Raw genomic sequence first — 144179 nt, forward strand, 5'->3', positions numbered from 1 at the left:
TATTCCAGCATCAGAAGCAAGGGCTCCTCAGACACAGTACCGTCAGCCATTAGAGGTTACTTGTCACAAGTGTGGGCAAAAGGGTCACTATGCCAACAAGTGCACTTCTCAGCTCCGTCTGCCGCCTCCTCCTCCAGGCAAACCTCCAAGTAGTGCTCTTGTCAAGTTCAACCCCACATAAGCTCGAGTCAATATGGTGAATGCAGCTGAAGCAGACAACTCCTCTGATGTGATCATGGGTAACCTTTCAGTCAATGATTTTCCTGCTAAAGTCTTGTTCGATTCTGGTGCTTCACATTGCTTTATGTCAAAGTCATTTTTCATCAAGCATGATTTTCCCTCGACAAGTTTGCATAGACCTTTGGGTGTTGTTTCTCCGGGTGCTCAAATGAGGTCAAATTCTAGAGTTCCTCATGTCCATGTCAAGATAGGAAGTTATTCTTTTCTGGCTTCTCCGTATGTCTTGGGCAATTCCGACATTGATTTGATCCGTGGTATGGACTGGTTGGCCATGAACAAGGCATCAATTGATTGTGAAGCTAAAGAAGTGAAGCTTACCCACTCTTCGGAGGATGTGATTATATTCACGACGCGCGATGATACAATCCGTCTGTTCTCTCTGAATGAAAAGGGTGAGATTAATCCTATTTCGCAAGTCCCAGTGGTCTGCGAATATGAAGATGTGTTTCCAGAAGAGCTGCCAGGCATGCCTCCACACCGAGAAGTTGAATTTGTCATTGAGCTTGAACCAGGTACTGAGCCTGTTTGCAAACGGCCGTACAAATAGGGTCCAGAAGAGTTGAAGGAACTTAAGAGGCTACTCGATGAGCAGGAGCATTTGGGTCTGATCAGACCGAGCTCGTCTCCATGGGGTTGTGGAGTACTATTTGTCAAGAAGAAGGATGGCACGGACCGACTGTGTGTCGATTACCGTCCATTGAACAAGAAGACAACCAGGAACAAATATCCACTTCCGAACGTAACTGAGTTGTTCGAACAGTTGAAAGGTGCTAAGATCTTCTCCAAGCTCGATCTCAGAATGGGCTATCATCAAATTCGCATTCGCGAAGAGGATATTCCGAAGACTGCTTTCAGGACTAGTTTTGGCTCGTATGAGTATACGGTCATGTCTTTTGGTCTGGCAAATGCTCCTCCGACATTTTGTCGATTGATGAACTACATATTCTCTCCGTTCAAGAATGCCTTTGTCTTGCTCTATATCGACGACATTCTAGTCTTTTCTGAAACTGAGGAAGAACATGAAGAACATCTCAGGTTGGTGCTTGATAAGCTGAGAGAGTACAAGTTGTATGCCAAGTTTTCCAAGTGTGAGTTCTGGCTGAAAGAAGTCGTCTATCTTGGTCACATTATCTTTGCCGAGGGCATGGAAGTTGATCCGTCCAAGGTGCATGCCATTGTTGAATGGGAGCCTCCGCAGAATGTGAAGCAGCTTCGAAGGTTTCTCGGGCTCGCAAGCTATTGTAGAAGGTTCGTTGAGAACTTCTCCAAGATTGCAAAGCCGCTCTCAAGTCTTCTTCAGGAGGGTGCGAAGTATGCTTGGTCTCCAGAGTGTTAGTTGGCCTTCGACACACTCAAAGAGAAGCTCACCTCTACTCCAGTCTTGGTTCCTCCGGATGATTCCAAGCCTTACCAGGTGTTCTGCGACGCTTCTCTCCAGGGTCTTGGTGCAGTTCTGATGCAAGAGAAGAAATTGGTTGCTTATACCTCCAGGCAGTTGAAGCCAGCGGAGAAGAATTATCCTGTACATGATCTTGAGCTAGCAGCTGTGGTACACGCTCTGATGACTTGGAGACACCTCTTGTTGGAACAAAGGTTGAAGTATTCACTGATCACAAGAGTCTCAAGTACATCTTCACTCAGCCTAACTTGAATCTTCGACAAACTCGTTGGGTGGAAATGCTCCAAGATTTTAACCCGAGTGTTGAGTACACGCCAGGCAAAGCTAATGTTGTGGCAGATGCCTTGAGCATGAAGGCATACTGCAACAGTCTCATTCTGCAACCTCTCCAGCCTGAGCTTTGTGAGTGTTTCAGGAAGCTCAACCTTCAGTTAGTGCCTCAGCAATTTCTTGCAAACCTTCAGATCTCTCCTACCTTGGAAGATCAGGTCCGAGCAGCTCAGCTTCTTGATGCAATGGTGAAGAAAGTCAAGATTGGCGTGGCAAAGAGTCTTCCCAAATATAAGTGCTTTAGTGTTGATGCCAGAGACACGTTGTTCTTTGAAGATCGTCTTGTCGTTCCAAAAGGTGATCTGATAAAGGTAATCATGGAAGAAGCTCATAACTCTCTGCTCTCTATTCATCCTCGAAGCTCCAAGATGTATCAGGACTTGAAACAGACCTTCTGGTGGACTCGCATGAAGCATGAGATTGCTGAGTTAGTAAATGAATGTGATGTATGTCGAAGAGTGAAAGCAGAGCATCAACGTCCAACAGGTCTTTTGCATCCTTTGCCCATTCCCGAGTGGCAGTTCGATCATATTGAGATGGATTTCGTCACCGGGTTTCCGAAGTCCAAGAAGGGTAATGATGCCATCTTCGTCGTCACCGACAAGTTGAGCAAAGTGGCTCATTTTCTTCCAGTCAAGGAATCCATTTCGGCAGCTCAGCTTGCAGAGTTGTACACTTCCAGGATTGTGTGTTTGCACGACGTACCTATGATGATTTCTTCGGATCGCGGAAGTATCTTCACTTCCAAGTTCTGGGACTCTTTTCAGTCAGCGATGGGTGATGTTTCAAAAGGGATCCCCAGCAACGGCGCCAGAAATACTTCTGATGTTTCAAAAGGGATCCCCGGCAATGGCGCAGGAATGCTTCTGATGTCCGTTATGCTGCTGCACAAAAGACCTTTGAGTGGCGCCAGAAATGGGCACGTTGACGACACCAGGAATCCTTCTGCGTTGGTGTTTCCTCGAAGCGGAGAGGATGATGTAGCACAGCGGAGGTAAGTATTTCCCTCAGTTTGAGAACCAAGGTATCAATCCGGCGGAGGAGTATCTCAAGATCCTGCACAAACACAAAAGCTTGCACCCAACGCTATGAAGGGGTTGTCAATCCCTTATAGATTGTTTGCCAAGTGAGTACTGAAAGCAACAAAGTAACAAAGCAAAGTAAAAGTGGAGTTGTAAACGATGGATGTGAATAGACCCGGGGCCGTACTGTTTAATAGTGGCTTCTCTCATGAAAGCAAGTAGACGGTGGGTGAACAAATTACCGTCGAGCAATTGATAGAACTGTGCAGAGTCGTGACGATATCTATGCAACGATTATTTCTATAGGCATCACGTCCGAAACAAGTAGACCGATACTTTCTGCATCTACTACTATTACTCCACACGTCGACCGCTATCCAGCATGCATCTAATGTATTAAGTCCATAAGAACAGAGTAATGCCTTAAGCAAGATGACATGATGTAGAGGGATATTCTCAAATCAATGATAAAAACCCCATCCTTTTACCCTTGATGGGAACTGCTTGATGTGTGCCTTGCTGCCCCTACTGTCACTGGGAAAGGTCACCACATGGCAGAACCCAAAACCAAGCACTTCTCCCATTGCAAGAATCATAGATCTTGTTGGCCAAACAAAACCCAAGACTCGGAGAGACTTACAAGGATATCAAATCATGCATATAAGAAATCAGCAAAGCCTCAAATATATATCATAGATAATCTGATCACAAGTCTACAATTCATCGGACCTCGACAAACACACCGCCAAAGAAGATTACATAGGATAGATCTCCATGAAGATCATGGAGAACTTTGTATTGAAGATCCAAGAGAGAGAAGAAGCCATCTAGCTACTAACTACGGATCCGTAGGTCTGAACTGAACTACTCACGAGTCATTGGAGGGGCGATGATGATGATGAAGAAGCCCTCCAACTCCAAAGTCCCCTCCGGCAGGGTGCCGGGAAGGGTCTACAGATGAGACCCGCGGAAACGGAAGCTTGCGGCGGTGGAAAAGTATTTTTGAGGCTCCCCTGACTTTTTTCGGAATATTTGGGAATTTATAGGCCAAAGACCTAGGTCAGGGGGCGGACAGGGAGGCCACAAGCCTGCCCACCGCCGCCTCCCCCTGGTGGCGGAGTGGGGGCTTGTGGGCTCCCTGGAGCCCACCTGGCTTGGCCCAAAAGCCCCCTGGACTTCTTCCGTTCAGGAAAAAAATCATTTTGGGGTTTTTCTTCCGTTTGGACTCCGTTCCGAAATCAGATCTGAAAAGAGTCAAAAACACGGAAAACACAGGAACTGGCACTTGGCACTGAATTAATAAGTTAGTCCCAAAAATATATAAAAAGGTATATAAAACATACAAAGAAGGCAAGATAACAGCGTGAAACCATCAAAAGTAATAGATACGTTTGAGACGTATCAATGGGCACGAAGATACGCTTCAGGACAACTTTTCATCCTCGGACTAGTGGTCAAGTGGAGCGAGTCAATCAAGTTCTTGAGGACATGCTGAGAGCCTGTGTTATCTCTTTTGGTATGAAGTGGGAGGATTGTCTGCCTTTTGCGGAGTTCTCGTATAAGAACAGTTATCCGTTTGAAATTCTCTATGGCAGGAAGTGTCGTACCCCGCTCAACTGGTCCGAGAGCGGCGAGCGTCATATTCTGGGGAATGACTTGATAGAAGAAGCTGAGGAGATGTGTCGGGTCATTCGGAATGACCTCAGAGCAGCTCAGTCCCGTCAGAAGAGCTATTATGATAGCAAGCATCATGACATGTCTTATGAGCTTGATGACTTCGTCTATCTCAAGGTGTCGCCTATGAAGGGTATGCAACGCTGCTAGAGCAACAAAAATCCTTCCCCGGCAATGGTGCCAGAGATCCTTCTGTCATCTCTTGAGCTTGCGTTGGTTTTTCCCTTGAAGAGGAAAGGGTGATGCAGCACAGGAGCAGTAAGTATTTCCCTCAGTTTGCGAACCAAGGTATCGATCCAGTAGGAGGGTCTCGTCAAGTCCAGAGTACCTGCGCAAACACAAACGAGCTTGCACCCAAGTCTTCAAAGGGGTTGTCAATCCCTTCAAGATTGTTTGCAAAGTGAGATCTGAAGGCGGAAAGTGCAACGAAGTAAAAAGTGTAAGGCTGAAAATATGGTGTGGAGTAGACCCGGGGGCCATAGTGTTCACTAGGGCTTCTCTCAAAATAGCAAATATCACGGTGGGTAAACAAATTACTGTCGAGCAATTGATAGAACCGCGCAAAGTCATGACGATATCTAAGGCAATGATCATACATATAGGCATCACATCCGAGACAAGTAGACCGATACTTTCTGGATCGACTACTATTACTCCACACATCGACCGCTATCCAGCATGCATCTAGCGTATTGAGTTCATGACGAACAGAGTAACGCCTTAAGCAAGATGACATGATGCAGAGGGATAATCTCAAACCAATGATGAAAACCCCATCTTTTTACCCTTGATGGCAACAACACGATGCGTGCCTCGCTACCCCTCTGTCACTGGGTGAGGTCACCGCACGGTATGAACCAAAAACCAAGCACTTCTCCCATTGCAAGAATCATAGATCTGGTTGGCCAAACAAAACCCACAACTCGAAGAGAATTACTGTAACATCCCAAATTTCCTAATTTGGAATGTTTTACAATTGTAGCTAAGCATCTATGCATATTTGTTGAAAGAAAGTTGGCATTGGATTTCTTTCAAATTTTCCTCTTTGCATTTCTATTTTTTCTTTGTGCAAGAAGTGCCGGGAAATAAATTCTTGCAAGCAAGATAGTGAGGAGGAATATGACCCTCCAAAACCAGGGGCACTTTTGATATATTTTGAGCCAAGAAAACCAAAACTTTGTTGAGAAAATATTTGCAAAAGAAAATAAGGCTTTTAGGGGTTTTTCCGAAAAAACTTTCTTATGTTTTTATTTTGGCCTTGGAAAAATGTTAAACGGATTGAGATTTTTTTTTCTGAAAATTTTGGTATATGATACCCCTATATTTGGATTCTATTTTATTCCCTTTTTATGTATTTTAGTTTCTGTTTTAAAAAAAATAGAAAATAGGAAAATTTTCTTTCTTATTAGGAAAGCGCCTGAGCGCTTTATAGCAATCGGGCCAAATCCCCCTTAGCCCGGGATCCGAATCCCTTCGGATCGGCCAACCGACCGAATCCCCTCCCCCTCTCTCTCTCTGGCCGCTCGGCCCCACACCCGACTCGATCCCCCGCCGGCCGCCACCTTCCTCCCTTCTTCTTTCCTTCCCCCACGCCCGAGTCCCTTCCTTCCTCGCCGGAGTCCGATCCCCTCCCCGGATCTCCCTCTCTTTCCCTCCTGAGCTGTCGCCGTCCCCCTATATAAAGCCCCCCTTGTCCCGCACCCCATTCCCCTCGTCGCCGACCCTTTTCGCTGCCCCAACCGCCACCCCGCTGCCTCGCCGGAGTCCGAGCACGGCCGGAACTCCCCCGACTTCCCCGTGCTCAACCCGGCCTCGTCTCGACTCGTCGCGGCCGCCATTCGACCCGGGAGACCCGCCGCAGTCTTCCCCAGCCCTCGGACACCGTCGAGACCCGCCGTAGCCGCCGCGTCGACCCCCACCCACCTCGGCCTCGCCGGAGAAGAAGTCCTGCAGATCCCCCCACAGTGAGCAACCCCATCTCTCTCTCCTTCGTCCGATCTGCTCTAGACGGCCAGGATTATATATCACGTACCCCTTCGGTTTTTAAAATAAAACCAAACGGTTTTTGTGTCCCACTTAATTTTTGCGGGAGGTTTGTTTAAATACCGGACGTTCTCTAGTTAGCCCCGCAACACACACCACCTTAGCCAATCAGGAGCTGCCACATACCCCCCTGTTCGCTAGATCTAGTTTTTTGTTTTTTGTGTTTTAGTTTAGAAATAGAAAGAGTTTCAATTTTGTTTTCTTTATAACATATTTTCTAGGACTCCAATTGAGTTGATTCTTTTCGCAGTAGTTTAAAATTTTCTTGTAGTTTTCGAAAACATATTATTTGCCTATGTTTGAAATTTCAAAATTTGAATTATCAGATTTAGTTTAAATCTTGTTTTGCTTATTCCAGGAGTTTAAAAATAGATTTTAATTTGATTCTTTTTGCTGCTGCTTTCTAGTGATCATATCTTTCAGTAGTTTAAGTTTATTTTTTTTAAATATTTTTTACTTGGGGTTTTATCAAAAACAGATTCTGTTTTGGTTATGTTAAGTGATTTTCTTCACTTTATGCATTGGTGTTTATATGTTAGTGATTTTATTTTGTTTGTTAGTGGTTGTAGTACTTATTGTGTGTATTTTTTTTGTATCGATAGATCACCCGGAGTGCGAAGCGTGCTACTTAGAAGCGCTTGATCACGACAACTATTAGCAAGGCAAGTCATTTGATCATGTATTACCTAGGTTTTATGCATTGTAGTTCTACCCTTCTACACCCAATTGCATGTTGAGTAGGTACTTGGAAATATTGGTTACTTGTTGTAGTATCATGTGGTAGGCACCCAACAACCCTGTTACTTGGCCCGGGACGACAAATTCTATTTTGCTATATTTGAGTAGACGGGGTTCTGGTTGAGAGTTTATCACGAGTGATGCGAGAATAATATAATAACCAAGACCATTAAGTCAAGACTTTTCAAGACCTCGTGATGCAATGCAACTCTGGGTGAAGGACGGTTTAGATGGGCTCCCTGGAGAAACCAGTGGACGACCCGGGATGCATGGGGAAGTGCCATGACATCTTGCGGGAAGCTTCACCCAGGCTCGAAGATATGGACGGAGGCTTCAACACCTAAGGCTTACCTCCACAGCCATAATTCATTATGGGCTCTGGCTTGGTTGGACAACGCGGCGACTCTGGACAGCCGGTGCTAGCAGATGTAGAAGAACGGTAGGATTGGATGGGTACCGACAGGGGATCAGAGGGACCCGTTGAAAGACCATGTTTTGATCATCCGGTCTTCAAACACCCTGAAGTGCGAGGACATACCCGGAGGCGATCAAATATTGTGGGGAATGTGTGCAAAACTCTGCAGAGTACCCAAACCTAATCGATTAGTCGTGTCCACGGTCATGGACAACTTGAGCCAAAGGCATTGAAATTTTCCTGAACTCTCAACACAATTTAATAATGATGTGGGAATTATTGACAACTCGGGTACGAGAATTAGTTGGCAGAACCATGTCGTTAAAACCAACAATGTAGTAAAATTTTGCTTTTAGCCCTCTCTTGTTGTAGGAGAAAACTTGCTTTTCGCTAAAAACTTATGGCCCCACCTGCCATATATGCATGTAGAATAGATTACTATTTCACCCCCTCTCTTTGATGACTTGCCGACATATTCCATAAGTTGACCTACACGGCTACAACATATCATGTTGTAGAGTACTTTTCCGACCAGGAGTGAGGCTACGATCTACGCTCGGTGATATGCCCTGGAGTCAGATGGACTCTCTACTTTTGAAGCTTCCGCTAGTCTTCGTTAGTTATCTCATGAGATGACCTTCATCCACTTTATTGTAATTCATTATTGTAATAAAGTACTCGATATGAGATTTAGATTAAAAAAGATGGGTGATTGAGCTCTCGATATATACATTGATGTACTGTGTGTGTACCAGCATCATCTTGGGATGGTACGTAAACACCAGAGACTTGTCCGTTTCAGGTCGGGTCGCTACAATTATGGTATCAGATCACACGCTGACCGTAGGACGTAACCTCTAGGAATGGAAAAGCCTTAGGAAGAAAACTTTTTTTTTCTCATTTCTGACTTCTCTCCGATTTTCCAATATTTTTACATGGCTACCTTCATCCCCGTTAGGATCACGGAGTTTTGCCAGCCCGACGCCACTATGCCTTTCGAAAAGGAGCTGATGCAGATCACCAAGGACTTAAGGATTGCTCTGCCGACTATCACTGGGAAGCTACTTCGTCTTACCCGGAGGATTCATGCTACAGGAGTGAGGTGCACATCCTTGGAAGGACATTCGAGCCACGCACTGAGCTTGTGGACTTCAAGTTCATCACACCCAGCTGGATTCTTGGAAGGGACATGGCGGTCCATTGTGCACTCGTACGTATCAAGGAAGTGTACAGAGGCTGCCCTATTTCACCAGAACTATTCACGGTATCCCGGAGAGGAGAAGATGGAGAAGTCATCTCAATCAAGACCAAAGACGCTCTCATGTCCTATGCCCAGACCTTGGAGACGCACATCGGGACTCTGGAGGATCGTGTGGTCAAGGACGCCAGGAAGATCAAGCAACTGTCGCTCCGCGAACTCGAACTCGAAGAAGCAGCCCAGGAAGCCCACTATGAGCACGAATTGGAGGTGAAGGACTTCTTGGAGAGGATCGAGAAGCTGAAGGCTCGTGTCGCATATCTAGAGGAAGAACTGGACATGGGCGAGAACCTTCACCCTGAAGGAGACGTAGCCCCTTTGATCAGCAATGAGGAGGACTACAAAGCAAGCTCCACCGAAGGACCCACCGCCATGCTCTTCTGAGGAGGACACTAAGACTAGTCCACCAATTTATCTTATCGTTAAAAGCTTAGGCCGATGTTTAGGTTATCGGAACTTGTATACCCGTGTGTGAACCTTTTTGTGGTGATAATGAATAAATGTGTGGTGTGAAAATTGTTTGATGCATTTCATATGGGTAGTGTAATTACTCTTTAGACCCTTGTTCTATGCTAATCCCACCCCTCTACAAACACCAGATGCCTCCGAGACGTGACCCTGCTTCCAACTTCCCGCCGGAACTCACACAGTTGATTCAGCAACAGAATACCCAGATGCAGCTGATCATTCAGAACCAGAACAATAACAGCCACCATCATCCACCCTAGGCCGAAAATCTCACCCGTTTCTGAGGTTGAACCCTCCGACTTTCTCCAGCAGCATTGAGCCCATTGTGGCAGATGATTGGCTCCACAAGATGGAGCGGGAACTAATCACTGCTGGATGTACTGAAGATGAGAAGGTGCGCTTTGCCGCGCATCAACTTGAAGGCCCCGCAGCTGCATGGTGGGAGAACTACACCACTACATACCCCATTGCTGGAGTCACTTGGGAGCAGTTCAAGCAAGCCTTCCGCACCACTCATGTCTTAGCTAGGGCCATGAGTCTGAAGAAGCGTGAGTTTCGCAACTTACGCCAGGGAAATCGCTCTGTGGCTCAGTATGTTGATGAGTTCAACATGCTCGCTCATTATGCACCTGGAGATGTGGCCGATGATGTGGCCAAGCAGGAAAAGTTCTTGGAGGGACTCAACGATGAGTTGAGAATTCAACTGACTGTAGCCAACTTCAACAACTACCAGGAGCTGGTAGATAAGGCCCTCATCTTGGAGGGGAAACATCAGCAGATGGAGAACCGCAAGCGGAAGTATGGCAATGGGAAGTTCAACTCCGACACTCAAAAGAAGCCTCGCTACACCCCCTATTCAGGGAATACCGGGACTGGATCCGGTAAGTTTGGAGGACACGTCCAGATCAATCACCCAGTGCATAACCATGGAGGAAATGGGAACCACCGCAATGGCGGAAACTTCAAGAACGGCAATGGCGGTACCGGCACTCAGCATCATTCTGCTCCAGCTCAGAAGGACCTGACTCATATCACCTGCTTCAAGTGCCAGAAGACGGGACACTATGCCACTGAATGTCCCCAGAACAAGCAGGGAAATGGAAACTGCAACGACAACTCAGCAGCAGAGAAGCCCAATCCTTTTCCCCGAGCTCAGGTGAATCACATTGATGTTGAAGAGGTCTATGATCACCCCGATACTGTGGTTGGTAAGTTTTTGCTAAATTCACGTCCAGTATTGGTACTTTTTGATTCTGGTGCAACGCATTCATTCATATCAAGGGTAGTTGTGGAAAAGTATAGTTTACCAACTAGAACCCTCAGCCAGCCTATTATGGCCAGTTTCCTAGGAGGCATGATGACAGTCAGGATAGGATGCCATGCTTTGAGTCTCAACATTGGGAACCATAAGTTTCCCACCGACCACATCGTATTAGAGTATCAGGGATTTGATGTAATTCTAGGCATGGATTGGTTGGCCAAGTACGAAGGGAATATTGATTGTGCCCTTAAGTCTATTTTGCTCACCACCCCCGAGCAAAAGCGGATTAAGTACGTATCCCAGCGCCCGACACGGAGTCAACGGGTAAACTCTCTCACGGGAGTAGTCCAGGAGGAAGTACCAATTGTGCAAGAATACCCAGATGTATTTCGGGAGGAATTGCCGGGCATGCCACTTGATAGAGAGATTGAGTTCTTGATTGAGCTATTACCCGGAACAACCCCGATATCCAAGAGACCATATCGGATGCCCGCAAATGATTTAGTAGAAATCAAGAAGCAAATTAAGGAGTTGTTGGACAAAGGGTATATCCGCCCAAGTTCTTCACCTTGGGGAGCCCTAGTGCTCTTGGTTGAAAAGAAGGATAAATCCTTGAGAATGGTAGTCGATTATCGTGCATTGAACGAGGCGACCATCAAGAACAAGTATCCCCTACCGATGATCAATGAATTGTTTGACAAGTTAGTTGGAGCCCAAGTGTTCTCCAAGATCGATCTTCGATCCGGGTATCATCAGCTGAAAATTCGTGAACAAGATATACCCAAGACAACCTTCACCACCCGGTATGGTCTGTATGAGTACACGGTCATGTCATTTGGACTAACTCATGCTCCGGCATATTTTATGAATCTGATGAACAAGTTATTTATGGAATACTTGGACAAGTTTGTCGTGGTGTTCATCGATGACATACTGATATTCTCCAAGAATGAGGAGGAACACAAGGAACAGTTATGTCTGGTTTTGGAGAAACTTCGAGAACATCAGCTGTATGCGAAGTTCAGCAAATGTGAATTTTGGTTGAAGGAAGTCGGATTCCTCGGACATGTCATTTGAGGAGAAGGAATAGCAGTGGATCCTGCCAAGGTTGCAGCAGTTACCGAATGGGTAGCACCCACTTAAGTTAAGGAGATCCGTAGTTTCCTCGGACTTGCCGGATATTACCGGAGGTTTATTGAGAATTTCTCAAAGATCGCCAAGCCCATGACAGAGTTGTTGAAGAAGGAGTCAAAGTGTGTTTGGACCGAGGAATGTGAAACCAGTTTCCAAGAGTTGAAGAAACGTCTGGTTACAGCCCCAGTGCTGATATTGCCGAACGTTCAGAAGGATTTCCATGTTTATTGTGACGCTTCTCGTCAATGACTTGGAGGAGTGTTCATGCAAGAAGGAAAAATTGTAGCCTATGCATCCAGACAGCTCAAAACTCATCAGCTGAACTATGCCACACATGATTTGGAGTTAGCAGCCGTAGTGCACGCTCTCAAGACCTGGAGACATTTCCTGATCGGAAATAGTTGTGATGTTTACACTGATCACAAGAGCCTGAAATATATCTTCACGCAGAAGGAGTTGAACCTCAAACAGAGGAGATGGCTAGAGTTGATCAAGGACTATGACATGAGATTGCATTATCACCCACGGAAGGCAAATGTTGTAGCAGATGCCTTGAGCCGTAAGAGTTATGTGAACAAACTCATAGCGGGAGGATTACCCCAGGAGTTAGCCGATGATCTCAGAGAGCTCAAATTGGAGATAGTTCCAAGAGGATTTGTAGCAACGCTGGAAATTCAGTCCACCTTGACCAAAAAGATCCGCAAAGCACAGAAATCAGGCAAGGAGATAGCTGAGATAAAGCAGAGAATAAATGACGGGAAGGATAAAGGTTTTCGTGAGGATGAACACGGAACTATATGGTTTGAGGACCGTATCTATGTGCCCAATGATCCTAAACTCAGGCAGTTGATACTTCAGGAGGCCCATAATTCCTCGTACTCGATACATCCAGGCAACACCAAGATGTATCTGGACTTGAAAGAAAGTTTCTGGTGGACAGGAATGAAGAAGGACACTGCCGAGTTTGTAGCAATATGCGATGTTTGTCATCGAGTAAAGGCCGATCATCAGAAGCGAGCAGGATTGCTTCAACCTCTGCCGATACCCGAGTGGAAATGGGAGAAGCTTGGTATGGACTTCATCACAGGATTACCCAGGACCCGTTCTGGTTATGATTCTATCTGGGTTGTGGTCGATCGCTTGACCAAGGTAGCTCACTACATTCCCGTGAAGACTACTTACACGAGTGCTAAGCTGGCCAAGATATATATGACCAGGATCGTTTGTTTGCATGGAGTTCCGAGGAGCATTGTGTCAGATAGAGGAACTCAGTTCACGTCAAAGTTTTGGCATCAACTACACGAAACTTTGGGAACAAGATTGGAGTTCAGTACAACTTTTCACCCACAGACCGATGGACAGACCGAGAGAGTCAATGAGATTCTGGAGGACATGTTGAGAGCTTGCGCACTAGACTATGGGTCTAGCTCGGATGACAATTTACCTTATGCCGAGTTCTCATACAACAACAACTATCAGACCAGTCTGAAGATGGCCCCTTTCGAAGCTCTATACGGAAGAAGGTGTAGAACACCATTGATGTGGGATGGTGTTGGAGACTGACAACTTTTTGGTCCCGACCTTATCCGAGATTCTGAAGAGAAGGTCAAGCTGATTCGTGACGGACTCAAGATAGCACAGTTCAGACACAAGAGTTATGCTGACAGCAAACGCAAAGAAGTAACATACGAAGTGGGAGACCGAGCATACCTTCGGGTGTCTCCACTTCGGGGAATCAAGAGATTTGGTGTGAAAGGAAAGTTGGCACCCCGATTCATTGGCCCCTACAAAATTCTTGAACATAGAGGCGAAGTTGCATACAAACTGGAATTACCGGAAGGATTGTCCGGAGTTCATGATGTCTTCCATGTTTCCCAGTTGAAGAAATGCCATGCTGAGATGGCTGATGTTCCGTTGAGAGGTACAGTGCCCCTAGAGGCCATACAGCTTGACAGTGATCTGACGTATGAGGAGAAACCCGTCGGGATTCTTGATACTGCCAACAGAGTTACCCGCAGCAAGATCATCAAGTTCTGCAAGGTTTTAGTGGACTCACCACACCGAGGAAGAAGCCACCTGGGAACGAGAAGAGGATCTTCGACAAGACCACCCGCACCTATTTGCTAGCCAACCCGAATCTCGAGGGCGAGATTCATCTTAAGGTGGGTAGGTTTGTAACATCCAAATTTCGTAATTTGGAATGTTTTACAATTGTAGTTAAGCATATATGCATCTTGGTTGAAATAAAGTTGGCATTGGATTTCTTTCAAATTTTCCTCTTTGCATTTCTATTTTTTCTTCGTGCAAGAAGTGCCGGCAAATAAATTCTTGCAAGCAAGATAGAGAGGAGGAATATGACCCTCCAAAACGAGGGGCACTTTTGATATATTTTGAGCCAAGAAAACCAAAACTTTGTTGAGAAAATATTTGCAAAGGAAAATAAAGCTTTTAGGGGTTTTTCTGAAAAAACATTTTTTTAAGTTTTTATTTTGGCCTTGGAAAAATGTTAACCGGATAGAGATTTTTTTTCTGAAAATTTTGGTATATCATACCCATATATTTGGATTTTATTTTATTACCTTTTTATGTATTTTACTTTCTGTTTTAAAAAGTAATAGAAAATAGGAAACTTTTCTTTCTTATTAGGAAAGCGCCTGAGCGCTTTATAGCAATCGGGCCGAATCCCCCTTAGCCCGGGATCCGAATCCCTTCGGATCGGTCAACCGACCGAATCCCCTCCCCCTCTCTCTCTGGCCGCTAGGCCCCACGCCCGACCCGATCCCCCGCCGGTCGCCACCTTCCTCCCTTCTTCCTCTTTCCTTCCCCCACGCCCGAGTCCCTTCCTTCCTCGCCGGAGTCCGATCCCCTCCCCGGATCTCCCTCTCTTTCCCTCCCGAGCTCTCCCCCTCCCCCTATATCAAGCCCTGTTGTCCCGCACCCCGTTCCCCTCGTCGCCGCCCCTGCTCGCTGCCCCAACCGCCACGCCGCTGCCTCGCCGGAGTCCGAGCACGGCCGGAACTCACCCGACTTCCCCCTCCTCACCACGGCCTCGTCTCGACTCGCCGCCGCCGCCATTCGACGCGGGAGACCCGCCGCAGTCTACCCCAGCCCTCGGACGCCACCGAGACCCGCCGTAGCCGTTGCCTCGAGCCCCACCCGCCTCGGCCTCGTCGGAGAAGAAGCCCTGCAGCCCCCACGGTGACCAACCCCATCTCTCTCTCCTCCGTCCGATCTGCTCAAGACGGCTAGGATTAGATATCACATACCCCTTTGGTTTTTAAAATAAAACCAAACGGTTCTTCTGTCCCACTTAATTTTAGCCGGAGGTTTTGTTTAAATACCGGCCATTCGCTAGTTAGCCCTGTAGCACACACCACCTTAGCCAATCAGGAGCTGCCACATACCCCCCCTGTTCGTTAGATCTAGTTTTTGTTTTTTTCTGTTTTAGTTTAGAAACACACAGAGTTTCATTTTTTGCTTTCTTTATAACTTTTGTTCTAGGACTCCAATGGAGTTGATTATTTTTGCAGTAGTTTAGAATTTTCTTGTAGTTTTTGAAAACACATTATTTGCCTATGTTTGAAATTACAAAATTTGAATTAGATCAGATTTAGTTTAAATCTTGTTTTGCTTATTCCACGAGTTTAAAAACATCTTTTAATTTGATTCTTTTTGTCGCTGCTTCCTAGTGATCATATCTTTCAGTAGTTTAAGTTTATTTCTTTTTAAATAGTTTTACTTGGGGTTTTATCAAAAACAGATTCTGTTTTGGTTATGTTAAGTGATTTTCTTCACTTTATGCATTGGTGTTTATATGTTAGTGATTTTATTCTGTTTGTTAGTGGTTGTAGTACTTATTGTGTGTATTTTGTTTGTATCGATAGATCACCCGGAGTGCGAAGCGTGCTACTTAGAAGCGCTTGATCACGGCAACTATCAACAAGGCAAGTCATTTGATCATGTATTACCTAGGTTTTGTGCATTTTAGTTCTACCCTTCTACACCCAATTGCATGTTGAGTAGGTACTTGGAAATATTGGTTACTTGTTGTAGTATCATGTGGTAGGCACCCAACAACCCTGTTACTTGGCCCAGGACGACAAATTCTATTTTGCTATGCTTGAGTAGATGGGGTTCTGGTTGAGAGTTTATCACGAGTGATGCGAGAATAATATAATAACCAAGACCGGTTAAGTCAAGACTTTTCAAGACCTCGTGATGCAATGCAACTCTGGGTGAAGGACGGTTTAGATGGGCTCCCTGGAGAAACCAGTGGACGACCCGAGATGCATGGGGAAGTGCCATGACATCTTGCAGAAAGCTTCACCCAGGCTCGAAGAGATGGACGGAGGCTTCAAGACCCAAGACTTACCTGCACAGCCACAAGTCATTATGGGCTCTGGCTTGGTTGGACAACACGACGACTCTGGACAGGCGGTGCTAGCAGATGTAGAAGAACGGTAGGATTGGATGGGCACCGATAAGGGATCAGAGGGACCCGTTGAAAGACCATGTTTTGATCATCCGGTCTTCAAACACCCTGAAGTGCGAGGACATACCCGGAGGCGATCAAATCTTGTGGGGAACGTGTGCAAGACTCTGCAGAGTACCCAAACTTAATCGATTAGTCGTGTCCACGGTCATGGACAACTTGAGCCGAAGGCATTGAAATTTTCCTGAACTCTCAACACAATTTAATAATAATGTGGGAATTATTGACAACTCGGGTACGAGAATAAGTTGGCAGAACCATCTCGTTAACAACCAACAATGTAGTAAAAGTTTGCTTTTAACCCTCTTTTGCTGTAGGAGAAAAATTGCTTTTTGCTAAAAACTTATAGCCCCACCTGCCATATATGCATGTAGAATAGATGATTATTATTTCACCCCCTCTCTTTGATGACTTGCCGGCATATTCCATATGCTGACCTACACGGCTGCAACGTATCATGTTGGAGAGTACTTTTCCGACCAGGAGTGAGGCTACGATCTATGCTCGGTGATATGCCCTGGGTCGGATGGACTTTCCTACTTTTGAAGCTTCCGCTAGTCTTCGTTAGTTATCTCATGATATGCCCTCGGGTGGATTCATTATTGTAATAAAGTACTTGATATGAGATTTCGATTAATAAAGCTGTGTGATTGAACTGTCGAAATATACATTGATGTACTGCGTGTGTACCAGCATGATCTTGGGATGGTACGGAAACACTAGAGACATGGCCGTTTCAGGTCGGGTCGCTACAATTACAAGAATATGAAATCATGCACAAGAGAGATCAGAAGAAACTCAAATAAGATTTATAGATAATCTGATCATAAATCCACAATTCATCGGATCTCGACAAACACACCGCAAAAGAAGATTACATCGGATAGATCTCCATGAAGATCATGGAGAACTTTGTATTGAAGATCCAAGAGAGAGAAGAAGCCATCTAGTTACTAGCTATGGACCCGTAGGTCTATGGTGAACTACTCACGCATCATCGGAGAGGTCATGGTGTTAATGAAGAAGCCCTCTGTATTCGAATCCCCCCTCCGGAAGGGCACCAAAACGTGCCCCAGATGGGATTTAGCGGAGACCTAAGCTTGCGGCGGCGGAAAAGTACTTTCAATGATCTCCTGATTTTTTGTGGAATTTTCAGGGATATATAGGCGCAAAACCTAGGGCAAAGGGTGTCCAGGGGGCCCACAAGCCTGAGGGACGCGGCCTCCCCCCTGGCCGCGGGGTGGGGGCTTGTGGGGCCCCTGGGCCCCCCTGCCTTGGGTCTCAAGTCTCGTGATCTTCTTCCGTTATGGAAAAATTCTTTTCGGGGATTTTATTCCGTTTGGACTCCATTTCAAAATCTCCTCTCAAAGGGGTCAAAAACATGGAAAAAACAGGAACTGGCACTTGGCACTGAGTTAATAAGTTAGTCCCAAAAAATATATAAAAGGCATGCAAAACATCTAAAGTTTGACAAGATAATAGCATGAAACCATCAAATATTATAAAAACGTTGGAGACGTATCAAACGCTTTGGCATCAAAGGCAAGCTTGCGCCTCGTTTCGTGGGCCCATTCAGAATTGTTGGAAAAAGAGGCGACCTTGCGTACCAGCTCGAGCTTCCGTCAAACTTTGCAAATGTGCATCATGAGTTCCATGTCTCTCAGCTCCGGAGGTGCTTCAAGACCCTTGAACGCACTGTTCATCTTCAAGACATCGACCTTCAACTTGACCTATCTTATCGTGAGCATCCAGTTGCGGTTCTCAAGGCGACTGAGCGCAAGACCCGCAACAAGACTGTCAAATTTCTCAAAGTGCAGTGGTCACACCATTCCGATAAAGAGGCTACTTGGGAACGCGAGGATCACCTCTGTTCTGAATTTCCGGAGTTCTTTCAGGCGTAGATCTCGGGGCGAGATCTTTTTGTGGTGTGGGAGAGTTTGTAATGTCCCAAGAGTGTATATTTCCCTTTTTGGAACCTTCTCCATGTGGGTCCAACTTGTCATTCATATGAGAGCTCAATGTGTTATGATTTCATGTGTCACCTTGCATTGTTCTTCCTTTGCATGCATGCATCTCTATCATTTCACGTCATTGTGTTGTTGCATTGTGATCATATGATGTGCTGTGATATCTTGTGTGATATGTGGTTTTGTGAATTGTGTGGTGTGGTCCAACTCTAGTAAGGAGCTTGTGGATTTCAACTAGGGTTTCAAAACCATCTCTCTCTTTTATCTCAATCCCAAATATTCTTTTGCTTCTTCCCTGTTTTTAAAATGTCCATGGTTTAGGATATTTTGTGGTGGTCACAAAGTGGTGTATTTGTTGTTTTAAATCCATATTTGAAAGGTGCAAATATTTCCAAAACAGACAATATAAATGCTGTTTTGAAAATATTTAATTGCCCCAAATAATTCTTTCCTATTTTATTCAAATGGGTCATAATTCCCTTATGACCAGGGGTATTTTGTTTTATTTTAAACCCCATCAGTTTTGCCATGGTTTTAGTTCTTTCTCTGGTTTATTTAAAATTGAAAACCCCCTCAGGAATTCTTTCTCTCTTCCTGGCGCCAGCTTGGGCCACCACTCTTCCTCCCGTGGCCCAACTTCCTCTCTTCCCGCGCGGCAGCCCACCTGCGCGTCCCTCCTTCCTCCTCCTGACGGAGTCTACCCCCCTGCTCGCTTTCCGTCAGACAACCGAGAGGGAGAGAGTCGCCGTGCGGGCTCACAGACGTCGAGGCCCCCCATAAAACATTGGCGTCCTTGCCCCCCTTCCTTAGGGTTCCTCCTATCCCCATCTGCCGCCGCCACTCCTCCCTCCTTCTCCCTCCATCTCTCCTTCCCCCTTAGGTAAGGTTCTGTAGATAGGTTGCAGAGAGAGAGAGAGAAGTGCACCGCGATGTCTACCCCTGCTCTCGTCGTCTCCGGTGCCGGCCGCCATGTCCAAGGGCTCGGGAGAGGCGCCCGCGCCCCATTCCCGTCCTCGGTGAGGCCGGGGAATGACCACATTGACTGCCAGCTCAATGTCATCGGCGTGCACACGGTGTTCTTCCTCCCATGCGTCGGTTCTGCACCGCGCCCCTGCATCTTCTTCAGATCGCGTCTTCTTCTGGCTTCTTCCTGATCGATCGCCCTCTTCTTCATTCCACAAGGTGAGCTAGCCTCCTACCTCCCTTCCCCCCTGATTACATACGCTGAAGTAGTTGTTGTGCTTCTCTGTTCCAAGAGGAGAACACAGTTCTTGGTTGTTGTGGTGTTGTTCCTTGCTGTGGTGTGCCCTGCTCGTCGTGCTGAAGGTACGGATTCCCTCGCAGCGGTAGTATGTGTAGGTGATACGTAGTAGTACCAGTAGCGAGTAGAGATCATGCTCCGGTGAAGTCTCTGTCTCTGGCGTCTCTGCGTAGCAGAGCAGGGAGACCTTGTTGCCCTGTAGTGTTACCTAGTTGGAGGCTTCCTCTCTATCAAGTCCCCATAGTGTAGCGTAGTGGTGCAGTATGTTGTGGTAGTTCTGGCGCGTTGTGGGTTCGAGTCCCAGAGAGAGCACCCCCCCCTTTTTGATTTTTTTCGACAGTAGCATCGCAGCAGCACAGAAGTTACCCCGTTAGCATTCCCTCTTCTGTCAAGTGCTCGTGTAGTAGCAGGGTGGCTTGCTGTTGTGTGTAGTTACCAGGGGGTACAGGGTTCGAACCCCCCCCCCCCCCCAATTCTTTTTATTTTCTTTTGCTTTTACCTTTTGTTTTTCTTTTGTTTGCTAGGTGTGTTGCTAAGGTGTGATCTACACCATATGGTATTAATTCAGCTCACAACAGCATGTTGTGTCTACTATTTTTGCTAGCATGTGTTTTTGTCTAGCTCTCTGTAAATTTTCATTCCATTTGGAGTCCTGTAGATATTGTTTTGGGTGCTGTCAAAATGCTTCAGAGCATAAACGGCTAGTGAGAATTTGGAATTTTCACTAAGTCCTTGAAAACTGATATTTTTGGCCAAGTTTGCAGCTATTTAACTTTCTATGTGAAACTCTTTTGCATTATCTTTTTGCTTGTGCTTGTAGTAATCTTGGATAGCTTCTGCCACATATCTTATTTGGCATATTTGGGTGGCTGTAGGTGCTTTGCATGTAGCTCTCAAAAGGCTATGATGTTGTTTATGGCAGATTGTATAGTTTTGTTGTTTTGATGCTTGTGAGTGTATAGATGATGGTGTGGTGATATTCCTTGCACCACCCCATCCATGTTGGTTTGTTTTATGTCTTGGCAACCTGGAAATACCAAAAGTATGCCATTGGTGTGTGTTGTGATGATTTTGATACGTAGGACGTCATTTCTTGTTTTGTTGTTTCTCGTTGATCCGTAGCTCCGATCGTTACGTTCTTTATATGTTTTTGCATCGTTTTTCACGTGACGCATCTGATCATGTCATTCTCATGCATGTCAAGATAGCTTAGTGTGGAGTTCTGTTCAGGAACTTGTATTTACTTCTCATGCTTGTGCTAGTGATTAGAATAGAGATGCATGTTCATTTCATCTCATGCATCATGAGCTTGTTGCATTTTGAGGTGTTGTTGTTCATTGGATGCTATTTTTATGTTGGTAGCATTGGGATCGGAGAACGAGTACGTGGATCTGGGAGAGTACGGGCAGGACGAACAAGAGCAGTTCCAAGGTGAGGATATCACATGCAAGATGACATGACCTTGATTCCATCTCTAGACTTGTTATGCTAGATTACGTTTTCTTCGTCATATGCTCGCTTCCTACGAGTGAAATAATTGCCTCCTGAATCGCCATGAAACCAAACACTTATCCCTTCCTAGCAAATTTTCAATGGCTAAGTAGGCTTCCTCAGATACTAATGTTAGCGTTGCTAGTTGGAGGTGCTTTGGTCTCATGTGATAACATGAGCTTGATATCATTATGTTAAATCTGTTATTTAATTAATGCACCTATATACTTGGTAAATAACGGAAGGCCTAGCCTTTTGCCGGGTGTTTTGTTCTGTTATTGCCGCCATAGTTACCGGCTACCGGTGTTTGATTCCATAATGATCGCTCCTAACACGTTCGGGGTTGTTATGGGGACCCCCTCGATAAATCGCGTAGTGCTAAGACTTGTCCGGCAGGACCCAACATTGGTGTTAATTTGCTAATCACTTAATAATAATATGCATAGGGAATGGCCTCCCCGAGGAATTTAATCAACAACCCGGGCCAGTGCTCCTCATGAGTGTTGGTCCAAACTAGAGCACCGTGCGGGGCCATCCCGGGGCAACTCGGGAGATTTCTCTGGCCACTGTATGCTCCGCTTATCCGGCGTGTCCTGAGACTCAGATACACGGCTCTTATCAGGGCCGTCGACACGTTGGGAGGTCCTGCTAGTCTTGTCTTACCTTAGCGATATATCTTGCGTATAGGAATCCCGGTGAAGCTTTGGTTCTCCCCAGAGTTGAGGTTTTCCTCTAAGGAATCCGACGAGATCACAAGATTCGTGATAGAGGATTACTTTGCGGCCCGTGACCGTTTGTGATGGACTAGTTGGAGCACACCTGCAGGGTTTAATCTTTCAGAAAGCCATGCCCGCGTTTATGTCGCCACTTGGAATATTTGTTAACATCCGGTAATAGATAACTTAAACATAACTCTAATAAAATTGCCAACTGTGTGCGTAACCGTGACTGTCCCCTTCGAAGACCTCTCTTCGATCGGGAACATGGTGGAATTATGATTGACGTAAGTAGGTGCTCAGGATCACTTAGTGATCAGATAATCATCGATCGCTAGTATAGAACACCTTCACTACTTGTTCTACGTAAGTTAGCCACCATATATGCTTAGGATGCTGCAACCTAAATACTCCACCCTCCTTACCTAATAACTTGACTAGTTCTCGCACAGAGGTCATAGATTGCTGAGTCCCCATGGCTCACAGGTTCCTTCAAAACACCAACAGGTTCAGGTACCCTCGAGACAGGTGATCCCGACGGCATGCAGCTGGCGTGGCAGTACGATGAGGAGAATGACCGCTTGTACGTGAACTACCCAGAAGACTGAGGCGTGGTCGTGATCATGGGCAAGCATGCAGGGTAGCATAGTCATTTCTCATGTTTTGTAGTCCGTAGCGGAACTACCTTGTTTGGGTGCGTGATGTAACTCTGATATATTTATGAGATGGCAGTTGAATCCCTTATTGTCATTCTTCTATTATTATGTATGTGCTATGTTACCGTGCTTGCGAAATGCTTAGATGTGCTTCTTTCCAATTCGGGGCCTCGTTCCCCAAATCGGAAAGGACCGCATCTTAGTCGTTACATGGATGGGGTATATATAGGCACGTCCAAAAATCCAACCGTTACAACATTATGGCCCAACTCGGTCACATCGACATGAATCTCGGTGGTACCGAGTTGCACTAAATGTGGCAACTTTCGTATTCTTGGTGGGACCGATATAGGAATCTAGTTGGTACCAAGATGGTGACCTAGGGCAGTTTCCAAATCTCGGTGAGATCAATCACAAAACTCGAAAATTCCAATTCTTGAAATCGACAAACCAGAAAGTTGGTCAGTGATTTTCAGTGCCATCGAAGTGAAAGTTGGTGGTACTGAGATTTTAGGGTTTGGCAAAGGTTCTGTCTATGGAAAAATCGGTAGGGCCAAGTGGAAATGTTAGTGGCACCGATTTTGGTTTTTAGGCTTTGGACAGAGAATTTTGTGGGAGAATGGAAGAGTATTTTTGGTGACTATCTATAAGAACTTGAGCAACCAATTCATCATAGATACCTCTTCCCCTTTTAATAGTATCGGCTTTCCTATTGTCTCAATAGTGATTTCTCACAAATATAAAATGTAGAGGTTTGTGGCTTGAAGCTTAGTCGATCCTATTCCTTTCCTTGCATCAAGGGGCTTCTCCTCACAATCCTTTAGCCAATGCATCTTTGAAATTTCTTAAATATACTTGGATAGAATCATTAGTTTAATGGTACATATGTCGTGATTAATTACCAAAACCACCTTAGGGAGCAATTGTGCTTTCAATCTCTCCCTTTTTGGTAATTGATGACAACATATAGATCAAAGCTTTGACAAAAGATATAATCAATGATTAACATCATCGCGTTGCCAAGTATGTGAAAAGCAAGAGCTCCCCCTAAATTTCTGCATTATTTTGAATTTGCATTTGAATGCAAATGCACAATCAATTCGGATCATGGGTCACTCTTCCTTGTCACATACATCTTGGTGGTGCACATAAACGATATGAATGAATAGTAATGCACATAGCACCAAACAAATGAGTGAACGATCATCATGTAGATAGCACACACATATAACGTAGTTGCATCAACAATCAAAGCGCATGATCAAACACAACGAAGAAGGAAGTTTAAGACACCCAAAAGACCAAATGTTTTGTAAAAACTAAAAGAGAGCAATAAAAGCAAGACTTTTTTCTCTCTCGAAGCCATAATGATCTATACACTTCTCCCCCTTTGGCAACAATTTATGAAAAAGTTCAGAGGTCTAGAGCTAAGCGTCACTCTGGGCTCGATATCCTCCGGTAGCAGTTGATGGAGTCTATAGGAGAGTGTCGACAAATGCTTCAACAGATGTCCTCTGAGGTGGAGGTGTTGACACTGGAGGTGCAGGAGCTTGTGGATCTGAAGGAGCTGAAGGCGCTGATGCTTGAGCTGATGAAGTTGGTCTAGCTTCCGGAACTGGCATGGCTGCAGACCTAGTGTGAGTCTTAAACTGAGTAGTTGTAGGAAGAGACATAACATCATCATCACTGCTTGAACAAGGTGTGTATAGACTGCATCAACTTCATGCTTGAGTTTCCCAACTGTGGTAGCCAACTCTGTTACTTTGATATCCAGGTCATCGAATTTAGTCTCCATGATCCTCTCAAGGCTCTTCTGGTTCAGCAGAATCTTAGAAATATTCTTCTCCATCCCTTGGATGATGTGATACGTCTCCAACGTATCTATAATTTTTTATTGTTCCATGTTGTTATATTATCATTCTTGGATGTTTTACAATCATTTTATAGTCAATATATATCATTTTTTGGTACTAACCTATTGGCATAGTGCCTAGTGCCAGTTGTTCTTTTCTCCATGCTTTTTACATCGTAGGAAATCAATACCAAACAGAGTTCAAACGCAGCAAAACTTTTTGTGGGTTTTTTTGCGCCAGAAGACATCCAGTGGGCCAGGAACGCACCTGAGGGGAGTTCTGATGGGAACACAACCCACCAGGGTGCGCCTGGGGGCCCAGGCATGCCCCAGTGGGTTGTGCCCTCCTCCTTGAACTCCCGCACCGCCTCTTTGCTCTATAACTACCTCAATATTCCAGAAACCCTAAGGGGGGGGACAAAAATCAATTCCAGCCGTCGCAGAGTCCGGAAACACCACATCCAATCTAGACACCATCACGGAGGGGTTCATCATGTCCATTGGTGCCTCTCCGATGATGCGTGAGTAGTTCTTTGTAGACCTATGGGTCCATAGTTAGTAGCTAGATGGCTTCCTCTCTCTCTCTCTCTTGCTTGATTATCAATACAATGGTGTCTTGGAGATCCATATGATGTAAGTCTTTTTGCGATGTGTTTGTTGGGATCCGATGAACTTTGAGTTTATGATTAGATCTATGTTTTTATCCATGAAAGTTATTTGAGTCTTCTTTGATCTCTTATATACGTCATTGATTATAGCCTCATATTTCTTATTTGATATTTGGGTTTTGTTTGGGCCAACTTGATCTATTTATCTTGCAATGGGAAGAGGTGCTTTGTGATGGGTTCAATCTTATGGTGCTTGATCCGAGTGACAGAAAGGGAAATGACACGTATGTATTGTTGCTATTAAGGATAACAAGATGGGGTATATTTCTACATAAATAGACCTTGTATACATCATGTCATAGTTCTTATTGCATTGCTCCATTTTTCCATGAACTTAATACACTATATGCATGCTGGATAGCGGTCGATGTGTGGAGTAATAGTAGTAGATGCAGGCAGGAGTCGGTCTACTAATCTTGGACGTGATGCCTATATAATAAGCCTCGATATTGTCATGATTATTTGAAGTTCTATCAATCGCCCAACAGTAATTGTTTCCCCACCGTTTGCTATTTTTCTCGAGAGAAACAACTAGTGAAACCTACGGCCCCCGGCTCTCTTTTCATCATATTTGCCTTTGTGATCTATTTTCCTTTGCTTTTATTTTCAGATCTATTAAACCAAAAATACAAAAAATACCTTGCTGCAATTTATTTGTTCCGCGATCTATTTATCGTATCTACCACTTTTACCTCACGTTATTTGCCTATCTTGAGGCGCCGTACCCGAAAGGGATTGACAACCCCTTTAACACGTCTGGTTGCGAGTATTTGTTATTTGTGTGCAGGTGTTGTTTACGTGGTGTGAGGAGGTTCTCCTACTGGTTCGATAACCTTGGTCTCATCACTGAGGGAAATACCTACCATCGCTATACTGCATCATCCCTTCCTCTTTGGAGAAATACCGACGTAGTTCTAGCAGACATCATAATGCTAACAAGAAATGACATCTGCTCCTATCTGGATCTCAGTCATGGTGCTAGAGCTGCTCTGGCTGCCTCTGCCTCTGTTGCTGCTTCTGATTGCTGACAAGTTGTAGTTGAGCTGGGATGGCTTGGGTCCATCACTACCTTGTTGTCTTCAAACTCTGGCTGAAGTGGAAGATGTGGACGATCAAGTTGATATGCATGCTTTACAATCTTGGCATTGATTGGCATCTGCATGTATGGAGCATGTCCACATGATCTCTTCAGATGAGAAGATGTCCTCCTGACTGTCTCAACTATCAGATCCATCACTCTAATCCTTGTGTGAGAATCAACGTGGTGTAGCATATTGATGGAATACCCTCTGATCATCTTCTCATCTCCTAACTTGGGCATCAGGGTGTACCTCATAATGGTGTTGGTAGTGGGTATCAGTGTTTGCAGAAAGTAGACAGAGCCAAACTTGTGAGTCTTCAAGTACTGGTGGGGCACTGGATTTTACTTGTTATACATAGTGTTGTGACTCATTTCTGGCTCAGAGTACACGTCCAAGTTACCCCACTCGTGCGGCGACGTGCTATACAAATAGTTTTTAACCCTTTTTCATGGCGACATTTTAAACCGTCGCCTAGTTAGTATGGGCGATAGGGGGGTCCTTCCCACACGACCGAAAAACCGTCAGGGATATGGTCTGGTAATGCATACGTTTTGCATAACTAAGAGTATGCGATGCCGGCATTCACACAACTGTTTTTGATATCTCCAATATCCCAAACGCTCCATCCTGGCTACTTGTTTGTAATCGCATTACCATCGCAGTCGGACTTCAGTGGTTTTACCTTAAATATCGCACGCAGTCCAAGCACAGTCCACGCACGGTTTTTTTCCAGGAACGTACCAAACTGGTTCTACCTTTATGACGCGTGCCACACCACACACGCTTTGCAAACGACAACTGTGTGCATGGTTACACACGTTTCTTCTCCATGAACCGTGTCGGATTATGATGTATATCACACACGCTGTTCTTTATAGACCGTGTGCATCGTAATGACCCGTAGAGCGTATTTTCACCCTAATTTAATTGTTGCTATTTAAAAATGTATCGAATTTCGCAAACCGTGTGCAGGGTACTGGCCTGCAGAACATAATTTATCCCTAATTTAATCCCTGCATTTAAAAATCACAAATTTTGAATTTGAAAGTAGGCAATCACTTATTTCATATTGAACCATATTATAAATATAGGTTCCAACATGAATGCATAATTCATATTGAACAATGTGAAGCACCAACTAAAGAATGACGAACCACAGTTGTACTAAAGACTGTAAAGAATGATGTATCGTTGGTATTAAGGATTACAAGATGGGGTCTATTTCTACATAAATAGATCTTGTCTACATCATGTCATCGTTCTTATTACATTACTCCGTTTTTCCATGAACTTAATACACTAGATGCATGCTGGATAGCGGTCGATGTGTGGAGTAATAGTAGTAGATGCAGGAAGGAGTCGGTCTACTAATCTTGGACGTGATGCCTATATAGTGATCATTGCCTGGATATCGTCATGATTATTTGAAGTTCTATCAATTTCCCAACAGTAATTGTTTTCCCACCGTTTGGTATTTTTCTCGAGAGAAGCCACTAGTGAAACCTACGGCCCCGGGGTCTCTTTTCATCATATTTGCCTTTGCAATCTATTTTCCTTTGCTTTTATTTTCAGATCTATTAAATCAAAAATACAAGAATACCTTGCTGCAATTTATTTGTTCTTCGATCTATTTATCCTATCTACCACTTTTACCTCATGTTTTTTTCCTATCTTGAGGCGCCCTACCCGAAAGGGATTGACAACCCCTTTAACACGCCGGGTTGCGAGTATTTGTTATTTCTGTGCAGGTGTTGTTTACGTGGTGTGAGGAGGTTCTCCTACTGGTTCGATAACCTTGGTCTCATCACTGAGAGAAATACCTACCGTCGCTATACTGCATCATATCTTCCTCTTTGGGGAAATACCGACGTAGTTCCAGCAGACATCAAAAGGAATTTCTGGTGCCGTTGCCGGGGAAGACCAAGTCAAGATAGTGTCCCGCCAATGTGCCAATTTCTGGCGCCGTTGCCGGGGAGGATCTTCAAATCAACCAGGTTCCTAATCACAAATCTCATCTCCTCACAATTTACATTATTTGCCATTTGCCTCTCGTTTTCATCTCCCCCACTTGTAAAACAATTTTGCGAAAAGCACAAAAATATTTGCCTTTGTATTTACCTTCTTTCCACTTGCCTTTTTCGCTTTCCCTTATATATTACTTGGGTGTTTATTGGAACTCATAAAACAAAAGGCTTATGGATCCTCATCCACTTTCCAATCTTTATAAAAGATCCAATTACGATGAACCAATTACTAGTGAATTTATTTCACTAGATAACTTTATGAAGTTTTTCTTGAGATTCGTGAATTTGAAAACTGTGATGAAGAAATTTATAAAGTGATTCATGATAGCTCTTTGAATTAAAAGCATGATTTCAATGATGTTATTATAAATTATATTAATGTCAATTATGCTAATAATATGCAAAAACCCAAGTTTGGGGATGCTAATTTTGATATGTTCGCTAATTGCAATGATCATGATTGGGGTGATTCTTTTTATGATCTAGAAAATTTATTTAAGCCTCATGATGAATGTGATCTTGATAATAGTGTTTGCAATAATAATGAAAGTTGGTTTGGAATAGTGTCAACTTTAGATCCCACATATTTTGAGAATGTTCAATCTTATGAAATTTTTGATAAAAGTGGGTTTGCAGAGGTCATGACTTTATTTGATGATAATCCGGCTATTTTGGAAGAGTGTCAATTTTGCATGCATGTAGATCATGAAGAGAAAATTTTATATCATAGCTATATTATTAAATTTGACTATGATCTTACATGCAATTATTACGAGACAGGATAATGTGGTCCTAGAATTTTTATATTACTAATTTACCTCTCGTTATGTATAGATTGTCAATGCTTTATTCTTCTTCCTTGCATATGGTAGTTTTTGTTTACCTTGATAATTTGTTCGCTTATAAAATGCCAATGCATAGGAAGTATCTTAGACTTAAATTTAATTTTGACATGCTATATGATACTCTCTTTGTGCTTCAATTCTTGTCTTTCGTGACAGCATCATTAAAACTATCAATGCCTAGCTAAAAGGCTTCAAAGAAAAGCACTTTTTGGGAGGCAACTCAACTTGTATCTTTTTGCTTTTTGGTTTTCTTTCTGTTTTCAATAAAATACACAATTATACCTCTGGTTATATGTGTTTTTGTGGTTTAAATTAGTGTTTGTGCCAAGCAAGGCCTTTGGGATGATTTGGGTGTAAGTTGATTTGATCTTGGTGAAAAACAAAAACTTTGCACTAGCGAAATTATTTTTATTTTTTAATATAAGAGTGCTTTCGAGTTGATTATTGTTGAAGAATATTAATAAACTAATTATTCAAGACGTCCCATTTTTCAGAATTTTTGGAGTTACACAAGCATTCGAAGTAGTCAGATTGCTACAGATTGTTCTGTTTATGACATATCCTGTTTTCTTTGCGTTGTGTGCTTGTTTTGATGATTCTATGGTTTTATTTGATGAGTTTTTGCCATAGAAAAGTTGGAATACATTATATATAATCCAAAAATGAAATATGAATAGGTTGGCAATAGTACTAACAATAGTGGTTTGCTTTCTTATACTAACGGATCTCACGAAGGTTTTGTTGAGTTTTGTGTGATTGAAATTTCATGTTTTGGGTGATCTTATGCTGGATGAAGGAATAAGGATTAGCAGAAGTATAAGCTTGGGGATTCCCGAGGCACCCCAAGATAATATTCAAGAAGTATCAAGCAACTAAGCTTGGGGATGCCCCCGAGTGGCATCCCCTCTTTCTTCTAACAACCATCGGTATTTTACTTGAAATGTATTTTTATTCATCACATATTATGAGTTTTGCTTGGAGCGTCTTGCATGATATGAGTCTTTCCTTGTTTTGCTTTGCGTTTTAAGTCTTGAATCCGTGCTGGACACACCTTTTTGAGAGAGCCAAAAATTATGCTATGCTTGCTCCTATGCTTCACTTAAATTTTTAGGGCCATGGATTTGCTCTAGTACTTCACATATACTCCCTCCGTCCCAAAATAAGTGACTCAAAAATGATTCACTTTTGTACTAACTTTAGTACAAAAAAGAGCCACTTTTGAGTCACTTATTTTGGGACGGAGGGAATATCTTCTTGAGCACGGTGTGATTTGTTATTTTTGAAGAAATGCTGTCATGCGTCACTTATATTTATTTGGGAGTTAGTAATTGTTTTAAGAAATTCTCTCTTGGTTCACTTAGATTATTTTGAGAGAAATAAAAATTATGCTCATGTTCTTCACTTAAATTTGTTTGAGCTTATCAAAAGCAACATATGAAAATAGTGCCAAAGTGATAGATATCCAAGGAAGATATAATAAAAACTTTCATGAAAATCATTGGATGAAATAAACTTGATTCTTAGTAATGGTTTTGAGATATGACGATATGATATGTGAGTCATGTTGATGAGTAATTGTGCTTTAGTAAGAATATTGATGTTAAGGTTTGTGATTCCCTATGCAAGCACGAAAGTCAATAGTTATGCAATGAAATTTATATCCTACTTGTGGTGCATTATTCGGTGTTACTTATTCTTAATGCTTGGGTACGAGATTTTTCGTTTCTTGGTTGGTCGCTTCTCAATCGTTTTGCTAGCCTTCATTTTGCACTAAGTATGATCACTACTTGTGCATCCAAAACCCTTTAAACCAGTTTTGCTATATGAGTCCACTATACCTACCTATATGCGACATTTCCATGCCGTTCTAAGCAAATTTGCATGTGCCATATCTAACTTTCAAAATAAATTTCTCTTTTATGTGCTCTACCGCTCCCGAGGTGGGGAGGGGTCGCCAATATTTTCCATCCTAGATGTGTTATTCTCATGATGAGTGTTTATTGACTTGCCATTGCACGAGAGTACGACAAAGGTATTAGGGATGCCAAGTCCCGAAATGAAAAAAAAGAATTTACTTTTTGTTGTTAAATAATAAATTCCTTGGAAAGTGTTGGTATGGAGGGCACCCATGGATACGGACAAGCCATGGAAAGTGAAAGTAATGGTGGAAAAAGGAATAAACTTTATTTTCTATTTGGGAACCGCCTATGATGTATCTAGCATGAAAAGTGTTGGGATCTCTAAGTCATTTTCGTTGGTGGGAAAAGTATGCCTCCCAAAATGTTTTTATCTCTCAATTTTCGCTTTGAGATGTGGTACCTCTACAAATCCCTACTTCCCTATGCGAAGGGCCTTTCTTTTACTTACACAATTTTTATTTTGAATTTGAGTCTCCATCTTCTCTCATAAAGCACCAACTAAGGGGCACTATGATCGTATTTGAGCATTCAGTGTAGCTAATATTCGAGTGTGTTTCATGAATGGATCAATGATTGAGCATAATGTTCTAGGGATAACTTGCTTTAGTGTTCATATTTTGAAAGACATGGTTGCTTGTTGGTATGCTTGAGTATTAAAGTCTTCATGTCAAAACTAGACTATTGCTTTGAACCATATAAAAGTCCAAATGTCCATGCAATAAAGAAAAGAAATGTGATGAACATGTTAGGCAACATTCCACATCAAAAAATATGTTTTTATCACTTACCTACTCGAGGACGAGCAACGTAAGCTTGGGATGCTGATACGTCTCCAACGTATCTATAATTTTTTATTGTTCCATGTTGTTATATTATCATTCTTGGATTTTTACAATCATTTTATAGTCATGTTATATCATTTTTTGGTACTAACGTATTGACATAGTGCCCAGTGCCAGTTGCTGTTTTCTGCATGTTTTTACATCGGAGGAAATTGATACCAAACAGAGTCCAAACGCAGCGAAACTTTTTGTGGATTTTTTTGTGCCACAAGACATCCAGTTGGCGAGGAACGCACCTAAGGGGAGCTTTGATGGGGGCACAACCCACCAGGGTGCGCCTTGGGGCCCAAGCGCGCCCCGGTGGGTTGTGCCCTCCTTGTTGGCCTCCCGCACCACCTCCTCATATTTCTTCTCCGATATTTGTGTTTTGTTTGGCCAACTTGATCTATTTATCTTGCAATGGGAAGAGGTGCTTTGTGATGGGTTCGATGTTACGGTGCTTGATCCCAGTGGCAGAAAGGGAAACGACATGTATGTATTGTTGCTATTAAGGATAACAAGATGGGGTCTATTTCTACATAAATAGATGTTGCATACATCATGTCATCGTTCTTATTGCATTACTCCATTTTCCATGAACTTAATACACTAGATGCATGTTGGATAGCGGTCGATGTGTGGAGTAATAGTAGTAGATGCAGGCAGGAGTCGGTTTACTAATCTTGGACGTGATACCTATATAATGATCATTGCCTGGATATCTTCATGATTATTTGAAGTTCTATCAATTGCCCAACAGTAATTGTTTTCCCATCGTTTGTTGTTTTCTCGAGAGAAGCCACTAGTAAAACCTACGGCCCTCGGGTCTCTTTTCATCATATTTGCCTTTGCGATCTATTTTACTTTGCTTTTACTTTCAGATCTTTTAAACCAAAAATACCAAAAATAAGTGTTATGTAGTCGACGTTCACATAACACCACTAGAAGAATAACACCATAGCTTAAATATCAATCAACACATATTACTTCAACATCATATGACTACTAGCAACTAGACTTCTCCCATGTCCTCAAGAACTAAAGTAACTCCTCACAAGACATAAACTAGATCATGATGAGAGGTTATGAAAATATGATAAACAATCTGGTCATAACAATAATTCTCCAACAAAACTCAATAGCATTCACCACAAAAGAGTAATCAACACTGATATTGTAGAGGGGATGAATAGTGCAAGGTACAACTCCGATTGCAATGGTAAAGTAAGATGTGGTGAAGATGGAGATGGTCTGGTGCTGAGGGTGATGGTGATGATGATCTCGATGATGCCCGTGATGACGATCTCCCTCTCGGGGAGGAGTTCTCCTCGGCGGAATCTGCTTGCCGAAATGGTCTTTTCTTCTTTGTAGGTTTCCGCCCCGGAGTGGTGTTGGAACTCCGAAAAAACTTCTGTCCCATAACTTTTAGGTCACAAGGATCATATAGGCCAAAGGAGGGCAACAGAGGCACGACCCACCACCCAGGCGGCCTCTGGGCGCGGCCTAGGGGTGGCCCGCACCAGCAGGTCACCTGGGTGCCCTGTGGCCCCTTGGCCCTTCTTCGGCTTGTCTTCGTGATTTATTCGGAAACTCCTTCCCTCAAATTTTCAACGCAGTTGGAGATGTTCTGATATGGTAACTCTTTGTTCTATTTTCTCCGCTCAATCTTGTGTGTGCTGTTTCGGCACCGGAAAGTTGTAAACTTTGTAAAATAAGCCAAAACACTATAAGTACATCATCATAATGTGAAATATATCAACTAATAGAGACAAATTATGATACAAAATAGTGATGCATTTTGGACGTATCAACTCCCCCAAGCTTAGACCTTGCTTGTCCCCAAGCAAATACTGAGCTCGGTAAACCTGTCCACTAGTTTAGAGAGTGAAGTGTTGATAAATAAGAATACAGACAAGAAGCATCATAATTTCTCTACTAAACTCAACCATCTTGAATAGCAATCTCAACTCATAAGGCTCATATGAAAGAGTAGTATTAATCACAATCAAAAGTAGGGCTAAGGAAACTCATCAAACCATGGCAAACATGTCCTTGGTCAAACAACAACTAATAACTTTTAACTTTTGCTCTTCCTCTTATATTTTGATGAGAACAATTTAAGCTTTTTGAAAGCACATGTTATTAGTCAAGAAGTGAAAATGCTAACACAAAGGAAGATGTTTTCTTTAGCTAGGCTTAACAAACAACATACTCATCTTAATGATATTGTCAACAAAGTTGTGATATGGCAATTCTCAATGAAACGATATAAATGCATGCATCTTTGTCAATATAAAGTTTCTACTCTTTTATAGGATAGAAAGAAGTAGGTTTACTGACTCAACATAAAAATAAAAGATTAGCCCTTCGCAGAGGGAAGTAGGGGAAACTCATGTGCTAGAGATTTTAGAGATTTTGAAATCAACAAGATTGTAAACCAAGCTTTTGAGAGGTGCATAATTTGTCAACAAATGCTAGCACATAGTGCAATACTTCTCAAGCTGGACAAGTTTTGAGGAACGGTTCCCAAAGTGGGGACGATCACATCCCCTTAGTCTCCTTTGTTTATCACTACCAAAGTTTTCTGATTTCTCATCAACAAAGCGTGAAGGAGGTTTTGTTTGTTGTTATTATGTTTTTCGAGCTGGGCGCGCTCATGCCAGTCCCTCCTCTTATTAGGGGCTCGCAGATTAAACATGCAAACCCAGGATAAAACTTGTCCAGTATGAGAAAATTATGAATTATCTACTACTTCCTCATGAGCTAAAATAGAGGCACAAAACAGGAATAATTTTGAAAGTTTTAAAGGTAGCACATGAGAAATTTACTTGGAGTGACGGTTAAATACCACATAACAGGAAGGTATGGTGGACTCTTGGGAAGGTTGAGGTTTCAAGGTATGGATGCACAAGCAGTATTCCCGCTTAGTACAAGGGTTGGCTAGCAAAGGCTTTTGAGAGCATACAAATGATGTTGACTTGGATGCAAAACAAGATAAGATTTAAGATAAAGAATTGGCATGAAACATCAAGTTGTCTTCCTTGTCAGCATAACACTTCAAGCATAAGAACATAAAGGTTTTGGCTATGTCGGTACTAGAAAAAGCTCATGCTTATTGTTATGACCAATGCTATGTTTGCCAAGATTAAATAAAGTTTTCAGAGCCATAACTGATATATAAGATCAATACCCCCATAAGAATCAACATATGAGGTTGATTGCATGAAGAGAATACCCGGTGCAGCAAAGAAACCAATAGACTTCTCATTAATATTCCATCATAGACAACTGCACACTCACGGATACAAGACTTTCCACAAAGGAGTGATAGACCTCAATGCAAACACCTATTTCATAAGATAACCTCCCTAGACATGATACGACACTAAACTAGACCATAAAAGATAAAGGATAAAAAATAAAGATACCGGGCACTCCCCCAAGCTTGGAACAAGCTAAGGGAATGCCATTACCCATGAAGATTTCACTCTTCATCCTACGTGTTGTTCTTCAAGTCCGTTATTATGCGCCGAAGGGTTTGGTTTTCAGCTTCCAATATGGCCACCTGTACTTTAAGAACACGGAAGTCTTCACAGAATTGGTTAGTGATTCTGTAAGCTTCACATATAGCGGATGGCACAGGTGGAGCTCCTGTAGGAGGGACAATTTCTGAAAGGTTCACAGAAAGATCATGTTGAGGGTTAACAAACCCCACAAGGATGGGGTTGTTGGAGCTGGATCCTCGTGATGAAGGATCTCCTTCTTGCTGGGTGGTGACCATCTTGACTTCCTCTCTCACGAAGTGCTCCATCTCCGCTTGTCTTGCGAGAATTTCTTCATTAGTAGCCCATCCGGTGACCTTCCCTTGGTTGATATCTTGCTGGACACGGCGGAGACGACGACCCGTGTAGTCTTCCCCGCTTCAGTCGCAAGAAGACATCTCGAACGATAGCTTCTTATCCTAGCAGAAAAATATCGAAAGAGAAAACGCCCGGAATCGCAAGATACGAAGCCGGGATGATCCCGGAGAATATATAAAAAACATTCTGCATCAAAAGGAAGGTAACAAGCCAAAGTGGGGTCGGAGACGGATTCTGGGTGGTCCAGGCGGCCTCCTGGCACGGCCAGGAGGTAGCCCGCGCCACCAGGTCGCCTGGAGCACCTGGAGCTCCTCTACGGCTCCACTTCGTCTCAGAATTTTCCTAATTTCGCAAAAACACATAAAACGCAACTTTTATTGATGTTCGTGAAGTTTTCTTACCGTATTTCGTACCTATTATTATTCTGCTTCTATCGATGTCTAATACAGTGTTGCAATATGTTCTTCATGAGTGGCTACGTGTATCACATCCACCTCTACATTGATGGGGTCTCCAGCCATGTAATTCTTGAGTCTTTGCCCATTCACAACATGTGGTTTTGTGCCTTCAAAATTATTAATCTTGATTTCACCGGAGCGATAGACCTCTTCGATATGGTACAATCCTTCCCACTTGGAAAGTAATTTACCTGGAGAGAACCTGAAACGAGATCTATACAACAAAACTTTATCACCAACATTAAATTCACATTTCAAAATTCTCTTGCCATGCCACTTCTTCACCTTTTCTTTGAACATTTTTGCGCTCTCGTAAGCTTCACTTCTCCACTCATATAGAGAAGTCAAGTTCATGAGACGCTTTTCACCAGCAAGGTTTGGGGTCAGCATTAAGCTCTCTAACAGCCCAGAAAGCTTTGTGCTCTAACTCTAAAGGTAGATGGCATTACTTGCCATACACCATCTTATACGGAGACATCCCCATGGGATTTTTGTAAGCAGTTCTATACGCCCACAAGGCATCTCCTAACTTCTTGGACCAGTCCTTTCTAGAACTGTTCACTGTCTTTTGCAAGATCAACTTGATCTCTCTATTTGTGAGCTCAACTTGCCCACTTGTTTGAGGGTGGTAAGGTGAAGCAATTCTATGATTAACATCATATTTGGCTAGAGCGTTTCTAAAAGCACCATCTGTAAAATGTGATCCACCGTTGGTCATGAGGTACCTAGGTACACCAAACCTAGGGAAGATTACATCCTTGAGCATTTTCAAAGATGTCTTGTGATCAACACTTTCAGTGCGGATTGCTTCAACCCACTTGGTCACATAATCAACAACCACTAAAATGTGAGTGTACTGGTCTAAAGGAGGAAAAGGACCCATAAAATCAAAACCCCAACAATCAAAGGGCTCAATGACTAGAGAATAATTCATAGGCATCTCATTTCTCCTACTAATATTACCAACTCTCTGGCACTTATCACAAGATAAAACATATTTTCTAGCGTCTTTAAAGAGAGTAGGCCAATAAAAACCTGACTGGAGAACCTTGTGTGTGGTCCTCTTACCGTCATGATGTCCTTCATAAGGACAGTCATGACATTGTCTCAAGATATCCTTCTGCTCATGCTCCGGTATGCATATCCTCACGATCCCACCCGCACCTTCTCTAAAAAGATGTGGGTCATCCCAAAAGTAATGCCTCAAGTCATGGAAGAACTTCTTCCTCTGTTGGAATGTTAAACCTGGAGGCAAAAACTTTGCAACAATAAAATTAGCATAATCCGCATACCAATGATCAGAATTAGATTGTACTTTCAAAACACCTAATTGTTCATCAGGAAAACTATCGTTGACCGGAATAGGATGATCTGGTATGTCCTCCATCCTGGAATGGTTGCCTGCTACACGGTTGTCTGCTCCCTTCCTATCAACAATCTGCAAATCAAATTATTGAAGAAGAAGGACCCATATGATAAGCCTTGGTTTGTCATCCTTCTTTTCCATAAGATACTTAATAGCAGCATGATCAGTATGAATGATGACTTTTGAATCAACAATGTAAGGCCTAAACTTATCACAAGCAAACACTACCGCTAATTTTTTTTCGGTAGTAGCGTAATTCTTTTGAGAACTACCAAGGGTTTTGCTAGCATAATTTATAACATTCAATTTCTTATCAACCCTTTGTCCTAACACAACTCCAACAGCAAAATCACTAGCATCACACATGATTTTAAAAGGCAAATTCCAATCAGGTGGTTGGACTATAGGGGCGGTTATCAAGGCTTTCTTAAGAACTTCGAAGGCATCCTTACAATATTCATCAAACACAAAAGGAATATCCTTCTAGAGAATATTAGTGCGGGCTTTCGAAGTCTTAGAAAAGTCTTTAATATATCTTCTATAGAAACCAACATGACCGAGGAAACTACGAATGCCTCTGATATCCTTTGGATAAGGCATCCTCTCGATTGCTTTGACCTTTGCCCTATCAACCTCGATTCCCTTTTCAGAAATCTTGTGGCCAAGAACAATCCCCTCATTAAGCATGAAGTGGCACTTCTCCCAGTTGAGTACCAAGTTCGCCTCCTCACATCTCTGCAAAACTTGATTAAGGTTGTGAAGACAATGGTCAAAAGAGGTTCCATAGACGGAGAAATCGTCCATGAAGACCTCCACAATTACCTCACAAAAACCATGAAAGATAGCACACATACACCTTTGAAAAGTAGCAGGAGCATTGCATAAACCAAAAGGCATACATATATAAGCATAAGTACCAAAAGGACAAGTAAAAGTGGTCTTCTTTTGATCGGCAGTGTTAACATGAATTTGAGAGAAGCCAGAATAGCCATCAAGATAGCAAAAGTGAGTGTTTTTGGATAACCTTTCAAGCATTTGGTCGATGAACGGCAGCGGGTAGTGGTCCTTCATGGTTGCCTTGTTCAACTTCCTATAATCAATACACATTCTATATCCAATAATAATTCTTTGAGGTATAAGTTCATTCTTATCATTAGGAACCAAAGTTGTACCTCCTTTCTTGGGAACAGAATGTACCGTACTTACCCACTTACTATCAGCTATAGGGTAGATAATACGTGCGGCTAGAAGCTTGAGGATTTCGGTCCTCACAACATCCTTCATCTTCGGGTTCAACCGTCGTTGATGATCAACAACCGGTTTAGCATCAGGCTCAAGATTGATAGTATGCTCACAAATAGATGGGATAATCCCTTTAAGATCATCAAGGGTATAGCAAATAGTGCCTCGGTGTTTATGAAGGACTTCCAATAATTGCTCTTCTTCATATCCTGAAAGGTTAGAATTGATAACAACACGATATACTTTCTTTTCATCTAAATAATCATACTTGAGCATACTGGGAAGAGGTTTAAGATCAAACATCGGGTCTTCTTTCGGTTTCGATAAAATTCCCAAAGGCTCAACCGGAAGGTTGTGCTTCACGATAGCAGGTTTTCTCAAAAAGATGTCATCTAGCTCATTCCTTTCCTGCATATGCATATCATTCTCATGGTCCTCCATAAATTGCTACAAAGGATCGTTAGGAGGAATAGTAATAGAAGCAATCTCTTCAATAATTTTATCATTACTAGGCAAATCAGTACCACGAGTTTGCTTCGAGAATTTTGAAAAGTTAAATTCATATGGCTCACCATTAAATTCAACAAATACTTTTCCTTTCCTGCAATCTATAATAGCTCCACAAGTTTTGAGAAAAGGCCTACCAAAGATAATAGGGTAAAAACTATCTTGCACTGAACCGAGTACTAGAAAGTCGGTAGGATATTTTACCTTTCCACATAGGACTTCCACATCTCGCACAATTCCAATAGGAGAGATAGTTTCTTTGTTTGCAAGATGAATAGTAACATCGATGTCTTCAATTTCACATGGTAGAATCTCATTCATGATCTCTTGATAAAGTGAAAAAGGAATAGCACTAGCACTCAATCCCAAATCACATAGCCCGTAATAATTATGATCTCCTATTTTACCAGATACAACTGGAGTACCTGAAATTGGGCCTTTATTCTCGGCTGTAACGAGGTTAGTAGAAACAGCACAAAATTTATATTGGAATCATCAATATTATTAGTAACAAGATCCTTGACTAATGCAACTTGAGGATCGACCTTAATCAGGTCATCATGCTCATCAATCGTTCTTTCACTTTTATTCAGTATGCGTGTGACAAAAGAATGCTCCCTCATCCTTGTGGGAAAATGGGGCTTTTCATATAAAACTGCAGGCCAGATAGGGCTAACAACATTGATATCAACAGGTAAATCCTTAAAAGGTTTATGGTGTTGATCCTCCCTCTTATTAGAAGAGTCAATATGAGAGGCAAAGTCTTTGCAAAAATCAATTAGAAGCTGGGAATCAAGACCAATCTTAGCACAAAAGGTATTGAAGTAATCAGTTTCCACATAGCTCTCAATGTAATCATGCTCATAATTTATAGCAGGTTCAATACCTTTATCAATCTCCCAGTTTTCAGTGTTCTTCCGGATCCTTTCAATAAGATCCCACTTAGCTTTAGTGCTTTTGTTGGAGAATTCCCCACTAGAGGAGGCATCAAGCATCTCTTTATCTTGACGAGAAAGCCTTGCATAAAAATTTGTAAGAATAATTTCCTTGGAGAGCTCATGATTGGGACATTTGAGCATTCGGGTCTTCAATCTCCCCCAAGCTTGAGCAATGCTTTCTCTGTCACGAGACCAAAAATTGTAAATATAGTTCTTGTCTCGATGTATTTCATGAAGAGGATAAAACTTTGCATAAAAGAGAGGCATAAGATCTTGCCAATTAAGTAAATGGGAGTTATCAAGAAGCCTATACCAATCCAAAGCCTTATCTTTTAATGATAGAGAGAATAGCTTTCTCATAAAAAATCCATCGTTATACCTGCAAGCTTGAAGAAGGAGCATAGTTGTGAAAGATATAGCAAGTGTTCACCTGGATGTCTATCTCCTGCATATCGATTAGCCAAGACACAATCAATAATACCAGTTGGTATTTTAAAGGGCACAATTTCAGTAGGTGGCGGAGGATTCTCCACCAAAATAGCGTTGGGGCGGTTCCCCACAAGCAACAAACTAAGAGCAGAGCTGCCCATAGGGACAAAAAGCGGAAACAGTAAAATAAAAACAGCACATACATCGTAAAGGTTCCCTTAACAATTTCGCTTACCAATAGCGCTACACTCCCCGGCAACGGCACCAGAAAATGGTATTGATGACCCACAAGTGTAGGGGATCTATCGTAGACTTTTTGATAAGTAAGAGTGTCAAACCCAACGAGGAGCAGAAGGTATTGACAAGCGATCTTGAGCAAGGAATAACTGCAAGTACTAAAAGGTAACTTTTTATGGGTTTTCTGGTATAAGCAACAAGGAAATAAATGCAAGGAAAGTAAATTGTGCAGAGGTGTAGCAAGTGGCCCAATCCTTTTGAACACAAAGGATAAGCCGAGGGACTAAGCTTATGAAGACTAAGGCGTTCCTGAGGACACACGGGAGAGATAGTCAAGTACTTTCGCCATATTCCGTCTAGTACTATGTTGTGTATTGATAAGTGTTATGTGGGTGGATCTTAACTAGTGCACCGTCTAGGCTAAGACAAGTACACTCTTATGATTAATCTATCTTGCAAGCGTCCGCAAATACAAGAGAGAAATTAAGGCAACGCCTAACCATAGCAATAAGCTTTAGGATCCATGCTCCCTCGTGCAAAAGTATATGAACTGGGCTCAGGTTTCTGTCACTCCGGCAACCCACCATAAGCATTATTTATGCATGATGCATTCCTCTAGGTCCTTAAAAAGGCAAAGTGTTATGTAGTCGACGTTCACATAACACTACTAGAAGAATAACACCATAACCTAAATATCAATCAACACAAATTACTTCAACATCATATGACTACTAGCAACTAGACTTCTCCCATGTCCTCAAGAACTAAAGCAACTACTCATAAGACATAAAAGAGATCATGATCAGAGGTGATGAAAATATGATAAACAATATGGTCATAACAATAATCCTCCAACAAAACTCAACAACATTCACCACAAAAGAGTAATCAACACCGGTAGGGTAGAGGGGATGAATAATGCAAGGTACAACTACGATTGCAATGGTAAAGTAAGATGGGGTGAAGATGGAGATGGTGCTGGTGTTGAGGGTGATGGTGATGATGATCTCGATGATGCCCATGACGACGGTGATGACGAGGATGACGATATCCCCCTCCGGGAGGAGTTCTCCCCGGCAGAATCTGCCCGCCGGAAAGGTCTTTTCTTCTCTGTAGGTTTCCGCCTCGGAGCGGCAGCGGAACTCCGGAGAAACTTCTGTCACCGTAACTTTTAGGTCACGAGGATCATATAGGCCAAAGGAGGGCACCGGATGCGGGACCCACCATCCAGGCGACCTCTGGGCGCGGCCTAGGGGTGGCCCGCGCCAACACGTTGCCTGGGTGCCCTGTGGCCCCCCTTCGGACATTCTTCGGCATGTCTTCGTGATCTGTTCGAAAACTCCTTCCCTCAAATTTTCAGCATAGTTGGAGATGTTCTCATATGGTAACTCTTTGTGCTATTTTCTCCGTTGAATCTTGCCTATGCTGTTTCGACACTGGAATGTTGTAAACTGTGTAAAATAAGCCAAAACACTATAGGTACATCATCATAATGTGAAATATATCAATGAGTAGATACAAATTATGATACAAAATAGTGATGCATTTTGGACGTATCACGAGGTTCTACTACTAATTCGTTAACCTTGGTCTCATCACTGAGGGAAACACCTACCGTCACTATACTGCATCACCCCTTCCTCTTTGGGGAAATACCGACGTAGTTCTAGCACACATCATGATGCTAATAAGAAATGACATCTGCTCCTCTCTGGATCACAGCCGTGGTGCTAGAGCTGCTCTGGCTGCCTCTTCCTCTGCTGCTGCTTCTTCTTCGGGACAAGTTGTAGTTGAGCTAGGATGGATGGGGTCCATCACTACCTTGTTGTCTTTGAACTCTGGCTGAAGTGGCAGATGTGGACGATCAAGTTGATATGCATGCTTTACAATCTTGGCATTGATTGGCATCTGAACGTATGGAGCATATCCACATGATCTCTTCACATGAGAAGCTATCCTCCTGACTGTCTCAACTATCAGACCCATCACTCTAATCCTTGTGTGAGAATCAACATGGTGCAATATATTGATGGAATACCCTCTAATCATCTTCTCATCTCCTAACTTCGGCATCAGGGTGTACCTCATAATGGTGTTGGTAGTGGGTATCCCTGTTTGCAGAAAGTAGAGAGATCCAAACTTGTGAGTCTTCAAGTACTGGTGGGGCACTGGATTGTACTTATTATCCATAGTGTTGTGGCTTATTTTTGGCTCAGAGTACACATCCAAGTCATCCCACTCGTGTGGCGACGTGCTATACAAACGGTTTTTAACCCTTTTCTACGGTGCCATTTTAAACCGTCGCCTAGTGAGTGTGGGCGATAGGGTGGGTCCTTCCCACACGACCCAAAAACTGTCAAGGATATGGTGTGGGAATGCATACGTTTTGCAGAACTAAGAGTATGCGATGCTGACATCTATCCCAAATGTGAGTTTTCACACAACTGTTTCTGATATCTCCAATATCCCAAACACTCCATCCTGGCTACTCGTTTGTGATTGCATTACCATCGCAGTCGGACTTCTGTGGTTTTAACTTAAATACCACGCGTAGACCACGCATAGTCCAAGCACGTGATTTTTCCACGCATGTACCAAATTGGCTCTACGTTTAAGATGCGTGCCACACCACACACACTTTGCAAACGACAACTGTGTGCATGGTTACACACGTTTCTTCTCCATGAACCGTGTCGGATTAAGATGTATATCACACACGCTGTGCTTTATAGACCGTGTGCATCGTAATGACTTGCAGAGCGTATTTTCGCCCTAATTTAATTTCTGCTATTTAAAATTGTACCGAATTTCACAAACCTTGTGCATGGTACTGGCCTACAAAACATAATTTATCCCTAATCCCTGCATTTAAAAATCACAAATTTTGAATTTGAAAGTAGGCAATCACTTATTTCATATTGAACCATATTTATTACAAATATAGGTTCCAACACGAATGCATAATTCATATTGAACCATGTTGAAGACCAACTAAAGAATGATGAACCACAGTTGTACTAAAGATTGTAAAGAGAGAGGCGAAAGACATTCTGGTTGCTTGAGAAGGTGAAGCGGAATGCCCAAATTGTGCCCTCCTCCACGCATAATGCACACACGACTCTAGGCCAACCCTTGTGATGGTTGCACGCTCATCCTTAACTATCTTAATTAGAACTTCTCGATGCTCGTTGTGGTCTCGATGAAATACTTTAACCTTCATTGCATGTCGACCAATCATTTACTTTGTGAGGGTAAACTTGAGTAAACTGCTTTGGGAACCACTGCAAACGAAAAATAATCAGACATTGTTGTGTAAAAACTCATTATGGGCAGTAAAAAGAGAAGGCTTGAGAGTTCGTAGTTACCATCCTACAACCCACTCTTGTGTTGGATAGAGCGTAAACAAATAATCTGATTGGCATCATTCGTATCTTTTTGCTAATAATCCTTATCAGTTTCCTCACTTGATGATGGTTCATGAATATATCATTGCCCCATATGCAAAAAGGGTCGATGTGTGGATATTTACCAAGGACACATGTACCTACAAGCAACAAGTCAATATTAGAAGCTAAAAAGTGTCTAGGCCTGGATCTATATGCACTACATTATGGAACGACGGGGGAGTACAAGCCGAGGGATGAAACTAACCTCGGTGGAAAATGTTGGCCACTCTCGTTGATGTCCTGCATAAGTAGTGGAAAGGCGTGATAAGTACATCAACCTTAATATCTAACAAATATAGACAAGGTAAACAACATCACCTCCAAATGATAAAGCAAATATAAAATGGAAGGGAATGTTAACTACAACAACATTAACAACTACCAAATATTGCAATTCAAACCGGTATTGTCGAAAATGAATAGAACATAGCTCATTCTTAAACATCACAGTGGATAAATGTGTCTGAAATAAACAACGTGTGCAGTATATGCTTGAAAATTGGACAAACTCTCACCGCAAATATAGAAGGAACAAAATATAGCCATTCAATTGGTATTGATGAAATCAAAGTACACAGTTCCGACTTGCACATAATGAACATCACATTGTGAATAACTGAAACAAACAAGGCATATATGATAAGTATAACAACCAAGTATAGCCATTGAAAATTGTACAGAGGCTCACTTCAACCAACCTAACAAGCAAATACACATAAACACAAGATATGCTTGAAAACTGGACAAATGCTCGTTGCAACCAGCCTAACAAGCAAATACAGATAAAAAAGGCATCTGCTTGAAAAATGGACAAATGCTGACTGCAACCAACATAACAACCAAATAAACATAAGCAAGGTATCAACTCACTATAAACAACCAAATATAGCCATTCGTGAAACTGAAGTGGACAACTCATACTTAAACATCACATAGCCCTATTGAACATTACATTTTTGCATAACTGAAATAATTAAACATGGGACACTTAAAACACCGCATGGCAAAATTTACTACAACAAAGGGTACGGTTTGGCTAGTTAGAAAAAATAATATTTCCTGATAGGATGTCGTCTCAGTTGTCATGGACGGGATCCTTCAGGTTGGAAGAGCACAGATCCATGGTGCACTCACCGATGTTGCAGATGCATTGTTTCACCTTGGAAGACCATTTGTGGGTGCCCTCCTCGTGGTCATGGTCGATGACATCTAACTTGGCAATTGAGGATCCGAAGCCTCCGCCGCACAAAATGTCCTTCAGATATGAAAAAATGGGCTCGATGGCGTCAAAGGATCGCAAATCCTTGACCACGTGATAGAGGAGATCAACGGTACGGCCTTCGAAGAGATTGACGCGGTTGAACCAAGGGGTTGGGGATGGACCACTTAACCTATGACATGGCCTGCGTGAAGCCATCACTGTCGATGAGCTTGATGTCGTAGCCAGCTTTCCAGAGATACTATAATACGCTAGCCCGCTGACGTGAAGCTTTCGACATGTCAACGTCCTCACCATCTTTCATGGCAAGGTGTTGCTCTAGGATCGACAGGTCGGGATGAATGGTGGTCAGCTCAGCGACGTCAGCCGGAGAGGCCTTGATAAACCTCTTTTTGACGAAAGCAAGTCGGGCTCTGATACGTCCATTTTGCATCATGTTTTCATGTTGATATTTATCGCTTCATTGGCTGTTATTTCACTTCACGGTACAATTCTTATGCCTTTTCTCTCTTATTTTGCAAGGTTTACATGAAGAGGGAGAATACCGGCAACTGGAATTCTGGCCTGAAAGTGGAGAAATGTTGAGATACCTATTCTGCACAACTCCAAACGCCGTGAAAATCAACGGGGATTTTTTCCGATTTATCAAAAATACTGGGCCGAAGAAGTGCCAGAGGGGCACCAGGGGGTGCCCACAAGCTTGCACGGTGCGGCCACCCCCAAGGCCGCGCCATGGGGGCTTGTGGGCAGCCCACTAGGCCCCCTCTTTTCTTATATGGAGGGTTTTGTCCAGGAAAAAATTAGGGAGGAGCTTTTTCGTGGATTCGCCGCCGCCAGGAGGCGGAACTTGAGCAGAACCAATCTAGAGCTTCGGCAAGACGATCCTGCCGGGGAAACTTCCCTCCCGGAGGGGAAATCGTCGCCATCGTCATCACCAACACTCCTCTCATCGGAGGGGACTCGTCACCATCAACATCTTCATCAGCACCATCTCATCTCCAAACCCTAGTTCATCACTTGTAACCAATCTCCGTCTCGCGACTCCGATTGGTACTTGTAAGGTTGCTAGTAGTGTTGATTACTCTTTGTAGTTGATGCTAGTTGGATTGTTTGGTGGAAGAGTTTTTTTTCAGATCCTTGATGCTACTCATTACCTCTCTGGTCATGAATATGATTATCCTTTCTGAGTAGTTACTTTTGTTCCTGAGGGCATGGGATAAGTCATGCTAATAGTAGTCATGTAAATTTGGTATTCGTTCGGTATTTTGATATGTTGTATGTTGTTTTTCCTCTAGTGGTGTTATGTGAACGCCGACTACATAAAACTTCACCATTATTTGCGCCTAGAGGAAGGCATTGGGAATTAGTAAGTAGATGATGGGTTGCTAGAGTGACAGAAGCTTAAACCCTAGTTTATGCGTTACTTCGGCTGATTTGGATCCACTAGTTTAATGCTATGGTTAGACTTTGTCTTAATTCTTCTTTCGTAGTTGCGGATGCTTGCAAGAGGGGTTAATCAAAAGTGGGATGCTTGTCCAAGTACCGGTAGTACCCAAGCGCCGGTCCACCCACATATCAAACTATCAAAGTAACGAACGCGAATCATATGAACATGATGAAACTAGCATGACAGAAATTCCCGTGTGTCCTCGGGAGCGTTTTTCCTCCTATAATACTTTGTCCAGGCTTTTTCCTTTCTACAAAAGGGATTGGGCCACTTTGCTGCACCGTTGCTACTTTTGTTACTTGTTGATTGCTACGAGTCATCTCACCACACAATCACTTGTTACCCACAATTTCAGTGCTTGTAGACATTTCCTTGCTGAAAACCACTTGTCAGATCCTTCTGCTGCTCGTTGGGTTCGACACTCCTACTTATCGAAAGGACTACAATTGATCCCCTATACTTGTGGGTCATCAGGCTCCCGACGATACGTGGCCAGGCTTAGGCTGTGACTCTCTGGAGTAGGGGATGTAAATCTGGCGGGGAGGGACATCGCAGGCCTCATCCAAAAACTTAGGGGGCGACGATATGGGAATCACTGGGTAACCTGAACTTTATTATCTAAGCTAGGAGGTACGGGCAGACCTGCAGTGGTTGGAGGCGTCGGTGATGGCAGCACCGGTGATTTATGGTTCGAGTAGGAGGGGGACGCAGGGTGTTGTTTGAATATAAACCGCGACTACTGAATTTTTTAGTAACGGTGGGTGGAGACGGTGGTGGATGAGGGAGGGTGATGGTTCAAATGCCTCGGCTACCGGAATTTTGCTATATGAGCATTGACACTGGCAGCGGGAAACTGATGGGAGAAGACGCAGGAAACCGGTGATAGGAGTGGTGGGAAACGGTAGCGTGTTTGGATATATAACACCAATAATATGGAAAACTTAGTAAAGAAGGAAGCGCGAGCTAGCACGACGTGGTTACCCACGGGTGCCACACAGTTGACCATAACCACTGTAAATATTCAGGCTTCGCTTAGACTTTTTGTACATTATAATTAAGTTTTCTAAGCATTAATTTAATGTGCATAATTCAAATTTGAACTACAAATACATGCTCTAGTGCACCAAAATGGCTACAAAAATCATACATGTGTCCTTCGATGCTTGTTTAGGCCCCATGCAAACAATAGGAATGAAATACAACCGTCGGGGCATGTGGCTCGGCCTCAAACATTGAGAATCTCTGTTTTTAAATCCACTTATATCCAAAACGCTTCCAAAAATCATGAAACTTGGCATGGTGGCACATATCTGTCGTGGAATTATTTTTTGTCCCTTTTGGGCCAAGCTATATTACAAGCCTCTTACAAACCGGAGCTTCTCTCTCAAGAAGCCTCGTGGTTCCGATAGAGAAACATGTTCACCTTGTGAGCGAAACAATAATCGCAGCCTCTTCTCACCTTGTATTTTTTCTAGAGGCAACATGGGCCAACACGAGATCGTGCTGATATTTGAAATTATTCAGGGTTCGTTTGGCCTTTTTTACAAATTAAATGAGTTTTCTAGGCATTTAATGTCCGTGATTCAAATCTAACTACAAATACATGCTACAATGCACTAAAAATTCTAGAAATCATACACGTGTCATTGGGTGCATGTTTAAGTCCCATGCAAGGAATGAGAATGGATTACAACCGTATGGGTGTCTTGGCTCGGCCTCAAACATTGGGAATCTCGATTTTTATGTCCCCGTAAATTCAAAAATCACAAGAAAATCATGAAACTTGGTATGGTGTCTGATGACCCACAAGTATAGGGGATCTATCGTAGTCCTTTCGATAAGTAAGAGTGTCGAACCCAACGAGGAGCAAAAGGATCTAACAAATGGTTTATAGCAAGGTAAAATCTGCAAGCACTGAAATTATCGGTAACAAGTAGTTGTGTGGTGAGATGATTCGTAGCAAGCAACAAGTAAAAAAAAGTAGCAACGATGCAGCAAAGTGGCCCAATCCCTTTTGTAGCAAGGGACAAGCCTGGACAAAGTCTTATAGGAGGAAAAATGCTCCCGAGGACACACGGGAATTTCTGTCATGCTAGTTTTCATCATGTTCATATGATTCGCGTTCGTTACGTTGATAGTTTGATATGTGGGTGGACCGGCACTTGGGTACTGCCCTTACTTGGACAAGCATCCCACTTTTGATTAACCCCTCTGGCAGGCATCCGCAACTACGAAAGAAGAATTAAGACAATGTCTAACAATAGCATTGAACTAGTGGATCCAAATCAGCCCCTTACGAAGCAACACATAAACTAGGGTTTAAGCTTCTGTCACTCTAGCAACCCATCATCTACTTACTACTTCCCAATGCCTTCCTCTAGGCCCAAATAATGGTGAAGTGTTACATAGTCAACATTCACATAACACCACTAGAGGAAAAACAACATACGACACATCAAAATATCGAACGAATACCAAATTCACATGACTACTATTAGCATGACTTATCCCATCTCGTCAGGAACAAAAGTAACTACTCACAAAGCATAATCATATTCATGACCAGAGAGGTAATGAGTAGCATCAAGGATCTGAACATAAACTCTTCCACCAAATAATCCAACTAGCATCAACTACAAAGAGTAATTAACACTACTAGCAACCTTACAAGTACCAATTGGAATCGCGAGACGGAGATTGGTTACAAGAGATGAAGTAGGGTTTGGAGATGAGATGGTGTTGATGAAGATGTTGATGGTGATGAGTCCCCTCCAATGAGAGGAGTGTTGGTGATGACGATGGCGATGATTTCCCCCTCTGGGAGGGAAGTTTCCCTGGCGGGATCGTCCTGCCGGAGCTCTAGATTGGTTCTGCTCAAGTTACGCCTCGTGGCAGCGGCGAATCCTCTGAAAAGCCTCCTCCTGATTTTTTCCGGAATGAAACCCTTCGTATAGCAGAAGAGGGGAGCCAGTGGGCCAGCCGGGAGCCCACAAGCCCCCTAGGCGCGGCCAGGGGGTGGCCGCGCCTACCTGGCTTGTGGCCCCCTGGTTGCGCTCCTGTGGCACTTCTTTGGCCTAGTGTTTTTTATATATTCCCAAAAAAATCCACATTGATTTTCACGGCTTTTGGAGTTGCGCAGAATAGGCATCTCAAACTTGCTCCTTTTTCAGGCCAGAATTCCAGCTGCCGGCATTCTCCGTCTTCATGTAAACCTTGCAAAATAAGAGAGAAAAGGCATAAGTATTGTACCGTGAAGTCAAATAACAGCCAAAAAAGCAATAAATATCAACATGAAAGCATGATGCAAAATGGACGTATCAACTCCCCCAAGCTTAGACGTTGCTTGTCCTGAAGCGAAAGCCGAGCTCAATAAATATGCCCACGTGTTTAGGGGGAGAGGTGTCGACAAAACAAGATACGAACATGCAGGCATCATGATCATGATCTGAACAGCAATACCATCATATCAACTCTTATGCTAAAGTGAAAATTTGTTCACAAAGTAAAGCATGGATCAAGAACCTTACCGAGAATTAACAACCGATAGCCTTTAGTCATTGAAGCAATTGCAATTTATCACAACATCAGAAAGAGTCAAATAAGAGCTTGTAAAGCAAATCCACATACTCAATCATCTTTTCGTTCTCTACAATTGCTATAACTCACGCGATACTCATGAGATCAAAGTTTTAGCTGAACACAGAGAAAGATAGGGGCTTATAGTTTTGCCTCCCAACTACTTACCTCAAGGGTAATGTCAACAATAATAATTCACGAATGCTTACCTCCAAGTTGACATATGAATATAGATCTTTCCCTAGCATATGATGTTAGCAAAGATTATGGCGAAACAAGGAATTGGTGAAGATCACCATGACTCTTTCAAGGGCAAAAAGTAAAGGTACAAGATAGGCCCTTCGCGGAGGGAAGCAGCGGTTGTCATGCGCTTTTGAGGTCTGGATGCGTGTCTTCTTAGTGCGGAGGAACGTCACTTTATATTGCCTCCTGTGATAAAGAAATTTATTATGCGGTTTGTCGCTTTTATGTCTTCCTCATCACAGGTTCGTACAAAGCTTATTTTCCACACACTAATAGATCATACATATTAGGGAGCAATTTTTATTGCTTGCACCGATGACAACTTACTTGAGGGATCTTATTCAATCCATAGGTAGGTATGGTGGACTCTCATGGCAAAACTAGATTGAAGGTTTATGGATGCACAAGTAGTATCTCTACTTGGTGCGGGAGTTTTGGCTAATATGAGGTGGAAGCAATTGTCACATGCTAAGAGATCTCTAGTCATATAACATTGTACGGAACCAAGAAAACACAATTCATTATGTTGTCTTCCTTGTCCAACATCTACTTCTAAGCATGCAATAGTTTAGTGAGTGTTCACAATCATAGATGGTGTCAAATATGATGTATTTATATGTGAACCTCTCCTTCTTTATCACTTCCTATTAATTGCAACAATCACCAAGGTCTACGTTTGTCTACCCTCAACAAGTTTCAATCAACATTCTTTTTATATGTGAAGCCATCACTTCCCATAAGATCATTACATGATCTTTCATGCTTTTGTTCTTTTCTCACTCTTTTGATCATGGCAAGAGGCAAAGCCCTCAACTAAGACACCCTTTATTATATGGCTCACGAGCTCGAATACATCGGGGGTGACACAAAGCAAAACTCAAGACTAAAACACTAAGACTTTTATTCTACTAGAGAAAAAGAAAACTAAAAAGGAACAAACTAAAACAAAGGTAAACGCAGAAGATGTGATGGTGATACGATACTGGGGCAACTCCCCCAAGCTTGGCACAAGCCAAGGGGATTGCCCATACCCATGCTCAGTTGTCTTCCTTTGGAGGTGATGGTGGTGGAGTTGTTGCAATCTTTGATTCCAAGAGGGCCATTAATCTTTGATTTATACCTTGCAGATCTGTGATATGTTTCTCCAGCAAAACAACTTCACGAGTGAGATAAGTATTGCAAGCATGAGTTGTTTCACAAAACCTCAAGAGTTCAATCAAGGATGGAGACAATAGGTGGAGGTAGGGTTGGAGGAAATACACTTCTTCAACTTCTTCCTTGTTGAACACAAATTGTGCTTCGTCCCACGCCTGATTCTTCTCCTTAGTTTTACCCTTGATTTCTTTAGCTAGCCTTTCCTTGGCCTCCATTCTTTTCAAATCAGCATTTACTTCTCCATAGACTCGAGGGAGATTGTTCTCCCCCACATATTCCTGGGACGACATCTTGCTCTAAATCTGCGGCAAAAAACAGGCTCGAAACAAAAATAGAGGAAATCTGCGTGATACGAGGGTCAAACCTTACGAGAGAATATATAATGATTTTTTCCAGACCAGAAGGAGTACTCCGCACGAAAACGGAGTCCAGGAGGCACACGAGGTGGCCACAAGCCCCCCAGGCGCAGCCAGGGGGTGGGCCCGCGCCTTGCAGGCTTGTCGCCTCCTCGCGCGCTTTCTGGACTACTTCCATTTTCTCTATTTTTCAAATATTCCAAAACGGAGAAAAATTCCTACTGGAAAAGTTTTGGAGCCTGTTTTCTTACCGAATCACATACCTCTTCGTTTTCGGTGTCTGGAACAGGCTGATAAATATCCCTTAGGTATTCCTCCGGAGTTATGGTCTTGCTGATATTGCTTTCAACATTTACGGGAGTACCTGAGATATAATGATTGATTCTCTGCCCATTTACAACTCTCGGACAATTACCTTCCGTGTTGTTAATCTTCATAGCACCAGAACGATATACTTCCTCGACAATATAGGGACCTTCCCATTTAGAGAGAAGCTTGCCTGTAAAAAATCTTAAACGAGAATTATATAGCAAGACATAATCACCTACATTGAACTCACGCTTTTGTATCCTCTTATCATGCCACCACTTAACCTTTTCTTTGAACAACTTGGCATTCTCATATGCCTGAGTTCTCCATTCATCAAGAAAGCTAATGTCAAATAACCTCTTCTCACCAGCAAGTTTGAAATCAAAGTTGAGCTCTTTGATTGCCCAATAAGCTTTATGCTCTAGCTCAAGAGGTAAATGACATGCTTTACTGTACACCATTTTTTACAAAGACATGCCCATGGGATTCTCATAGGCAGTTCTATAAGCCCACAGTGCATCATCGAGCTTCTTAGACCACTTCTTTCTAGACCTATTGACAGTCTTTTGCAGAATTAATTTAATCTCTCTATTGCTTAGCTCTACTTGACCACTGGACTGAGGGTGATAGAGGGACGCAATTCTATGGTTGACATCGTACTTAGCAAGCATTTTACGGAAAGCACCATGAATGAAATGTGAACCACCGTCGGTCATTAGATATCTAGGGACTCCAAATCTAGGTAAAATAACTTCTTTAAGCATCCTCATAGAAGTGTTGTGATCAACACTTGTTGGGGAACATCGCATGGGAAACAAAAAAATTCCTACGCGCACGAAGACCTATCAAGTGATGTCCATCTATGAGAGGGGATTTCCAATCTACGTACCCTTGTAGATCGCACAGCAAGAAGCGTTAAGAAACGCGGTTGATGTAGTGGAACATCCTCACGTCCCTCGATCTGCCCCGCGAACCGTCCCACAAACCGTCCCGCGATCCGTCCCACGATTCGCTCCGATCTAGTGTCGAACGGACGGCACCTCCGCGTTCAGCACACGTACAACTCGACGATGATCTCGGCCTTCTTGATCCAACAAGAGAGATGGAGAGGTAGATGAGTTCTCCAGCAGCGTGACGGCACTCTGGAGGTTGGTGGTGATCTTATTCCAGCAGGGCTCCGCCCGAGCTCCGCAGAAACGCGATCTAGAGGGAAAACCGTGGAGGTATGTGATCGGGCTGCCGTGGCAAAGTTGTCTCAATTCAGCCCTAAAACCTTAGTATATATAGGAGGGAGGGGAGGGACCTTGCCTTGAGGCTCAAGGAGCCCTAAGGGGTCGGCCGAAGTGGGGAGGAGGATTCCTCCTCCAATCCTAGTCCAACTAGGATTGGAAGGTGGAGTCCTTCTCTATTTTCCCACTTCCCCTTTTTTTCTTTGATTTTCTTTCTCTCATGTGCAGGGGCCTTCCACGGCTTGCCCACCAGCCCACTAAGGGCTGGTGCGGCACCCCTAAGGCCTATGGGCTTCCCCGGGATGGGCTCCCCCCCCCCCCCCCCCGGGGTGAACATCCGGAACCCATTCGTCACTCCCGGTACATTCCCGGTAATGCCAAAAACTTTCCGATAATCAAATGAGGTCATCCTATGTATCAATCTTCGTCTCCGGACCATTCCGGAAACCCTCGTGACGTCTGTGATCTCATTCGGGACTCCGAACAACATTCGGTAACTGCTACTGCAACAAAAGACCTTCCAACGGCGCACGAAATAGGCACGTCGACGGCAGAATACTTGGCTTGATCTTTGTGCTGCGGCTACGCCTTAAAGGACTTACTAGGAAAGTGTGCAAACTATTTCCCCCGTGGCCTCGGAGTCTTGCGTTGGTGTTCCCTCGAAGCGGAAAAGGTGATGTAGCGTAGCGCTGGTAAGTATTTCCCTCAGTTTGAGAACCAACGTATCAATCCAGTGGAGGAGTATCTCAAGATCCTGCACAAACACAAAAGCTTGCTCCCAATGCTATGAAGGGGTTGTCAATCTCTTATAGATTGTTTGCCAAGTGAGAACTGAAAGCAACAAAGTAACAAAGCAAAGTAAAAGCGGAGATGTAAACGATGGATGTGAATAGACCCGGGGGCCATAGTGTTTACTAGTGGCTTCTCTCATGAAAGCAAGTAGACAGTGGGTGAACAAATTACTGTCGAGCAATTGATAGAACCGCGCAAAGTCGTGACGTTATCTAAGGAAATGATTATATCTATAGGCATCACGTCCAAAACAAGTAGACCGATACTTTCTGCATCTACTACTATTACTCCACACATCGACCGCTATCCAGCATGCATCTGGTGTATTAAGTCCATAAGAACAGAGTAACGCCTTAAGCAAGATGACATGATGTAGAGGGATAATCTCAAACCAATGATAAAACCCCCATCTTTTTACCCTTGATGGCAACTACTTGATGTGTGCCTTGCTGCCCCTACTGTCACTGGGAAAGGTCACCACATGGCAGAACCCAAAACCAAGCACTTCTCCCATTGCAAGAATCATAGATCTAGTTGGCCGAACAAGACCCAAGACTCGGAGAGACATACAAGGATATCAAATCATGCATATAAGAAATCATCAAAGACTCAAATATATATCATGGATAATCTGATCACAAATCCACAATTCATCGGATCTCGACAAACACACCGCCAAATAAGATTACATCGGATAGATCTCCATGACGATCATGGAGAACTTTGTATTGAAGATCCAAGAGAGAGAAGAATCCATCAAGCTACTAACTACGGACCCGTAGGTCTGAAGTGAACTACTCACGAGTCATTGGAGGGGCTATGATGATGATGAAGAAGCCCTCCAACTCCAAAGTCCCCTCCGGCAGGGCGTCGGGAAGGGTCTCTAGATGAGATCTCGCGGAAACGGAAGCTTGCGGCGGCAAAAAAGTATTTTCGAGGCTCCCCTGATTTTTTGCGGAATATTTGGAAATTTATAGGCCAAATACCTAGGTCAGGGGGCGGCAAGGGAGACCACAAGCCTGCCCACCGCAACCTCCCCCCTGGTGGCGGAGTGGGGGCTTGTGGGCTCCCTGGAGACCACCTGGCTTGGCCCAAAAGCCCCCTGGTCTTCTTCTGTTCGGGAAAAAATCATTTCGGGGTTTTTCTTCCGTTTGGACTCCGTTCCAAAATTAGATCTGAAAAGAGTCAAAACCACGGAAAAAATAGGAACTCGCACTTGGCACTGAATAAATAAGTTAGTCCCAAAAAAGATATAAAAGGTACATAAAACAACCAAAGAAGACAAGATAACAGCGTGAAACCATCAAAAATTATAGATACGTTTGAGACGTATCAGGATCTATGCCACTCGCATAGAAAATTTTCTTGGAGTACCCATCCGTGAAGGAGATCCCCCGCTTCATACAGCTTTCCTTTATCACACCGCTTTGACACGCTATCAGTTCCTTGAGAGGGATGATGAATCCCTCCTATGCCGTTTGATATTTAACTGGCAGCGTGTTTTCCATATTACCCTTCCTGCTCCTGCCTTCTTTGACTTTCAGGTAAAACGGATATATTACGTAACCAGAGGAGTGGCAAAAGAGTATGAGAGGGAGGCAAAGGCTGCTCGTCTCCGTGAGGCAGCTATTCAGGCAGTGGCTGCAGCGCTCCCGTACAACCGTCATTATGATTTTGGGTATCGCCCAGACCATCCTTGGGAGTAGACCAACTTAGGCCAAAAGCCTAAGCTTGAGGGAGTACGTGTTTCTCACCGACTTTATATTCTTGCTTACACTTTCACTTTGTTAGTCAGTGTTCACACTTTGACACTCTATCATCCATGCTAATTTATTTTCTTTTTCTCGTTATCTTTTTCGTGTGTCTGTCTAGTTTGAGAAAACCCAAAAAGATTTTATTTTTATTCTTTTGCTTGTTGGGAGCTTTCCCGTGTAAATAGTTTTCTTTTTCTTTGGGTCAAGGTAGAAGATAATGGTTACAATGTTTAGTGGCTCTCGCATGCATACCTGTTTAGCTGTCAAAGAGCCATATTACTTTGTCTTATCCTTTGTGTTTGCCTGCAGATTCCAGCTTTAGTCCAATGCACGAGCACGCTTATTATTGTTCACATCATTTGGTCGTGCAAGTGAAAGGCAATAATGATGATATATGATGAAGTGACTGAGCCTGGAAAAGCTCGAATGAACTCGATCTATTTTGTTTTTCTAAATATGACTAGCTCATCGTGCCTGATTCATCTTTGTTGTCAGAGAAACATGTTTGCAATGACAACTTAGAGATCATAGTTTCTAATTCCATGCTTAATCAGCTAGGAGCTTATAATGGTTTGTCTTGGTTGCCCACATGAATTTTGAGATGACTATGATGTAGTATGATAGGATGGTATCCTCCTTTGAATGATTCAAGTGGCTTGACTTGGCGCATGTTCACGCATGTAGTTGAAACAAAATCAACATAGCCTTTATGATTTTCATGTTCATGGTGATTTATGTCCTACTCATGCTTGCACTCAATGTTAGTTAATCTCAGTGCATTTTGATGACTGTTGTCGCTCTCTAGTTGGTCGCTTCCCAGTCTTTTGCTAGCCTTCACTTGTACTAAGCGGGAATACTTCTTGTGCATCCACTTCCATAAACCCAAAGTTGTTCCATATGAGTCCACCATACCTACCTATATGCAGTATCTACCTGCTGTTCCAAGTAAATTTGCATGTGCCACTCTCTAAATCTTCAAGAAATAATCTGTTTTGCATGCCCGAACCACTCATGTGGTGACAGGGGGCTATCAGTATCTTCCATGCTAGGCGTGTTATCCTCGATATGTGTTTATTCACTATCATTCACGAGAAAGGGGCCGGTAATTGGAATTCCCAGTTCCATGCTCAAATTGAAAATATAATTGCAAACAAAACTCCCCCTCGAGTTACATTGGTATGGACGGCACCCAAGGATTCGGCTAGCCGTGGAGTGTGATTGATCGGTGGTGGGGGAGACAAAACTTTACTTTTCTGTTTGGGAACCGCCTATAGCATGTGTAGCGTGGAAGATGGTGAGAACTCTTAGTCATTGCCTTGACAATGAAAAAATGCCACCCAAAATTATTATCTCTGTTTTCAAAGCTTGAGCTCTGGCACCTGTGCAAATCAATGCTTCCCTCTGCGAAGGGTCTGTCTATTTATGTTCCTGTTGAGTCATCCTCCTCTTATAAAAGCACCAATTAGAGATCACCTCTGTCATTTTTATGCTTTGCTTTTAACTGTGTTGAGTATGTCTGTGACTGGATCTTCTTTGCCATGAATTACAATGTTTAGTCAGCCCTTGGTCTTTGAAGGTGCTCTGCATTTATGTTTTGCGGTCTCAAAAAGATCTAACGAGATACCATCTGTTCGTACTGCTTCATGATTGTTTTGATTGAAGTGTTGACGTTTGAGACTTATTATTATTTGCTCGCTAGTTGATTATGCCATTGATATGAGTTTTCCGTGAGACCTAGATCTCATTTTCTTATATGGTTTGGTGGTGATCTTGCTGAAATTCCGGTTATGAGTTAGACATAGTTGCAACAACAAGATCAAACAGAGTTCGTCAAAGTTTTTCTTTTGTCTCTTTCAGTTTGTCAACTGAATTGCTTCAGGACAAGCAATGCTTTAAGCTTGGGGGAGTTGATACGTCTCCGTCGTATCTACTTTTCCAAACTCTTTTGCCCTTGTTTTGGACTCTAATTTGCATGATTCGAATGGAACTAACCCGGACTAACGTTGTTTTCAGCAGAATTGCCATGGTGTTGTTTTTGCGCAAAAATAAAAATTCTTGGAATGACCTGAAAATTTACGGAGAATTTTTCTGGGATTTATGAAAAATACTGGCGCAAGAATCAGCCGAGGAAGTGGAGCCGTGAGCCCACAAGCCCACCACGGCCCCCCCCTACTCGCGCGTGGCAGGCTTGTGGAGCCCACGATGCTCCACTGCCTCCAAATCCAGCTCTATTTAGTCAGTCTCGCCCGGAAAAAAATCAAGGAGAAGAGTTCATCGCGTTTTACGATACGGAGGCGCCGCCACCTCCTGTTCTTCATCTGGAGGGCAGATCTGGAGTGCGTTTTGGGCTCCGGAGAGGGGAGATCGTCGCCATCGTCATCATCAACCTTCCTTCATCGCCAATTCCATGATGCTCTTCACCGTTCGTGAGTAATCTCATCGTAGGCTTGCTGGACGGTGATGGGTTGGATGAGATCTATCATGTAATCGAGTTAGTTTTGACGGGGATTGATCCCTAGTATCCACTATGTTCTGAGATTGATGTTGCTACTACTTTGCCATGCTTAATGCTTGTCACTAGGGTCCGAGTGCCATGATTTCAGATCTAAACCTATTATGTTGTCTCCAATATATGTGTGTTCTTGATCCTATCTTGCAAGTTGTAGTCACCTACTATGTGTTATGACCCGGCAAGCCCGGAGTGACAATAGCCGGAACCACTCCCGGAGATGACCATAGTATGAGCAGTTCATGTATTCACCAAGTGTTAATGCATTGGTCCGGTTCTTTATTAAAAGGAGAACCTTAATATCCCGTAGTTCCCATTAGGACCCCGCTGCCACAGGAGGGATGGACAATAGATGTCATGCAAGTTCTTTTCCCTAAGCACGTATGACTACATACGGAATACATGCCTACATTAGATTGACGAACTAGAGCTAGTTACTTATCTCTCCGTGTTATAAATGTTGCATGATGAATAACATCCGGCATAATCATCCATCACGGATCCAATGCCTACGAGTCTTTTACTACTGGTCCTTGCTACGTTACTTTGCTGCTATTGCTGTCACTACTGTTGCTGTTACTCTGTTGCTACTGCTGTTACTCTAGTGCTACTGGTGTTACTCTGTTGCTACTGTTGCTATCATACTACCTTGCTACTGATACTATGTTGCAGATACTAAATCTTTCAGGTGTGGTTGAATTGACAACTCAACTGCTAATACTTGAGAATATTCTTTCGCTTCCCCTTGAGTCGAATCAATAAATTTGGGTTGAATACTCTACCCTCGAAAACTTTTGCGATCCCCTATACTTCTGGGTTATCAGTGTACAGTGGCCAGATATGGCTGCAAAGTTCTACGCTCTCATATTGTTTTGATGGCGGGATAATCATACAAAATTCATACAAGTACGATGGCTCACGTTGATGCCCGGGTTGTCGAAGAGATTCTGTCAGTAGAGGACTTTGTTCAATGATTGATAAGCTGTGATGAAGAAGTAGTGCCTTGAAACATTTCTTCGGGGCCTTCATGTTTGCACAATTTGTTCCAGTGTAGACCGAAGCAAAATTCATGTGCACAAGTATTTCTTGAAGGTGCAAAAGGAATAAAGAGCCACCGAGCCGGTGTGTTCTATACGTGTGCCGATTCGCCAGGACGGTACTCCCCATGGATGGGCTGGAATCTATACATTAACCAATGTATGCGACAATCAATTGGGTTATTCAGAAATCCCGGCGACCTCCGCGGCCAAAGCCTTGCCCACGGCGGCTCTCCTTGCCTTGGCCGCATCCGAGTCACCGAGCTGCAGCTCCGGCGGCTCACCTTCACCTGCAGCGCTGCATCTCCAACCATAGGCGGATTCAACACTTTGACGCGTCGCCATGGATTTGCTCTCGCCGCTCGCCCTCTGCCGGCTCACCTCCACCCTGAGCCGGATTTAGATCCACTGTGGACGACGCTCTGGCGTCCACACGCACCTCCGTCTGCGTTGGTTCGACCTCCTGTCTCGCCGCAGCCGCGTCGGAGCCTGTGACAACCACCGCACCTACCACTACCACGGCAGTGGTCCCGCTCTGCCTCATCGCCGAGCCACCTGCCTCCTTTTCGCGCGCCCACGCGCCAGCTCGCCAGCCCAGTCCACCTCCGGCACCGCCACCTTGAGCTCTGATCTAGGTTGCAGCTCTGGCCGGCTCCGGATGTTCTCCCACAATCTGACCCCTCAAAAGCAGCTAAAGCAAGTGGGTACCGAGGTGATCATGGGGTTGACTGCTAAAATAAGTGAGGCCGGCTGACACACGTCACTTTAAAAGAAGGAGGGCCATGTGAGTACTACTATTTCCTTAGAGATCAATCTAGGCGGTCACAAGAAGATCAGGTGCTATCTTTACCATCAAAATTTTTATACATCTTAAATTCTTGTGAGAACAATTACTTTGGTCTGTGATATTTTTACGCAGGGAAATTATTCATTACCAAAGTGGCACCGCACTGCTGAGATGGAGGTGTGCCAACATCAGTTTGGACCGGCGTTCGTCCGTGTCGCACTACACGGGCTTACAATGACGCGGCCATCTCTCATGTCCGCGCGACCAATATGGCTTACAACGCCGCGACCGATTCTCGCGTCCGTATCAAATTGTCAGACAACTCTCGCATTCAACTCAACATACTGGTGTAGTGCTTGCCTATGCGAGCCGCCCAATAGATAGATGCGCATAAGATGCAGCCCTCATGGTTCGGACGACATCAACATATTGGTACAGTTCTCACTTATATGAACCGCCCAACAGACATGCGCAGCCACCAACATTATACCGGCTTATGTCACAATCAAGTATGGAGATTCTCAAGCCGCCTCCTTGAGTCTACTTAAGACTCGGGGGCTACACAGACATGGCTCGCCGGATCCGACCAGGCTGAATAAATTCAAGAACCCCAGGTCATTACAGGCAAGATAACCCGACCCCGAGGGCTATTGCCTACTTGGCAGGCATTTTAAAGTCGCCCAAGAGGACGAGTCGCCATGATGCGCACTCCAAACATGGGCGCCCTGCTTCATTGGCAGGCATTTTAAAGTCGCTCAAGAGGACGAGTCGCCATGATGCGCCCTTCAAACATGGGTGCCCTGCTTCATTGGCCGGCATTTTAAAGTCGCCCAAGAGGACGAGTCGCCATGATGCGTAGTTCAAACATGGGTGCCCCGCTTAATGGCAAAAATTCATGGTTAAACCTGCCTGTCTGCGTGATGCTACTCCGAACCCCGTGTACTCCGTTTCATGATAAGTCAATCCATATGGACCCTGAACTTATCTGGGTTAAAACATCGATTGGTCGTGAGTGTCGGCTTACAGAAAGCGAGGATACTCCATGTGCCATTAAGCCGCCTTCTTGGTCAAACCTGCCTGTCTACATGATGCTACTCCGAACCCCATGTACTCTCGGTATGTCAATCCAGTTGGACCCTGAACTGTCCAGGTTAAAACATCGATTGGTCGAGAGTGCTGGCTTACAGAAAGCGAGGATATTCCATGGGCTACTAAGACGCCTTCTTTAAAACTTGGTTAAACCTGCATGTCTGCATGATGATACTCTGAACCCCGTGTACTCTCGATAAGTCATCCATTTGGCCCTGACTTCCACGTTAAAACATCGATTGGTCGTGAGTGCCGGCTTACAGGGAGCGAGGATAAACCAGTGTCTATCAAGCTAGTTTCATTGAAGTGAGATTCAAGTCTCATAAACCAGTACTATTTTGTCATATACATGCATCATCTTGCATTACATCATGCATCATACATACATATCATGTCGGTCTTCAAACCGGGTCAAAGCATAAATTCTTGCAGGTGCAAATAATTCTTTGAATAGCTAATTTGGCTGGATTTTCATCATGGTTTATCATAACGAGTGTTAAATGATTGGGGTTTTTAAGCCAGCTCGGAAGAATTGACTATTGTCGAAGAGCCGCCCTATCACATATAATGTCGAGTCATCTAATTGACCGGCCCTTGGATTTCTTCAAATTGTGCTCTGTAGTAAACTACAACACTTATGGATTTCTCAAAAATATGGATTTATCAAAGGATATATTTTCCGGGATACATTGCAAACCACGGTCAAGGATTTCTTTTATCACAAAGGCATCCTCAGCTCGCAGAGTGGATATGATTTTATTCTTCAATGGAAGGAATAGTCCCGAGTCGCTGCACGCACACAACCCGACACTTGGGGGCTACACTATTCAGATCAAGATTACATCAAAGTATGAAAGTCCCATGTCGCTCCAAGGATGCACCATGACACTTGGGGGCTAATGCAAACTTCTCTTTCAAATCATCACATCATCATCAGACCCGGCTACCTCAAGGAGATAAGTCGGCCCTGGGGGGCTACATATCGCTCTTTATTCAAGTATGGATTCAAGGAAGCACCGGCTCATCATTTTTATAATGACTCGGTCCTTGGGGGCTACACATTGCTGCTCAAGGTTCCATCATCAGATTTACAAAGTCCCTGCTCATTATTGCATAATGACCCGGCCATTGGGGGCTACATCATATGATGTTTTATTTTCAAAGTAGAAGAACGTGGAAGTCTCGAGTCACCGCAAGAAATCGACCCGTGACTTGGGGGCTACATTATTCAGATCATAATTTTTAAAGTCCCAGGTTACCGCAGGCAAGAGAACCCGGCACTTGGGGGCTACAACACTAAGTTGTTTCACAGATCATGAGGTTCAAATTGAAGACCCGACCCATCACACACTGATGACCCAGCCCTAGGGGGCTACAGGTAATATGGATATATCAAAAAATTGAAGAGCACATTTCATTTCGTCATGGAGGTGAAGTATTGGGAGACCGGCTCAACATCACAAGGATTTCTTTATCCCAGTAGTTTGATCAAGTCAATTGGAGTTCAGTTGTTTGACGGGGTGTTACCAACAATCATGACCCGCCATTAGCAATCATGACCCTTCATTGTCAATCATAAACCGCCGAAGCAAGAGAAGCTGGTTCAACATTGTGTGGATTTCTTATTTCCCAAATTTTCATCAAGCCAAAGCATTGGAGGCCGACTCAATGTCATATGTATTTATTTTGCAAAGGACATAGACCTACAAGATGATTGTGAAGACAGCTCATTCATACGAAGAAGAGACCGGATTTCTGAGGAGCCACTTCATAAACCGGCCAAGGGAGAGAGACGGTCACTTAGCATATTTGCTATTCTTATTTCAGGAGCTTACCATGAAAAAATTCAAGCTAACCTAGGGGCTAATGTCGGGGATATACCCCGCGGTATGACCCGGTAGACAGTTATAACCAGACAGACGGTTATGACTAGGCAGACGATTATGACTGGGTAGACAATTATGACTCGGCAGACAGTTATTGTTGGGGAACGTCGCATGGGAAACAAAAAATTTCCTACGCGCACGAAGACCTATCATGGTGATGTCCATCTACGAGAGGGGATGAGTGATCTACGTACCCTTGTAGATCATACAGCAGAAGCGTTAGAGAACGCGGTTGATGTAGTGGAACGTCCTCACGTCCCTCGATCCGCCCCGCGAACAATCCCGCGATCAGTCCCACGATCTAGTACCGAACGGACGGCACCTCCGCGTTCAGCACACATACAGCTCGACGATGATCTCGGCCTTCTTGATCCAGCAAGAGAGACGGAGAGGTAGAAGAGTTCTCCGGCAGCGTGACGGCGCTCCGGAGGTTGGTGATGACCTTGTCTCAGCAGGGCTCCGCCCGAGCTCCGCAGAAACGCGATCTAGAGGAAAAACCGTGGAGGTATGTGGTCGGGCAGCCGTGAGAAAGTCGTCTCAAATCAGCCCTAATTGCTCCATATATATAGGAGGAGGGAGGGGGGGCCTTGCCTTGGGGTCCAAGAACCCCCAAGGAGTCGGCCGAGCCAAGGGGGGGAGGACTCCCCCCCCCCCAAACCAAGTTGGACTTGGTTTGGTGGGAGGAGTCCCCCTCCCTTCCCACCTCCTTCCCTTTTTTTTTCTTTCCTCTTGATTTTTCTTCTCTTGGCGCATTGGGCACTTGTGGGCTGTCCCACCAGCCCACTAAGGGCTGGTGTGGCTCCCCCAAAGCCTATGGGCTTCCCCGGGGTGGGTTGCCCCCCCCCCCCGGTGAACTCCCGGAACCCATTCGTCATTCCCGGTACATTCCCGGTAACTCCGAAAACCTTTCGGTAATCAAATGAGGTCATCCTATATATCAATCTTCGTTTCCGGACCATTCCGGAAACCCTCGTGTCGTCCGTGATCTCATCCGGGACTCCGAACAACATTCGGTAACCAACCATATAACTCAAATACGCATAAAACAACGTCGAACCTTAACTGTGCAGACCCTGCGGGTTCGAGAACTATGTAGACATGACCCGAGAGACTCCTCGGTCAATATCCAATAGCGGGACCTGGATGCCCATATTGGATCCTACATATTCTACGAAGATCTTATCGTTTGAACCTCAGTGCCAAGGATTCGTATAATCCCGTATGTCATTCCCTTTGTCCTTCGGTATGTTACTTGCCCGAGATTTGATCGTCAGTATCCGCATACCTATTTCAATCTCGTTTTACCGGCAAGTCTCTTTACTCGTTCCGTAATACAAGATCCCGCAACTTACACTAAGTTACATCGCTTGCAAGGCTTGTGTGTGATGTTGTATTACCGAGTGGGCCCCGAGATACCTCTCCGTCACACGGAGTGACAAATCCGAGTCTTGATCCATACTAACTCAACTAACACCTTCGGAGATACCTGTAGAGCATCTTTATAGTCACCCAGTTACGTTGCGACGTTTGATACACACAAAGCATTCATCCGGTGTCAGTGAGTTATATGATCTCATGGTCATAGGAATAAATACTTGACACGCAGAAAACAGTAGCAACAAAATGACACGATCAACATGCTACGTCTATTAGTTTGGGTCTAGTCCATCACGTGATTCTCCCAATGACGTGATCCAGTTATCAAGCAACAACACCTTGTTCATAATCAGAAGACACTGACTATCATTGATCAACTGGCTAGCCAACTAGAGGCATGCTAGGGACGGTGTTTTGTCTATGTATCCACACATGTAAATGAGTCTTCATTCAATACAATTATAGCATGGATAATAAACTATTATCTTGATACAGGAATTATAATAATAACTATACATTTATTATTGCCTCTAGGGCATAATTCCAACAGTTATGACCCGTCAAACAATCAAGTTCCGGAGACGAGTCCCTGAAGATGAGTCTCGAAGAGAAGCCCGGTTGTAAGTTGCCCGATCGTAAGCCGCCCGGGACTCAGCAGCCCGGTTGTAAGCCACCCGGGACTCAGCAGCCCGGTCGTAAGCCGCCCAGGACTCGGCAGCCAAGTTGTAAGTCGCCCGGTCGTAAGCCGCCCAGGACTCATAAGCCCACGAAGAGGAGCCCAGTTGTAAGTTACCCGGTCATAAGCCACCCGGAACTCAGAAGCCCACGAATAGAAGCCCGTGATGGAGAATCATAATAGGTTAAGCCTAAATCCGACTTGGATTCTATATGTAACCCGCCCCTTCAGCTTATATAAGGAGGGGCGAGACACCTCAAGAGGGTCATGGGTTTTTGAGACGTCTCAATAGACAGATTCACAACTTAGGTCTAGACAAGACAAATCATGAGATAGACAGAATAGACACCCATGAGATTAGAGGTCGCGAGTCTGCACCCTTGTAATCGAGATCGTCATCTTCATCAATGAAACACAAGCAGGACGTAGGCTTTTACCTCCATCGGAGGGGCCGAACCTGGGTAAACTCGCGTCTCTCGACTCCGACCAACCCCTCTCAAGCCTCCACATGGTTGCGATGGCCTCACACCTAAGTCCTTGTACGAGGACATTTGCCGTGAAAAAACCACGACAATCCTCCTCATCAGAATTAAGCTTCTTCCTCGCTCCCTCATAGTTGCATTGGCTGTATCATGGGAGCTTGGAGTACCTGGGTCAGAAGTTGTCCTCTGAGGACTAGTGCCTAACTTCATTTACACATTGGGATCTTTGAGATTATTCTGGCTATCCTGTGAACCTGACATACTGACAAGCAACCAAGAAAACAAGCTGACCCTGTGAATAGAAGGAGAATAGCACGAATGGATGAGCATCAAAAAACGCAAAAGTTTTCTAAATTTTGAACTTAAAAATCGTAAGTTTAACATTCTGCAAAAAGGGATTTTGGTTCCACCGAGTCAAATGTTTCGGAACCACCAAGACAGACAACCTCCTTAACAGAAACTTGGCATACTTTTCGGTTCCATCGAAAAGAGTAACTCGGTTTTACCGAGATTGTTCTGAGGAGCCCAAAAGTAAAATTGATCAGACCGATTTCTGTGACTTGGTGACACCGAGATTTGGTTTTGCAAACGGTTAACCCTAAAATGTCGCCGTTCTCTAATATAATGGAATCTTCTTCTGCATAGGCACATTGCAATCATGGACTGAAGATGGATTAAACCAATTTGCGCAAGATTTGGATTGGGGAGCGCAAAGAGAGCCGAAACCTTACCCTAACTTGGTGAAGGTCTCGCAACAACGACGACGGCGGATGACATTTCCATCGGCGGCGAGGAGTCCTGCAGTGAGGGCGTATAAGAGATGAAGGTGATGTCCAAGGGACGAGGACTCGACAACGAGGAGGTGCGGAAGACGACGATTGAGGAAGTATTTCAAACGTCAGGTTCACAGAGTATATATACCCCCTAGCTGCCGGTGACACCGAGTTAAAAAATTTGGTGCCACCGAGTTCCATAACTCTCAAGTGACAGTGAAACTCGGTGAGGCCGAAAACATTCTATCGGTGGTACCGAGATGGAAAAACCAGATCAACCCTAGGCATTGATGGGACCTAAAGTGTCACACCGAAATGAAGTTGGGAGGTTTTGCAAGTCAACCCTTGTCAAGACGGATCTCCGATTACTCCTCACACAGAGTGTCCCTAAAGTGCTTGCTCAAATTTTGTGATGTAGAATGAATAGAATTTGAGACGAGAAAGCATAGATAGCTAGAGTGGAGTGCTCACTACAAGAAACATGTCAACTAGTGACCTTCTGGCAATGACCCTGGCTGAAATGGTCGTAAATCAATGACCATTTGAGATCAATTGGTCGTAAGCTATTCGGGAGGCTCCAACCCCAGACCATAATGACCAATTTGGTTAAAAAAGGTCGTAATTTCCTTATGAGAAATGGTCGTAAAGCAGATAGCCTTGGTCGCCTAATTTGTAGCTAATTACGACCAATATAGATGGTCATAGCTATGACTAGGCGCCACATCATCAGTTTTGCCTACGTGACATGTCCATGTGTCAATTTTGCCCTAGTTTGTGAAGCAACCTCCTATTCTGTCATTCCTAAAATTTTCCAAAAATTCTCATAAATCCTTTGGATCATATATTCCTCAAATATGTGTCCTTCCATAGTTCAAAAATAATTCAGCAATATTCATTTTCCTATTGTGTTGAGAATAGCACTTTGGGAAGGACTTGTTATTTCTATTTTTTTTATTGCCCTCAAATTTTTTGGTCACTCTTGCCTATCCAAATAATTGCCTCATGAAAACTTTCGTCTCCATTTTCCTAGTAAATCTTTCTCAGCAAATTTCCAAAGTTTGTGTTTAGCTAACAGCTTTGTGAAGGACGTACTAGCTAGGATTATCCTAATGAGTTGAATTTTTTCCACATCTTCTATATGCCAAAACCATAACACTCCAGAAAATTTGAGCCCCATCTAACAATCCATGTGAGCTCATCATCCAATCTTTGTTGTTGGTAATATTTTAAGTTTGTGAAGCAACTACATTTTATATTGCTTTATAGTTGAAGAAAATTTACCATGTCATGAAACTTACCATATAACCCCCTCCACCAAATTTTAGCTCATTTACTTTATCCAATTTCTCTCAATATTTTCCCAATGTTTTGTTTAATGGAGAGCATTATGAAGGAAGTACAATTTTTATTTATCCAAATTTTATGAAACTTTCCCAATTCCTTAATGTGCCCAAGTTATCCTCCTCCTCCAAATTTCAACTCAATCTAATCATATATGTGAGCCTAGTTTTGATTACCATTTTTTGTCTAGATTGGCACATTGTGAAGGAAGTGTCACTTTGGCATGTCCAAACAGAATAACATTTGACAAGTGCCTTCAGATGCCCAAATGAACATCATCCACCAAATTTCAACTCAATCCATACATTAATTTGATCCCAGCATCAACATCCATAGTTCTACACATTGTGGTACTTTACAAAGCATGTGCCACCTAGAATCATCCATTTGAGCTAAAATTTTGCCAAGAGAGTCTTCTTAGTAGGTGATCATCCTCACCCAAAATTTAGGCCCATTGTCCTTGTACATTTCCCCCACCGCTAATCAAACACTTGGCTGATAATTCATGTTTGAGCTTACTTTTTTTATACTCGTGAGACTCTTCTATTATATTCTTCTTCCTAACACCTATCGAGGGAGTGTCAGACCCACCACACATTCCTAGTCCACCCAGAGCGTGTGGCAACGCCACGATCAGGCGGTGACCACGCGGCGGGCATGCGAGTTTACGCGCTTTGGAGTTGGGGCCCTCGCCCACCATCCAAACCTCGTCTGGCCACCACACCATGTATTCCTGATTAAATAGATATTTATTTACCTATAAATGATTTTTGGTAAAAATAAAGAGCAAACTATAATGCAGCTGTAGTTCAAATTTAACCCGCTTCCAACTGAATTGCAAGAAATTTGTCTTTTTCATGAGAGGTGGATAAAATCTTTTAACACCCAACCATTCGGTCAATTGTACATTAAATATGGCCTGCTATTTTAGAAAAATGATTTGGTCCTATTTTGCAACAAATATATGGTAGGTCCTTCACAAAAAAACTTACTTTGGGCACTCAAGAAATGGAAAATGAATTTTCCGTCCAAAGAAAATGAATTCTTCCTTAGGCAACATTGTTTGCCATTCCAATATGCACCTTTGTGCGCAATATGAAATCATTTGAACAAACTATGCCATGAATGTGGCCATAAGATTGATCATTTGGCTTGAAAGCCATGAATCTTCACATATGGCACCTTATTTGTGAGAATACTTTTTAAAAATAATTTCCATATTACAAGTTTATTATTTTAACTAATAACATTTTCACATATAATGACGCAATGCGAAGGTTTTCCATCTTTTTGATATTTTTTGAATTTTTCATGCCCATTTCAAAATGCGATCAAAGCGTCAGGTATGACGGTTCCTAGCTAGTGGTTGAATCTTGGAAATTTTTTGGTGTTTATCTGATAAAATATATACTTTTTTACCTATAAATGATTTTTAGAAAAAATAAAGAGCAATCTATAATGCAGTTGCACTTCAAATTTGACCCGCTTCCAAGTGAATCGACGAAAATTTATCTTTTCACGAGTGGTGGATAAAAGCTTTTGACACCCAACCATTGGGTCAATTCTACATTAAATATGGCCTATTATTTTAGAAAATTTATTTGGTAAAATTTTGCAACAAATATATGGTAGGTCCTTCACAAAAAAACTCATTTTGCATACTAAAAAAATGGAAAATAAATTTTCCGTCCAAAAAAACATGAAAATTTCCTTATGCAACATTGTTTGTCATTCCAATACACACCCTTGTGCACAATATGAGATCATTTGAACAAACTATGCCATGAATGTGGCCATAGGATTGATCATTTTGCTTGAAAGTCATGAATCTTCACACATGATAGCTCATTTCTAAGAACACTTTTTAAAAAAAGTTGTCATATTACAAGTTTAATATTTTTTCTTGTAATTTGGTCACATATAATGACACAATGGGAAGGTTTTCCATTTTTTTGTTTTTTTGAATTTTTCATGCCCATTTCAAAATGCGGTCAAATCGGCGGGTATGACCATTCCTAGCTAGTGGATGAATATTGGAATTTTTCTAGTGTTTATCTGATCAAATAGATACTTTTTTAACTACAAATATTTTTTAGAAAAAATAAATTACAAAGTATGAGGCGATTGTAGTTCAAATTTGACACGCTTCGAGCTGAATTGGTGGAAATTTGTCTTTTTCACGAGAGGTGGATACAAACTTTTGACAACCAACCATTAGGTCAATTATACATTAAATATTGCCTAATATTTTATAAAATGGATTGGGTCCAAATTTATAACAAATATATGGTAGATCCTTTACAAAAAAACTGATTTTGAACACTAAAAAATGGAAAATGATTTTTTCATCCAAACAAAATGAAAAGTTCCTTAGGCAACATCGTGACACTGAAAATGTGGTATAATATTTTTGAAAAATGGTGTAGTCCAATTTTGCAACAATATTTAATATTATCTGTAATGGTTCCAAGGATTTTGGTAAAAAAATCACGTTTCGAGCTGGCCAAGGAGGGACGAGAAACTGCCTTCACACGGATCACCAAGTTGGACGCGATCTGAGCCATCCGTCAACATCCATCCAACGGCGGAGCCTCCCGTGAGAAAGCACAACCCTAAACACCCACACACCCACCCACCCTTCCTCAGTTTCTAGATTCCATCGAGCTGCCTCTCCAGATCCCATCGATCCATCGGCTCCTTCCTTCCCTCCCCACCACCACCACCTTCGACAGCTCCCTCCGCCATGTGCCACCACCACCTCCGGCCGCGAGGGTGCTGCTACTGCAACAAAAGACCTTCCAACGGTGCCAGAAATAGGTGTGTTGACGGCACCAGGAATCCTTCTGCTATGGCTACTCCTTAAGGGACTTCCTAGGCAAATATGCAAAGGATTTCCCCCGTGGCCTTGGAGCCTTGCGTTGGTGTTTCCTCGAAGCGGAAAGGGTGATGTAGCAAAGCGGTGGTAAGTATTTCCCTCAGTTTTGAGAACCAAGGTATCGATCCAGTGAAGGAGTATCACAAGTGCCTGCACAAACACAAAAAGGTTGCTCCCAACGCTATGAAGGGGTTGTCAATCCCTTATAGATTGTTCGCCAAGTGAGAACTGAAAGCAACAAAGTAACAAAGCAAAGTAAAAGTGAAATTGGAAACGATAGGTGTGAATAGACCCGAGGGCCGTAGTGTTTACTAGTGGCTTCTCTCATGAAAGCAAGTAGACGGTGGGTGAACAAATTACTGTCGAGCAATTGATAGAACCGCGCAAAGTCATGATGTCATCTATGGCAATGATTATATCTATAGGCATCACGTCCAAAACAAGTAGACCGATACTTTCTACATCTACTACTATTACTCCACACGTCGACCGCTATCCAGCATGCATCTAGTGTATTAAGTCTGAAAGAACAGAGTAACGCCTTAAGCAAGATGACATGATGTAGATGGACAATCTCATATCTACGACAGAGCCCACCTTGTTACCCTTGATGGCAACTACACGATGTGTTCCTTGTTGCCCCTACTGTCACTGGGAAAGGTCACCACACGGTAAGAACCCAAAACCAAGCACTTCTCCCATTGCAAGAATCATAGATCTAGTTGGCCAAACAAAACCCAAGACTTGGAGAGACTTCCAAGGATATCAAATCATGCATATAAGAAATCATCAAAGACTCAAATATATATCATAGATAATCTGATCACAAATCCACAATTCATCGGATCTCGACAAACACACCGCCAAAGAAGATTACATCGGATAGATCTCCATGAAGATCATGGAGAACTTTGTATTGAAGATCCAAGAGAGAGAAGAAGCCATCTAGCTACTAACTGCGGACCCGTAGGTCTGAAGTGAACTACTCAGGAGTCACTGGAGGGGCGATGATGTTGATGTAGAAGCACTCCAACTCCAAAGTCCCCTCCGGCAGGGCACCGGGAAGGGTCTCTAGATGAGATCTTGCGGAAACGGAAGCTTGCGGCGGCGGAAAAGTATTTTCGTGGATCCCTTGATTTTTTTCTGTATTTTAGGGAATATATAGGCGAAGGATCTAGGCCAGGGGGCGCCAGGGAGGCCACAAGCCTGTCCACCGCCACCCCCCCCCCCCCCGTGGCGGATGGGGGGCTTGTGGGATCCCTGTAGCCCTCCTGGCTTGGCCCACAAGCCCCCTGATCTTCTTTCGTTCAGGAAAAAATCATTTCGGGTATTTTATTCCGTTTGGACTCCGTTCCAAAATCAGATCTAAAAAGAGCCAAAAACACAGAAAAACGGGAACTCGCACTTGGCACTGAATTAATAAGTTAGTCCCAAAAAAGATATAAAAGGTACATAAAACATCCAAAGATGACAAGATAACAGCATGAAACCATCAAAAATTATAGATACGTTTGAGACGTATCAAGCATCCCCAAGCTTAACGCATGCTCGTCCTCGAGTAGGGAAGTGATAAAGAATGAATTTTTGATGCTTTCATGCTACCTAGCATAGATGTCCTTTGTAACTCCTCTTATGTGACGTGAATGTCCAGATCCACTAGATTCAAAACAATAGTTTTCTATTGACGTGGAAACAATAATAATTCAATCAAACTAGCAAAGTAATCATGAACTTTCAAAATAACAAGGCCAAAAGAAAGTTATCCCTACAAAAGCATATAGTCTGGCTATGCTCTATCATCATTGCACAACGAATTTAAATCATGCACAACCCCGGTATTGGCCAAGTAATTGTTTCACACCTTTACTTTCTCAAACCTTTTCAACTCTCACGCAATACATGAGCGTGAGCCATGGTTTTAGCACTATAGATGGTGTTGAGTGTGGTGGAGGTTGCAAGACAAAACAAGGAGAAGATGGTCACATTAACTAGGCACATCAATGAGCTGTGGAGATGCTCATCAATAGATATCAATGTGAATGAGTATGGATTTCCATACAAATGATGCACTAGAGCTAAGAGTATGTGAAACCTCTTAAAGAAAACTAGTGTGTGTGCATCCAACTTGCTTGCTCACGAAGACCTAAGGCAATTTTGAGGAAGCCTATCATTGGAATATACAAGCCAAGTTATATAATGAAAATTTCCCACTAGCTATATGGTGGTGACAAAACGAGAGACTCTCAATCATGAAGATCATGGTGCTTAATATGCACAAGTGTGGAAAAGTGGTAACATTGTCCCTTCTCTCTTTTTCTCTTATTTTTTTTGTGGGCTCTTTGGCCTCTTTTTTATATTTTATTTTTATTTTGGTGGGCTTCTTTGGCCTCTTTTATTTCCTCACATGGGACAATGCTCCATCAATGATGATCATCACAGTTTCAACTCAAAACTTAGAGCAACGATGACTCTATATGGAATGCCTTCGGTACTGTACCGTGGCAATGATCTAGCATGGTATAGACACTAATGGAAACATCATGCTAGCTATCTTATGACCATGCAATGGCAATGTAGACGTGGTGGCACATGTCATGGTGGTAGTTGCATGGCAATATATCTCGGAATGACTTTGAAAAAGCCATAGTAGGTAGGTATGGTGGCTGTTTTGAGGGAGGCTAATGGTGGGTTTTGTGCACCGGCGAAAGTTGCACGGCACTACGAAGATAGTGATGGTGGAAGGTGAAAGTGCATCTAAACCATGGACTCAACATTAGTCATGAAGAACTCATATACTTGTTGCAAAAGTTTTATTAGTAATCGAAACAAATCATTCAACGCATACTCCTCGGGGAAGGGTTGGTAGGTATAAACCATCGCGCGATCCCGACCGCCACGCAAAGGATGACAATCAATAGACTAATTATACTCAGATTTCATCACATAGCGGCTCACCATACGTGCATGCTATGGGAATCACTAACTTCAACACAAGTATTTCTAGATCCACAACACCTTACTAGCATGACTTCAATATCACCAAAACCACAACTCAAAACTAATTGAGATGAATCAAATTTCTCTAAATATTCAATGCACATGAAGGTGGAAGTTTTCGTATCCCTTTGGATAACTACCCCTTTTGAGACTGCTTTCAAAGCATAGATCAACTACCAAGCCACGCACCGCTGCGCTCTAAAAGATATAAGTGAAGCACATAGAGCAAAAATATCTAGCTCAAAAGATATAAGTGAAGCACATGTGAGGTGAATTGTCTACCAAAAGATATAAGTGAAGCTCGACAAAATCACGGTGAGTGCATGTCTCTATCTAGGTGTGCAGCAAGGATGATTGTGACACAACAAAAATAAAAGACTCCTACGATACAATACGCTCGAAGCAAAAACACATAACATGTGGTGAATAAAAATATAGCCCCAAGTAACGTTACCGATGGATTTAAGACGAGAGAGGGGATGCCTTCCCAGGGCATCCCCAAGCTTAGGCTTTTACGGCATCCTTGAATCTCTTGGGGTGCCTTGGTCATCCCCAAGCTTGAGCTCTTGCCACTCTTTATCTCTTTGTCCATAGGAACTTCACCCAAAACTTGAAAACTTCACAACACGAAACTTAAACAGAAACTCGTGATAACATTAGTATGAGAAAGCAAATCACCACTTCCTTAGGTACTGTAGCAAACTTAAATTCTACTTATGCTGATGTTGGGTTACTTTATTTTCAATATTCCATGGCTAATACCCCCCGATAATATCCATAGTTTCATCAAAATAAGCAACCAACACAACAAAAACAGAATCTGTTAACAGCAGACCAGTCTGTAGCAATCTGTATATTGCGTATACTTATGGTACTTCAAAAATTCTGAAAACTTACGACAGTCTGAAGAATTTGCGTAGCAATCAGAAGAAAAAAGAATCAACTCAAACTATCTTACCGAAACAAAATGAAAATTATTTTCGTGAGCAGAAAGTTTCTGTCTTTTCCAGCATGATCAAACGATCATCCCCAAGACTAATCGTAACGGTTTTGCTTGGCAAAAATGCGAAAATAAACACAAAAAACACAATCATAACAGAATTATGAAAGTGTGGAAAACACAAAACAGAAATAAAAAGGATAGATTCGTTGGGTTGCCTCCCAACAAGCGCTTTTGTTTAACGCCCTTAGCTAGGCATTGATTTCAACGATGCTCACATAAAAGGTAAGGATTGAAACACAACGAGAGCATCATGGAGCATGTGGCTATCACATTTAAGTATAACCCACTTCCTATGAATAGGGATTTTGTGAACAAACAACTTGTTGGAGCAAGATTCAACTAGCATAGGAAGGCAAAACAAGCATAGCTTCAAAAATTTCAACACATGGAGAGGAGGCTTGATACTATTGCAATAAGTAGAAGCATATGATCCTCTCTCATAGTAATTATCAGTATCATCATGAATGAATTCAACAATGTAACTATCACATAGGATGTTTTTTCATGATCCACATGCATGCAAAGTTGACGCTCTTCAAAAATAGTGGGATTATCATCAACCAAAGCCATGAATTCTCCAAACCCACTTTCAATATTATTGCAAATATCATAATAATCATGTGGCTTGAACAAATTTTCAAGATCATAGGAAAGATCATCACCCCAATCATGATTATTGCAACAAGTAGTGGACATAGCAAAACTAGCATCCCCAAGCTTAGGGTTTTGCATATTTTTAGCATGATTATCACTAATAGAATTTATAGTGAAACCATTGCAATCATGCTTTTGATCCAAGGAGCCCTCGTGAATCACTTCATAAATTTCTTCCTCAAAATTTTCAGATTCACGCAACTCAAGCAAAACTCCATAAAGATAGTCAAGTGCACTCAATTCACTAGCAATTCGTTCCACATAACTGGGTCTCTTAAAGAGATTAGCTAGTGGATGAGGATCCATATCACTAGATTTTCAGCAAGCGAAGATGCAAGCATATTGAAGGCACATGGCACACAAGTGAACAGAAAACAAGCGAGAGAAAAAGGCAAATGTGAAGTGGGGGAGAGGAAAAAGAGAGGCAACTGGCAAAACAGTAAATGCAAGAGATGAGTTTGTGAGACCTACTTGGATAGATCTCTCCTTCCCCGGCAACGGTGCCAGAAATACTTCTACTACTGCAACAAAAGACCTTCCAACGGCGCCAGAAATAGGTGTGTTGATGGCACCAGGAATTGTTCTGCTACGGCTACGCCTTAAGGGACTTCCTAGGAAAATATGCAAAGGATTTCCCCGTGGCCTTGGAGCCTTGCGTTGGTGTTCCCTCAAAGCGGAAAGGGTGATGTAGCGCAGCGGTGGTAAGTATTTCCCTCAGTTTTGAGAACCAAGGTATCGATCCAGTGAAGGAGTATCACAAGTGCCTGCACAAACACAAAAAGCTTGCTCCCAACGCTATGAAGGGGTTTTCAATCCCTTATAGATTGTTCGCCAAGTGAGAACTAAAAGCAACAAACTGACAAAGCAAGGTAAAAGCAAAAGTGGAAACGATAGGTGTGAATAGACCCGGGGGCCGTAGTGTTTACTAGTGGTTCTCTCATGAAAGCAAGTAGACGGTGGGTGAACAAATTACTGTCGAGCAATTGATAGAACCGCGCAAAGTCATGACGTCATCTATGGCAATGATTATATCTATAGGCATCGCGTCCAAAACAAGTAGACCGATACTTTCTGCATCTACTACTATTACTCCACACGTCGACCGCTATCCAGCATGCATCTACTGTATTAAGTCTGAAAGAACAGAGTAACGCCTTAAGCAAGATGACATGATGTAGATGGACAATCTCATATCTACGACAGAGCCCACCTTGTTACCCTTGATGGCAACTACACGATGTGTGCCTTGTTGCCCCTACTGTCACTGGGAAAGGTCACCACACGGTAAGAACCCAAAACCAAGCACTTCTCCCATTGCAAGAATCATAGATCTAGTTGGCCAAACAAAACACAAGACTCGGAGAGACTTACAAGGATATCAAATCATGCATATAAGAAATCAGCAAAGACTCAAATATATATCATAGATAATCTAATCACAAATCCATAATTCATCGGATCTCGACAAACACACCGCCAAATAAGATTACATCGGATAGATCTCCATGAAGATCATGGAGAACTTTGTATTGAAGATCCAAGAGAGAGAAGAAGCCATCTAGCTACTAACTACGGACTCGTAGGTCTGAAGTGAACTACTCACGAGTCATTGGAGGGCGATGATGTTGATGTAGAAGCCCTCCAACTCCAAAGTCCCCTCCGGCAGGGCACCGGGAAGGGTCTCCAGATGAGATCTCACGGAAACGAAAGCTTGCGGCGGCGGAAAAGTATTTCCGTGGATCCCTTGATTGTTTTCTGTATTTTAGGGAATATATAGGCAAAGGGTCTAGGTCAGGGGGGCGCCAGGGAGGCTACAAGCCTGCCCACCGCCCCCTGGTGGCGGATGGGGGGCTGTGGGCTCCCTGTAGCCCTCCTGGCTTGGCCCACAAGCCCCCTGATCTTCTTTCGTTCGGGAAAAAATCATTTTGGGGATTTTATTCCATTTGGACTCCGTTCCAAAATCAGATCTGTAAAGAGCGAAAAACACAGAAAAAACAGGAACTCGCACTTGGCACTGAATTAATAAGTTAGTCCCAAAAAAGATATAAAAGGTACATAAAACATCCAGAGATGACAAGATAACAGCATGCAACCATCAAAAATTATAGATACGTTTGAGACGTATCAGGTGCCAATCCCTCCGCCCAGTCGCAAGGGTAGGTCTAGGTCCAGGTATCACTTCCTTCGCCCTCCGACATCTCCAACAGGCGAAAACAGCAGAGCAGAACCCTGACTTTTCAAGCGCTGCAGGGGCAAGCAATCCGGTGGCGGTGGCGGTGGCGTTAGCAGCGGAGGGGACCTGTCCACGGTGGTCGACTTTCACGCGCTGCTTGCTGCCGGAGAAGGCGAGTTGCCCGCCCGGATCTGGAGGTGCCACCGCGCTTGCTTCCACATGCGAGTGTTCTGCTTCCTCGACCGATCGGGTAACTCCCAGTATTGCTCTGTTTTCGATACGTGTGATTATTCATGCTCCAGTTCGGATTTTTCTTTGTACAATCTACCAGCTCAGAACATCGCATTCCAACAATGCAACTTGCAAAATTTTAGCAAGGGTACTATTAATTTCCCGCTTCATGGATGTACTCCTAATGAAATTTCTCTTATTTTTCTGGAGGGTCTACTGGTCATCTCTGAAAACTGACGCTACTTTTCATCCCACTTCTAGTTTTGGGTCATCAAATCATGTCTTGATTCTTTGTTCCAGTGCTTGTGCAATTTTCACATCAGTGCCAGCGTCGTGATTCAGAGGAAACCTATCGGCAGAAGCATATTAGCGTAGCCTCGTTTTCCTTGATGATTGAGTGCGGATTCTATAAGATTCAAGCGTGAGTAGCATTGCTATGCACCGAGGGGAGAGGATTATATCATGTGAATTTTTATCTGTGATACGTCAATATAACTAGCTATCATGTGCTCTAAAAGTTACATTACAAGTATGGAGGCTCACTATGTGTTGTGTTAGTATTCCGGCAGTTACCAACACTGTTGTATTGACTGTTGATGCCTAGGTATTTACCATCCATTTGGTTACGAGCGAAATTATAAATTCGTGGTATAATACTGTTATTTTCAATATCAAATTGCCAAAAGATAATGCAACATTAATAGGTTTTGGCACCACGCACTTCAGTGTAGGTTGCCCAATACACCTTTTCCCAGCCAATTATAAGTTAATTAGGATAAGTATCACTAGATACATAAACATAGTTCAGTTTCTTACTTTTCTTCGCAAACAACTTTTGACTTTTGAATCATTGTATCATTTTAGGAGCATTGTATCATTTCAGCTCTCAGATAATGACATATGTTCCGTTGGTAACAGGGATCACACTTCCAACGTTACAAGTTCATACCACGCACCTGCTTACAGCACGAGCAATGACTGCTGCAAGGGAGCGTGCAAGGTTGGAGTATCTTAGTTCGAGTGTGAAAACTATTTTAGGAGCACTATTTTACTATTAGATTAAATCGCTACTCTTAATGATGAATGGTTGAGTTTTTAAATTTGAAGCACCACCTACTTCCTGGTCATGTAGTGTTTAAAACTGATAATTATGATGCATTGGTCCATTGGCCTTGTTTTTTAATGCATATATATGATGTAGTTGATAGGCCTTGATCTGAACCTCTCAAGTTTATGTTTCCTGGTCTGTAGGTAACTTGTCATTTTTATTGGCAAGCCTCTAATGAATTTATTAGAATTTTTCTCCTATTGTCGTGTACATTATATGTGATAAACATGTCTATATTATCGGGGATGTATAATGTAGAAGTATAGAAACCATAAATTCAAGCTTCTGTTGTAGCATGCTCAATATATATTGTTATAGAATAGTGTTCTGCAAAAGGTTGAAACACCATGGTCTGAGTCATTTGTAGGAAGTAGAAACACTATGGGTGATATTTTTTATACTCCAGTCTTTTATTTGTTTTTTTAATTTTATTTTGTGGATAGTAAATTTGCAATTGTATGCCCTCTGTAAAAAAATGCATTCTACGTTTCCATGCCATGTAATTTTGAAGCATGTCTCTATCTATGATATTTTGCACCACTGAAAGGCTGATATCTTGTATAAATTTGGCTTTTGCCAGGTAATCCTTTTCCCTGCCACGTTTAGTTGCATCACTTTGATGCCCATGAATGGTGATATCTTGGTTGGCACTATGGAGAAGACCTGATGGGGGGATAACCCCGGGGTAGGCTCATCAAGCCTACTCCTTTGCCTTCTACCTTGAAGGAGCAGCATGAATCATTCTACAAGGCCCAAGTCCCCTTGGCCGGCTAGGAAGCACCTGCCGGCTGGGGCGAGATGGCCAACTCTCTCTGGCCGGCCAGGAAGCTCCTGTCAGCTAGAGGCGAGACGGTGATACGTCTCCAACGTATCCATAATTTTTTATGGTTTCATGCTATTATCTTGTCAAACTTTGGATGTTATGCATGCCTTTTATATATTTTTTGGAACTAACTTATTAACTCAGTGCCAAGTGTCAGTTCCTGTTTTTTCCATGTTTTTGACCCCTTTCAGAGGAGATTTTGAAACAGAGTCCAAACGGAAGAAAATCCCCGAAAAGATTTTTTCCGTAACGGAAGAAGATCGGGAAGCTTGAGAGCCAATGTAGGGGAGCCTCAGGGGCCCCACAAGAACCCACCCCGCGGCCAGGGGGTAGGCCGTGGCCCACAGGCTTGTGGGCCCCCTGGGCGCCCTCTGACCTAGGGGTTGCGCCTATATATTCCCTAAAAATCCCAAAAAAATCAGGAGATCATCGAAATTACTTTTCCACCGCCGCAAGATTCTGTCTTCGCAAGATCCCATTTGGGGCACGTTCTAGTGCCCTGCCGGAGGGGGGATTCGTACATGGAGGGCTTCTTCATCAACACCATGACCTCTCCGATGATGCGTGAGTAGTCCACCATAGACCTACGGGTCCATAGGTAGTAACTAGATGGCTTCTTCTCTCTCTTGGATCTTCAATACAAAGTTCTCCATGATCTTCATGGAGATCTATCCGATGTAATCTTCTTTTGCGGTGTTTTTGTCGAGATCCGATGAATTGTGGATTTATGATCATATTATCTACGAATCTTATTTGAGTTTCTTCTGATCTCTCTTATGCATGATTTCATATCCTTGTAATTCTCTTCGAGTTGTGGGTTTTGTTTGGCCAACTAGATCTATGATTCTTGCAATGGGAGAAGTGCTTGGTTTTGGGTTCATACCGTGCGGTGACCCCACCCAGTGACAGAAGGGGTAGCGAGGCACGCATCGTGTTGTTGCCATCAAGGGTAAAAAGATGGGGTTTTCATCATTGGTTTGAGATTATCCCTCTACATCATGTCATCTTGCTTAAGGCGTTACTCTGTTCGTCATGAACTCAATACACTAGATGCATGCTGGATAGCGGTCGATGTGTGGAGTAATAGTAGTAGATGCAGAAAGTATCGGTCTACTTGTCTCGGACGTGATGCCTATATGTATGATCATTGCCTTAGATATCGTCATGACTTTGCGCGGTTCTATAAATTGCTCGACAGTAATTTGTTCACCCACCGTGATATTTGCTATTTTGAGAGAAGCCTCTAGTGAACACTATGGCCCCCAGGGTCTACTCCACACCATATTTTCAGCCTTACACTTTTTACTTTGTTGCACTTTCCGCCTTCAGATCTCACTTTGCAAACAATGTTGAAGGGATTGACAACCCCTTTGAAGCGTTGGGTGCAAGCTTGTTTGTGTTTGTGCAGGTACTCTGGACTTGACGAGACCCTCCTTCTGGATTGATACCTTGGTTCTCAAACTGAGGGAAATACTTACTGCTCCTGTGTTGCATCACCCTTTCCTCTTCAAGGGAAAAATTGACGCGAATAAGAGAAGTAGCAAGAAGAATTCCTAGCGCCAAGGAAGGACTTTTGTTGCCGTAGCAGACGGCTACCTTCCTCTGGCCGTCTAGGCCATGCCGGCCGGTTAGAGGGGAGGCGGTCATGCCCTGGCCGGCTAGTTAAGCAACTAGCCAGCTAGTGAGCTCAAGTCACATCAGGTTGTAGGTCATGACAAGACCCTACGGTTAAAGGTGGCTACGCGTCATCCAAGGTATTGGGTTGGAGTGCACGGCAGGTACATCATCGGCGGCCATGCCGCTGACCTACTCCGGCTCCGATCCATCATCCCGCACAGTGTCGGTCCGTCAAACTCCCACTCCATTACTGCACTCGGCGTGGGAATAGTGGAGACGGCCGTACTGGCATCCCATGACGAATCTCGCATGACGACACCGCACGTACTACACGTGTCCTGCATCGGTCTTACGCGAGAGCCTTACTGGCTAGCCGGCGGGCCCTATAGCCAGATGGGACCTCGCAGCTGGAGGGCCCCTCCAGCGACAAGACAAGACCCCCGTGGGCCCCCTGGCCAGCTAGCGAGGCTGCCAGCCGGGTCCCACTCATGTACTTTTATCCTTATTGTAGGTCGGTGGGTTCGTCTATAAAACCCCCGATCCCCCTCCATGCAGAGGGTCGGTCAACTCAGCACACACACACACACCATACAGGAGAGGTAGACGCGAGTCGGCTGCTCCTTCTTCCTCCTCCACAGAACAGCTCGAGGAGCACATTATAGCCTCATTGATACATTATACACTCCGACACGATTAGGGGTGTTATCTCTACGGAGAGCCCTGAACCTGGTTACATCGTGTCTTCCATGCTTATACCAACCTCGTCCCCAGCGTCCACCGGTGTTACTTCAGTTCCCACCATCTTTAGCCTACCCATGGCTTATGTTGTGACTAAACACCGACAAGATCCTTGAAGCCTGGTGTGTTCCTCAAATCAGGACTAATAGAAACCATGTGTCAAAGGGCGCTTATAGAGCTTGTGGTTGTGATTACATTTGTAGAAACTTGTAGAGCTTTTGGTCGTGTTTACACTTGTAGAGCCTGTGGTTGTGATTACCATTTTATCTAAGTTATATGCTGTAATAGACTTATTTTGGCTGTTATTTGAAGTATTATGTGCTCTTTTTGTCTGTTTTGATTTGAATATTGGTTATTTATTTATTGGTGAATTGAAAACATGAATCCTCATACTAGAACTTGACAATCGGGGCCCATTTGAGTATTGGACCCATCTTTAAAAAATGGAACCATTGGGCCACAAAGGCCACAACCAAAAAACAAAAAAGCAGAAATATTGGGTCAGGCCCATGTAGCCGACCAGAATGACAAAAAAATGATAATTAAAAAGGCTGAATTAGTGGGCTCGGCCCATCTAAAGCACCGAACTGGACCGGGCTCATTCTTATCAACGACCAATCGAATTATCATAAATTTGCCACATGAGCTTGCCATGTTGGATCCGACATGGCCTCAGCACACAACCAATGACCAAAACAATTGGTCGTAGAACCAACGACCTTTCATTTGGTCGTAAATGTGTTCGACCATTCGAGAAAAATGTCGTTTTAGTTCATTAGAGACCCTCAACTTTTGACCATGTGTTTTTTATCGTAAAAAGGTCGCAAATGGAAATCAACGACCATTCGGTGACCAATATTGAAGGTCGAAGTTAGCATATTTCTTGTAGTGACTTAGGCATTCTTGTATATCCAATTGGTTTCGGGAGGCGCAGGACGAGGCCGCCTACAACCACCATCTCTTCGAGGAGCACGTGCAGGCAGAGAGGGAGTTCGCTGCAGGTAGGGAAGTCACACCAGACGCGAACCTGGCGGAGTAGGAGCCGTTGCTGGAGTCCTATCACTCCGTCCACAAGATCCGTCTCGCCCGCTAGCGATACTGCGAATGGGTGGCGACGAATGTGGCGACCACTTAGAGCAAGTACAATAGAGCTGAGTCAGCTGGCTATAAGGAATAAACTAATATATTTTTGTTTAGTTAGAGGAAAGCGGGCTCTTAGCTAAGAGCCAGCTCTAGCACGTGCTCCTAGGCCTTTTGTGAGTATGAAAGGTGGATCATATAATAAAAAAGTAGCACACTTTTGCAATGAACTATTGTACATGTTGGCTATAAAATGAGCTATAGATGACATGACAATGGCTTATAGCCAGCAGCTGGCTATACTATTGTACTTGCTCTTACAAGGAGTGCGACGACGCGGGCGAGGCGGTGTTCGACGGGACGGGCGAGGAGGAGGAGAACATCGCCGAGGCTGCACCTCGTCGCAACAACCACGAAGCCAACATGTCTCAGGGTGCCGTCGACAATGAGTAAGAGTAAGTCGTCGTTGCTCGTGGTCCCAAGAAGGCCACTGCCCCTTCCTTCCGTTGAAGCAAAGCTTGGCGGCCTCAACATCGTCGGTCGATATAGCCGCTTGGCGGCGACATGAAGGCACACAACTTCATTTCCCGCGACACCGGGCAAGGAGGTTATAGAGGCGAAGCTGGAGAGCACCATGACGTAGCTGGCGAAAGCAAAGCTTCAATTCTCGGGATTCATGGCCGGACACGGGGAACGGGCTCTGCCGCTCCATCGATCATAGATTAGGCATTTTAATTATACCTCTAGAGCAGGACGATCACCGCTTAGTTGATGTAAATGTAATGAAACTCGTCATGTTTATATGAAATCTGTCATGTATATATTAAATCCGTTATTTTTGTATGAAATCCGGCTATGTTCAAACGAACTATGACCCTATTTGCATGAATTTCGTTCGATTGGTTCAAATTGTTGTTAAAATATATGCGTCTACGGTTAGATGATGGTCTCCCGCATGTGTGTTTGTGGACCTTATAAAATTTATGAATTATCGTTGGAGATGCCCTTATAAAATTCTGTTTAGGTAAATATGTTGCTCCCAAGCTATCTTAATAAAATATGATCCTACGGCCACAAAGCCGGCAAACGCACGGTCGTTATCACTCGGTTGATTTGAATCATTTTCCTATAATAGACCGTTGCTAAAATCATGCTGGCTTAGGAAGAAAAAATCAAATATAAACTTTTTAATATTATAATCCTCATTTTTGGGGTCTAATCCTTTCTAGTTTCTACAAAGACTTGTGGAATCAAATAGACCTTCAGGCACGTGGCATGCGCGGTTGAGTATCTAGCAGCTGCTTCCGTTCCTGCAAAATCCAAGTAAGTGAAACGCACATAAATTATCTGAAGATTCCAACCCCTTCCAAAATTCCCATGAGTCTGAATATACAGGACCGAGGTCGGCTGTCTGGGCGAGTGGGTGCTTCCTTTTGTTTTCGAGTTTTTTCTGTGTGTTGACTTTATAACCAGCGCGTGGTTGTTTCCAGAGGTATACGCACACATGCGACAAGCCACCAAAGGAGGTGAGATATGATATCTACGGATTGGAAAATTCTCCAGCAGTCCGCGCGTTCAGATTCGCGGTGTGTGTAGCATGTTTCACCTGGCACGTACAGTGACCTACGAGTATTTCGTTTACACCGCACCCGGCACAAAATCACGGACGCAGGATTTGGTTCCCGCCTACTTTTCGATGTCAAATAGAACGTCCTCGTCCACCGTCTTCCCTAATTTTTTTCTCACACGGCGAAAACGACACGGTTGTCCGCATGCGTCGGGATTACGGGGACGTGGCCCCGGACGTGTCGATCGTGGCACATGCATGGCGCCCCGGCCGGAGCGGAGCATGATTGCGCCGTGTGGACTGTGGTTCGGGCGCGCCGACGCGGCAGCAGGGCTCTCGCCGGTCTCCTCGTCGAGCTGTCCCACCCGGTGCGGCGGTGTCCCCTCGCGCCCGACCGGCACCAGCACCGGCGCACCACGCGTGCAGGCCCACGCCCCACGCCGTCCTGTTCGTAAACGTAGGGGGTGTTTCTTTCCACAGGACTTTTTTGACACTTTTCTAGTATATTATTAGGGATAACATGGTCTTTTTACATGTCATTTAATGACCTCTAGTTCATATTTAGTCTTTGAAAAGAAACGGATAGAGACTTTTTAGTTGGGACAAAAAAAATCCTAAGACTTTTCAAAGAAACGGGCCGTAGCGTAGCTTGGCATCATCGCCTCAATCATGGCCATGACATGATTAGGTCTCGGCTCGGCGCCACCACCGCAAACGCTCACGCGCGCCCCACGTGCCGGCCCGGGCCGAGCGCCGGATTGGTTCGGGGACCAAGGTGGTTGGGCTGGGCCGCGGACGCCGAGACAGGGCTCACGTGGAGTGGGGCGGGAAACGGGGAGGGAAACCGGGGCGTGGTCACGTGGAGCCGGTCGTCCGGGCTCCGGCGTCCCTACGTCAGGTCGGACTCGGGCGTAGGAGGACGAGAGCTGCTATGCTAGGACAACGACGACGAGGAGGAGGAATGCGCGCGCGGGCGCCTGCGGCGTCAGTCGCTCTGTGCGTGCGCCCGACCGACAGCACCCACCTTCCCCAATCATTGACATTCTCCTCCTCCGCGCCCCTTTCGTTCCACTTTTGCTTGTTTCCTTTCTCACTTTCCATGGCCATGGCCGGGCCTTTCTATCAACGAATGCCCTTTGGAATCCGGCTTGACATTCCCGTTTCACCCGGGTTAAATCCCACGCGACCTGGGTGACGCAGCGCTTAGCAATATCTTCGTCGAATCAGCGCTAGTCATTGTTCAAAGATCGCACCCACCCGTCCACCACTGTAGATATGACTACTTACTCTACTACTCCATGGGATCTCGGTCTTGTGGCCAAGCCATGACGCTCGATTATTCTATGTGCTCCCGTCGTTGATATTTTAAATTTTCTCTGGAATTTAACCAGCTAGCTTTGCTTGGTATGTCAGCGCTTGCAAGCTGATCGGGTTCCCCTGGTCCTATGGCCACGGCCAATTATTTGTTTGGCCATGAGTGGCATGATTATGACCAGGACCCGTGCAGATGCCGCGTGCATCAGTTACCCCGGTTGGGCCACTCTCGATTAACTATTGCCTGAACCATGCTTAATAATTGCGCCATGCATCACGTATATGGATCAAGTACGCATGTCGGGTATAAAGCGTGCATGCCGCAAGTTTAGTGAGTCGATTCCACCTCCATTCCGGTGGCAGCTAGTACATCATGGGCATAAATAGATCCCCTCCCCAAACTAGCACCAATCCGGCCTATCCCATGCTCGCGTACGTGTCGTAGAATAGTCTAAAACTAGCCAGAAAAATGCCATCGGACACGTACGCTGCTCCAAGAACCTTCATGCAAGTTGCCAATTTGTGTAGCACGTACGTAGCACCACCCATGGAGCCACAACTGTAACACCGCTATGGATCACAGGAATTTAATACTCCTACTCCTACTACTAACAAGCTAGCAGAAAGCAGATGGATCAACGATAAACCGTGCATGGCGCGGCATCTGTATGCACATGCATGCTTCCCGCCACGTCCTGAACACGTGGCCCGTCGCTGCATGCAGAGGGCAAGCTTGGGAGCCAAGCGTGCCGTGGAGCCTGAATGATAGACCAATAATCAGCATCAATAAGTTGATCAGAGAAAGTCTCAACGCTGACCGTACCCTGTGTGCGTAGTACAAGTAGTATACCTACCCTCCTGACTTAGCTTGGTCGCGAGGGCACGACGTTCAGCAACCACGTGTGGGCATGGTGGTGAGCGCGAACGCATGCAGGTACGACGACGCAGCATGTGCAGGTCCCCGTGCGGTGCTGAGCTGCTACGCTCTAGCTGGATCCATCCTATCGTGTCAGGTGACGTGGGGATATGACCCGGCCAAGGCCAAGGCTGGTGTACCTACGTCTACGTGCAAGTGCAATCATATGCGATCGCGTGGGAACTGGGTAGCTATACCTTGGCTAGTTCTTGATCAAAGCGATGCAGTTGTTTCCAAAACCAAGGATTGCTGCCACGTAAGAATCGGCCGATTAGTTACAGTGTGTGCATCGAGCCAATGACCAGCTAGCAGGTCATGGATATTCCAAAATTAATCCTACAATAGTAGCAGTACCATGCATATTCTTGTGCTATCTTGAGACCATAGGCCCATACAGCGGTGTACACATATACTTTGTCCGTTCCTAAATACGGTATTTATTTTTTAGAGATTTTATTGATAGACTACGTAAAAAAAATAAGTGAATCTACAGGTTACACTGCATCTATAGACATTTGTATGTAGTTTTTATTGACTCTCTAAAAGTATTTATATATTTATAAATGAAAGGCTTAGCATCGTGTTATATTCTACCGCCAGGACCCACAACTCCTACTATACAAGTATGGAAATATCTGCGAACCAATCTGTGGTTGAATGGTTAGAGGAACTGTTGTATCACCAGCTCATCAAGGTTTAAATCCTGATGCTCGCTTTTATTTCTGGATGTATTTTAGAATTTTCGGCGATGCACATTCAGTGAAAGAAGATGTTTTCGTCGATGACGAGGTGTCTATGCTGACTATGTAAATTTCAAGATGATATGCCGACTCAGTTTCTCGAAGATGCTCACATGAATAAAACGTATGTGTGTGTTATAAAGATGAGTGTGTATGCACGTGTATATGAACACTTGCTTCTGTACTGTGTTAAAAAATATGAAAATATCTTATCGTCGATCGTTCGCCCTTTGATTTTGAGAGAAGGATGAGAACGAATATTTCGGTCCTGTAGTCCAAGCTTCAGAATCTTCCCATGCATTTCGGTATCGTATGTACGTAGAGTGTTCTTGATTTACAGCTACACATCAATTGTGTTTGAATAATGAATACTATACGTGCATGTCGGCTCACAATTTGGACTGGTTGACACGAGCGTGGCCCCGGCAACACATTCTCAGAGTATAGGTCCTGGATGTGGCAACCTATAGTATTAACTAACTGGATGCGTCAACGGGTTGGAGTACCAGTCAATTAAGAAATCCATTGTCGCTAAGCTATCATTGTCGCTAAACTATTTAGTCCCTACACAAAAAGTTCCATGGCTCAGCTTGCACTCCTTCATCATATGGATAGGAGTAGCGGCAAATATTGTTAAGATGGCGGATTCAGACATATTATTGTACTACTTTGTAAGATTTTCGAAAATAATTAATAAAATGATCGCATACATCTCCGAGATGCAGAGACCGGGATCATCCTCCTTTTCTAAAAAAAAACATCAAAAAATCCCTGAAAAGAAACACCCCATAACTGGACGTCTTGAAGTCAGAATCCAAGCTACTAAAGGTTAAGTGCGTAGAGATGGACAGATGGTGACTGAGAAATGATCGAGAAGGATCATGAATTCAACGCAGCAATCAAGGGATCATGTTCCCTTGAAGAACTACTATACTGGAGTCGTATGTGGCTGGCTAGCGACGATGCGTACTAGTCCTCCTCCGGCGATAGGAAATTGATCGGTTATTAACCACCACTGTCACCACTAAATCAGGGACCAGCCAAGTGGTAATAGGTGTGTTTCATTATTATTTTTTGCTCTCGGGCTCCATGGATTTAGAAATTATAAATAAATACGCAAGTACTTATCCATGTACATTAAATGTGTATGAAAATTCATCAATAAAATATATTTTAATGTGAGCTGTAGAAAATAAAATCATGTGCTTATATAATAAATAGTACATCAATACGAACTTAAGCAATTTTAAAATGAAAAATGTGAAAACCGAGAAAGTAATGAACAAAAACGATGAAAAAGGGACAAAAAGGAAAAGCATCTAACCAATAAAATTGAGAAATTAAAAAGACATACACAAATGTGTATGAAAATTCATCAATAAAATATGTTTTAATGTGTGCTGTAGAAAATAAAATTATGTGCTTTTATAATAAATAGTACATCGATATGTACTTAAACGATTTTAAAATGAAAATTGTGAAAACCAAGAAAGTAATGAACAAAAACGATGAAAAAAGGACAAAAAGGAAAAGCAACTAACCAATAAAATTGAGAAATTAAAAAGACATAAACAATCATAGGAAAAAATAATGAGAACCGAGAAAAAAAACAAAGAAACCCAAAGAAAAAACAAAGGATGAATGAAAAATTAAAAAGAAAAGGAAACACCAAAGAATACGAAGTGAGAACGTTGCAAGACAATGGAAGCCATGAAAACCAAAGCAAACAGTGGAAACAATGAAAAGCCAAGAAAATTAAAAACTAAAAAAATCCTAAAAACACTAGTATAAAAGAGTAAAATATGTGAGAAAGGCATAATACTGTAGTGAGAGGTGAAACCCTTCAGGCGAGGGGAACATGTATCTCTATAAGGCCTTGTTCGGTTGCACCCTTTGTCAAGAGGATTGGAAGGGATTTGGAAGGATTTTAACTTGTAGGGGATTAAATCCACCTCAATCCCTACCAAAATCCCTTCACAACCCTGTCAAACGAACAAAGCCTAAGCGAGATACACTCCCGTGCTCGAGATCCTATCATTTCTATTCCCCCGACTCCTCTGTTTTCTCTTTTCTAGTATCCCCTGACTCCTGTGTTGGGATAGCGCATCTGTCAGTGATATTTGGGCCGGAAAGCTCTCTGGCTTGACCATTCCCAAAGAAATCTAATATACTCACTCCATTCTTAAATATAAATCATTTTAGATATTTCATAAAGGACTACATACAAAGCAAAATGGATGAATTTACACTTCAAAATATGTCTATATATATCTGTATTAATCTTCTAGTGGAATCTCTTAAAAGATTTATATTTAGGAACGGATGAAGTAGAACTTATCTAAAAATAATAATATCAGAGTAAAACCATGGAATTGCTAATGGAGCTCGAGTCCAAAGGAGCCGTTAATTTTAAAATACAAATATCCGATGGTGTAAAAGAGCCAGAAGTCAGATCTGATGGCCCAAGATGGGTGAACACTGTGAGGTCTCGGTGTTGGCTCGGCATTTATACTTTAAATGGTTCAAAAATCAAAACTTTAATTTATAGAAAATAGTCTGAAAAAAACATTGCATATATATGGATGTATACTACTTGTACGCAAATTTTCATAACGACGACCTAGACAAAAATATTAAAATCACGCATTTCTAGCACATGTATTATTATTTTGAACTCTGGACCGTAGAACAATTGTTCTATGATATTTTTGTTAGTAATATACAATAACATGTAGAAATGATGTTCTATGGTACTCCCTCCGTCCCAAAATAAGTGTCTCAACTTTGTACTAGCTCTAGTACAAATTTGTATTAAGCTTGAGACAGTTATTTTGGGACTGAGGGAGTATTCTTTAGTTTTTTTGTTGTTGTTAGTTTTTCATTCTTCCTTTGTTTTTCTTTGGTTTTCTTCTTTTTTTCCCTGTTCTCATTATTTTTTCTATGATTGCTTATGTTTTATTAGTTTCTCTATTTTTATGGTTATCTGGTTTTCTTTTTTGTCCTTTTTCATTGTTTTTGTTCGTTCCTTTTTGGTTTTCACAATTTCCATTCTTTCCACTAGTTTCTTGGTTTTGTGAGTTTTTATTTTTATGTTTGGTCTTATTTTTTTCTCTGTTTCATTGTCAGTTTTCAATGGTTTCTTTGTTTAACACTTGTCTGCGTTTTTTAGTATGCATTGTTTATTTTTAGTGCACACATGAAATATTTTGTTGATACAAGTTAACATGCCTTTTAGATACAAGTTTTAATCACTACTAATACAAGGTCAACATTTCTCAAACACACGGTGAATATATTTCCAATGGCAATAAATATATTTTACACATGATATACATTTTCAGGTACTTGAAGACATTTTTAATATACATGTTTAACATGTCTAAAAAATTAATTTATTATTTTATTTAATGTAGATTTTAAATTTTTCTTATTTGACAAGAACATTTTATGTATGCTTGTATAATTTCTTTCAGCTACATACTTATATTTTCATATATAGTAGAAACATTTTTATACTCTTTTTTTCCTAATACATGTTTTTTTTTCAGATATATGTTTTGATGCCTACTATTTTTTTATAAAGATTGTACAATTTTTGCATATACAAGTTTAATTTTTTTTCAAGTAAATAATTTTTTTTGAAGGTAAATGTTTTGTTGTTTACTTTTTTTCAAACAGGTCTTTTGTATACATACGATTCTTTTTCTTATAAATGTTTAAAAAAATTCAGGTACATGATTAGTATTACTTAAAAAAAGTACATGATTAATATATTTTTGAAACATATGTTTTGATGTCATCTTTTTTTGCATACATAGTATACAATTTCCTATACATCAGGAATATATTTCTATACACATTCAACATTTTTCAAATACATAATTAATATACTTTAAAATATATATTTTCTTGTGTACTTTTTTCCATTCACCATATACATTGTTTGGGTACACCATACAAAATATACACATTAACATTTTTTCGGCTATAAAGTTTTGATGTCTAGTTTTCAAATACATGTTCTATATTTTTCGTATACATTAGAATTTGTTTTCTATACATGTTTAATATTTTCAAATGTATGATTAACATTTATTCAAAAAATAATGTATATTGATTTTTGTTATATATATGTTTAAAATATTTTGAAACATAAATAGAAGTAAAGAAAGAAAAAAATATGTGAATAAACAAGCGCTCAAGACTTGTGAACCTCCTCGGCATTTGATCGTCCCATTGATCACCGGCTTCACGCGAAACCTTGTTAGTCATCCCTCATATCGAGCACCCCGCGCATGTGGTCTAGTCTAGTCACTGAGTCAACTGTTTTGTATTACTACGAGAACCACTTTAGGTGAGACCTTGTTAGTCACCCCCAATATGGAGTGCCTCGCGCTTGTGGTCTCGCCCAGTCACTCGTCAATTGTTCTGTTATGGTATGCGGACGAGTTATATTTCGTTCGATGTTCTAACATAATGGATGGTGTCATGCCGGTTTATTATATTATTTAGACAGGGCCAAGTCCATATATTATTACATATCGTTACAAATAAATTCATACATAGGGATAAGTTAGTTCAAATATTTGGGGTGTTGAACTCTTTGTCCACCTTGGCGTCGCGACGTGAGGAAAGCTCGATGGTGCCTATTAGCCTCCGTCTTAGTGAAGCAAACTTTTTTAAACCCGGGAATTTATAGAAACAATGGTCGGGAAGTCATCGAGGCAAACCAGGAGACGGAGGCGGTTGCGATCTGCAAAGTAAACCACCCCTTCAAAGATGAAAACGCCCATAAGGTCATGTACAAACTCTCAAGACCACAAACATCGGTTGAATCCAAACCGGTCCACCCAAAACCTAAATCGGTTGGATCACACAAGACCCGCAGACAAAAGGCTCCACATGCCATCCACATGTGATGAACGCAACAAAACGTGGAAAGAGGGGGTGGGAGAGGGAGAACATTATTTAGATACGTGGATAGTGTGCCGTCTTGCTGCTTCCATACCAAACTAGAAGACTCCGTAAAGAAACTTTGGAAAGGAAACATCAATGTCACCGCACGCCAGGTCCGGATCTGATGTCGAGCTCACCACCATCTAGGACAGTGCATCGACTCCCTCGTCCCCGACGGCCTAGCCAGGCCGGACCCTTGTTGAAAATCACTGTGTTGGATCACTAATGTTGTTGTCGAACATCGCACACCGACAACCGTAGCCCGACCACGTAGCATTGTTGTCGTACCACAACATCCCACAAGATCCTCCATGCTGGCTCCCCACAAACAGAAACCTCAATGCCAAGACCTCGTGGGATTCGCCCAACAGAGCACCCTAGCGGCGGTGAGAGGGATTAGATCAAGATGTGAAAAATAGTGTTAGATTCGCCCGTCCCATGTCCTTGTCATGAAGCGATAAAGTTTTATAGTCAATTTATTACTTCAACAGTACACTCCTGCTGCTGAGAGAAAGAGAGGTGGCTTGATGGAGCAAGGGTTGATCTTCTTTATTAGCATGAGTGTGGCCATCAAGGAGGTGCCAACAGGCAACAGGGAATGCAAGCCCATCGACATGCACCCTGGCCTATACATCAATGTCATGGACAACATTGGGTTCAGCGTGTTCTCATGATCGCTCATACCCACCTCTTGGAAAACAGGCACAAGGTCCTATTTTTAGAATGAAATCTCAAGAAGAACCCAACTTTGAATTAACGAAGCCATCAACCGGCAAGGATTACACAAGGCAACCAAGCATATGCGACCGAAAGATATAAGGGTGACGAATGTGCACCTTACAATGCAATGCAGACTGCTGCTCACAAAGAAAATACATGGAAAATCCTGGTAGTAATGTTGAAGCATGTTGCACCATGGGACCAAAAGATGGAAGCATAGAATCATCAAGGATAATATAATAGCCTGGAAGAACTAAGAGCTTCCTCATCATGGAACTTGAGGCAATGAACGCCTCTCTACTATTACCGGAGAGGAACCCTATCCTCTCGCCTAGGCTCGAAGGCACCATACCGTAGGATTGTTGGGGGCTCACCTGAGAGCTAGATCAAGCGTCGACTGACATCCCAGAGCAGGCAAAGCTTGCGAACCTTGTCATGTCGTACACACCTGAAAGAACATGGATGTCGCCCGGGGGGGGGGGGTAAATAGGCGCTTTAAAAGAATTATGGTTTAGGCTTGAACAAATGTAGAATAAAACTAACATTTAATTAGTCAAGCAGAAAACTTAAGACAAAAAGGCTCACCTATGTGCTCCAACAACTTATACTAAGCAAGATAAACAACTAAGTGATAGCAAAATATATGTCAAGAAACAATATGGCTATCACAAAGTAAAGTGCATAAGTAAAGGGTTCGGGTAAGGGATAACTGAGACACACGGATACGTGATGTATCCCGAAGTTCACACCCTTGCGGATGCTAATCTACGTTTGGAGCGGTGTGGAGGCACAATGCTCAGCAAGAAGCCACTAGGGCCACCCTAATCCCCTCGTGCCCTCGCACAATGCAAGATGCCATGATTCCACTAAGGGTCCATTCAGGGCGGTCACCGAACCCGTACACTTTTGCAACCCTTGGGGATGGTCACGAGATCCCATAAAAATTGTTCGAGGCAGTCTCCACAAGTGACGCTTTCCCGGAGCTTTACACCATAATGATTGAGCTCTGAGGCACCACCAAACGTCTAGGGAACCAAAGCACTCAAGAGGCACAAGCTCTAGGGTGCCCGAACACCCAAGAGTAATAAGCTTCTCAAACTTCACTTCCACGTATCACTGTGGAGAACTCAAACTTATGCATCAAATGCAATGGCAAGGGCATACAAAGTTCCCAAGTCCCTCTCTCCCAAATCCCACCACAACAGCTAATGCTACATCGGAAAATGAGAGGAAGAACGAAGAAGAGAACACAAACAACTCCAAGATCTAGATCCAAGGGGTTCCCCTCACATAGAGGAGAAAGTGATTGGTGGGAACGTATATCTAGATCCCCTCTCTCTTTTCCCTCTTGAATTGGCAAGAATCGTTGGAGGGATTGAAAGTTAGAAAGCTCGAACAAGGTCAACAATGGAGGAAGAACACAAGGTCAAAAGATAAGGTTCATTGGGGAAAAAACACCCACTTTTATAGGTGGGAAAAAAATTCAACCGTTAGCCCCTCAACCCGCACACAAGCGGTACTACCGCTCATGAGAGCGGTACTACCGCTTGGGAGGCATGCCTGCAACGGCACAAGGCCATGAGACAAATTGCCGCTGGAGCGGTACTATTGCTCGGGTTGCAGTGCAGAGGCCCTCGGATGTAGGGCAGCGACAGGAATAGGGGTAGTACCACTGAAGCGGTACTACCACTTGTAAGTGGTAGTGCCTCGCCCTACTGCCGCCCTTAAGTCCACTAACAGTTCTGAGTCCAGAAGGTTAGCCAGTAGTTGAGAAGTAGTGGCAGGAGGTACTACCACTTATAGGTGGTACTACCGCGTCGTACTACCGTCCCAACAACCGCGAGTGCAGCACAAAAAGTCAAGAAATGACATGAAGTGGTACAACGTGCACTACTAGGCAGTGGTACTACCGCCCAGGAGTGGTACTACCGCTTACACTATAGGCGGTACTACCGTTGGCGAGCGCGGTACAACTGCTTGTTTCCTTCAAAAACATAACAAAGGAAATAGATGAATGCATGAACACGAGAAGTGCCATAACTTATGTAAATGAGTTCCGAATCGAGCAAACTCGACCTTGTTGGATATATGGTGACAAATACTATCCAAACAGCGATATAAAGGAGTGAAACCTCCATTAGATAAGCACAAGCATAAACTACAACATCTAAAACATCATAGAAGATGCATACAAATTCCGTTTTAGATGAACTCTTCGTTGTTACAAAGATGACCATAAGCTCTAAAACTCACAAAGAAAAACAACAAATAATAACCAAGAAAGATGATGCAAGGATGCAAATGGTTTGAGCTCTCAACGAACGATACGATCAAGCTACTCACTTGAGATCCCCCCCTTTATAGTACGACAATCGATCCTATAACCCGGTCTCTCAACTACCACCATGAGACCGGTAAAACAGAAATCCTATCAAGGGCAAACCTTTGCCTTGCGCATAGTCCACTTAAGGTAGATGATGACGATCTTTTGCTCCTCAAGATGGACCACCTTTCTTGATTGCACCAGCTCGATGAAGAATAGTAGATTGCTCCCACATACTCCACTATGGGTGAGCCACTCTTCGACTCATATTCACAAGTCCATTCTCACCACAATGGATGACAAGCTTCAAGCATGATCTCTTTGTGATTCTCTACTTGAACTTACACACAACAAACTTGATGACGATCACCACTTGATGTCATCCTCCATGGGTTGTATGAGATATTCCTCTTGACGCAATCCCATGGACACATACCTAACCACACATAGAACTCTCATGAAGACCATGGGTTAGTACACAAAGCGTAATGGACTTACCATACCATGAGATCACTTGATCTCTCTCGGTACATCATGTGGGCACTGTGTGTTGATCAACTTGATTGACTCTTTGACTTAGTCTTGATCAACCCTGAGACTTATCTTCTCTCTACAAAGATGATGTCTTGAAGGTAAACATGAATGTTCACACAATCTTCTTCTTCAAGACATGCTTGCAATAAGCTCAACTCTCACACCACCAATCTTTGGATAAATCCTTCAATACCACCTTGGTCATCACATAAACTCCTTGAAACCAACAAATGGTCTTCAAGAAATTCCTATGGACAAATTCTTCGGATATAACTCAAGGCAACCATTACTCCATAGGGATTGTCATGAGTTGCCAAAACCAAACATGGGCAACAACGTTATAACAACACTAGATGCACTACCACCTTCCTTGGACCATTGAGAACAAAAGGAAAGCTCTTAGGAGGGTCAAATAAGCAAGCTACAAAGCACCTAGGGCGAAGAATGGGAGCACTAGGTGTCGTTGAGTGTCCGTACACCAGGACCGGTGTCTATGGTGCTCGTCGTGGAGATGTCAATGGGAAGAGGAACCCTATCCCCCTCTGACGCGACACACGTGTAGAGCCACCAGGACACAACCATGACCTTTTCACCGAAGATCACTACTCCACAAGCACACAAACACCTGCAGGAACACACCCTACACGGAAAAACTACCCCTTAGGCTCAGTGTCGATGGGTGCTCTCGAACTCAACATCACTCTCCCAAAGAACAAAACATCCCCATGCGACGTCTCTAGGGAGAGAACGACGCACACGCCGCTACCACCGCCGCCCAACCCAGGACGAGTTTGAGGTTTTCACCTAGGATCTGGGACAAGATGGAAATGATAACTCCTCAGCAATGTCTCCAGGGAGAAAAACAATGCGAACACGCGTTTTCGCTCCCGTGGCTAGTGAACCGGCCAAGGGATTACCCCAGACTCTTGCCTATACCACATGCACCCGACAGCACTAGAATTAGAAGCCAAAGCACCAGATGAGGCACAATCGAAGGGGAGGAGTGATCAGAGGAGGAGAAAACCCCTACCTTTAGATCTGGAGTAGAAGAAGACCGTGTCGCGACCACCTCCTTCCGGCTCCCCGCTACCCAAGCAGTCGAGGAGGCCGTCCACTTCACCTTGTGCACTCCGCGTGCTGATACGTCTCCAATATATCTATAATTTTTTTGTTCCATGCTATTATATTAAAAATATTAGGTACTTTTTATGTAATTTTATATCATTTCTGGAAACTAACCTATTAACCCAATGCCTCATGCCAGTTGTTGTTTTCTACCTATTTTTGGTTTTCCAGAAAATCAATTCCAAGTGGAGTCCAAACGTTCTGAAACTTTTCACATTTTCTTCTAGACCAAAAGATACCCTAGAAGCTTCGGGGAGGACCACAAGACCTACGATGAGACAACAAGACAACAAGGCGCACCTAGGGGGTAGGGTGTGCCCGGATGTCTTGTGGGACCCTCATGTCTCCGCCTCACCTAATTCCAATCTATAAATTCCTAAATATTCTGAAACCCCCACAGACCCACCCGGAACAATTTTTCTGCCGTCGCAAGTCTCTATTTTTTGGGATCCCGTCTCTAGGTCTTTTCCGACACCCTGCCCTAGGGGGAACCGATCATGGAGTGCTTCTACACCAATATTGTTTCCTCTCCAATGATGTGTGATTACTCTACCACAGACCTACAGGTCCATAGTGATTAGTTAGATGTCTTCATCTCTCTCTTTGATCTTCAATAGCATGTTCTCTTCAGAGATCTATTCGATGCAATCCTGTTTCGCGGTGTGTTTGTTGGGATCCGATGAGTTGTGGATCTATGATCATACTATTCATTGAAAGTAATTGAATATTTTCTGAATTTTTATCAAATACTCTCTGAATTATTTTGTGTGTGATTTATATCTCTACTATTAAAGGGGGATCAAACGTCATGATGGTTTGACCTCCCCTCCCACCCCTCGATCGCACGTAGAGCCTTCCTCTCTTTTGAATTTTGGTTTTGCTAACCACATGTCCCATGCGGTGTAGAGCCTCCCCCTCGTACGTGCTGGTAACAGTCGATGAAAAACTACACGTTCGAACCAATGAAAAACTGAAAAGAAACCCATGTCCTCCCACCTTCTCCGGTTCTCTCCTAATCTGCCACTTTTCATCTCCAGATATGTGTGCCGTGAGCGCCGTTGCTCCCCATCTATCCTCCCCTACCATCGCCCATCTATTCTCCTGCTACATCCAGCCCTCCACCATCGCCGCTTCAATTGCTAGTTAGCCTCCATTGCCCATCTCTTATCCCCATTACCTAAAACCAATCTTGCAGTGATAATACACTTTCCCTCTGTCACTTCTACGCCGTCAGGGACCTATTTCCTTTTCCGCCTCCAAGGGGTGGGTCGCTTGCCTCTACTACCAATATGGATGGGCCAATCAGTCGACGTCCACTCTGCACCAACCATCCTGCCATCTTCGTACTGGAGTACTAGTAATGGGGCTAGCGGATCTGGCCATGCTACAAGGCTCGATGGTTGACCCTTGTCCGACCCACTTGATCTGCCACACCTTCGTGGTTTCCTAGTTGATGATGGACTACTAGATATATATTCATCGGTCGCCCATGCATGGTGGCAGGCTTGGCATCAGCTTCTCTTCCTTCCTTCAACTACTTGGAGTCCAATGTGATATGCCCTTATCTGTACGGCAGTAGCACTTTTTCCTATGCATGGTTGTAGAGATAAAGTACCCAATTCATTGTTTGTTTTGTGAAGTTTGTGATTTCTGCGTCTCATCCGTATTGATCTTTGTAGTTAGATGTTCTTCTCTAGAGTAAGTGTTGTGCTGATGCTTGAAAGGAGGGATATGTGATACTCAATTCATTTTTGATGTGTTAACAAAATCAGTTGATCATATTTTATACAAGTGTTGTAACTTGAAAGCTCCAGCTGTAATTGAAATATGAACTACTACATGATTTGGCCTAATTACGAGTTACTTGATGTTTTGGGGGCCTAAGATTGTTCCTTGTTGGGTTGCAACCTCCATGGGAGAAGGTACAGCTACGTGTTTTATTCCTTTTCTCTCTGTTTGAACAACTAGCGGAGTGTCCCGCGCAATTGCGCGGCTAGATATGTGCTTTTGTGCGTGGAGTTGTTTCAACTTTTCATAAAATACTTGTTGGTACCATACTATATGTTGTAAATGGTTTCTCTATATATGGTTAACCAGACAGGTAATACAATTTCATCTTTTTTAGTACAACCTCCCTCTCAAAAATAATAACATTTTTACAGTATGATAGTGACACAATGATAGTGTAAAGAAGGCTCTTTTATTTTGTCGCCGAGGAAGTAGAATCTAAACATAATTTTTGCCATTAGAATTTCTCCCAGAAACCTGTTATTTGCACCAGCTTTTTTTAAGTCATACACCTACAAATTAATAATTTCACTTTAAGTTGAATAATGTACAAAATCTCTTAATTTCACTTTAAAAATATTATTTGAAAAATTAAGTTAATTGTGTACATTTTTCTAAGAGATCATTTGTACTTATCTTTTACTAAAATATTTTCTAGCTTTCAACTTATATTTCACATAATTGTTCATCAAGTTTCTTGTACAAATAAATACATATATTTATCAATTGCCGTAAAATTATTCTAAAATATAGCAATAATATTTTTATTAAAAACTTCATGTGTAAAATTACTAATACAGTTATTTATGCAAAAGTGAATTTATGTAAAATATAATTACTGGAAATCTTAAAACCATTGTCACACTCCGACTTCACACTTATACTTAAGAATTAGATTAGGAGAAAATATGGTGTACGTATATCAAATTTATGTACGTGATGAGATTGTCGCATGCAATGCTACTCCTACTATTGTACTAATTTCATTGTTTTATCCGAATTGAAATTCTGTAGCATTTTTTCCACATCGATTGGCCTTTTGTAGCTTTTGAGTTGGGAAACGCACTAACATGTACCTCTTCTATAGGACACGTACATAACTTTTAATGTTAGATTTTTCCACTTAATTAGTTGGAAAAGAGAACAATACCTGGGACGACATTTTTCTAGTAAATTCATCAAATGCTGAAATTACCACCTTGTAGAAAAAATAATCACTACCCGCAAAAAAATCACTAAATCATACATTTGCTATATGTTAAAGTTTACCAAACGCTTATTTAGAAGACACCATGTTCCCCTGTAAAACAAAATAAAAGAAGACACCATGTTGCCTGCCTCCGCTGAAGATGCAATGCTGTCAAAGCAAATACTCAAAGAACCGTGGTAAACATCATTATTTCTAACGCCTTTGGTTTCCTTTTGTTGACCGGGGTTGTTGTGTAGTCTTTATGCTTTCCATACTTAGTGGTATGATCCGTCAGTATGGCCTGGATATGCAAGTGGCCTAGCTGATAGATGAGCATGTGTATCCAGTAGACCAAATTCAATTGATATGAGACGCTTATTTTTAATAATTGATGAAATTGTTTGCAAGTAGAGACGTTGGCAAGCATGTTGTTTTTTATTTCAACGTGCATGTGGTTCGTAATGGATTCCTATCACAATTGGTTTTGTGGGGACCTACTCCATCTTTGTTAATAGATGTTAGCATGCATGTACATGCTTTTTTTAACGTGTATGTATGCCTAAATTGTATCCTAGGTGTCTCTGAAGACCTTAATATGTTTTTACTCATGTCTGGAGACCCGTCTTGGCAAAGTCGTGGCTGATGCAAACTCCTTGACCGTAAGCGTGAGATATTAGACGACAGATTTCACAAATCTCCGTCTTTAAAATACCTAGGTTTTAGAGCAGTAAATTCTCATCGTTCCTTCTCTATTGTCTTAATAATATAATAGATTTATAATGAATAAAATGTTATAACTTTTACTTGACCTTTGTAACTTTTTATACGACTGCTCTTAAATATTTGTGACTCATTTGATCTCAGTATAGCCCTCTTAAATTAAGTGGCTTAATCCCCTTTTATTGATTTATATTAATTCATTTTCTTAAATTCGTTTGTACAATATATGCTCTCGTACATTTATTTTTTTAGGTCATCACGATTTTGTTAGTCATTTTGAGTGTCTCAAACCCGCAAAAAAAGAGTTTGTCAAGTACACTCAAAAGCCCAAGCAAATCCGTATAGTATTCGCTACACCTAATAGCCAGCGCATATATACTTCATCTGTTTTTAAATATAAGACCTTTTAAAGATTTAATTGTAAAGTACATATAAATGTATATAGACATATTTTAGAGCATATGTTCATTCATTTTGTTCTGTATGTAGTCTATAATATATTTTTTAAAAGATCTTATATTTAGAAACAGATGGAGTATAACGTATCTTGTGACTCAATAACCGAAACATGCAAGTGCAAGTAACTGATTTTTCTCTGTTTTTAGTTTTTCTCCTTCTTCAATAATAATTATGCAAGGGGCCGATTCAATTTATTAGCTACAGTCGGATTAGTTGATTCCTACTCGGTATAGGGTAGGAACACATCTTTCTATATTCACTTTTTTCCATGTGGATTCTGATTGCCTTTTTTTATCGAGAGGGCTCCTATCGGAGTATATGGAATATTTTTGTGCATATTCTGATTGCCTTTTTTTAAAGTGGATTCTGATTGGCTGCTAATAGAGATGTACATCTTTTTCTTTACGTCGCGTACATGTTGTATTTGTGCAATCGTGGCCTGGTGGGTTTCTATATCACGTGTAATCGTGATGTTCATGTATTTTTTTTCTTTGGACTTGGTTCCTTCAAATCCAAGCCGTTGTTCCTTCAAATCCAAGCCGTTTCTTTTTATATGCTTAATCCGAGCCGTTACTTTCCTTCTATTTTAATTATATAATAGATGGGCATATTGGAAAATATCTTATCAGTCAAATTTGTTGGCATGAGCTAGAATGAGGCACAACCATAGGAATGGTTTCGATCTGGCATTGGTCGTTAATTGAAATAGTCACTAGGCTCCCTTGTATAATTTCAATAAGGCCTACTGTGTACTCAATAATCTTTATCTCTATTATTAAAGAGGATCTGTCATCGTGATGGTTCAACCAACCATGCCTGCGTTGTCTTTTCGTTCCTACTCCCGCCTATCGATCTGAAGAAAATTGGGAAAAGGACCACGCACACACAACTCCAGTAAACCAACCCTCGCAAGCACGATCATTGGATCGTTCATTTTCTGCCCCTCAACCTTCACAGCAGACGCCCACACCAAGCTCGGCCCTCATCGTGTTGCTTCCACCAATCCCCCATGCTGCCAAGCAGCGATGTCGTGCTCTCCTAGAGACCTTTGTCATGGATCCTATGTGTCTGTCATGGTCGGCGATGGAGCATGCAAGGCAAGCGCTCGAACCGATCACGTCAATTGGGACTTTGTCTCTGTCCGAAGCGATGAGAGAGGGAGTCGCTGGCTTGAACCATGATCCTTTGTGACGGGCGCCATCTTCTTGGCGCATTCACTCCCACGGTCCCGCCGCCCAGCCATCCATTGATTTGGAGCCCCCTAGAGGGATGTTGCCAGTGTAGAATGTGTCTACAACATTGCGGGTTGGGGACCAAGCGATGGGGCCATTGTAGATTCCAGTCAAGGGGTTGGTCGGCTAGCGCAAATGCGGGCTGCATAAGAATGGAATAATTTGATTGAAGGAAGGCAGACATACTATAAACTTTAGTACTCCTAATCACTAGCTTCATTTGGTCATATATAATTCGTTGCTATTAATCTACTCCTCAACTGTGAAGCTTAGTTTGATTATCCATGGAGTGCGTTATATTCTATGATGGTATTTATAGCTTTTCGAACTTGTTGGTGTAGGATCCGTTCACAAGAATTCCCAAGCGATATTACCATCCAAGTTGGGGAGAGCGATTTCAACTTGCAGAAGGTAACCAACCAACCCCAACTTGGATTCTTACCGCACTTGCTTAGAAATCACATGGAATTGGCAAAAATCATGAGTTCTAATGACAACTTATGTAGCTTCCTCTGGCATTCAAATGCGGCTGCATAAGGAAGTGGTGTTGGGGGACAACAATGTCTACAATGGCGTGGGCACGACAACCAAGCCGGTGGATGACTAGTGGGCCGACGAGCTGGACGGTGGGAGTTTAAACTGTACTCTTTGGTATAAACCCCATGCATACACTTTGATAGTTTCTATGACATGATTTCAGTTCTTGGGTAAAATTCAGTTCTTGAAATGTAAGTCAGTCTGTACATTTTTTTAGTTGTGGAAGAGAGAGCTTGTAGCTGGTTCGATTGACGATTCAACTAATCCCATGTCTGATGAAATCAAAGGCCTATTTCCCACTCTTCCGCGGGGTTTACTATAGAGCTTGATGTTTTTTGCTTGTGTTGTCTATCAGGTATTTTCCTAAACTCTCTATGGCACCCCTCTTTGCACTGACCTGTAAATTTTATTTGAGCAGGGACGTGTAGCAAACACAGACAAAAAAAATTGGTCGAAGACGAGGATGACTATATGAGTGAAGTCTTGTGTAATATGTACAGTAAATTGCATATCCATTATCTACCTATTTGATAAGTATCGAGATTTAGTAAGATATCTTATATGAATTTAGATATATGGATGGCATGATAGTTTGTATGTTCAATTTATGATAGTATGTTGAACTATTGTCCTCTAGCCCTGCCTCGACCGACATCACACGCTCGTCCTTTGCCTCTCACGAGCGACGCCCCGAGGTCATTGACACAGTAGGGACGATAATTTCATATGGATAGTGTTGATCGATAGCATGTTGATTGGGAATAGAGGGATTGGTGGAATAGTTGTTGTATTGCTTGAGCCTCGTGGGCATATATATAGGAGTACATGATCATCTTGAAGTACAAGGCACGGTAGAAAAAATCCTAGTCTATCTTATATTTCCTAATAATCAATATACTCAACACATAGTAAACCTCTATGGTAGTAAAAACTATTACTCCCTTCATCTCAGTGTTAAAAACGTTCTTATATTATGGGGCAAAGGGACTATTTGACATGATCCATACTAATCTAGCGGAATAGTTAGGAGTATTTATAACGGGATCAACCTATGAAACCTATGTACAGATTCCTCCGCTCACTGCTGGCACTACCGGCTGTTGCAGCTGCACAACCAATCAGGTCGAGGATTTTTCCTATGGTGAGTGCCCACTGGGTTGATTTGACAGCTCTTTTCTTGACAGTACACTCTCACTGTTCGTCGTCGTGCAATGCTGAAGTTGTTGTGGGAGGCACTGGTTGGCGCGGGATGAAGCGCTGACCGGTTGCCAATGCACCACACCGTCAACAGCACCGATGGCATCACCAAGGTATGTTGATAGAGGTCCACACGTCATTTGAAATCAGAGACAGAGTTGTGTGCTTGGTATATTGGAGTGAGTCATGACTTTGTATTTTTTTTCTGCAGTTGTCCTTTTTTGCATATACTACGTAGTTCTCAAGAAGGTACGATCCAATCAAAGTCTCATGTCTGTCTTTCTCACCAAGCTTTGATCCCAATTTCCAAGTTTTAACCTTGCTAGGGCCTACAGAATTGCATGGAGTATATCTTCTTGAGGTGATGACTATTCATGCAGTTACAATAATGCACAGGCGTGAATGAATCTAAAATTCCAGACTAGCGCGTTGCATGAGTCATGGCTCTCCCTCATTGGTGACAAAAATCTTTGACTGAATATTGCGATCGATAATGTTTATGTTAAGTGTTCATCAATCCTTCTGCTATGGCTAGTGCTTCAGTTCATCTAGATATCTGCCCATGCACATCTTCTTGAAGAACAAATGTAAAACCTTGGATGCCCATAAATATGCTAAAAAACATTGATGGTGGTAGTCACCTGAGTTTACTATACATACATGTTTCTTTTGCTTTTATATGCTTCAAGTGGCAGCTGGGTATGAGTTCGTCGTGCTGACAAGAGTGCAATTAGACAGGCTGATAAGAAGCCGTCCCGACAGAGTTTATTCATTCAAAATAATTCTAACCTTATCAAGCGAATTAGAGGACCAAGCAAAGGTTTCACAGATGTGTGAATCAGTGGATAAGTCTCCTTATTCTTCTATATATGCGTCAAAGAAAAACTGTATAACACAGAGCAAACCCAATATACTTGGCATTTGAGTGAAATCAATGGGTATGTCTATTAGTTTTCATGTAGCTATGAGTTTTGTTATGTTTTCCTCGTGTTTTCTTAATACAATAGAAGCATCCTACTTTTCAGTTTATAAGTTAGTTTATGACTTGATCCGGTTCCTAGCACAATCCAATTGAACATGTTTGGTCCAACACTTTAGGAAACCATTCACGCCCATATGCAGTTTTTTTTAAGAAAGTAGAGATGCAGTTTGATTCCATATGAAGTCAATGACTGAATTTTAAGAAATTCATCAGTTTTATTGGATTTGTCAAAGAAAAATGTTTAATTGTGGGGAATTTCTTACGGTAATATACATCCATGGATGTTCATAATCTCCTGCTTGGAGAACCATTTCTTTTACCCCCATTGGTTGCATGTAAACATGAACCAGAAAATGTAGCCATGTCGTCAGAATATTGGAACTTTATAAATTAATTATGCCTTTATTCGATGCAAAAAAATTGATTGTTAAGAGAAGGCTGGGACATCTATTGTTGTTTGTATCTTAGTGTTAGACTACACATCATTTGTGGTAGAAAACATGCTAATCATCTATTATTGTATGTGATTCATGTTCTACATGCTTCATTTCATTTTATTTTTTCTTTTGCTTTTTTCTTTGTCATGGAGATCAATGTGAGTTTCGATGTGAGGCATCTCTCAAGTCCGAAACATGCAGTCTCTTCTTGGATTATCAAAATATGAGTCGATGGGCTTCCTCCCAATTGGTCGATGCCTCGACAAGGCTCAAATGGGGTAACAGACTGAGTTGAGCTTTGGTTTAGTTGGCATCAAGAGGGGGGGGGGGGAGGAGGGGGGCGGAGAAGAGACCAAGTCATGCAGAGAAGGTTCGATCCTGGGCCCCATGGCCTTGAGTTATATGCATGTGTGGTGCAACAAATTGACGCCCATTAGGAGGCGTTAGGACACTAAGTTGTCATGATGGGACATGTGAGGGACCCGTCCTCCTTCGGTGGGTCAAGTCTATGACATTTCAAGTCAAATGCAAGAGGTAGTATGAGGAACGATGTATGGACCATCTACAGGGTATATTTTACGGATGGTAGCCTTCACTCCAGCTCGATGAGATTTGTAAACATTTGATTGCGCTTGCATTGTTCAATGGCATGTGTGTCGTGCGGTGTCCGATCTCACCCCCTTGGATCATGTTCAAACACATTTCTATTAGGTGCAAATCGCAACCAATATCGACGGGAGGAGAATATCGGCAACACTGGTGAGGCACCGTGTTGAAATCAAGGATGTGGAACAGTAGGGGATCTTTTTATTGAAGGACCAGTAGGGGTTCTTGAGGTATGATTTTTGGCACAAGCACATGTTATTTTTCGGGGTTCTTGAGCTATGATTTGTGGCTACAAGCATATGTTATTTTTCCTCCATTGCAATGCACAATCATCTTTGCTATAACACCTTAAAGTAAACTTGCTTTGACCAAGGATGGCATACATTTTGGTCACTAATGTATATCAAAATGTATGCCATCCTTGGGCAAAGCAAGTTTACTTTACCCAGGTACAACAGGTCCAATTCCAATGGACTAATTGTTGTGGTTAGTAATAGCTCTTTCTTTGGTTTTGTATTGATGTCACGTCATTAAAAGTGTTTGGAGAGGATATGTTTTCCATCATGTATATATCTCTCTAGCATGAAGAAGTTTCATAAATGAACTAGAATTTTCTCTAATAAATAAATGTATCATGGATTCACAAGCGTACCTGCTCCTGTAAGCATTTGAATGAATTATGTCAACATCAAACACCACACTTACTATTTAGTAGATCAACATCCTATTTTCATATTTGTGTATCCTTACTGTATTTTTTTATTGAATACAGGTTACTGAAAGCACGTTATATCGACTAGAGGGGGGGGGGGTGAATAGGCGATTTTTACAAATTCATCACTGAGCAAATTCCTAGTGAGGAAAGTCCTCAGTTATGAACTGTGTGCAATGGAAATAGTACTTAAACGGATACTCAAAAACGAATATAGCTAAGTCCTCAGAGTGAGTTGAAGTAATCGGTTTGCATAGGTCACGTGAACAGGATAAGCACGTGATGAATAACTCACGTGAAGAATTTGAGGTGAGGAATTCACAGAAAGTCTTCAGTCAAATTCTTCAAATAGTACACATCAAAGTCATCAACATGCAATTGAGTAAATGGAAGAGTTGAAGAAATAGAAACCGTAGCTCGATGAACATAATGGTTTAATGACCCAGTTCCAACTGTTGTGATACTCATACATCTGGTTTGTAGCGGCTTGGTATTGAAACCAAAGGACATAAAGTCCCGAGACACACAATCCCTACCGTAGCCTCCTTGAGATGAGGACACACAGTGTTAGAGCATATTTCTCCATATGCGGTTTTGGTAATTGATGACAATCCCTATGGACTAATGGTTGCCTTAAGTTATATTCGAAGGATTTGTCCATAGGCACTTGTTGAAGTCCATCTGTTGGTATCAAGGAGTTTATATGATGACCAAGGTGGTATACAAGGTATTATCCAAAGATTGGTCATAAAGACACAAGGTTCATCAAGACTAAGCAAAGAGTAAATCAAGATGATCAACACACAAAGTGTACAAGATGTACTGAGAGGGATCAAGTGATCTCGTGGTATGGTAAGCATTGTTCATAACGCTTTTGTGTACTAACCCATGGTCCTTGTGAGAGTTCTATGTGGGGTTAGGTGTGTCTCCATGGGTTTGCGTCAAGAGGAAGATCTCATTCAACCTATGAAGGATGACATCAAGTGGTGATCGTCATCAAGATTGCGGTGTGCAAGTTCAAGTGGAGCATCATGAATATATCATGCTTGAAGCTTGTCGTCCATTGTCCTGGCAATGGACTTGTGAAGATGTGCTGAAGAGTGGCTCACCCATAGTAAGTATGGGGGAGCAATCAACTAGTCTTCGTCAAACCAAGGCAATCAAGAAAGGTGGTCCATCTTGAGGAATCCAAGATCATCATCATCATCTAGCTCAAGAGGACTAGGTGCAAGGTATAGGTTTGCCCTTGATAGGTTTTCTATTTTAGGATAGATTGTCATACTGTCAAGGGGGGCTCCAAAGTGAGTAGCTTGATCGTATCGTTCATTGAGGGCTCAAACCATTTGCATCCTTGCATCATACTTGTTGGTTCTTGTTTGGTGTTTCTCTTTGTTAGTTTTAGATATTATGGTCATCTCATGACAAGCTCGAGTTCATCGAAAACGGAGTCCATATGCATCTCCTATGATGTTTTCGATGTTGGGAGTTTTTACCGGTCTTATTCGAGGAAGGGTTCTCACCATTTTATTATGGGCCTTTTATCAATTGATTATTATTGATATTTCTATCAAGATTATGTTAGCCCATGTTGTTAGCTTTCTAACAAACTTGGTTTCGTTGAATTCGAAGTCTGTATGCGAAACTTAAGGCAATTTCTGTGGTGAGCGGTAGTACCACTTGTGCCGAGCGGTAGTATCGCTCCCATGAGCGGTAGTACCGATCCATCGGACTTTATTTGCGCATCCTTTTTGCCTCGGCATGGCTGGTGAACCCATCTAGCGGTAGTACCGCTCCGTGAGACTTTATTTGCGCATCCTTTTTGCCTCAGCATGGCTGGTGAACCTACCGAGCAGTAGTACCGCTCTGTGCGGGCTGTGATGCATAACGGTTGGATTTTTTCCCACATATAAAAGGGGGTCTTCTTCCCCATTGAATCTTATCTATTAATCTCGAGTTTGCCCCCCATTGTTGACCTTCTTTGAGCTGCTAACACTCAATCCCTCCAATGATTCTTGCTAGTTCTCGATGGAAAAGAGAGAGGAGATCTAGATCCACATTTCCACCAATCACTTTCTCCTCTAAGTGAGGGAACCCATTGGGTCTAGATCTTGGAGTTCTTCGTGTTCTTCTTCGGTCTTCCTCTCATTTTCGTCCGTAGCATTAATTGCTTTGGTAGCATTTGGGAGAGAAGGACTTGGGCACTCTGTGTGCCCTTGCCATTGCATTTGGTGCACAGGTTTGAGTTCTCCACGGTGATACGTGGAAGTGAGAAGTTGATAAGCTTATTACCCTTGGAAACTTGGTACCCCTAGAAGCTTGGCGGTGCCTCGGAGCTCAACCATTGTGGTGTAAAGCTCCGGGCAAGCGTCGGGGTATCCAATTAAGTTGTGGAGATTGCCCCGAGCATTTGTGCTCACCTCAAAGCAATATGCCATTGTGGTGAAGCTTCATGGTGTTGTTGGCAGCCTCCAATTAAGTTGTGGAGATCTCCCCAACCTTGTTCGTACGGGTTCGGTGACCGCCCTCAAGGGTCCCTTACTGGAATCACGACATCTTGCATTGTGCGAGGGCGTGAGGAGATTACGGTGGCCTTAGTGGCATCTTGGGGAGCATTGTGACTCCACTCCGCTCCAACGGAGATTAGCATCCGCAAGGGTGTGAACTTCGGGATACATCATCGTCTCCGCGTGCCTCGATTATCTCTTACCCAAACCCTTTACTTATGCACTTTACTTTGTGATAGCCATATTGTTTCTTGTCATATATCTTGCTATCACTTAGTTGTTTATCTTGCTTAGCATAAGTTGTTGGTTCACATAGTTGAGCCTAGTTGTTTTAGGTTTTGTGCTTGACAAATTAAACGTTAGTTTTATTCCACATTTGTGCAAGCCTAAATCGTAATTATTTTAAAGCGCCTATTCACACCCCCTCTAGTCGACATCCACGTCCTTCCAATTGGTATCAGATCCAGGTCTCTCTTTATTGGGTTTAACCACCTAGAGAGTAAGGATGTGGACTAGGGGATTAGGATTCTTTGACACTCTTAGTTTCAATGGCACAAATTTTGATGGTTGGGTAATTCACATGCTTAATCTCTTTAGGGTTATGGACCCAAATTTAGAGTGAATTGCAGATATGGGTTTTTCTCCTCCAAAGGATTCTCAAAATATATCTTTAGAGGATGAGAAAACTCTTATCTCAATGCTCAAGATTCTAATGTGATTTTTGATGCTTTGAGCAATGTAGTTATATTTCAACTCATGCCGTTTCGAGATGCTCATGAGTTGTGGACAAAGCTTCAAGATAAATATGGTGTGTCCAATATTTGTAGGGATGATTCTTCTCCCTCCACCTCCGATCGTGTGGTCTTCTCAACTTCATATACTTCACCTACATGTGGATTGCCACAAGGTAATGATATGGTGAGTAGTGGTGATCATTGCAATGATGATAGTGGGTTTATTGTTGATGATCCTTCATCACTATATTATTGCAATGCTTCATCTTTGGGCGTTAACACTTCGAGCACTCTAAATGTTTTACATGCTTGTGTTGATAGTCCTTGCATATCATGTAAAAACTGCTTGACTAAATCTCATGATGATATGCTTTCTAGATCTTGTTGCGATGGTAAAAATGTATCTATTTCCTCGAGTTGTTGTGCTAACAATGTAGAGGAAATCCATCACTCCATGTAACAACATGTGGCCTTGAATGATGCTTCAAGGGATCCTACATCATCATTTATTGTTTCTGACTTTTTCCTTATGGCTAAGTCTTCAAAGGTATCTCCTACTTTGAATCCCAATATATCTCATGATGATGATGTTGATGATAATGAGGATGAGGATAATGATGAAGAGAGTGATGATATCGCATCCTTAAAATATAAGGGTGAAATGATTTTTAAATCTCTTTATAAGAATAAACTTGCTTGTTCCAACTTCTTGGAAATCATCTCTATTGCCACTGGGAAAGAAATACATTGTGGAGTTGGAAGCTCATCTCGAGGAGCATGAGGCCACCATTGAGACAATGGAAGGTCATGAGCGTGATTATGCTAATGAGATCGCAGAGCTATCTCAAGCTCTTGAAAATAAACAAACCACCAAGGAATCTCTTGAGGAGACCTTTTCTCTACAATTATCTAGATTAAAGGAATCCCATGATAGAGCTCTCGAGGTGGCTAATGATTTTAGAACTAAAAATGATAAGCTTGAAGTTGCCTTGAGGACTATGAGCACCTCGAAAATTGATCAAGGGCTATTAAGAGTTTGCCAAGTTGCCTTCTACTCTTATTGCTAATAATGATGCTTGTGCTACTAACTCTATTTCTTGTGAAGCATCCGTTTTAAAGGAGAATGTTGAGATAAGGGCACGAGCATCTCGGTATCTATTCTCTAACATTTGAGTGGTAATCTGCAGCAGCGGATCCTCCAAAGAAGAATCAAAGTAGACTCCACTGACATATCCTTCTTCTCCTGGCTGAGAAGCGGGAACATAACAGAACTCTGAATTATGCAGCAGTGCATGTCTGGCTCTCATGATGGTCAACATTGAATATGCGGCATCTTGTACCGCCATTTCAATGGTAACCTCCAATCCATAAGACCAATGGATCGGATCCTTGGCTCCAGCGTAATCTGGAAATACCCTAACAGTGCACAGGTACTGACTCTGGCTGAAATCCCGGTACTGCTCCTCCACTGTATACTCTGGGTACCAGCGGTAACCGGCTACTAACATCATCCTGACCAGCATGGCCGTGTGACTCGGTACATCAATGCACCTAGTCAGACGGACCACCTGATGAAAAGGACAAGCAGGCATCTGATATAGAGAATAATGCAAAGGAATTAGAGCTTTGGAAATGAAATTGGGCAGCATAATGGCTGTAAATGCTCAAAAACAGTTCTGAGACAACCCACAAAAGATAGGATAGAATAACCACTCAACTATCAAGTTCAATTCCATGGTCATCGAATACTTATTTTCTTTTCTTTGGAACAAAAGAAAACTCGGATTAACTCTCGAACCGTTTTCCTACAATCTACCGATTAGTAACACACGATCCCGAGAGATAGATAAGTAACCTAGTTCTTAATCCCCGTAGAAAAGATGAGGATGACCAGAATAGAATGACTTGAGAAGAAAAGCAAGAAACTTACGTTCCCTTCCACAAACAATTCCCTTATATATAACTAAAGCATTTCTAGACTCAACTTCGACCAGTTTGGCTTGGTAATCCTACAGTCAGTCAGGCTCTGATACCAACGCTGTCGGGACCCCGATCCTAAGCTATAGGAATCCAGCCTGTAACACATCGCATCCCTTTGCGGTCTCACGCATGGTTGACTCCACGGCTGCCACCATACCTTAGTCGGGACAGTTTGCGCCTTTTGACTCACGTATGCAATTGTGTCCCTAGCATTCCAATGTCAAGAACCCAGGTCGACATAACTAGTCATAAACTCAAGTGGCTCAACTGTACAGAGACAGGCATACATATCCCAGCAAATTAGGTGTCGATCATCAGCGTGTGTAGACGAGTCGTAGAAAGCTACAAGGACTCCATTACACCGCGTGACGTTTCCCCGTAGGGACAGACACAACAACTAAGAAGGATACATGCCGGCCAACCATTGTGTCCGGAGCAGTAGCAAACTACCAAGGCTCGTTGGAAACACAAAGGGGCATTTCTCTGTATAGAGAGCTGCTAAGGGCATACGACTAGGTGTCGAATCCCATACATATCACAGTGCATCACAGGTATGCATGATATACTCGATATGCATAGATACAACAATGGCATCACAACATAACCATACAACATCACAATATTTATTTAGAAGACTAGGAAGAGTCTTGCATAATAAGTTCATATAGGTAGGGGTCACATGACCCGACACTCAAGTCATACAAGCAGAGTCATACAAACCAAGCGGAAGCATTAAAGTTGTCTGAGTACAGACAGTTGAAAGGAAAAGGCATAAAGCTTGACTATCTATAGATCCCTTCTGAAAAGGGCCAGGTCGTAGCTGGGACACCAACTACTCGTCATCATCGAGGTCTAGATAGAACCCACCTGTTGGCTCGTGGGTATCTTCTACAACATTTACTAAACAAACATGAGTTCAAAATTACTCAGCAAGATTTTAGAACGGATCTATCTACTCATGCACATGTATCAATAAAGGGGGTTGTGGGGTTTCATGTAGCAAGCCAGCTTTGACTCTTGGCTAGACTAAACTACAATTTTAAATAGTTTTAAACAACTTTGATAAGTCGTACACGAGTCCACTACCACCACAACAATACACTATCATGGATTACTTTCCGTCTCCCTACGGAAATGCAATACATGATACTCACACTTATCTTGATACTTTTCTGTGTAGCCAATAAAGTTATCTATGAACAACATATGTCTCCAAGTAGTCCATATCCGCGGACGCGGCTATTAGAATAGATCATAACCCTGTAGGGGTGTACTTCTTCACACACGCTCTTTCCACTTATCGCCATGTGCACGTCATGTACCTCGGCAACCTTCAAGCGGAAGCCCAACAAGGGAGTCGGCCACGATCGTTAATCACGCTAATACCTAGTCCAGGTTTATCGCCTATTTGAGAGTGAACCCGCACGGAAGTCCGGCCGAAGTTTCCGCCACGGCCCCAAACGATGTGCGCAGGGTTCCCAAGCCCACAATGTGGGTGCCACTTGGTACACCGTGCCACTGCCTACCGCATCATATCCCACCTCTAAGGTCATCATTATGCACGACCTCCAGCATGACTATAAAAACCAAAAACTACTTGCAACTCATGGACCGAGTACTAGGCGATTAATAAGTCGAGCGGGGTCATATTTCAGGGCCCAGCATGTGGTAGTAACTAGTCTTGGATTACATACACGGAACTCAGTTCCTAAGGACGGTTCCAATGAAACAACCCGCCATGTACTCCTACATAGCCTTTCATCGGTACCTTTACCAAATCAGGTTCCACACTTATTCTTTGTCACTAGAACACATTCATCCATTCCTGTTCATCACCCAGATGAAACAGACCTGACACAACTCTAGGCATAGCAAGCATAGTAGGATAAGACACATCATGGCTCAAGCAACTACCAGGTATGCTAGGTTGCAAGCTTTGGCTATTTACTGTGACAATGACCGGTCATGCAAAGGAATATATTCAGCTACCAAAGTAAAGCATTTGAAATATTTTGTCATAATGCAATAAGTGGGAGCAGGAGCAGGAACATGGGCTTATATCGGGATGATGAAAAGGGTGCTTGCCTTGTTGCTCAGCAGAAGGATGAAATCCGCCAGTCGGATATTCGGACGTATCCGGAAGGGAAGAGCCTACCGAAATAATAACGACAATCAATATCATTCATATGCAACAATATGATGCATGATCATGGCATGAAATGAAATGTAGCATGGTTTAAGGTGACTAACAGAACCTTAGTATGAGTCTGATTTAAATTCAAAATTCAAATATTATTTGAAATAATATATTTATCAAATTCATTTAATTGAGTTGACCTGAGGCTGTTTCATAACTTTGTTTGTCATGCATGAAAATAGCACCATTGTGTTCATTGAATTTTTCTGATAATGTTACATATATTATTTGTCAAATTTAGAGTTATATTTAATTTTCTATGAATTTCCAAAGTTTTGAATTTATTCTGGAATTATTTTAAAACATAAATAGTGTTACTGCATCAGCATGACATCAGCAGGTCAATCTGGCCGTTGAAAGTCAAACCTGACCAGTGGGACCCACTCGTGAGTGACTCTGGTTAGTTTTTAATTAAACTTTAAGCTAAATAGCAAATTAACAGTGGCTGGCCCACATGTCAGTGACTGGTTAGCAATTAATATTTTCTTTAATTCTGTTTAGGTTAGTTTTATTTAACCACGGGCTGGCCCCACCTGTAATAGGCTTAGGGGGGTTGAACCCACCGGCGACAAGGTCGATCTCGCGGGCGGTGAGCCTCCAGCAGCACCAGGGACGACGGAGAGCGTCGGAAACGTGTCTCCGATGACCAATCGAGTGGCGGAAGGCACTGGAAGAATGGCCACTCGATGGCGCGCACGATGGAGCAAACCCCAGGGGCTGGGGTGGCCGGAATCGACGTCGGCGACGAGCTTGGCAGCGGCCGAAGCTCGGGCCTCGTGGAGGTCACTGCTACAGGGCTCAACATGCGCGGGGCTGGGCTCCTACGACACCTACTCGACGAGCTGGAGCCGATGGTGTCCTCGGGATGACCAACCGATCACCGGAGCATCACCGGCGACGAGCTCCCGTGGTGGATCTCGTCGGGCTCCGGTGAAATCGAGGCCTAGAGCTCGGGATCGAGGGAAAAAGAGGGGAAAGGCACCCTAAGATCACAGGGGTTGCAGAGGCGTCGAGATCGGGCTCGGAGATGGCCTGGAGAGGAAGAACGAGGGTGGAGAACTTCGGTGATCCGAGGAAGAAGACGACGGCGCTGAGGCGATGCAGGGCTCGGGGGATCTTTTCCTTTGGCGGGGACGACGTGCTCGACAAGGCGGAGAGGATGGTGTGCTCGGGGAGGCTTGCGGTGGCCAGAAGCGATGGTAGCTCGAGCTCGAGCTCGGCTCTAATGGCGGACGAGAGAGAGGGGAGCAGGAGAGCGAATGGGGAGTGGGAGAGGAATGGAATGGAATAAGGAGGCTTATCCCTTTGCGGCGAGCGCGACGGATAGGCCAGGCAGGTACTCAGGTGTGTGGCTGCGCCGGAGGAAGCGGCGGCCACCTCCTGCTGCCGACTGGCGAGGGGAAGACGATAGGAGCAACTGGGCTGGGCCATGGTGAGCGACAGGTAAGCTTTTTTATTTTTCTTTATTTTCTGATTTCTGTTAAATCATCTCTAACATTGGTTTGATTTTATTTTGGCTCCAAACTATTCCCATAAATAGTGAAAATAGTTGTGGGTGGTATTTGAATTATTTCCAAGCCCATATAAATAATTTAGCATTTTATGATATTCTGAAATATTTAAAATCACATATTTGGGTGGTTTGAGTAGCTTTTATGATTTAAATAAAATGCCAAATGTATATTGTTTCCAATATTTATCCAAAAGGGTGGGCTTTTATGAAGGCCATTTTGGGTTCATTGATTTATCACAAGATTTGAATTGGTTGAATATGGAAGTGCTAGGGTTTTTCTCCTTGATTTCTATTTTCATATTTAATGCAAGAATAAAACATGAGCACATTCTTGCTAACATCAAAGGGAAACTAGGGATGTGTCAACTCACCCCCACTCAAAAGAATCCCGTCCCAAGATTTGGAAGTCGTCGGGAAGAGCGCGGGATACTCAAGTCGGAGACGGTCCTCTCTTTCCCATGTTGCTTCTTTTTCAGAATGATTTGACAATTGAACTTTAAGAAACTTGAGGTTTCGATGTCGAGTGGTATGCTCAGCTTGATCAAGAATACGGACAGGGTATTCTCGATATGAAAGGTTATCTTGGAGATCAAGCGTTTCGTGGTCCACTTCACGGATAGGATCCGAGAAGCAACGCTTGAGTTGCGAGACGTGGAACACATCATGAACCTTGGAAGGATGCGGAGGAAGTTCCAATTGGTAGGCAACTTCTCCTTGTTTGGCAAGAATGCGAAAAGGACCAATGTAACAAGGAGCCAATTTGCCTTTGATACCGAAGCGATGGGTACCCTTCAAAGGTGTAACCCGAAGGTAAGCCTTCTCGCCAAATTCAAAGGTCATAGCCCTATGATGGTTTCTCCTCATACGTCAGATCACTGTCAAGCTGTATGGCCTCTAGGGGCACTGTATCTCTCAACGGAACATCGGCCATCTCAGCGTGGCATTTCTTCAACTCGGAAACATGGAAGACATCATGAACTCCGAACAATCCTTCCGGCAGTTCCAGTTTGTATGCAACTTCGCCTCTACGTTCAAGAATTTTGTAGGGGCCAATGAAACGAGGTGCTAATTTTCCTTTCACACCGAATCTCTTGATTCCTCGAAGTGGAGACACCCGAAGATATGCTCGTTCTCCCACTTCGTACGTTACTTCCTTGCGTTTGCTGTCGGCATAACTCTTCTGCCTGGACTGAGCTACCTTGAGTCGGTCACGAATTAGCTTGACCTTCTCTTCAGAATCTCGGATAAGGTCGGGACCAAAAAGTTGTCGGTCTCCAACTCCATCCCACATCAACGGTGTCCTCCACCTCCTTCCGTATAGAGCTTCGAAAGGGGCCATCTTCAGACTGGTCTGGTAGCTGTTGTTGTATGAGAACTCGGCATACGGTAAATTGTCATCCCAACTAGACCCATAGTCTAGTGCGCAAGCTCTCAACATGTCCTCCAGAATCTAATTGACTCTCTCGATCTATCCATCTGTCTGCGGGTGAAAAGCTGTACTGAACTCCAATCTTGTTCCCAAGGTTTCATGCAGTCGGTGCCAAAATTTTGAAGTGAACTGAGTCCCTCTATCGGACACAATGCTCTTTGGTACTCCGTGCAGACATTCGATCCTCGTCATATAAATCTTGGCCAGCTTGGCACTCGTGTAAGTAGTCTTCACCGGAATGAAGTGAGCTACCTTGGTCAAACGATCGACCACAACCCAAATAGAATCATAGCCAGAACGGGTCCGAGGTAATCCTGTGATGAAGTCCATACCAAGCTTTTCCCATTTCCACTCGTGTATCGGCAGAGGTTGGAGCAAACCTGCTGGCTTCTGATGCTCGGCTTTTACTCGCTGACAAACATCGCATATTGCTACAAACTCGGCAATGTCTTTCTTCAATCTTGTCCACCAGGAACTTTCTTTCAGATCCAGATACATCTTGGTGTTACCGAGGTGTATCGAGTACGGGGAATCATGAGCCTCCTGAAGTATCAACTTCCTGAGTTCAGGATCATTGGGCACACAGATGCGATCCTCAAACCATAAAGTTCCGTGTTCATCCTCACGAAAACCTTTAGCCTTCCCGTCTTTCATTTTCTGCTTAATCTCAGCTATCTCCTTGTATGATTTCTGTGTTTCGCGGATATTTTCTGTCAAAGTGGACTGAATTTCTAGAGTGGCAACAAATCCTCTTGGAACTATCTCCAATTTGAGCTCTCGGAGGTCATCGACTAACTCCTGGGGTAATCCTCCAGCTGTGAGCGTGTTCACAAAACTCTTGCGGCTCAACGCATCGGCTACAACATTTGCCTTGCCTGGGTGATAATGCAATATCATGTCATAGTCCTTGATCAACTCTGGCCATCGCCTCTGTCTGAGGTTCAACTCCTTCTGCGTGAAGATGTATTTCAGGCTCTTGTGATCAGTGTAAACATCACAACTATTTCCGATCAGGAAATGTCTCCAGGTCTTGAGAGCGTGCACTACGGCTGCTAGTTCCAAGTCATGTGTGGCATAATTCAATTCATGAGGTCTGAGCTGTCTGGATGCATAGGCTACAACTTTGCCTTCTTGCATGAGTACTACTCCAAGTCCTTGACGAGAAGCGTCACAGTAAACCTGGAAATCCTTCTGAATGTTCGGCAATATCAGCACTAGGGCTGTAACAAGACGTTTCTTCAGCTCCTGAAAACTGGTTACACATTCCTCAGTCCAGATATACTTGGATTCCTTCTTCAACAACTCTGTCATGGGCTTGGCAATCTTTGAGAAATGCTCAATGAACCTCCGGTAATATCCGACAAGTCCGAGGAAACTGCGGATCTCCTTGACTGAAGTGGGTGCTACCCATTCGGTGACTGCTGTGACCTTGGCAGGGTCCACTGCTATTCCTTCTCCTGAGATGACGTGTCCGAGGAATCCGACTTCCTTCAACCAAAACTCGCATTTGCTAAACTTTGCGTATAGCTTATGCTCTCGAAGTTTCTCCAGAACTAGATGCAGATGTTCCTTGTGTTCCTCTTCGTTCTTGGAGAATATCAGTATGTCATCGATGAACACCACGACAAACTTGTCCAAGTATTCCATAAATACCTTGTTCATCAGATTCATAAAATATGCCGGAGCATTAGTCAGTCCAAATGACATGACCGTGTACTCATACAAGCCGTACCGAGTGGTGAAGGCTGTCTTGGGTATATCCTGTTCACGAATCTTCAACTGATGATACCCGGATCGAAGATTGATCTTTGAGAATACGCGAGCTCCAACTAACTGATCAAACAGATCATTGATCATCGGCAAGGGGTACTTGTTCGTGATGGTCACATCGTTCAATGCACGATAATCGACAACCATTCTCAAGGACTTGTCCTTCTTTTCAACCAAGAGTACTGGGGCTCCCCAAGGAGAAGAACTTGGGCGAATATACCCTTTGTCCAATAACTCCTTAATTTGCTTCTTGATTTCTATCAAGTCATTTGCGGGCATCCGATAAGGTCTCTTGGATATCGGGGCTATTTCGGGCAATAGCTCAATCAAGAACTCAATCTCTCTATCGGGTGGCATGCCCGGCAATTCCTCCGGAAATACATCTGGGTACTCCTGTACAATCGGTACTTCCTCCTGGACTACTCCCGTGAGAGAGTTTACTCGCTTACTCCGTGTCGGGCGCTGAGACACGTACTTAATCCGCTTCTGCTCGGGGGTGGTGAGCAAAATAGACTTAAGGGCACAATCGATATTCCCTTCATACTTGGCCAACCAATCCATGCCTAGGATTACATCCAATCCCTGGGACTCTAATACGATGAGGTCGGTGGGAAAATTATGGTTCCCGATGTTGAGACTCAAAGCATGACATCCTATCCCGGCTGTCATCATGCCTCCTGGGGAACTGACCTTAATAGGCTGGCTGAGGGTTCTAGTTGGCAAACTATACTTTTCCACAACTACCCTTGATATGAATGAATGTGTTGCACCAAAATCAAAAAGTACCAATACTGGATGTGAATTTAGCAAAAACTTACCAACCACAGTATCGGGGTGATCATAGACTTCTTCAACATCAAGGTGGTTCACCTGAGCTCGAGGAAAAGGATTGGGCTTCTTTGCTGCAGAGTTGCCGTTGCCGTTTCCATTTCCCTACTTGTTCTGGGGACAATCAGTGGCATAGTGTCCCGTCTTCTGACACTTGAAGCAAGTGATGTGAGTCAGATCCTTCTGAGCTGGAGCTGAATGCTGCTGAGTGCCAGTACCGCTATTCTTGAAGTTGTTGTTGTTGCGGTGGTTACCATTTCCTCCATGGTTGTGGCCTCCATGGTTGTGCACTGGGTGGTTATGCTGAACATGTCCTCCAAACTTACCGGATCCAGTCCCGGTATTCCCTGGATAAGGGGTGTAGCGAGGCTTCTGCTGAGTGCCGGAGTTGAACTTTCCCACCCCATACTTTCGCTTGCGGTTCTCCATCTGCTGGTGTTTCCCCTCCAAGATGAGGGCCTTATCAACCAGCTCCTGATAGTTGTTGAAGGTGGCTACCGTCAACTGAATGCTCAGCTCTTCATTCAGTCCTTCCAAGAACTTTTCCTGCTTCGCCGCATCATCGGCCACATCTCCAGGTGCATAACGGGCGAGCATGCTGAATTCATCAACGTACTGGGCCACAGAGCGATTCCCCTGGCGTAAGTTGCGAAACTCACGCTTCTTCAGACTCATTGCACCAGCTGAGACATGCGCGGTGCGGAAGGCTTGCTTGAATTGCTCCCAAGTGACTCCAGCAACGGGGTAAGTGGTGGTGTAGTTCTCCCACCAAGCAGCTGCAGGGCCTTCAAGTTGATGCGCGGCAAAACGCACCTTCTTAGCTTCAGAACAACCAGCAGTGATAAGTTCACGCTCCATCTTGCGGAGCCAATCATCTGCCACAATGGGCTCAATGCTGCTGGAGAAAGTTGGAGGGTTCAACCTCAGGAAACGGGTGAGATTGTCAGCCTGGGGTGGGTGACGGTTGTTGTTATTGTTCTGGTTCTGGATGATTAGCTGCATTAGGGTGTTTTGTTGCTGGATCAACTGGGTGAGTTCCGGCGGAAAGTTGGACTCAGGGGCGTGTCTCGGAGGCATCTGATGTTTGTGGAGGGGTGAGATTAGCATAGAACAATGGTCTAAGAGGGATTACACTACCCATATGAATGCAACACACAAGTATCACACCACACATTTCATTCAATATCATCATAAAGGTTCACACGGGGATACAAAATTCGATAATCCTAAACATCGGCCTAAAACATATAACGATAAAGTAAATTTGGTGGTCTAGTCTAAGTGTCCTCCTCAGAAAAGCATGGTGACGGGTCCTTCGGTGGAGCTTTCTTCATAGTCCTCGTCGTTGCTGATCAAGGGGGCTACGTCTCCTTCGGGATGAAGGTTCTCGCCCATGTCCAGTTCCTCCTCCAGGTATGCAACTCGAGTCTTCAGCTTCTCGATCCGCTCCAGAAAGTCCTTCACCTCCAGTTCATGTTCATAGTGGGCTTTCCGGGCTGCTTCTTCGAGTTCAAGCTCGCGGAGTGACAGTTGCTTGATCTTCCTGGCGTCCTTGATCACGTGATGCTCCAGAGTCCCGCTGTACTTCTCCAAGGTCTGGGCATAAGACAAGAGAGCGTCCTTGGTCTTGCTTCAGATGATATCTCCATCTTCGTTTCTCCGGGATACGGTGAATAGGTCTAGAGAAATAGGGCAGCCTTTGTATTCTTCCTTGATACGTCCGAGTGCACAATGGGTCGCCATGTCCCTTCTGGGAATCCAGTTGGGTGCGACGAACTTGAAATCCATCAGCTCAGTGCACGGCTGGAAATGTCCTTCCGGGAATGTGCACCTCGATCCTGTAGCGTGAATCCTCCGGGTAAGACGAAGTTGGCTTCCCTGTGATAGTCGGCAGAGCAATCCTCAAATCCTTGGTGATCTGCACCAGCTCCTTTCCGAACGGCATACTGGCGTCAGGGCTGGCAAAACTCCGTGAACTTAACAGGGATGAAGGTGGCCATCTAAAACATTGGAAAATCAGAGAGAAGTCAGAAATGATCAGAAGAGGAAATAGAAGATTTATAGACATAAGAGAAAATAGTTTTCTTCCTAAGGCTTTTCCATTCCTAGGGGTTACGTCCTAAGGTCAGCGTGTGCTCTGATACCATTTCTGTAGCGACCCGACTCAAGACGAGTCAAGCCTCTGGTGTTTCCGTACCATCCCAAGATCATGCTGGTACACACCCAGTACATAATGTATATATTCAAGAGTTCAATCACACAACTTTATTAATCGAAATCTCATAAAGAGTACTTTATTACAATAAAGGATTACAATAAAGTGGCTGAAGGCCAACTCATGAGATATCTAACGTAGACTAAGCGGAAGCATCAGGTAGACGAGTCCATCCGACTCCAAGGGCATGTCGCTGAGCATAGATCGTAGCCTCTCTCCTGGTCGGAAAAGTACTCTGCAACATGATACGTTGCAGCCGTGTAGGTTAGCATATTGAATATGCCGACAAGTCATCAAAGAGAGGAGTAAAATAATAATCAACTATCTCTACATGCATATTTGTCCAGTGGGGCTAAGTTTTGCATAAAGCCAGTTTTATCCTACAACAAAAGGGGTTGAAAGCAAAATATTACTACATTGTTTGTTGTTAACGAGATGGTTCCGCCAACCAATTCTCGTACCCGAATAGTTGTTAACACCCACATCATTATTAAGTTGTGTCGAGAGTTCAGGGGAAATTCAATGCCTTCGGCTCAAGTTGTCCATGACCGTGGACATGGCTAATCGATTAGGTTGGGCACTCTGTAGAGTTTTGCACACGTTCCCCACAATATTTGATCGCCTCCGGGTTTGTCCTCGCACTTCAGGGTGTTTGAAGACCGGATGATCAAAACATGGTCTTTCAACGGGTCCCTCTGAATCCCTGTCGGTGACCATCCATTCCTACTGTTCTTCTACATCTGCTAGGACCGCCTGTCCAGAGTCGCCGCGTTGTCCAACCAAGCCAGAGCCCATAATGACTTGTGGCTGTGCAGGTAAGCCTTGAGTCTTGAAGTCTCCGTCCGTCTCTTCGAGCCTGGGTGAAGCTTTCCGCAGGATGACATGGCCTCTCCAGCATCCCGGGCATCCACTGGGTTCTCCAGGGAGCCGATCAACCGTCCTTCACCCAGAGTTGCATTGCGTCCGAGGTCTTGAAAATCTTGTCTTAGCAGGTCTTGATTATTATATCAACCTCGCATCACTCGTGATATACACTCAACCGATAACCCGTCTACTCAAGCATGGCATTAAAATATTGTCGTCCCGGGGCCAAGAATTGGGGTTGTTGTGTTCCTACCACATGATACTACAACTTATGCTAAAGTTTCCAAGTACCTAGGCAGCATGCAATTGGGCAAAGAAAGGTGATCTACCATGCATCGAAAACATAGGAAAATAACATGATCAAAATGACTTGCCTTGATGATAGTGGTCTTGCTGAGCGCTTCTAAGTAACACGCTTCGCACTCCGGATGATCTACCGATACAAACACAAAGCACACCATAAGCACTTCAATCAATCCACAAGTAAAAATAACATCACAAGTAAGGATTTGCTAAAGCCTAAGCAAAAGAATTCATCACGCGCCGGTATGGCAGAAACTTGTTTCTGTTGAAAACACCAGTAAAAATACTTTAAACTTTTTGAAACTTCTACCACAGTAAGATTTTATCACTAGGAAGCAGGAGCAAAAAGAATCAACTCAAAATCATTTTTCAAACTCCTGGAATAGGCAAAACAAGGTTTAAACTAAATCTGCTCTAACTTATATTTTAAAATTTCAAACATAGACAAATTATATGTTTTTAAAAACTACAGGAAATTTGGGGGCTACTGGAAAAAGAATCAATGTCATTGGACTTCGGGATAAAAAGTTGTGGCTAAAACAAAACAGAAACTTTCTGTTTTTGCAAACAGGCAGAAAATTATAAAACTACTAGTAGCTAACAGAGGGGTACACGTGGCAAGCTACTGTTGGCTGGGAGGGGTGTTTGTTTCATGGTTTGGAGCAAACGTCCTAGGCTTAACAAAACCTGCTGGCTAAATTATTAAGTGAACTAAAAACCGTTGGTTTTCTCATATAGACCGAAGAGGTAACTAGTGATCTAATCTAGGCCCTACAGCTAAGATCCAACGGCTAAGAAAAGAAAAAGAAAAAGAACAGAGGGGGAGAGATGTCTACCGTGCTGGGACAGTAGCTTCGACGAGGGGCATGGCTGCCGGCGAGGGAGGGGGAGCTCCGGGGCGGTGGAGACGTCAGGGAGGCGGCGGCGGGGTCCTCCTCCGAGGGGAGGCGGCGGTGGAGTGAAGGGGCTCGGGGGGGGGGGGGGGGGCGCTGCTCCAGGGGCTGCCGAAGGTGGCTGCTGCCGGCGAGGTGGCGGTGCTACAGGGGCTAGGGGTGGCGGCGGCTCGGGGTAGGGTTGGGAACGGGGTCGGCTCGGGTGGGGGTACTTATATAGGCCATGAGGGAGAGAGCTATGGAAGGGAGAGAGAGGACTCGGGGTAGGAAATCCCGAGTTTCCTGGGAGGGCTCGGCTCGGGCACTGGTATGGTAGGAGAGGGAGGTAGGAGAAGGCCGACGGGGAGAGGGTTCGGCTAGGGTGGGGACCACGGGCCAGTGAGAGGGGGAGGAGAAAGGAGGCTCGGGTGGCCGAGTTCAAAGGGATCTGGGATCCCAGGGAAAGGGGGATTCGGCCCATGTCAAAAAAACGCTCGGGCGGCTGCTTCTAAAAAAAAAAATACTTCCTAATTTCTAACTTTTCCGAGACAGAAAATAAAAACAAATAAAAAGGAAAGTAAATCAAAATATTAATATATGGTATTATATACCAAAAAATCAGAAAAATATCCTCTACCCGAATAACATTTTTCCAAAGCAAAAATAAAAACTTAAAAAAATGTTTTTTCAGAAATTCCCAATTTGCTTTATTTCTTTTTGCAATTATTTTTGCAAAAGAACTTTGGGTTTTCTTGGCTCAAGTATTTCAGAGATTTGCCCGCACTTTGGAGGGTCATTTTCCTCCGCTCTCTCTCTTGCGTGCAAGAGAGTATTCCTCCGGGCATTTCTCGTGCGAGGAAAAATGGAAATGCAAATCGAAAAGACGAAAGAAATTCACGTGCTAAATTTAATTCACTCAATATGCATAGATGCTTAGCTACAATGTAAAACATTCCCAATTAGGAAAATTGGGATGTTAAAAGCTTCCACCCAACGCTATAAAGGGTTTGTCAATCCCTTCAAGATTGATTGCAAATTGAGATCTGAAGGCGGAAAGTGCAACAAAGTAAAAGTGTAAGACTGAAAATATGATGTGAAGTAGACCCGGGGGCCATAGTGTTCACTAGAGGCTTCTCTCAAAATAGAAAATAGTACGGTGGGTGAACAAATTACTGTCGAGCAATTGATAGAACCGCGCAAAGTCATGACGATATCTAAGGCAATGGTCATACATATAGGCATCACGTCCGAGACAAGTAGACCGATACTTTCTGCATCTACTACTATTACTCCACACATCGACCGCTATCCAGCATGCATCTAGTGTATTGAGTTCATGACGAACAGAGTAACGCTTTAAGCAAGATGACATGATGTAGAGGGATAAACTCAAACCAATGATGAAGACCCCATCTTTTTACCCTTGATGGCAACAACACGAAGCGTGCCTCGCTACCCCTTCTGTCACTGGGTGAGGTCACTGCACAGTATGAACCCAAAACCAAGCACTTCTCCCACTGCAAGAATTATAGATCAAGCTGGCCAAACAAAACCCACAACTCGAAGAGAATTACAAGGATATGAAATCATGCATAAGAGAGAACAGAAAAACTCAAATAAGATTCATAGATAATATGATCATAAATCCACAATTCATCGGATCTCGAAAAACACATCGCAAAAGAAGATTAAATCGGATAGATCTCCATGAAGATCATGGAGAACTTTGTATTGAAGATCCAAGAGAGAGAAGAAACCATCTAGCTACTAGCTATGGACCCGAAGGTCTATGGTGAACTACTCACGCATCATCGGAGAGGTCATGGTGTTGATGAAGAAGCCCTCCGTATCCGAATCCCCCCTTCGGCAGGGCACCAGAACGTGCCCCACATGGTATCTTGCGGAGACAGAAGCTTGCGGCGGCAGAAAAGTATTTTCATGGATCTGCTGATTTTTCTGGGATTTTAGGGAATATATAGGCGAAAGACCTAGGGAAAGGAGGCCCAGGGAGCCCACAAGCCTGGGAGGCACGGCCCCTCGCCGCGGCTAGGGGGCTTGTGGGGTCCCTGGTGACCCTCTGCCTTGGTTCTCAAGTCTCCCGATCGTCTTCTGTTTCGGAAAAAATCTTTTCAGAAGTTTTATTCCGTTTGGACTTCGTTTAAAATCCTCCTCTGAAAAGGGTCAAAAACACGGAAAAAACAGGAACTGACACTTGGCATCGAGTTAATAAGTTAGTCCCAAAAAAGATATAAAAGGCATACAAAACATCCAAAGTTTGACAAGATAATAGCATGAAACCATCAAAAATTATAGATATGTTGGAGACATATCAGACCACCATAGGTCTTTGCTGGGGGGTTGGTCTGGTTTGTGTGAGGCGCCACATAGGAGGCCTCGGGGTATATCTTGGCGGCAGAGAGCTATTCAGGACCCACACCCGGCGCTTTGGAAACGCTGAACCAGATGAGGAGCCAGAATCGCGAGAGTGCTTCTTCGTGGCTTCATAGTCGGTATGACCAGTCTCGACACTGATCGCCTTGTTGACAAGAGCTTGGAAACTTGTACCTTCATGAAGGCGCAGGTCACGACGAAGTTCAGGGCTTAGACCCTTGTGGAATCTTGCTTATTTCTTGGCATCAGTTGACACCTCTTCAGTTGCGTAGCGAGCGAGATTACCGAACTCGCGGCTATAAGCATCCACGGTCAACTTTCCCTGAGTGAAGGCACATAATTCCTCTCTCTTACGGTCCATTAGACCCTCTGGAATGTGGTGCAGACGAAAAGCTGCACTGAAATCTGCCCATGTGGCTGCTGGTCCGGCAGGACGCATATCTTCAAAATTCTCCCACCACAGATTTGTGGGGCCTTCCAGAAAGTACGCAGCGAAGGTAACCTTGTCAGCCTCAGAAACATTGGCAAAGCGTATCTTGCGCGATATACTGCACAACAAGTCATCAACATCGAGAGGATCGATGGAGTGATGGAACTTCGGGGGATTTAGCTTCACAAAGTCATTAAGGGACACTGCATCATTTCGTGGGTGACGAGCCGTATTTTGCTTAATATGTTCTAGCAGACGGTTGGTCTCTCGCTTGTTTCTTTCTGCCTCGAGCATAACCTCCGCCAAAGAAGGCGGGTGGGGCAGTTCCTCCTGTGCTGCCTGACTACCTTCTCCCTGCTCATGGCTAGGGGCACGGTTGTGCCTGGTAAACACCATCCTCGCAAACAAACTCACAGCTTAGACTAGATCAACATCAACACTAACTATGGATTAAGAATGCACTGAACACATGGAATGCGGAAATGAACATCCGAACAACATGGTAACAAGCAAACTGCTATATATACACCATGGTTCATACACACCATTACATAGTTCAATACAACCTCAACTGAAGAGCAAACTACTGAAAAGATGATACTACTCATCAGAGGCTTTCCAAGCTTCCTATACAATATTTATCTATGCCTCCGGAACTCATCTCACGACATAGTCATACTCCACAAGACATACAGGACTGTGGAAATATAACTACTACAACACTACCCTTCCACTCACGGGCTCAGGCATCCGCATAAAACATCTCGTATAGATTGCCTCCATGGCCCGGGAGCTGAACCTATGGATCAGGAAATACTCTAGCCTGAGACCCCTGGGAACCGTAGGGACATGGGTGTGGCCTTGGTCCCCTGACTGGTGGCCGTAGAGGTCCCCGAAAAGGGGTGACACCTCCTATAGCAGGCCAGTCAACATGAGCTGGAAGATGAGTCCTAACGGGGTTCAACATCTCCATATCCCCATAAACTGTCTGAACTATAGGTGCCAGCTGTGTCAAGTCTGTCCACAAACGGGCACGAGTAGCATAAAGCTCCATACGAAGGGCACGAGCATCTCGGTCTCTATTCTTTAACATCTGAGTGGTAATCTGCAGCAGCGGATCCTCCAAAGAAGAATCAAAGTAGACTCCACTGAGATATCCTTCTTCTCCTGGATGAGAAGCGGGAACATAACAGAACTCTAAATTCAGCAGTAGTGCATGTCTGGCTCTCATGATGGTCAACATTGAATAGGCGGCATCTTGTACCGCCATGTCAATGGTAACCCCTAATCCATAAGACCAATGGATTAACTCTTCGGCTCCAGGGTAATCTGGAAATACCCTAACAGTGCACATGTACTGACTCTGGTTGAAATCCCGGTACTGCTCCTCCACTGTATACTCTGGGTACGAGCGGTAACTGGCTACTGACATCATCCTGACCAGCATGGCCGTGTGACCCTGTACATCAATGCACCTAGTCAGACGTACCACCCGATGAAAAGGACGGGCAGGCATCTGAAATAGAGAATAATGCAAAGGCATTAGAGTTCTGGAAATTAAATTGGGCAGCATAATGGCTGTAAATGCTCAAAAACAGTTTTGAGACAACCCACAAAAGATAGGATAGCATAACCACTCAACTATCAAGTTCAATTCCATGGTCATCAAATACTTCTTTTTCTTTTCTTTGGAACAAAAGAAAACTTAGATTAACTCTCGAACCTTTTTCCTACAATCTACCGATTAGTAACACGCGATCCTGAGAGATAGATTAGTAACCTAGTTCTTAATCCCCGTAGAAAAGATGAGGATGACCAGAATAGAATCATATGAGAAGAGAAGCAAGAAACTTACGTTCCCTTCCGCAAACAATTCCCTTATATATAACTAAAGCATTTCTAGAATCAACTTCGGCCAGTTTGGCTTGGTAATCCTATAGTCAGTCAGGCTCTGATACCAACGCTGTCGGGACCCCGATCCTAAGCCATAGGAATACAGCCTGTAAAACACCACATCCCTTTGCGATCTCACGCACGGTTAACCCCACGGCTGCCACCTTACCTTAGCCGGGACCGTTTGCGCCTTTTGACTCACGTATGCAATTGTGTCGCTAGCATTCCAATGTCAAGAATCCGGGTCGACGTAACTAGTCATAAACTCAAGTGGCTCAACTGTACAGAGACATGCATACATAACCCAACAAAGTAGGTGTTGGTCATCAGCGAGTGTAGACGAGTCGTAGCAAGCTACAAGGACTCCATTACACCGCGTGACGTTTCCCCACAGGGACAGACACAACAACTAAGAAGGATACATGCCGGTCAACCAATGTGTCCGAAGCAGTAGCAAACTACCAAGGCTTGTTGGAAACACAAAGGGGCATTTCTGTGTATAGAGAGTTACTAAGGGCATACGACTAGGTGTCGAATCCCATACATATCACAGTGCATCACACGTACGCATGATATATTCGATATGCATAGATACAATAGTTGCATCACAACATAACCATACAACATCACAACATTTGTTTAGAAGACTCGAAAGAGTCTTGCATAATAAGTTCATACAGGTAGGGGTCACATGACCCGACACTCAAGTCATACAAACCAAGTGGAAGCATTAAAGCTGTCTGAGTATAGACAGTTGAAAGGAAAATGCATAAAGCCTGACTATCAACATATCCGTTCTGAAAGGGGCCAGGTCGTAGCTGGGACACCAACTACTCGTCATCATCGAGGTCTATTTAGAACCCACCTGTTGGCTCGTGGGTATCTTCTTCAACATTTATTAAACAAACATGACTACAAAAGTACTCATCAAGACTTTAGAACGGATCTATCTACTCATGCACATGTATCAATAAAGGGGGTTGTGGGGTTTGATGCAGCAAGCCAGCTTTGACTCTTGGCTAGACTAAACTACAATTTTAAATAGGTATAAACAACTTTGATAAGTCGTACACGAGTCCACTACCACCACAACAATACACTATCATGGATTCCTTTCCATCTCCCTACGGAAATGCCATACATGATACTCACACTTATCTTGATACTGTTATGAGTAGCCATTAAAGTTATCTATGAACAACATATGTCTCCAAGTAGTCCATATCCGCGGACGCGGCTATCCGAATAGATCATAACCCTGCAAGGGTGTACTTCTTCACACACGCTTTCTCCACTTATCGCCATGTGCACGTCATGCACCTCGACAACCTTCAAGCAGAAGCCCAGCGAGGGAGTCGACCACGACCGTTAATCATGCTAATACCTAGTCCAGGCTTATCGCCTATTTGAGAGTGAACCTGCACGGAAGTCCGACCGAAGTTTCCGCCACGGCCCCAAACGATGTGCGCAGGGTTCCCAAGCCCAGCATCCGGGTGCCAGTTGGTACACCGTGCCACTGCCTACCGCATCATAGCCCACCTCTAAGGTCAGCACTATGCACGGCCTCCAGCATGACTATAAACACCAGAAACTACTTGCAACTCGTGGACCGAGTACTAGGCGATTAATAAGTCGAGCGGGGTCATATTTCAGGGCCCATCATGTGGTAGTAACTAGTCTTGAATTACATACACGGAACTCAGTTCCTAAGGACGGTTCAAATGAAACAACCCGCCATGTACTCCTACATAGCCTTTCATTGGTACCTTTACCAAATCAGGTTCCACACTTATTCTTTGTCACTAGAACACATTCATCCATTCCTGTTCATCACCCAGATGAAACAGACCTTCCACAACTCTAGGCATAGCAAGCATAGCAGGATAAGACACATCATGGCTCAAGCAACTACCAGGTATGCTAGGTTGCAAGCTTTGGCTATTTACTGTGACAATGACAGGTCATGCAAAGGAATAGGTTCAGCTAGTGAAGTAATGCATTTGAAATATTTTGTCCTAATGCAATAAGTGGGAGCAGGAGCAGGAACATGGGCTTATATCGGGATGATCAAAAGGGTGTTTGCCTTGTTGCTCAGCAGAAGGATTAAATCCGTCAGTCGGATATTCGGACGTATCCAGAAGGGCAAAGCCTACCGAAATAATAACGACAATCAATATCATTCATATGCAACAATATGATGCATGATCATGGCATAAATCGAAATGTAGCATGGTTTAAGGTGACTAACAGAACCTTAGTATGAATCAGATTTGAATTCAAAATTCAAATATTATTTGAAATAATATATTTATCAAATTCATTTAATTGATTTGACTTGATGCTGTTTCATAACTTTGTTTGTCATGCATGAAAATAGCACTATTGTGTTCATTGATTTTTTTGATCATTTTACATATATTATTTGTCAAATTTGGAGTTATATTTAATTTTTTGGGAATTTCCAAAGTTCTGAAATTATTTTGGAATTATTTTAAAACAGAAATAGCATTACTGCATCAGCAGGTCAATCTGGCCGTTGAAAGTCAAACCTGACAAGTGGGACCCACTAGTCAGTGACTCTGGTTAGTTTTTAATTAAACTTTAAGTTAAATAGCTAATTAACAGTGGCTAGCCCACATGTCAGTGACTGGTTTGCAATTAATATTTTCTTTAATTCTGTTTTGGTTAGTTTTATTTAACCAAGGGCTAGCCCCACCTGTCATAGGCTCACGGGGGTTGAACCCACCGGCTATGAGGTCGATCTCGTGGGCGGTGAGCCTCCGGCAGCACTAGGGACGGAGGATCTCGTCGGGCTCCGGTGAAATCGAGGCCTAGAGCTCCGGATCAAGGGGAAAAAGAGGGGGAAAGGCACCCTAAGCTCACGAGGGTTGCAGAGGCGTCGAGACCGGGCTCAGAGATGGCCTAGAGAGGAAGAACGACGGCGGCGAACTTCGGTGATCCGAGGAAGAAGACGACGGTGTTGAGGCGATGCAGGGCTCGGGGGCTCGTTTCCTTTGGCGGGGACGACATGCTCGACGAGGCGGAGAGCATGGCGTGCTCGGGGAGGCTTGTGGTGGCTGGAAGCGACGGCTAGCTTGAGCTCGAGCTCGGCTCTAATGGCGGCCGAGAGAGAGGCGAGCAGGAGAGCGAATGGGGAGAGGGAGAGGAATGAAATGGGCTCGGGAGGCTTATCACTTTGCGGCCAGCACAACGGAGAGGCCAGGCAGGCACTCAGGTGCGTGGCCGCGCGGGAGGAAGCGGCGGCCACCTCCTGCTGCTGACCGGTGAGGGGAAGACGACTGGAGCAACTGGGCTGGGCTAAGCTTTTTCTATTTTTCTTTCTTTTCTGATTTCTGTTAAATCATTTCTGACATTGCTTTGATTTTATTTTGGCTCCAAACTATTCCCATAAATAGTGAAAATAGTTGCGGGTGGTATTTGAATTATTTCCAAGCCCATATAAATAATTCAACATTTTATGATATTCTAAAATATTTAAAATCACATATTTGGGTGATTTCAGTAGCTTTTATGATTTAAATAAAATGCCAAATGTATTTTAAAAATAAGTTCCACCCATGAAATATTGTTTACAATATTTATCACAAAGGGTGGGCTTTTATGAAGGCCATTTTGGGTTCATTGATTTATCACAAGATTTGAATTGGTTGAATATGGAAGTTCTAGGGTTTTTCTCGTGGATTTCTATTTTCATATTTAATGCAAGAATAAAACATGAGCACATTCTTGCTAACATCAAAAGGAAACTAGGGATGTGACATGTGTTGAGCCTTTTTGCATCCTCTTTGTATCTGTGTTGGCTCTTGTGAGAGATTAATGTCCCATTGTGAGGGCGTGATGTGCTTTGCGCACCTCACAATCCTATAAATGTGTATACATGAGGAATACCACTTAGTTTTGATATTTCAAATTTATCTATTCTCTATGTGGTATGTCTTACTCATGAGAAATTCAAATTCTAAATGGTCCATTAATTATCTCTTGTTGGTTTTAATTTGCCACTTGTTAATAATGTTGGGTTATCACATTATGGGGGAGTAATATGCTATGTGGGTATGACAAGCCTAGAAAATGTGTATATTTGAGATATTGCCACTTAGTGTTGATTGTAAATTATCTTGTTCCTGGGTGGCATGTTATCTCTACAAGTGTCATTTTCTTGTGTTTTTGGAGTAAACATGATGTTGGATATATTTTCATTCTACCAATAGAAATTATTTCCAAATATTCTTGTCCTTTGACAATTGGTATTCCCTTCATGTGGTAGAAATTGCTAATCATCTTTACATCGGATTTTGTGTATTGTTTGTCTTCCTTGCCTTTTGTGGATCTATTTGAACATGTCTAGTGTTCTTATCGATATAGTGAAAGTGATGATTCCATCTTGTGCATTTTGTATTCAAATGCAAATTCTATATAATGCACATATTTTTGGGGAGCTATACTATTATCTTTAGAACACTCTCTTTATGTGTATATCATAACATCTTTTGATCCCCATCAAGTGCGTGTTGATGGGAGGCAAGTATTGCTCTTTATGATGCTTTGTGCCATCATGAAAATTTGTCGAGGGTTTGGTTTGTTTGGAACCTTGCTCTATTTTGGGAACTAGATACCTTGTGTTTGCTTTCCTTTCAATTGGCATCTTGTTGCCTTTTATTTGGATTGTATCAATGGATATCATTCCATGATGTATCTTTTAATTGATATCCTTCAAGTGATAATTTTCCAGTTGGTATTTTATTTTCACTTGATACATTGCCTTTTGGTGTCTTATCAACTATGTGTTGATGTGAGTCTTGAAAGCCTTGAGCATACATATTTACATTTTTTCTTTTGCATGCTTTCTTCCTTTGACCCGATATATAAGGGAAACTCCATCTTGTCATAAATTGACTAAAGTGTGCATGAAATTCAATTTCATATCTATATGCACATATTTATGTGGAGTTTGTCCTATGTATTGTTGGTTTTCTGACTCTTTGGTCCCAATGAGTTTGGGCACCGTTTTGTTTGTTTTGTTGTTCGAGGAACAATTGGAGATGCATTGGATGCTCGACTCACCTACAAGGAAGTTGTTGACACCATGTGCTTATTGGAGCCAACTCAGGATGATCAACAGACAACTATATACTACATCAATCCAATGTTGTCTCGGTAACAAGTATCTACTTCATGCATACATTTCTTACAAAGGCCCGAACCTGCCTTTTCTTGGCTGAGCGGTACTACCGTGGTTAGCCACGGTACTGCCGCTGGAGAGGTGTTACTGATGCACTCGTGCACTAGCAGCACCGACACGGTACTACCGCATCCACCACGAGAGTATTTTTCTTCTGCGGCTGGACGAACAGTACTACAACCTAGCCAACGGTTGTAAAATTTTACAACCGCTGGCCAGGCGGTACTACCGACATGACGTGCGGTACTACCGCACCATCGGGACCGCGAGGGGTTATACTCTCCTCTTGTGGTTCTGTCTCTCTCTCCAGGTTGCATCATGGCATGAATCTCTTGATTCGTTCTTGTGGTACTTGTTTCCTTTCTCAAAGCATCCGAACGATGATGTCTTATTTCTAGTTGGGATGTCTTTAATATTCGTATGTTGGAAGTTCATATTGTACAATTAGAAAATATTAGGCCATGTGCTATGCTTCCAAGCAAAGATCTTATTGATATATTTATGACTCCCTTTTGTATATCTTGTTTGTTCCTTCTTGTAACCATTTCGTGTGTACATCCTTATTTGTGGATATATATCATCATGATTGTCTTCTACCTAGAATCTTTTACACATGAGATAAGTTACACCTCTAATTGATATCCTCTTTTCCTTCATGTCCACCGTTGCATTTCCTTTTTCAGTTTTTGGTAGCTTCGTGAAAGGATTTGTCTTGAGTGTGTATCTTATATTCTTGCATCTTGATGCACTCTTTGGTGGTGAAGATTATTTTTCATCATGCTTGTCTTGATGAGTGTTTTGCCATTTCGATTGGTATCGCTCCTCTTGACAAGGTTATTATTTCCTATCTTCACCATGGGTTGTCACAAGCATTGGTTCTTATCTTGTTTATTAGTAAGCTTGTGAACCCATTTTCTAGTGTGTGTGTGGGAATGATATGTCTTGCACTTTGTTTCTCATTTCATCAAGACTATGTTGATGAGTAATGCTCATCCTTATCTTAGTCTTCTCAAGTGCTTTGCCATGAATCACACACATCAATTTGGTTGAGCCTATCCTTAAGTTGCCTCTTTTACATGATGCTCAACCATATGTTTTGTGCAAGTGACATGCTTATTGTCTCATCTATCTTCTTGCACTCGTTCTGTGTTTTTATTAATTTTAAGGTAGAAAGGATCCTATTTGGTGTACTTTTATCAAATATAAAAATTCTTATTAGTGCACAAATCATGGGGAGCTTCTCTCTTTTTGATAAAACAATAGATTTATCTTAATATATTTTATTCATGTCGTTCGAAGGATCATGTGATTTTTTGTTCCATCTCGTATCTTTTGATTGCTTCCTTCTATTTTTGTATGTCTTTGTGGCATACGATCCTTCTTTTTGCAATCTTTGGGTCCTCGATATAGTTTTTTTTCCTCCAGCTTCTTATCATTGTTTATGTATATTTGTTTGCACTCTATTGTTGAGAAGTACACACTTTTTGAAGGACCACCTACTATATTGGCTTTCTAAACTTTTTGTCCATTTTGGCAATCAATGCCAATGGGGGAGAAGTTTACAGAGTTTAGTTTGGTGATGCATAGAGGGTTTTTTCTTTTATTGCTTAAGCATTTACATCTTGTACGCATGCATTATAGCTTTGTATGTGTGCGCTTGGTTATGCTTATTTCCTTATATAAACTCTCTTGTAGTGATTGTCATCAATTACCAAAATGGGGGAGACTATTAGAGCATATTTCTCCAGATGTGGTTTTGATAATTGATGAAAATCCCTATGGACTAATGATTGCCTTAAGTTATATTCGAAGGTTGTGTCCATGGGCACTTCTTGAAGTCCATCTATTGGTGTCAAGGAGTTTATATGATGACCAAGGTGGTATTCAAGGTATAATCCAAAGATTGGTCATAAAGACACAAGGTTGATCAAGACTAAGCAAATAGTAAATCAATATGATCAACACACAAAGTGTATAAGATGTACCGATAGGGATCAAGTGATCCCATGGTATGGTAAGCATTGTCCATAACGCTTTTTGTTTACTAACCCATGGTCCTCGTGAGAGTTCTATGTGGGGTTAGGTGTGTCTCCATGGGTTTGCGTAAAGAGGAAGATCTCATTCAACCTATGAACGATGACATCAAGTGGTGATCGTCATCAATATTGCGGTGTGCAAGTTCAAGTGGAGCATCACGAAGATATCATGCTTGAAGCTTGCCGTTCATTGTGGTGGCAATGGACTTGTGAAGATGTGCTGAAGAGTGGCTCACCCATAGTGAGTATCGGGGAGCAATCAACTAGTCTTCATCAAACCAAGGCAATCAAGAAAGGTGGTCCATCTTGAGGAAGCCAAGATCATCATCATCTACCTCAATAGGACTAGGTGTAAGGTATAGGTTTGCCCTTGATAGGTTTTCTATTTTAGGATAGATAGTCCTACTGTCAAGGGGGCTCTCAAGTGAGTAGCTTGATCGTATCGTTCGTTGAGAGCTCAAACCATTTGCGTCCTTGTATCATACTTCGTGGTTCTTGTTTGGTGTTTCTCTTTGTTAGTTTTAGAGCTTATGGTCATCTTCATGACAAGCTCGAATTCATCGAAAATGGAGTCCATATGCATCTCCTATGATGTTTTCGATGTTGGGAGTTTTTACCGGTCTTACTCGAGGAAGGGTTCTCACCATTTTATTATAGGACTTTTCTCACTTGCTTTTTATTGACATTTCTATCAAGATTGTGTTAGCCCATGTCGTTAGCTTTCTAACAAACTTGGTTTCATTGAATTCGAAGTCCGTATGCTAAAGTTAAGGCAGTTTCTGTGGCGAGCGGTAGTACCGCTTGTGCCGAGCGGTAGTACCGCTCCGTCGGACTTTATTTCTGCATCCTTTTTTCCTCGGCATGGCTAGTGAACCTACCGAGCGGTAGTGCCGCTCCCACGAGCGGTAATACCGCTCCGTCGGACTTTATTTGCGCATCCTTCTTGCCTTAGCATGGCTGGTGAACCTACTGAGTGGTAGTACCGCTTTGTGCGGGCTGTGAAGCATAACGGTTGTATTTTTCCCCACCTATAAAAGGGGGTCTTCTTACCCATTGAACCTTATCTGTTAAGCTCGACTTAGCCCCCCATTGCTGACTTTCTTCGATCCTGCTTACTCTCAATCCCTCCAATGATTCTTGCTAGTTCTTGAGGGAAAAGAGAGAGGAGATATAGATCCACATTTCCACCAATCACTTTCTCCTCTAAGTGAGGGGAACCCCTTGGGTCTAGATCTTGGAGTTCTTCGTGTTCTTCTTTGTTCTTCCTCTCATTTTCCACCCTAGCATTAGTTGCTTTGGTGGGATTTGGGAGAGAAGGGCTAGGGCACTCCGTGTGCCCTTGCCATTGCATTTGGTGTATAGGTTTGAGTTATCCACGGTGATTGATAACCCACAAGTATAGGGGATCGCAACAGATTTCGAGCGTAGAGTATTCAACCCAAATTTATTGATTTGGATCAAGGGGAAGCCAAAGAATATTCTCAAGTATTAGCAGCTGAGTTGTCAATTCAACCACACCTGAAAGATTTAGTATCTGCAGCAAAGTATCAGTAGCAAAGTAGGGTGATAGGAGCAGTAGCAACTGTAACCAGTAGCAGCAAAGTAACAGCAGTAGTAACAGTAGCACCAGTGACAGCAGTTGCAGCAAAGTAAAGTAGCAAGGACCAGTAGGAAAAACTCGTAGGCATTGGATCGGTGATGGATGATTATGCCGGATGTTATTCATCATGCAACAGTTATAACACAGAGAGATATGTAACTAGGTCCAGTTCGTCAATGTAATGTAGGCATGTATTCCGTATGTAGTCATACGTGCTTAGGGAAAAGAACTTGCATAACATCTATTCTCCATCCCTCCCGTGGCAGCGGGGTCCTAATGGAAACTACGAGATATTAAGCTTCTCCTTTTAATAAAGAACTGGACCAACGCATTAACACTTGGTGAATACATGAACTCCTCATACTATGGTCATCTCCGGGAGTGGTTCCGGCTATTGTCACTCCGGGGTTGCCGGGTCATAACACATAGTAGGTGACTACAACTTGCAAGATAGGATCAAGAACACACATTTATTGGCGACAACATAATAGGTTCAGATCTGAAATCATGGCACTCGGGCCCTAGTGACAAGCATTAAGCATGGCAAAGTAGTAGCAACATCAATCTCAGAACATAGTGGATACTAGGGATCAATCCCCGTCAAAACTAACTCGATTACATGATAGATCTCATCCAACCCATCACCGTCCAACAAGCCTACGATGAGATTACTCACGAACGATGAAGGGCATCATGGAATTGGCGATGAAGGAAGGTTGGTGATGACGATGGCGATGATTTCCCCTCTCCGAAGCCCAGATCGGACTCCAGATCTGCCCTCTAGAGGAAGAACAGGAGGTGGCGGCGCCTCTGTATCGTAAAACGCGATGAACTCTTCTCCCTGATTTTTTTCGGACGAAAGGGACTAAATAGACCTGAGATTGGAGGCGGTGGAGCGTTGTGGGCCCCACAAGCCTGGCCGGGCCTGGTGGGCTTGTGGGCTCACAGCTCCACTTCCTCCTTTGATTCTTGCGCCAGTATTTTTTGTATATTCCACAAAAATTCTCCGTAAATTTTTAGGTCATTCCGAGAACTTTTATTTCTGCGCAAAAACAACACCATGGAAATTCTACTGAAAACAACGTTAGTCCGGGTTAGTTCCATTCAAATCATGAAAATTAGAGTCCAAAACAAGGGCAAAAGTGATCGGAAAAGTATATACGACGGAGACGTATCAACTCCCCCAAGCTTAAAGCCTTGCTTGTCCTCAAGCAATTCAGTTGACAAACTGAAAGGGACAAAAGAAATTACGAACTCTGTTTGATCTTGTTGTTGCAACCATCTCTAACTCATAACCAAAATTTCAGCAAGATCACAAGCTAACCACATAAGCAAATGACATCTAGGTCTCACGATAAACTCATATCAATGGCATAATCAACTAGCGAGAAAATAATAATGAGTTTCAAACGTCAACACTTCAATCAAAACAATCATGAAGCAATACGAACAGATGGTATCTCGCTAGCTCTTTCTGAGACCGCAAAACATAAATGCAGAGCACCTTCAAAGACCAAGGGCTGACTAAACATTGTAATTCAAGGTAAAGAAGATCCAGTCACAGTCATACTCAATCACAGTTAAAAGCAAAGCATAAAAATGACAGAGGTGCTCTCTAATTGGTGCTTTTATAAGAGGAGGATGACTCAACAGGAACATAAATAGACAGGCCCTTCTCAGAGGGAAGCATTGATTTGCAGAGGTGCCAAGGCTCAAGCTTTGAAAATAGAGATAATAATTTTGGGTGGCATGATTTCATTGTCAACGCAATGACTAAGAGTTTTCACCATCTTCCACGCTACACATGCTATAGGCGGTTCCCAAACAGAAAAGTAAAGTTTTGACTCCCCCACCAGCAATCAATCACACTCCACGACTAGCCGAATCCTTGGGCGCCGTCCATACCAACATCAATCCAGGGGGAGTTTTGTTCACAATTATCTTTTTGATTTGAGCATGGAAGTGGGCATTCCAATTACCAGCCCCTTTCTCGTGAATGATAGTGAATAAACATGCATCGAGGATAAAACGCCTAGCATGGAAGATACCGATAGCCACCTGTCACCACATGAGCGGTTCGGGCATGCAAAACAGATTATTTCTTGAAGGTTTAGAGAGTGGCACATGCAAATTTACTTGGAAAGACAGGTAGATACCGCATATAGGTAGGTATGGTGGACTCATATGGAACAACTTTGGGTTTACGGAAGTGGATGCACAAGCAGTATTCCCGCTTAGTACAAGTGAAGGCTAGCAAAAGACTGGGAAGCGACCAACTAGAGAGCGACAACAGTCATCAAAATGCATTGAGATTAACCAACATTGAGTGCAAGCGTGAGTAGGACATAAATCACCATGAACATGAATATCATAGAGGCTATGTTAATTTTGTTTCAACTACATGCGTGAACATGCGCCAAGTCAAGCCACTTGAATCATTCAAAGGAGGATACCATCCTATCATACTACATCACAGTCATCTCAAAATTCATGTTGGCATCCAAGACAAACCATTATAAGCTCCTAGCTAATTAAGCATGGCATCAGAAACTATGATCTCTAAGTTGTCATTGCAAACATGTTTCTCTCACAACAAAGCTGAATCAGGAACGATGAGCTAGTCATATTTACAAAAACAAAATAGATCGAGTTCATACCAGCTTTTCCAGGCTCAGTCACTTCATCATATATCGTCATTATTGCCTTTCACTTGCACGATCGAATGATGTGAACAATAATAAGTGTGCTTGTGCATTGGACTACGCTGGAATCTACAGGCAAACACAAAGGAGAAGACAAAGTAATATGGCTCTATAACAGATAAACAGATATGCATGCGAGAGCCACTAAACATTGTAACCATGGTCTTCTACCTCGACCCAAAGAAAAAGAAAATTATTTACACGGGAAAACTCCCAACAAGAAAAAGAAGAACAAGAAAATATTTTTGGGTTTTCTCAAACTAGACAGACACACGAAAAGAAAACGATAAAAAGAAAATAAACTAGCATGGATGATACAATGGAAAAGTGTGAACACCGACTAACAAAGTGAAAGCGTAAGCAAGAATATAAAGTCGTTGAGAAACACGTATCTCCAAGCTTAGGCTTTTGGCCTAAGTTGGTCTACTCCCATGGATGGTCCGGGCGATACCCAAAATCATAATGAGGGTTGTACGAGAGTGCTGCAGCCACTGCCTGAATAGCTGACTCACGGAGACGAGCAGCCTTTGCCTCCCTCTCGTACTCCTCTGCCTCTCCTATGGTTATGTAATATATCTGTTTTACCTGAAAGTCAAAGAGGACAGGAGCAGGAAGGGTAATATGGAAAACACGCTGCTGGTTAAATATTAAACGATATAGGAGAGATTCATCATCCCTCTCAAGGAATTGATACGTGTCAAAGCGGTGCGATCAAGGAAAGCTGTATGGAGCGGGAGATCTCCTTCGCAGATGGGTACTCCAAGAAAATTTGCTATGCGAGTGGCATAGATCCCACCAAAGAAATCCCCTTCATTAGCATTATTATTCATCCTCCTTGCTATTATAGCTCCCATGTTGAAACTTCTATCACCCGTTACTGCGCTCTTAATAATACAAAGGTGTGGTGTGCAGAGGTGACAATGCTCAATCTTGCCATTAATGCATCTGCCTATGAAGAGGGCAAAGTAATGCAAGGCAGGAAAATGAATGCTCCCCATGGTAGCCTGCGTAATATCTCTAGTTTCTCCAACAGTTATACCAGAGAAAAAATCTCTAACCGAAGATTTAGGAGGATCATTGAGACTACTCCAAATAGGTATCTTGCAAATTCTATTGAAATCCACTAAATCCATGGTATACGATTTGTCATAGAGATCAAACAGTACAGATGTATGACGACCAACTAAAAATTTGAATCTACGAACAGAAGAGGTAGTGAGAGCAACATACTGTTCACATTTATCGGAGATGAATTCTTCGAGTCCGACGTTGTGAACAAGTGTATCAAACTCGTCTCTGAAACCTGCCTCAATCATGAATTCATCAGAAGGCCATTCACATGGTTGTACATGTGCGTTCCTTGGTTGGTAAGGATCGGGCTCCCGAATCGCAAGACCGGGACCTCTCTTGCTTGAGGAACCACCATGATAGTTTCTCCTAAACATCTTCCTCTTCTGAAATTTTCAGTGACCCAAAGAAAAAGTGAACAAGGCTCAACTAAACTCGTAGCAACTACTCTCACAAGTGCCTTGAGGCCATATTACGCATCAAAACTACTTGGGACCAGCTAAAATTACCATGCAAAGCTCAAGAACATGGTCACCAAGGCAGCAAAAATACGCGAAGTATAAGGCACTAGAGCAAAAACTAATTGGACCAATGGAGGAGTCACTTACCAAGGAGTAATTTCCCCAAAATAGTTCGGAGAATGGTGCTTTGAGCAAGGAGATTGAAAATCCCAGCAAGAAGAGCAAGAACACGGGTTTGAGCTGCGAAACAATTTTTTTCTGGAGGTAGGAGAAGCAGATGGGAGCTAGAAAGAGTGGAGGGGGTGCACGTGGGCCCCACAAGCCTGGTAGGCGCGGCCAGGGGGGTGCCCGCACCTCCAGGGCTTGTGGCCCACTGGTGCAGCCCCCAGACTAGCTCTTCGTCAAACTATTTTTCAAAAATTCCAGAAAAAATCATACTTCATTTTCACGGCATTCGGAGAACTTTTATTTTCGGGGTATTTTTCTACGGGACGCTAAAACAGAAAACAGGGAAAACTAAACTAAATCTATCATTTTTCTTCTAAGCAACCGAAGGTGAAAGCTTGGAACAGAGGTTTGTGACTCCTCGATTCATCCATCTCAAGGTCATCGAAAGAGATCCGTCAATGAGGTTGGTCAAGTCTCCTTGACAAACTTTTTCGAATTGCAAAAGAAGACGGAGAATTTCCGAATAGTCACTAGGTTACCTCAATGGGGATGTGTATCTCCCCAACAAGCAAATCATACTTCATCCTAACAGGAGGTATAGGGCATTCAAAGCTCCCAATAAGAATCGATGAATTCTTTTCGATAGCATTGATGCAATGTACTCGATATTGTTTCTTCGGAAAGTGCACCGTATGCTCATTACCGTTGACATGGAAAGTGACATTGCCTTTGTTACAATCAATAACAGCCCGTGCAGTGTTTAGAAAGGGTCGTCCAAGGATCACCGCCATGGGATTGTCCTCAGGAATATCCAGAATAACAAAGTCTGTTAAGATAGTAACGTTAGCAACCACAACAGGCACATCCTCGCAAATGCCGATAGGAAAAGCAGTTGATTTGTCGGCCATTTGCAGAGAGATTTCAGTGGGTGTCAACTTATCCAGTTCAAGTCTACGATAAAGAGAAAGAGGCATAACACTAACACCGGCTCCAAGATCGCATAACGCAGTTCTAACGTAGTTGCCTTTAATGGAGCAAGGTATAGTGGGCACACCGGGATCACCTAGTTTCTTAGGAGTTCCACCCTTGAAGGTATAATTAGCGAGCATGGTGGAAATCTCAACCTCAGGTATGCTCCTCTTATTAGTCACAATATCTTTCATGTACTTAGCATACAGAGACATTTTGAGCATATCTGTCAAACGCATTTGCAGAAAGACATGTCTAATCATTTCAACAAATCGCTCAAAATCCTCCTCATCCTTTTTCTTCGATGGTTTGGGAGGAAAGGGCATGGGTTTCTGAATCCATGGTTCCCTTTCTTTACCATGCTTCCTAGAAGCGAAATCGTTCTTATCGTATCTTCTAT

The sequence above is a fragment of the Hordeum vulgare genome, chromosome 1H (genome assembly GCF_904849725.1).
Source record: "Hordeum vulgare subsp. vulgare chromosome 1H, MorexV3_pseudomolecules_assembly, whole genome shotgun sequence".
NCBI classification, from domain to species: Eukaryota; Viridiplantae; Streptophyta; class Magnoliopsida; order Poales; family Poaceae; genus Hordeum; species Hordeum vulgare.